Here is a 144179-nt window from a genome sequence, read left to right on the forward strand (position 1 = left end):
AGAGAGACCGGGGTTCAGTTCCTGCTAAGGGCATGTACCTCAGTTGCAGTTTGTCCCCGGCCCTGGTTGGGTTGTGCGGGAGGCAGCCACTCGATGTGTCCCTTTCATGTCGATGTTTCTCTCTCTCTTCCCACTCTATCTAAAAAATAAAAAAAAAGGAAAAATATCCTTGGGTGAGGATAAAAAAAAAAAGACCCCAGAGACATAGAAGTGGGGTGCAGACTGACAAACCTCAGAGGAGGGGATGGTGGGGAGGGGGGAGAAAAGAACCACAGAACTTATATGCATGTATGCATAACCAATGGACATGGACAACAAACCTGGGGATGGGGAGGAGGGTGTCAATGGGGGGAAAAGGAGAAACATCTGTAGCAAAAATAAATTAATAAAAGAAAAAGAGATTATTGAAAGTAATCAAGAACTTGACCTCTCAGATCAGAAAGAAGAACATTCAACCTTGTTACCACTTACCAGTTAAATAATGGTAGTCAGCTCTTAAACTGAGTTACAATGTCCTGTCCTGTTAAATGACATAATAATGGTATCTACTTAAAATACTGTTATAAAAGACACAGTTAAAATGTACAATTAGTACATTGTCTGGCCCATGAAACCTGCTTTATAAAGAGTGCTCATGACTTATAATTTTTGGTTAATCTGGCAGCCAGGAAGATAGTTATTTTCAAAGAGTACAGCAATGTTAAATGTTAATGAAAATGTCTGAGAAATAATCCCACGAAAATTTTTTTTTAAATATAGCGTTTGGGTCATTGTTAACCAATAAGGGTTCATTTGAATAAAGATGCAGTTGTATTGCTAGTTTTAGAAAAGAAAACTTTTATTTTTAACTTGGGATATATTTAGAAAAGATTGGGAGAACTTTTAAAATGTGTTGTATAAAGTAATACAAGTTTCTATATTTCATCTCTACTAATAAATATTTACCTGAACATCTTTAATGATCATAATGGATATGTTTTTGCAAGCCATGTAAGTAGTACTGCTTACGTGTTCAGCTATTGTAACAACAGTCCTTTGAAATAGCGGAAACTTTTATATAGCCAATGCTGATATCCAAAGTCATCAGAAGTCATGAGTTTTTCAGCTCATAATTTACTTTCAGTATATTCATATTTCACCCACAATGATTCATTTGGAAAATTAGGCATCTAAAAGCATGCTTTAAAAGATTCACACCTGGTATTTCCTCTCAAATACGTTTTATATGGTTAGCATTTATGGACCATTGTGTTTGATTACTGATTCAGAGGCAATTAAGCAAGAGTTAATGGAGGCAGAAAGCTAATAACTCTGTTCTATGCGTAGAGCAGAATGACCTAATATTATCTTCTATTGTTATTTATTTTGACTCATGTGAGTCATTCAGGTGTCCCCTAACTATATTTTAAAATCCCCAAGATGAGATGACAGAACAGATTGCTTCTCGGCCTTTTGTCTAAGATCAAGTGCAGAGTATCGAATGGAAAGTGTGCTTTTGCTTCTGTGACCTCAGTGGTGACTAATTCAAAAGAATTCTTCAAAACCACGTGTTAATTCCAGGATATTCCTTATCCTTGATATGTATCTCTTGGAACATAGACTAGTGCCAGTTCTGGAAAGGCTGAAGGTACTGGGTACTGTCATGTACTGCGTCATGACATTTCGGTCAGTGATGGACTGTATATACAACATACAATTAGTGGTCTCACTCGATTATAACGGAACTGGAAAACTAATGACCTAGTGACATCGTAGCTGTCCTAACGTCATAGCACAAGGCACTGTGTGCTTGTGGTGATGCTGATGTAAACAAACCCGTGCTGCCAGCCAGCTGAGAGTACAGCACGTAGGCTTATGTGCAGTGTGTAATACCTGATGATGATGGTAAGTGACTGTTACTGGCTTATGCATTTACTATACTTTTATCATTATTGTATTAATTCAATTTTTTTAAATCCTCACCCACAGGTATTTTTCCGTTTATCTTCAGATAAAGTGAGAGAGGGAGTGAGGGAGGAAGGGAGGAAAAGAGAGAGAGAGAGATAGAGAGAGAGAGAAACATCAGTGTGAGAGAGACACATCAATTGGCTGTCTCCTGCAAACCCCAACCAGAACCGGACCAAACCACAGCTGAGGTACTTGTCTTTGACCAGAATCAAACCAGCGACCCTTTGGTCTGTGGGCCGACTCTCTAACCACTGAGCCAAACCGGCCAGGGCATCATGATTTTATTTTTGAATTTAACTTTATTGTTTAAAGTATTACAGATTTCCCCCACCTTTTCCACCATTGACCCTCTTCACCCCACTCCCGTACCCCCCAGGTCTTCACCACACTACTGTCTGTGTCCATGGGTTATGCATATATGCATATCAGTTCTTCAGTTTATCTCTTCCCACCTCACCCCCCTCCTTCTTTCTGATGTTCGTCAGTCTGTTTCCTGCTCCCATGTCTCTGGATCTATTTTGTTCATCAGTTTAATTTGTTTATTAGATTCCACATATAAATGAGATCATGTGATATTTGTCTCTCTCTGACTGGCTTATTTTGCTTAGCATAATATTTTAGAATGTACTCTTTCTACTTAAAAAAAAAAATAGTTTGCTGTAACACAACTTGATGCCAGCAGCAGCCTCATACATCTCGTGTTTACCACATCTCTTGATGGCATCATTTTCTCTTGTGCTTGATTTGATCTCGTGTAGCATTATACAGTAACATGCTGTGCAGACTTGTAGCCTGGAAGCAATAGACTGTACCGTACGGCCTAGGTGTGTAGTAGGCTACACCATCTAGATTTGTGTAGATGTACTCTGTTATGTCTGTACAATGACAGGACCACCTAACAATGTGTTTCTGAGAAGGTACGGTATCACTGTCATTAAGCAGAGTGTAACTGTAACATATATGTTGTGCTTAAACCTGTTTGTGCCCCTTATATTATATTCCATGTTCCTTTTCTATTTCTTGTCCCTTCTGTTTATAAGATCACTGCTTCACTTTAAGCATGCTCTACCCTCAGGTTTTCTCATTTGCGAAACCTGCTTTCTTGAAGGGACGTGTTTCCAGTCCTTTTCACCATAATGTGAATATGCATCAATGTTTGCACTCCCAGAGGTGTCTGCTTTACGTATCCTGTCTCTAATGACAGCAATAAAGAATTTTATCTTCTGCCAAAGATCCATCTTAATATTAAAGAGCAAAAAGATATGGGTAAGATAAAGGACGAATCTCTGGTTCCTTAAAATTATACCATCATATAGAATGAACATGTCCCCCCAAAGTTCATGTTAAATCCTAACTCTCAGTATTATTGTATTTGGTGGTGGGGCCTTTGTGAGGTGATTAGGACATGAGAGCAAAGTCCCTATTAATGCACTTTGTGACCTTATAAAAGAGACCCCTGTGAGCTCGTTTGTTCCTTTGGGTACTTGAGGACACAGCCCTCTAAGAACCAGGAAGTGGGTCATTACCAGATGCCCAATATGCCAGTGCCTTGATCTTGGACTTTGAAAATGGTGACAAATAATGTTTGTTGTTTATAATCCATGCAGCCTATGGTAATTTTGTTGTAGAAGCCCAAGTGGACTAAGATGTACCACAGTGTACATGGACAAATCTGTAGCTAAGTTTGATTCTGGTGTGTGCATTGGGTTCTGGTACCTGCACCGTGCAGGGAATATGTGATCGTGAACACAGGGAACAGGCCGGGGAAGACTTTTTCCTCTAGCTTTATAACACAACAATTTAATGTCAATAAAAGTCACACCAATTTAGATGTCAAAAGTAAGAAAAGACACCTTTAGTTATTGAAAGAAACTGTGGGGGAAATAAGCATTTATTAACTCTGTCTTGAGGGTCAATACATTTATACAAAGATTCCGAAACTTCTTTGAAAATAGAACATTAGTCATTTTATTAGAGGTCACCAGCCCACATTGTCTTTATGCCTTGTCTTTATGCCTTGACCTCACTGAAGTGTCTTCGGAGGCATCCTCACCCCATACCAGCACAGTGGCCATGTCAATGTCTATACAGACTAAATGGCTTTTCTCTCAACTCCCTCTGGAAAGGAAATAAAATTTTCTCTCTATCCACTGTTTAACTGTTAAATCAGATATTGTTGGTCACAAATAATTATGTAAACAAAATCATCTTGCTATGTAGCTATGTTAGGTCTGTGATATGGACTTGCTTTCAAGGAGAAATAGGTTTATGTGAAGTCTTCATTATATTTAGTAACTGACCTCTCTCTTGGATGTAACCCAGTTTAGCATTATCAACACACATTATCAACAGTTATGCAGTGAGATCTCATTGAAATGTGGTCTAACTTAAAAAGGATCCCCTATAATACAAAGTATTGATCAATTATTTAAGCACTGAAGTTAAAATACTATGAAAAACATAAGACTAAAAGAGTATCAATGAAATAAAAAACAATAAAAACTGTAAGCAGCACATTGGATGTAATATGAATACATATTTTTAAAGATTCATTTAATCTTACATACTTCTTCCAAATACTTTTATTTAACATCTTCACACATTTATATTAATTTGGAATAAATTGGGTCAAAATAAAACCCTTTTATGATTGTTCAATAATACTAAAATTCTGTTATATTGATAAATTTTTACTTCAATGATCTTTTCTAATGTTATAACATTTGGGAATTCAATAAAAATGTTCTCAGGAAGGACTTTATGAGGATAGTATATGGACTCATCTATCAACTACTTCATGTGGACATATAAGTAATAAAGGTATAAGGATTAGAATCTGTTTTTAATAACAGTCATATATTTAACTAAGGAGAAGATTCAAAGAGTGGACATGTTCATTTAGAGCTTTGGAAAGTACTATAAAAAACGATTCATGTACCTTAATTATGCCAAGGAAGAGGGAAAATTTACTACTTCTTCATAAATGCCACTTAGAATTTAATTTTAGGTGTTCTGCTTGGTGGGTATTTGAAAATAAAGTTTGACAAAACTTATGGCTTCAAATTTACTCTAATCTTCCTGTGACCTATGTCTTGAAAATAAGAAGGAAAGATATGTTACTCTTCTCTTTAAGCTGAGGGAAGGAGTGGTACCTTTCATAGCAACAGGAAATATGAAAATTTTAACCCACTCAGTGAATAGATGGGCTGTTACCAATAATGACTTCTGACGGATGAAAGTAAAATTTATATTTTTGCGAGCTCTAGAGCTGAATAGATGACTTTTATTTTAAACCAGTCTTAGAAAAATATTTCAAAACAATTCAATGTCTTGATCTAAACAACTTTTTTCTTCAGAGCACTAACAAAAATCCTGTGCCTACAAGATGCTCTACGCAGTTTTTAGGCTGCCCAGTATTGTCAGGCAGTGAAAAGCAATATGTGTCATGTTCAGGACACAGGTAAATATTTTCTCAAAATGGCAGTTACAACCCCCGTGTAGAGAAGGTGGTTATTAGACATTCACTAGGAAAAGACCTGGAAGAGCAAGTATCTCGAAACAAAACTTATACATTTGAAAGCTGACTAATATATCAGCTTTTCAGAATCCTTTAATACTCAATGAGACACTCTTATTTTCTTCTCATTCTTCACTGTGATGTTCTCTGAAATTTTGAAAGCAAGTCAGATGTCAGGTGCTAAGCCTAAGACTAGAGTTGAGGTGACATTGTCCTTGTAATGGGCACACAGTCTTTTATTTAAGCATTTAGAGAATACTGAAATTAGGGAGTTACAAAATTACCATATTCCATTTAACCCAGCCTTTTCTGAAGGCCTTTGGTAAACTAATAATAATTTAAGGGAATCCTGACAGTTTTCTTCTTTTTTGTGGAACAGGGGAGGGAGTTAAACACCTTCTCTGATACAAAGAGAAAATGAAAAATACACAGTAGTAGGTGGGACAACCCAACATGCTCTAATGAGTTTGTGCTCATTATATGAATCTTGGCTGGACCTGAAATAGTGACTCATTACAGATCTTCAGTAAAACTCTGTTCTAAAGAAGGATGCTCAGATGCAGACCCTCTGCTGCTTCTGTAGAGTTCCAGGACTGACATTAACTACGTTGGTCTTTGTAGTAACTTCTGAAGTGATATACTCATGAAGTATATATAGGAGCACAGTAAATAAATCTACAGGGTTTCTCTCTGCAATATATATATTACATTAAAAATTAAGTTTTCTTGCTTCTTTCTTGACTTGAGGTTTCTAAACCTAAGATAGAGTAATGCATGTCTTAGATTAGTACATTTCTAAAGTTGAATAAATTTTCATTATCCCATCCCACTCACATTGCTTGCAAGACTGACATTTAAAAGTTTCATTCTTATGTACTATTAATTTTAAAGGTACCTTCTTCTATATTTCAAGTTCTCTAATATATGAAACTATAACTAAGTTCTATCTTATTTATCTTTTTTTATTTTGTATGACTAAGTTGGAATTTGCCTTAAAGACCTCAATCTCAGAGAGAAAACAGTATTTTATTACTGGTAGATACATAAACCCTTTCTTGATGATTCAACTGTTGTTAGCCCCTGTTGGAACAGGGACATTGAAATTCTCTGTGCTTAGTGCTTGAGCATTTGCAAGTAACTTTATCAACATACATATTTCATTGCCTAGTTATCCTAAATAAAGGCTATACTATTTATAAAGTTATTGCTATAATTTGAATAGTGACTCAGAAACTTCAGCTGGTCAATGCAATTTCATTTTCTAGAGATTCTTATTTCAAAGACAATTGTATTTCTGCATTCTAATGATATGTACCTGTGATATGCAGTGTGTGTACACTGCCTGCCTTCAGGATGTAACCCAGAAGCAGAGGCACTTGTAGAAGCCCCAAGTTCTACAGTAATCATTGCAAAGAAACCGTGTTTAGTGGCTTTCAGTTGGACTCTTCAGCTTTGGGCAAAGTGCTTGAATTCCCATGCCTAACTTAATTCATCAGTGGATAGGTTTATGATACCTAATTAATAGTGTTGCTGTGATGTTAGAATATAAAGCTTTAGGAAAGTGCCTGGCACATAGCTCAAATTCAGTTTAAAAAATAATTATTTTAAGACCATTAACTTAGAGCTCTGGGTTTCAATAAGTACTTTGGAATAGCACCTTATATAATGCTTAAGGGTTTAGGGAAAGACATTCTATAAGTTTCTTAAACGTGTTCCTGTTTAAAAATCCTTTGGGAGAAGATTGTTTACAAATGCATAAGAACATTTAATCAAATGCTTAAGTACAAAACAAATTCCATTCTCTTTTGTTTGTTTCTTCCCCTCTCTTGTTTACCCTATTATCAATCTGGGGATATAGAAACTGTCTGTCCAATATTCTTTATCCATTATCTACGTATAATTTACATTACTGGATAACGTTAGCTTTTTTTCTTTAGGAGAAGTGACTCTAATTTAGTAATATTTCCTCATATCCGATTTTATAATTTAAAATTAATTTTTCTATTATCTCATTTTGTCTTCAAATACACATTCTCCTTAGTTTATGGTAATAACACCTGGATATGGTCTTTAAGTAAGGGTCTAACCAATGCTAACCATAACAGGGACTTCCTTCCTTCTGGAAATGGCATCACTTGTGCTGAAATCCATGATACCAAACCTAGATGTAACACTTGACCTTATTGCAATTTCTGCCTCTCCCAGAAACACAATCTTAATTAACTAGTCTGGAATTTTCTGGCTAAACAGCAGTAAAGTAATCTAATCTGTCATGGGAAACCTCCTCATCCCGCATATAAAAAAGAGGCAATCTGCATGATAAAAACCCTTCCCATTCTCTTCTCCCAAAGAAAGATGTCCTGGCCCCCAAATAATCCTTTCTTTTGTTAATAGCTCCCTTGCCCCATTATTCTTTCTATAAAAAAAAAAACAACTTCCATTTTATACAACCCCTTGGAGGACCCTGGTAGTTACTAGACAGGATGCTGCCTAATTCATAAATAGCTTAATAAAGCCAATTGATCTTGACATTTACTCAATTTTTTTTACACTATATCTTATTTATCCAAATATTGCATTTATTTTTTAAAACAGCTTACTATTACATCTATAAGAATAAAATGATCTTACGTTGAATGTATACAAATCAGACAATGCCCAGTTAGCATTTGTATGATAAGTATTTTTCCCAAATGTGCAAATGGTTTTAGCCAGTGTCTATAAAATGTAATAAAGCAACCAACTACTCAGCACAACTCTATGGTGCCCTAAGAAGTTCTCAGAGAGTAACTTGAAACCCTATATTGCTATATTACATACATCCCTGCAGGAATCTATAGCAACAGAGTAGACCTACCATGAGTGACATGTGAATAGTTTTGCCATGTTGTAATCCTTTGGACAAATCAAGTGTAAGACAGTTTACTGTATACCAAGTTAGGTTTAGAAAGAACTATAATAAATGCTCAGGAATACTTGTTCAATATATAAGTGATTAAATAGGCAAATAAATGCTTTGACTAAAGTATTCCTTATCTTGTAAATCAATAAATGAAGGAAATATGTCTGTGAGAGACTAAAAAATACTGCTGTATTACTTAAAAAAAACTGATATTTTCCATGTCTAATTTTTTGTCCCAATACTTCCTATCTGACATCAATGGACCTATTAATTTTATCCATCACATACGGAGCAGAGGCTTGTAAAATAGAGGGGCCTGTAGCAGAACCAGAGCATTAACCTGATCATTAAATTTTCTTACTCCTCCTGCTACATCCTAATCTTAGAATCATTTTAATCTATATCTTTAAGTGTTAATGGTTCATTAAAGGAGAGTTTTGACCTCACCAACATTCTCTAAAGAGTTATTAAGTTTCACCATCTACATTTGTGTTTGTAGGTTTACCTTATGTGTCAAAAGTAATTTTGTGACTCCTTAGCTTGCATGTTCCTTGAGAGTTCAAACTCATTACAACTGCAGTGTTTTCTCTGTAAACTAGGTCACAGACTTCCAGTGGTGTCCACCTGGTGCCAAATTATGTCACTTTATATTCACTTTGCTTTGCTTACTTGGTTTATTTCCTTTATAGCATTCTTTAACACTTTTTATAACTTTATGCTTTTTATCTGCTTGTTTGTTTATTTTTTCTCTTTATACCTTAGCAGAAAACAAGTGACATAATAGCAGAGAGACTCATTCACAAAGTAACCAGCAAATAGTTGGAGCTTAATAACTATTTAATGGATGAATTAATGAAGGCCTCCAGATTAGACAATTCATGTTCCAAATAATGCACTTTGACTTGGATATTTTGTCTTTATTGTTGTAGGAATTCTGTTATTGAAGGCTCATTAATTGGCAACGGAGAACAAAGACAGAATAGATGTAACATATATGAGAAAACACTAAAAGGAGTGCCTGACATATTAGGAACTGCGTAAATATGAATCATTCCCAATGTCAAAACACTCTCTTGAAACCAAATGTTTTCAAAGTACATTTGTGCTATATCATGGACCAAAGAAGATTGATTTACTACTGTTATCAGTTGTTGAAGATAACATAGAAATATTAGTAACTAGTTACTTTAATCCATTTTTTCTTACACAGTGTAGTCAAATGTCCCATCTAACTTTGTGTATGTATCTTGATTTCTTGATTATAAAGCTAAGCAAATTAAAGGGAGGCAAGAAATTTTGGGTTTAGTCTTTTTCCATCAAGGAATATCTTTTTGATCAACGATGACTAAATTAAAATTTTATGATGTGATATTTCTTCCTAATCTGTCAAGAGTATTACCTACATGAGTTATTGAAGATATACAAAAACACAAATTTGCATATCACCTTCTCACGTGCCTCCCCTGTTTTCCTATAAGTTACCACCATCTCATCTTCCATCTTGCAGCATAGACAGGTTATGTTGCTGATACACAACACATCACCCCGTGCACCAAAATGTCCCCAGTAACTATTTGGAAAACTGGCATGAATAAATTATTTGGTTAATTTACTTTCTTTACTTGAGCTTCTGATTTAGTTTTTTTTTTTTTTTTTTTTTTTTATCTCTTATCTAATATTTAACATCTTCTGCCTAAATGACCAATAATCACTAATGATTCCTCAAATAATGCAGTTAAATTATTTGTATTATGAGAAAAGCTATGTTATGTTGTTTGTTAACACAAAATTTCAAAATCTTAAATGTTACACCATTTGCCACTCTTAGCATTCTTCCCTCAGATCCTGATCATTTCCAAATTCCAGCTTGTATTTTAAACTATAAGATTCTAAATGACTAAATGGAAGTAAAAGTTAAATATGAAAAGAGTCATAAGACTTAAACTGGTGATGTGTAAATTTACTGCTCCTTTGAGTTCTGTTAGTGACACAAATCTATGAGTTCATTAGTGAAACAATTAATTTAAACTGACTAGGCAATTTATTCAAATGAGTTAGTTTGTTGAAAATACACATTACCTAAAATATTTGCTCTAATATACTCTTTGTCTTAGGTCACTTTCAAGACTAGGATTTGTAAGAGTCCATATGAGTTTATGACTGTGAAATAAAAGAGTCAACTAAATCAGAATCTAATATTTCTAAACCCCATGCTTTAAATAAATGTCAAGAAATTGCTGCCTTATATAGTGCTAACAGTCATGGGTCTTGGGGAGATGACTCATAGATAAAAATGCACTAAAAACAAAATCTTTGGATGCTTAAACACATCAGCTCCTTTTAGTGATAAAATATGTTTGGATCAATATCCCTGAATGTCAGCCCATAATAAATGTTGAAGAAATCTATTGAACTGGTACAAAGTACACACAAATCAAAGGCTTTTTAGGGTTGTTTGGAACAGTGTTTAAAATGTTTAGTAGATGTGTATCTGAAGCTGCTCCAGTCCACATTTGTTTTTTGTCTCTGTTCACCATCTTTCTTAAATAAATATGAGGGTAATTCTCACAAATCTTCTAGATGACCAATACAAATACTTTCTATAAAATCAATATAATTCATAATGCATTTCTGTTTCATGCATTGCACTTCACCCTATCATCTAAGATTGAATGAATCATATAAAAATTTAAAAATTAAAACTCATGCCCTAATTTACAAATATAGTCTAATTATGTTCTATTTCAGGTCAAAGACTGAGTCATATACACGTTGGTGCTGCCAGCTCATAGCATTATGCTCGGCACAGAATAGGTTTTTGGCAGTGTTTGGGGGATTTAGATTGTGCAGCAAAAAGAGAGACACATATACTAGAACATGTTTCCTTGTTCACTAGAGTAGTTTTACCCACATTTTAAATCACAAAATCAGGTTTTTAAATTGCTTTTTTAAATGATTAATTTCTATCCATAATAGTTGAACTAAGTATTCACTAACTCAGATTAAAAATGTGATGATAAAATTCATTTAAGAACACTTTTAAGTGCATAGTCATCTATTAATCAAAATTACATCTACACATATTTTTAAAAAACATACATATATGAGATATTAATTCAGTGTACAGGCAATGATTGAGGTAATAGTCATGTTGGAGAGGAGAGGGCCCTCACGGATTAAATTTCATTCAAATCATAGGTTATCCACTGATGGAAAATTTTTAGATTTTATCCAACATGAATAAGGGTATTTAAAACCAGCTGGAGATGGAATCAATGGGTTTGACATGAGGGATTGGGGGACAGGGAAACATACTTTATTGGAGTACTCTTAGATCAGCTGTGCATTACGCACATGGCTAAACCAGCTCATCTGAGAACAGTAGTGAACAAATTGAGCAAGTTTCTATATATATTTAAATTGTGAAAAATGGCCTCTTGCCCAGCCAGTGTGACTCAGTAGTTCAGTGTCTACCCATGCACCAAGAGGTAGCCGGTTCAATTCCTGGTCAGGGCACAAGCCTAGGTTGTGTGCCCGATTCCCAGTGAGGGGCATGCAGGAGGCAGCCAATCGATGTTCTCTCTCATCAATGTTTCTGTCTCTCCCTCTCCCTTCCTCTCTCTCGAAAATTGATAAAAAAGAAAAATAAATAAATAAATAAATAAATAAATAAATGAAAACCAACCTCTTGTATTTTAAGATCTTGTGTTTTAAAAAAGAAGTGACTTATATATGAACTTGTAGACAGAACATACTTCCTTTCTTGAAATACAAAGAATGTAATGAGGAAATTCAAGTATATGTTTATTGCACATGGAGACCGCTTTATTTAGGGTATGCTACTTTACCTAAAGTATAAAGTAAAGCCTGATATGTACACATAAAGCCTGATGTATAGAACGTAAGACCTTGAGTTTTGCCTTGATTTGTTTTTACGTTTTTCTGATAGTATAGTATCTTATCCATTTTTTAGCCTAGAACTAACCAACATCTTCAAGTAGAAATTTCAGCTTACATACAGATCTGCAGGTGTTTTGAGGGGAGCTGTTCCCCCTGGCTTTGTAAACATGAACTGATTTCCTAAGCTCATTCTTCAGGCTTATATGCTGTAAGACTTTTCTTGAGAGCACATATTCAAGCCTGTAACATTTGAAAATGCAGGCTGCAGTGTTTAATTCAAACACAACTGATTTTCTGCTGAGTCTGGGGGAGACAGCTCAGTATCAAACCAAAACTCACCCCCCCCTTCCAAATCTATATATGTAATTTGACACTTCTGATTCTCAGGAGGCCAAAATAATGGTAGAATAGAGCCAATGGAAGTCAGAATAATCGAGCCTGGGTGTAGAATTTGCATAATGATTAGGAAAGGACAGCACCTTTCCTATGTGGGGTAGAAATGGCAGAGTAAACTAAATGAAATGTGGAGGTAACAGCAATAGATCATAGTGCACAGAGTGCTGCAAACATCAAGCAATTTGAAAGGTTAATGAACAAAGCTGTGGTTCTCTATGAGGACCTCCAGAAAACATTAGCATGCAACAAAATGAAACTGCCTGGAGCATGAGAAAAGATCTATAGAACTCTGCTTCTTTCTTTCTTTCTTTTCCCAGGATTCTGGGATGAAACAATAGCAGCTGCAACATAAGGCATATGTTGAGAATTAATAACTTGTCAGATTAATTGCTTTCAGCCTTTTCTCAGGCCAATCATTTCTTCTCTAACTTGTCATTAATCCCCAAGAAATGCCCTGTGCTGCAATTCTTTCTGCCAAAATCATGTTAGTTTAAAGTAACAATATAATAAACAAATCTTCCTAGAATTTAAAATTTAATAGTGGACCAATTAGATATAAGACAAAAAAAATTTCCAAGAGTAATGTAATTGTAGCTTGGGAATAAAATTATTTTTATCAATCTCCCCCAACGAAGTCAACAATCTTCTATTTTTCTCCTAAGATATAATTTACTCCATTGCTATTACATCTTTACAGGGAGTAAAATGTACACCTAATGTGAATTGGATGTGAACCCTGACCAGTGCTTCTCAAACTTTAATGTGCACATGAATCACCCTGGGATCTTGTTAAATATAGATTCTGATTCAGTAGGTCTGGGGTGTCCCGATACTATACATGTCTGATAAGCTCCCAGTGGTGCCTGTACTGCTGATATGGGGAGCATATTGGCAGAGTTTACCCAGAAGGATTCCACAGGATCTGGTAGAAAATCTTTTGTACTTGTGCTTTAAGAAGGGGCAGGGATGGGTAATGGGAGGTGTGAGGTCAGTGCTCAGCTTATTTTTCTGAAAAGCTGGGAGGAAGGGGAGGAGGCAGCAAACTGATATTCACTTATAATATTGTCACATTGAACTTGAAGTCATGGTTTAATGGTGTAAGAGAGATAGTCCCCTCATCTGCAGCATTCCAGGAGATGCCTGCTAGGGATGCAGTGTTAACCTGAAGTTGTCCAATCCCACACTTGTGAAACTTAAAGTCTGTGGGAGACCCTTTGTTTTTTCTCTGAGCATCTGCTGGATGAGATGAGCATGATAAAATAAAATTCATGTGGGCTTTTGGTTTGGTTTTGTTAGATGACAGGCTCGAGTTATCCTCTCTTTACTAGTTCTATAAATTTGGGAAACTCATTCAGCCTCTCTGGGTCCAGCTTTCCCCATGAATTTTCAAGGCAGGGGATTATCTGCAGGGTCTTTATCAGCTTCAAAACTGTATCCTTGTGACTAGAAATATGTGACTCTAAAGCAATGATTTTTAAAAATAAGACCAACTTATTTATTTATTTATTTATTTGCATTTGAAATTAGTCCTCTTGGAAATCTGTTACTCCAAATATTTTAGGTACTGCACTTTCAGAATTTTCTGCAGAGTCCATTTCAGAGTCACCTAAACAAATAAGAGACATTATTTTATAGTTCCACTTAACTGAGCCATAAAACTGAGTTGCTCCTTCAAATGCTAGAGGAAAATCTAATCAAAGAAGTTTGAGAGGATGTAAAATCCTTTAGTATAGGCTTCATATCTGCTTTATCTCTGGATTTTTTCAGGAAGATTTCCCAAACATTTTTGTTTATAAGAGTCTCCTGCAATGGGTACTAAAAGTATATATTTCTGGGTTGTACTCTAGCCTTACTAAATAAAAATATCTAAGAGAATCCATATTCCCTCACAATGGTGATTCTAAAGATTGGGAAGGGTTAGATAAATTATTCTACAATATTCACATAGTGTGTAGTATAAAGAAGTTGCTGACCTACTGACTGAACCAAAGAAGAAAGAATGAGTGAGCAAAATCTGTCATGAAAGTGGTAAATTGCATTAATGCAACTATAAACAATGCATTAGTTAACTTCATAATCTAAGACTTTTGTTTTCTGTGCCACCATCTAAACTTTTTAAATTTAGGTGAAAGATCATAAGTGAGCCTTTCTCCACCACCCTCATTTAGATTCCATGAGGGCCAAGACCATGTGTCATAAAGGAGTGAAATCATATTTTATTGCTTAAAAAAGATAATGAGCATAAATACTTAATTTCAAACCTTTATAAAAAAAAGTTTTATCTAAAAATTTTATTATCTGACTCAAGAAAGGCAAATTTTTAAATGCAATACCAAGACAACCAGATACCTGAAAGTGAACACTTATTAAAGAACTGGTAAAAGTTCTTGGAAGGAAATGACTGGATTGAATGAAATGAGGGGGCAGAGAGTTTGTTGGATTTATATTCCAATGGCTTTTAGATGTTGGTAATAGGGACTCGAAGGCAATTGACCATCATAATATGTGATGGCACTCTCCATTAGGCCATGTGCTGTTCTTGTCCCCTTTGCCATCCAGCGGATTCAAACCATGGAGAGCAAAGGAGCATGAGGAATGACTCCTGCCCTCAGAGACCTTAATGTTTAATATTAGAAATGAGACAAATATATAAAACAGTTAAAATATATGTGTGTGTGTGTGTGTGTGTATATACACACACACATATATATATATATATATGGAGAGAGAGAGAGAGAAAGAGAGACAGTATGTAAATACATATTAGGAAATACACCTAAATATTTGTGTTTTAATATATTAAATTTAATATTACATCATCTAGATACAAATTTACTGAAAGTTTCAGAGAAGAAACAGACCAGCAGGGACTGAAATAATCGGAGCCTATTCCAGGACTTAATGACTGGGCAGGTCCTCTCCGGCATTTTAAAGTTCTTAAGTCTGTGCATCTTTGGTTTGATAATAGATGTCTTGATGCTTGTCAGAACTTGGGTCTTTTCTTATAAATTTAATGTTCATATTAATTTATTATTCACAATGACTGTCAAGAAAATAAACTATTATGTACCCTTTTAAAAAATTTACTTTAAATTAAGAATTCTGTCAGCTTAATGGCCTAGCCAAATGAATAAGCACACTGTACAGTATTGAACTGACACAGAAGAGGCTTTGCAAACATTCATTCATTCAGATTTGTTTCTTGGAGGTGCCATTTTTTGGTGGGAGCAAAATATGAACTTTCTGAAACATCTCAGCTAGTATGGGACAGTTTGAAGCTCAATCCTTGCCCCAGGTATTACAGCCACTGAGAGTAATTACTGATTAGGATTTAGATTTTAAAATATCTTTAGCAATCCATCTTTCAGAGGTCTGTATCTTCTTGAAGTGTGTCTGAGGTGAATCATTTTATTGGTTCTGAAAGAAGTCTAGTCTACTACTATCCTTTGATAAAGACAATGCTGCACTTTGAAAGAAACACATTATTTAAGTCTCAAAATAGTACAATACATATTTTTTTTAAAGTACAAATCAGCAATTTAACATTACTCTTCTCTGTTTTAAAACATTCATTCAACATTTATTAAAATATGTTTTATATACTTACTGGAGTTAGAAAAAAATTCAAAGGACTAAGTTATTAAGTAGTTTAATATGTCGAACATAATTATAGAGCAATTCTTATTATACTTAAAAATTAATTATATATATATATATATATAATGGGCAATATATCACATTTTAAAAGTATAAATTATCTCCCAGTGATCTAATTCCAGGAGATAGCCACAGTCACCATCTCTACAATATCTGTCTGGAGAGGTTCATAAGCAAATATGCTTGACTGAATGCTTGTATGACTGACATCAGACATGAAACACTGAAATTTACTGTACCTCTTGAATAACATAGAAGGAAGAGAACGATGGGGGTGACAAATGTAACAATTTAGAAATCCTTAGGTCTTGCTGATGGTGCCAGTTACTTAGAGAAATTTAATTATCAAACCAGGGAAGGCAAGTAGGGCTAGACCAATGGAAGATTGATTTAAGTTAGAACTGAGCAAGGAGAATGACTGACTACTCTAACAGCAGAAGCAGCTTGCATCCAAATAACGGACATAATTCCAGTTTCTTAATGAGTCCCATCATCATTGTACTGATTCTTTCTAAGGAACTGTTGGTATTTTATAAAATTGCATGCAACAGAATATTTACCCACTAATGTTCCACAGGGAGTGGTATTCAGAGTTGACTGTGCATCAGAATCACCCTGAAAGTTTATTGAACATGCATTTTCTCCAACTCCATCCACAAGGGATTTTGACCCAGAGTACATTAGGTAAGGTCTGGAGTCTGCATTTTTGACGAATAGCTCCGATGATCCTGCTACAGTGATTCCACCACGCAGTTGGAGAAAATTCAATGAGAAACATTAGCCTTTGAATTCTCTGAGATGTCCAGGCCCAATGTCAGGTACACACCAAATTAATGTTGATATTGGAGTTTGCTTTCAAGCTCTATTTTTTTCATGTTTAAAATCACTGCAGAGCAGGTCCAAGGCCACATTTTCAGACAACTTTGGTTTAAACTCGAAAATTGCAACCATAAATTTAGTGTGCATTTTTCCTTGCTAGATCCTTATTTTTTTCCTCACACAACATGCAACCTAGTTTACATTTATAAATGAGCAAATTTATGTGAGCAATTTTAGAGCCTGGTGGATAAAAATTAACCTCCTGTATCTTATGTTTTAACACAGGGGGGACTTGACTCATTCCTACTGATCAGTATTCCATTTTATTCCTTTTATTGCAAAAGGAACTGTGATCTGCCTTTGCAGTAGGACTCTTCCTTTAATATCATAATATAATTATATTTAAAATGTTATATTTATTGAAATTTAATCTGAGAAAATTGCATCAGCTGAAATTGGCCTTGGCACCACCAGCGTTTCAAAATTTTATGTTTAAGTTAATTGTGCATATATAATACCATACTGAGAGTCATTTTCCCAGAATATAGCCTACCTTTTGGTAGGTTACCAGGATTTAAACACTTTGGCATTCTTTATTAACTTTTTAAAGTTTCCAGGACCAAGGTTAGCATTTCCTCATGTACCTTCAAGGCCATTCTGTATGCTCTGCTCTTTCCTTAGGCTTAGCACTACTGACCTAGGATTCTGCTTGTTCTTGACTCTTTTATCCCATGTGTGTTTAGTTGACTATAGTGTCATTGTCAGGGTTACATGCCCAGGAAATCCAAGACTTTTATTTGGATAAAAGCTATTTCCACTTGCCAATTTGTCCCCCTACCTAAATTTCCATAGCAACCAAAAAGATTGCAGGTACCTGTATTATATAATCATGTACTGAACAGATGTCATCATTTTATGAAATGAAGCTTTGTTGAATCTCAATGGTTCAAGCAGCTGCAGACAGAATTATCCCCCCTCAGAGATTTTAGGGTGTCAAAATGTAAATATCTATGACTTGTTATGGTAAGGAGCCAAGTGGAATGAAAGGATAACTTACTATGGAGGCACAGGGATACACACACACACACACACACACACACACACACACACACACCTCCTTCTTTTCCTTACCCACAAAGCAGGCAGCTATAAAAAAGAATGTCTATAAAAAAATATATGAAGGGCCTTACAGTTAGGACTGATCTGGTTCAAGTATACCAAGAGAGAAAAGGAGGTCTTTCTCCAAAAGGCTCTTGTCTAAAAATGGAGATGGCCAATATCTAATATGATATGAGGAGTGTTGCTGGGCCAGATGCTCTTATGATTAATTAGCCCCTCCTTCAGATTTAGGGATTGAAGACTTCAGACAACTGTAAATAGGTATCTCTCTGGGAAGGAAGTAACAAAAATGTGGTCGAATATTAATACAATTGGTGTGAATACATTTTCAAGATTATTAGATGTTAGATTCCAAGAAAGTTCGTGAGGCAATGAAAGGGGTAAAGTAATCTATAGAGGTCTTCTGAAGAGCTGCTGTAGGTGGAGTGTACAGTCTAAACATTGAACCAAGAACACATGGATATCGAGACAAATGTGAATGAAAGGGACTAAAAATAAGTTAAAGGAATATTAAAATGAATCTCGGAGTAACTTATATTAGTTTGCTATAAATCAGATGATTTTCTTGCTCCTGTGACTGAGGAAGTTATATATTTTAGTGGCCTTCCAAATGAAATGGTGATTCTTGGCAAATATTTAGTAAAAAACTTGAACATTCTCCTTTGCATGTTTACTTTAGTGATAGATTTAAACATTCATTTCTTATAACTGTGAAATGTGTTTTCTCTCATATTATCTAACATATTTCAGCAATGAAGACAGAATAGGGCTATAGGCACTAAAAATTTTAGACTTATCACAGTATTTTCTTTCTTATTATTCTAAGCAACACAAAATAGAAGCTTAATATGCAATGGGGGAATTCACTGACCATGTCCTCAGTACTGCTGATTATATAGAGAGAGCAGGTGATGGACACTTAGGCTACTTGAAGCCAATGAGTTTTACTCCTGGAAGAAAACTTAAGAATATGAGTTTAAAATCCAAAAAGAGGAATTTATGTAAGACACAAAACCAAATTTCCTGAAGGCAAATTATATTAGATAATAGAACAAATAAGAAAAACAAAACATGGAATTGCTCTTTCTGCATATCTATGTATTGATTGCCAGTCCTAAGGCTGTTTTAGTAAATGTTACTGAACTGACTGGGAAGATCCTAAAGATCTGGAAAAAAAAAAAAGATGTTGTTAGAAATCATCGATACCAAATATAAATTGCCTCGGTTCTGAAATAGTCAACGAGGCAGTCCCCTCTCCCTGGCTCCTTGGTTTAGCTGATTTTCCTTTGGCTATAAAAGTCCTGTGCCTAGTAGAAATGATGGGAAACTACACTGGATCTTTGGCCAGGCCTGGAATTAAATCCTGATGCCATCCTAGAACTTCAAGGTCTAGAATCTTCTATTGTTATTTTATGGAAAAAAATGAGAAATGTTAAGTGTACACACATAACACTAATCCTAATCAAAGTATTATTTCTAGGACAATTGCTTAAACATTATTAAAATGTATATTATGAAAACTTGTCTTTGTAAGCAAATCTATTTTAATTGTATCTCTTTATCCCACATCTAGCTCCAAACTAGATCTAAAAACAATTACAAGCAATATAAGTTAAACTCAATTTAAAATTAGTTTACCAGAAAAAGAGATAAAGAAATAAGAATGCATCATGAATAAGGTTAGTGTGCGCACACACACACACACACACGCTCACATACACACAACATCGTGAATATCTGTACAGTCACCAAATATTTGACTATAGCATTTCTGGCAAATAATGCGGAGATAGGAACAGAACCATGTTGCACGGTATTGTGTGGTGGTCTGTGGAAGCTCTAGCTTTTTTTGTCTTTCATGGTTTTAAAATCCCCTTTTATTTTATTTTTTTATTTTTATTTTTATTTTTTATTTTTTTTGGTGCGTGCCCCTGGCCGTTAGGGCCTAGCGGGAACTGAACCCTGGGACTCTCCGGTCCGTAGGCCGACGCTCCAACCGCTGACCAAACCAGCCAGGGCTACACTCCCCTTTTAGAGAGCATCATACCCATTTTTGTACTTCTGACTTGAATTGTCAATCGTGGTGAACATGAGCTTAAATATTGAAAAGACTGAGTCAATAGTTTATAAATCAGTTAATCTGGTTTATAAATTCAGAAGAATTACTATTTTAAGTTTTTAAGTTCTTCCTATCATTTATTTTCCTATCCACTGAAAAAATGTTTTATGAGTTAAAAACCTTAGCAAATAAATGATGTGGTATTTACAAGAATACCAATAGATATAACTTGTCTCACGTTGAATAATTTTTTTAAGGAAAACGTGTTTTAGTCTAGAAAGATATTTCTCACTTAAAAATATGTGGGTTTATGTTGAGCCTCACTTTAACCTCCCATCTGTAGGAAATTACCTTTGGTTTTTCCAAGTCAGTGAAAGAATAGTGAACTAGTCAAGAAACCCTGGACTGAGTTTGGCATTTGGGATCTGTGAGTCATGATTAACAACAACAACAAAAAAGTAAACAGTGGAAAGTTAGAGTCAAAGCAGGTCATCCAGTCATTTAAAAAGATTATTATTTTTCATTTTGATGTGAGCGACATAAATGAGTTGTGTGCTTCTTTAAAATTTTCTATTTTTTCCATATCAATGACTACAAAAAGTAAGGAAATACTGTTCTGGTTTCTCCTTTTCCCCCTGTAATAAAGAGGAATTTTGTTGGGACCAGAAACCAGCAAACTCTCCCTGGATTGCACAATCCAGTGTTTCAGAATCACTTGCAGAGAAACTCCCGCAAGCATGAGGCAGTGTCCTGCGCTTTCATCGGAGGCAGATGCTGTGTGGCAGGAGTCCTGCCCTCCTCGCGGTGCAGACAGCCTCGTGTCAGTGGGGCTGAGATACCAGCCAAGCATTGAAAACAGTACATGGATCAGAGGGCACAGTAAAGAGACAGATATGTAAACCTTACTTTTGTAAAGTGATCAAGAGCACGTTATTAAGAAATTACTGGTTTGGGAAATGAAGCATTTCAGAATGGAGAGTCTAGAATTATATACAGTAAATCTGAAGGTTGGAATGTCACCATACCGCTCAGTCATATGGGGTTTTCAACACTTACTCTCTAAAGAATGAGGAAATTGAGGTATATGCCAGTTGTTTAAAACAACAACAAAAAATCCTTCAGTTATTATTGATAATGTTAATATTAAGGGCAGAAAACCTTGGAAGCAAACATGGTATTATATAAATATCCTGTAAATCATGCATTGTTATTTATGTAATTACAGATGTACCTTGTCTTATGATGGGATTATGTTCTAACAAACCCATAAACTGTAAACAACCTGAAGTTGAAAATGCATTTACTACACAAAAATACATTTAACACACCTAACTGAACGTCACGGTTTAGCCTAGCCCACCTTAAATGTGCTCAGAGTTCTTACACTATTGGAACATAACCTCATCCTAAATCAAGGAGCATCTGTAATTGCCTTGCTCCTTCTCACTAGAAGTGGGAGAAACAGATGGGCCTTTTGTTGACATTATAGAACACAAACACACAAACCACAATATCCAGAAAACGCTGGCAACATGGCCCACTGTGGAGTGTCAGGTGTTTGCTCTCCTGATCGCATGGCTGACTGGGAGGCGATCGCTGCAGCTGCCCAGCATCACAGGAGAGGGTCGCACTGCACACCGCCAGCCTGGGAAAAGATCGGAACTCAAAATATGGTGGTTTGTACTGAATGCTTACTCCCTTCATACCACCATTAGTAAAAAAATTGTAAGTCTAGTCATTGTAAGTCAGGCTTTTATATAAAAACTAAGTTGGCACTCTCCAGTCACTATTTAATCTAGTATGTTGTTACCGGAAAGAAGAGAGTGAATTGAAACAATGAAATACGCACTAGAATCACAGCTGAGAAACCATCAGCCTATTATGAAAGGTAATTTTGTATTTTCCATATAGGGCAAAGATAATTATAATGGTTTGGAATTATCATTAAATTGCCAAACAACATTTTAACTTTGAAAATCGCTTTAAATGGGTAGAGGAAACAGGGTCCTTTGGCACACCATAGTAAATATGCTAATTTATTTGACCAAACCTTGAGTTATCACTCAATGACACCATAAATGGCAGCCTGCTCAAATTTTAAGTTTTGATTTTCAAACCAAGTAATTGCAAAGAAACTACAGTGTCCCCACTACCCGCCCCCATCAGGTGTGGTTTGAAATATTGCATTAAACTTTGATTTCAAGCATGCCTTTCTAAGGTGAACACCCTGCCCTTCCTGCAGATCCGACAGCGTAGTCCCAGCAGGGCGCTGTTATGGGAGGATACAAGGTTAGCAAAACCAGTGAGGCCAATCAAAACCAAACCAAGATGACAGGGCAGGATGAGGGGATGGGACTGTGAGAACCAGCCCTGTGTACTCTCAGAGGGAGAATGTGATCACAGAGTATACATATCGTAGAGGCAGGAGCATAAAGTGGAAAAAGGAAATTAATATGACAGTGACAAATGGCATAAATTTTCTTTTCAAGGAGAAATAGTTGAGCCAAAGTAATAATAATAATAATAATTGTTTTAAAGTTCTGAAAGTAAAATAGGTTGAACCCGATACTGAAAAAAAATGTCCATGTTAAGAGTTGATTAATATTTAAAATTCTTGTATCTGAAATTGACTTTGTTACAATAATCTGGTTATTATTTAATAGAAGAGTAAAGGGGAGACTGCTAATTTAACACTCCAGGTTTAGATGCATGCCCAGTAAAGTCTGGGTGATGTGGGAAACTTACCGACCTGTCTGTCACACCTGGGAGTAAGTCAGTGGCAAGAATAGGCGTGACCACTGCAATCCTGAGAAACCTGAATATTTAATCTCCCTTTCTGCTTGCACCAGACTCCTAATTTGCAGGGCTCCCAGGCCCTGCATCCCCAAGTGGCCCACAGCCATGTGGACCTCTCACCCAGTGGACTGATGGACTAAATTCAGCCTGATCCTGATCTGGACCCAGCTCCACGATGAAAAGGAAGTTCTAGACATTAGCCCTGCTGTTTTTAACTTTGCTGAATCCACAGCTTCATGTCTTCCAGGACTGAGTTAAAGGAACTGGGACATTACAACCCCAGGAATATAACTCCACACCAATAAAGACCATTCATTCTCTTATGGAGGCTTCTGAAAATGCTTATTTCAGCAGTACCCTAAGAACCCCACTCCCATGAGTATCGAGGGAATCTGGCCCACTCATCCCCTGCTATCCAAACCAAAGTCATCTTTCATCTAAATTCTTCTCACTCCTTCCTTCCTTTTTTAGAAAATGTTCAGGATACTCATTCTCCTAGATTAAGATACTGGAGATATTTTTAATGCTTCTCTACCTTTTCTCATTGCATTTATCACATTCAGCCAGTGAGTCCAGTCACATTCAGTCCTCAGTGTGTCCTGACTTCTCTTTCTTCCTGTTTTCGTAGCCACTATTCTAATTCAGGTCCGGCTTCCTCTGAAACTGCTCTTTCTCTCCTCCCAATCCTATAGTCTGTTGCCAAGTGTGTCTCCCTAATACGGACCTGTAATGTTGTCATTTTCTAAAAATGACACTAAAAAATGCCCCCACTCTACCAAGTAAGGTGAGAATATCTACTCCTTGAGTTTTAAGTTCTCCTTTCTTCAGATCATTCATCCTCAGGCTTTATCTTGCATCTCCCCACACATTCAACGCCACATCTCTTTCTAAACATACACCCAAAAGTTCTTTTTCTAGTGTTTTGTTTTAGTAGTTCATACACATGTACAACTTCATTTCAAAAGGCAGCTCAACTGCCACCCATCTGTGAAGTTTCCATGACTCTCTGGAAGAAAGCAATCTCATCTTCAGAAACACTTGGTCACTTTGTTTCAACAACCTCATCCCAACCATCATGCTGGGCTCAGCTGTTTTATAACATTACCAAACTTCACAGCTAAGAAAACTGTGTATATTGAAAGAAGATATAAAAATATGTTAATAATAGTTTACTCTGAAATCCAGTATTTGAATTAATTTTTAATATTTTCATGTATTTCTGCTTTTCTACATTTATAGCCAGAAGAACATTATTAAAAATAACACAAATTGCCTGGCCAGTGTGGATCAGTGGTTGAGCATTGACTCATGCACCAAGAGGTCACTGGTTTGATTCCTGGTCAGAGCACACGCCCAGGTTTTGGGCCAAATCCCCAGTGTGGGGAGTGCAGGAGGCAGCCAATCGATGTTCTTTCATAAAGGTTTCTATCTCTCTTTCCCTCTCTCTTACTCTCTAAAACCAATAAAGAAAAAAAAAAAATCACAAATATTTTAACAATAGATTATTTTTGGATCCAACATTTTAAAGATATAAATTTTGATCTAAATAACACAAAAATTACTCTTTATAGATTGAATGTGATATAATTTCTATTTGGAACAATAACTCTAAAGACGATTTAAAAACATAATAAAGGAGGCAAAAAAATGGTTCAAAGAGACTTGTTATTGTTGATGCAAACAATATGATAAAGGTATGAAATTAAATTGTAGTAGTGGGAAGAGAGGAAAACTCACATCATAATCAATGAGCTTTGATCAATAATTCAATCAATGAAGGGACTGAGGGTGTGGGAAGATCTTCCAATATTCAAAGACTGTTTCTAACTTGATGGATAAATAAGGTTTTGTTTTCGATGCTAAGGGGCAATAGTTCAATGACACAGAAGTTACTTGACAGAATGGGCCACATAGATGGTTCTAATAGAATCTTTAAAGGGGTATGAAGTCAACGGGGAAAGCTGATACATGAGCTTTTATCTTTAGGGACTCTGTTCAGCTTGAGTCATCGTCAGAACAGATAACAGGGTTTCCTGTTGAGATTTTTTTTTTTTTTAAAGAGAGATGCTGCCAAGACATGGCTGTACAGGAAAGATAGTGACAACTTACCCTGAAAAGAACAAGTAGCTAGTTAGTCCCTGAAGGAAACATGTGACTCTAGAAAGTAAAGGGAATGGGTGGGGTGCATTGTCATCCTGGGGTGAATGTTTGTGACGTTTGGTAGTGGTGTGGAATTAACTGGTTCACTATGCCAGTAATAGATATTAACGAGAATTAACAGAATTAACGAGAGAGAGACACCCCTAGTTTGCACTGTATATTTTGAAGTCTTTATTTCATGACAGACATTTCTTGGCATTTAGAATAACCACTATATCTACCACCATTTCATTTATTTTTCTTTATTGATGTTAGAGGAAGGGGAAGAACATTGATTGGCAGCCTCCTGCGTGCCCCTCACTGGGATTTGGCCCATAACCTGGGCATGTGCCCTGACCAGGAATCAAACTGGTAACCTCTTGATGCACGGGTCGACGCTCAACCACTGAGCCACGCCGGCCAGGTGATCTACTACCATTTTAATATTGAAATTTATAGAAATGTATTATTAACTTTATTATTTTTATTTATTGGGAGACATTAACTCATCAAGGTTTATAACCATAACTGAACTTGTACCAACTATATAAAATACAATTATAATTTCTAGGGGGAAGCAATCTTTATAAAGAGAGAGTCTTAAAATTTTAACCCTATTTCAGGAACAGATGCAATTAATTTTTCTTGTAATTCCATCTTCCATCTTTTACTAAAATACTAATCATCATGCCATTTTATTTTCTATTGTTAGCTACAAACGATTATATCGGAGGTGATAAGATAAGAGGAACCGAATTATTTAGTTCCATTTCAGCATTGTCTGTATATTGAGAATCACCAAATGCCTGTGGCATAGGTTAGGAGAAACAATAACCATATTTTAGTACTACCACCACAATTTAGCATTTTGGTCTTGGGAAAATTAATAAACCTTCCTTTTCCTCAGCTAGAAAGTAGACATTTGTCTGCAAGAATTATGAAATTTTCTAGTGTAAATATCACCACCACAGCCAGTTTAACATCTCAATCACAAAATTCCTGACTGTTTAGTGAGATCTCATGGGCTGGTGGAACTGGTATGAGCCACATCTAGTACAAAGTGGTTGAGGGGAAAGATAATAGGTGGTTGAGGGGAAAGTGTCAGGAAGTAAGGGCCACAGAAAAAATAATAACTTAAAGACAGATTAAAAATAAATTTAATTTAAATCAACAGAAAGTCCAGATTAAATATGTTGATTTAAATTAAATTTAAAATTAAATTTAAATCAACAGAAAGTCCAGGTATAAGATCATACACTTCAGAAACCATGAAATGAACAATCATAACCATAGGTAGAAAAGATATATAACATTCTAAAGTTTGGAAGATTGAAACCTGGAGAACAAGTGATGAAAATATGTGAAATATATTTCTATTTGGTTAACAAGCCTGTTCAGGGCAGGGTTTTATAAAATAGGTGGTGTGATCATTTATTAAAAGTTGATACTCAAAAATAATAGTGGCAGACATTGTAGAATGAATGTAAGATCATATGTACTAGTCATTCTATACCAACAGCCAGTTCAATACAACCCAGGATATTAGATAGGACAGTCAACAAGACATACTCAGGTTTTGCTGAAGTTGAAAATAAAATAAATAAATAAATAAAATAGAAACAGTTGTTGTTTCGTTCTAGATTGTGTCTGTGCCATTACCTTCAGAAGTTCCTAATTGTGAGTCTATTCCTATTTTCATCCCAGAATCATTCCTACTCCAGTTTTTAAAATCTTCTTAATAAAAATCTCAACCCTACTCTTAGTACCATGGATAATTCCAGGATACTTTCCTAGCTAGATTAAGGAATCCCTTCTTAATCTTTTATGTGAAATTTGTCTTGTATCAACTGTACATTGATAGACTTTGCCAAGGAGAACGAGTGTTTCCTAAATAGCTACTATATCCAAAGTCTAGATTTAAATATGTTACTCTTTCATGGCTTCAGCCTTGGTTACTGTGTTTAATGCTTTCTCTAAAATAAGTAAGCTGACTTTGTTCTCTGGATCCACAGACTTCTGACTGCTATTGGCTGATTTGAAAGAAACCTTTCCCAATAGTTGCTGATTGTTGAACTATACCTCCTAATACTGATTATTTTCTAAATTTCATCAGAGTTCTACCTATTTTTTTCATAAAGTTTTGGAAAGCCTAATTCACTCTCTGTGGTTAGCTGCTGTACTGAATCCCTTTGTCTCTAAGTCTGTCCCCGCTGTTGTTCAGTACCCTTGAGCCCACCCAGGTTGACTTCTAGTCTGGGACCTGCTTCATGCTATACTATCCCAAAAACTGTAGGAACAGTGTGTCTTCAGGTTGGCAGATGGAAAATTATAAATATATAGGCCTAAATGTCTCATTAAAATAAAGTAGTCAGGATACTTAAATATAAAGACTATCTTGAATAGACTAGTGAGTGTTCAGACAATGAAGAGTGCATTCAGGTAATGCTCTATTAGATCATATAGAAAAATCTGTTACTTGCATCACAATACTGTGCAAAAGGGTATTTTATTTTGCCCCATAGGATATGTTGATAATTACTCTCCAGAGAGAGGGAAAGTTAAGAAAACAAAGTTTGTGGTTTTTTTTCAGATGCTTTCTAGTGATTAGAGAATAGGGATCATTCCCTTCCTTATTCTGGATAAGTCATTATTACTTTTCTGAATGTAAACATAGATTCTAAAACTCTGTTAAGATCTAAGTGATTTTTTATCAATGTCAAAACTATAGACACAGAGGACTAAAAAAAAAAAAAAGCAGTTGTTCCCTAGTTTAAAATTTTTTAAAATATAAGCTTAGAAATGGGCAAGAAATATCACTAAGTTACCTTTCAGTAGCATGCTGGCTATTGTCAGTGGACCCTCCAAGGATTCTCTAGGAAAGTTCAATTTTGATTAATTTTCTATACAATTTCTCTATACAAATATACATACATACATACATACATGTATGTATGTATGTATGTATATTTCTTTATACAAATTTTCTTTGCAACCTTATGTTATTCTCCCATTTATGAATTAGTTAAAATCATTAATGATATTCATTTTATGTTTGCAGAGAAGTCATTTTTTAACTTTTCACAAAGTATTCTTTACTACTTACTGATCTCTCTGCACCTGCACCCAGGAGCCTCACTGCCAGGATCTTTGGGGTTGATCAGGCACTCTGTAGCCTCCAGAGCATATCACAGGAATACTGCTTCCTTTCCTAATTCTATACCCCATTTCCCCCCCAAAGTCCATCACTTGAATACAAACTCTGCCTCTCTCAATATTCCCAATTCTGCCATATTTTCTCTCTACAACCCTATACTTCTGTAAAATCACAACTCCCTTCCCTCAGAAGTTGTCTTGTACCAAAGTCCTTTTTGTAGCTTTTAAATTGTCTAGCCTAATCTCTGCTGCCGATGAAAGGGAAAATGATTCTTGGCCAGGTGAATAGAAAAAACAAACACAAAAAAAACAAAACAAAAACATGTTGGGAATTTCCTGCTTTTCACTGTAACTTAGTTTTTCCAAAGTTAGACAAACAAAAACTAAACAAAAAAGATAGCACTGTGAGGATTAAATAATCCTCCCAAAAAAACTTAACCAGGGCTATATAAGAGATTTGCATTCTCCCTCTTCAGATATCTTTGACTTGATCATGTTAAAAATGCATCCCCTTTACATTTCCTCCCCCATATATAGCTTCAGTCACATTCTGGAGTCTTCATTAGTTCATCAGCAAGCAGCCCCTGCCCATCACTCCTGGCTAATTCTTGATTTTTTTTTTCTGGAGATGGTAAAAAGAGGGATTATTAGAGACAGGGTTATTGGAGTCAAAGTCTCTGGAAATATAACCCTACCTCAAAATAACTGAATCTAGTACAAATGTGAACATATTTATCCCACCACAGTCGCTAATGCAGTCTCTTCTTTAGAGGTACATGGCAAACAGTATGTACATAACATCTGCTGAATGAGTGAAAATACATATATTTAAAATGGCATCACTAGGCCTTAAAACACAAAGGTACCTGCTCCATGTCTTTTGGCTTAGAGATCACTTGTGAATATAAGCATTTTCAATGAACTCAAGTTCCAAATGACAGTTAAAAGTGTCTCTCATTGAAGGAATCCTATAATTTATTAAACTTGTAATTCTGGTTTCATTCTTTTACTTTGTTCCATCCTCATTTTTCTCAATCAAAGAAAGTTTCTGGGATTTAATAACTAAAATCTCTTTTCCTGAGTCATGCTGCTAACTCCCATTATGTGTTCAGCTAACATTGTGTCTGCCTGCCTGAATTTCTTTTGACACCTTTGTCCTGCCAGAAATCATTCTGGTAAAAAGTAGTTCACAGACGGGGAAATGAGTGGGCAGAAGGGAAAAACAACACATACACAAGCACACTTTGAAATGAAAAACAAACCAAAGTTCAATCTTTATTGAATGGTGATGGGCTGAGCCTCAGACAATACTTTGAAGAATTTCTCTCCCGTAGAGATTTGTCAGTGATTCACCTTGAATGGAAAATTGTTACATCCTATCTGAACAAGGGTCTGTTGTTTTCCTTCCTTCATCCACTGCTGATGTCAAACTTCATATATTTGAAAGAGAGGTCAGCACTGTTCTGTTACTGTCACGAAACTAGGGAGAGTCTGTGGATTAACTCTATGTGAAGTGGTCCCGAGGTCTGCACAACAGACTGAGATGTGACTTCTATGGTTTTAATTCTGGTTCTAGTACTTTGTTTCCGAGGACGTGTACCACTTCTGTAATTAGAAATCAGACTTTCCTGACAGAGTTTCACTTACTTGCAAACCACTTTGAAGAGGAAAACACATGATTTTTTCCAATCTACAGTGGCAGTAACAAACCTTGGCTGAGAGCGAACTCCTGAATCCAATCATGTATGCTTCTCCGTAGGAGTTCTGAAGCATCCTGGATCATTTCCTCATTACCCCCAACAAAAGTTTACCATGCTAGGGACTGTGGGCTTTTGTGACACTGAAGGAGGAAAATCCTCAGATTGTGGATTGTAAAGAAGACCATACAATTGCCCTCTTATAGTATTTGAAGGGGAAAGCTCCTTTAATTGTCTGGAACATGTTTCAGATGAACAAAACTGTGATCACAATAATATTTTTTCATTTTAATTATATTTCAAACTTTTCAAATAATTTGGTTATTTGAGGTAACCTCTGAAGTAGTAGGACTAATATTAGCATCCTAATTTTACAAGGGAGGGAACACAGAAGTTACTTGCCCAAGACCATACAACTCCCCAGTGAGCCAGGCGTAGGACAGAGTTCTCCTGATTCTTAGTCCAGCACACTTTCTCATCTTAGTTTCAGCCTGAATTCTTCCACTGGGTAAATGTGGAAGTCCTGTATGGGCAAAATGAGAGACAAAAATGCTTCCCAGAGAACAATCATTTCTGGAAGCAGTAGCAATAGGATGATCAGGAAAACGTTGTCAGCTAAGAAAGGTATAATAAAAGAAAGAGGAAAAAGAGTGTGAACACTCCTGAATCCCTAGTTTATGCCAGGCATTGTGTGCAGAGCTCAGTTCACACTAGGATCTCATTTCATCCCATGCCAGCATAGTCAGTAGACTAAGCGACCGCCCCCTACAGTGAGGGAGCTGAGGTTGCCATAAACAAAGTTTTGCCTAAAGTCACACAGCTTTGTGGAACTGAGTTTGAAATCAGTCGTATTCAAAGTCTGTGTTTGTATTACTAAACACACACTGTAGAACCTGAAAAGTCAAAGAGCAGATATGTAAGCATCTAGAGTAAATTCTGTAGATGCTCACTCAAAGATTCCAGGTGCACTGAAGCTCGGCCCACAGACAGACTGCTGTGTAACCCCCATGGAAAAGTGTACACGAAAGTCTTTCGGTCATGGTTGTCCAGCTGCATGCACAGAGGGTAGCAAACAGCACTACCTCTGAGCATTAAGTAAATATCAAATGTAATATCTGCGGAAGTACACGGTACATTGTCAAGTACCATGCAAAATGAGAGGTGATGTTACTGCCTAGAAATGGTACATGTATCTTGATTGTGCTTTAAATGCAAGTTTCTCCAAATTGGGAACCACTTTTTTTGCTTCCAAAATTGTCCCAAAGGAAGACAAGAGAGAAAAGGCCAGAAAGAAAGAGCAACAAAATGTCAATGTTAACTTCAGTGCTCTTAAAACACTACGCTGACATCCTAACAATAATGCCTCACCTCTTTTTTTTTTTAAAGAAGCTTTTGGTTTAGAGTCCTTTTTATGGAATTATGCTTACTTTATTAAAAAAATTTAATCCTCACCCAAGGATATATTTTTATTGATTTTAGAGAGAGAGAGAGAACATTAATTGATTGCCTCCCATAAGCAACCAGGAATTGAACCCGTGACCCTTTCGTGCATGGGATGATGCTCCAAACAACTGAGCCACACTGGCGAGGGCAACTTACTTTATTTTTTAATGGAGATAATTAAAACTCAATGAGGTTAAGAGCATGTCCAGGGTCCCATAGATGTAAGTAGCAGAACCAACACTTATCTGTAGTTTATGCCCAGTGTTTATCCCACAGTACCAACACTGTGTTCCTTTCTAGTTCACAAAGGTAACTGCTATATGTGCAATTCCTGTCATGGTCAGAAATTTAGTGTTCATGGAAATCCATACATACAGAGGATATATTTTCACCCACTGTGGAAGAGAAATTATGAAATTATAGAGTGCTTTATATTAGACTTTTAGTGAATTTTCTTAACATTTTATAAAACATGATCAACCCTCCTAAAGATCTTAAATAATAGCAATGCTGGTACTTATTTCACATCCGAGGAAACCAAACAGCTAGCATTATCAGATCAAGTTCTCTCAGTATGTGAACAAGGTATTAGCTACCATATAGTTAAATAACAACTCCCTATCCCCATTTAAAAATAAAGTTATTCAGGTGAGAAATCTGAAACCTGGATAGTTTATAAGTCTGTGCAGAGTTAATGATAGTATAGCAGGAATAAATTTAAGCCAATAACTCTCTAACTCTTAGTCTGGAATCCAACATGACTATTTTTTCTGGAGTGGCAGAACACTGTCTCCGACCATGGATCTTAAGTGAGTGGAAAAATAAGAGTTACATAACATCTTTCATCTCTGATCAAGTTTTGCCATTTACAGTCTGGCAGCAGAAACCCCCTGATATTCCTGTAGGCAAATTCTATGTAGAAGTAGGCCTGCTGTGACCTAGAAAAACAGTGAATTCATTTGCATAATCAGTGCACTGTCCTTGTGGATGTATATTTAGAAAGGCCAATTTTGCAAGAATGGGATCGAGATGCTTTTGAAAAACCCACATAGCCTTTCTTTTAAGCCTTGGCAAGATGTGCTATTCAGGAGGGGTTGTACTTTCTTGCCAGTTTGAGATTAATGTAGTATTTTACAAAGGGTGGGGGATTCGTTTATTGAATATAATACTCAAAGAAAGGTTCCATTCAAGAAGGATAAATACATCAAAACATATTTGGAAGCATTGATGAGTGCCAGGGCTACACATGGTTGTTAAAAGAAGTTGGCATTCAATTTGCAGTCAATTATAGGAAGAATACACAACTTCTGATCCTAGCATGGGAACTGATTAGTCATATTCCTTGGACATGTTACTTAAATTTTATTGGCACCTATTTTCTCACTTGTAGAATAAAGTATTGAATTCAGATGTCACTGACTTATGGCCCCCAAGTAGAATGTTGTGAATATAGATATTTTATTTGTTCAGCTCAGTGTTTTAAAGAAAAGTGAATGTGAATGATATTTTTAATATTCCTTTGAGTTTGTTTGCTAACATTGCACATACTTTTCCCAGCACGGAGAAGAGCAAAAGCTTCTTTATTTATTCTTCTTCAAAGTCCTACCTTTGTTTTCTTCACTCCTCTTTCCTCAATTCTTAGGATAAATTTGATGAGGGAATAAAAGGATTCTCCCATTTGAGCCGCATTCTCCGAGAGCTATATAGATACACAGACTTCAGGTGGTGATGCAGGGCTGTGGAGCTCTGAGCTGTTATGTACCTGGCACTAGCTTACTGCCTCTTAGAGTCTGCGTTGTTAGCTGAAACAAACAGAACTGAACTTGCTCAGCACTAGAGCAGTTAATAAAGTTACCAAGAAATACCTGGAATCTTCATGGCAGCTCTGTAAGGTCCATTCTTACGGTATAGTTGGGAGAGAATCTGAACATCATCAGCTGTGTAGTGAACAAAATTCTTGCTTTAATATAATGATAATTCACCCAGTCGGTGTGGCTCAGTGGCTGAGTGTTGACCTTTGCATCAAGAGGCAGCCAGTGGGATTCCGGTCAGGCACATGCCCAGGTTGTGGAGGCATGCCGGAGGTGACCAATCGATGTTCTCTCTCATCAATGTTTCCATCCCTCTCTCTACCTCTCTCTTCCTAAAAATCAATAATAAAAGAAAGATAATAATAATTCTTTTCTAGAAAGACCCCAAATAATTAACACTTTCCTTTCAAGGATAGCATGTCCACAAATGAAAATCAAAACAAACCATGAAGACAACAGGAATTAGAAGCAACTAACTCCTTCAGGTCTCAGGCTTGGGGGAAGTATTGGACACATACTTAAGTAAATTGCTCAAAGTTAGAAGCCTAAAACTGGTGGACCTGAAATTCACAATTTGGTCTGACAACAAAATACTATTTTCTCCTCTCTACCTCCCTCCCTCCCTTTTTCTAGTTGTTAGACCTTATGGCATATAGTTAATAAATGGAAACTTTAAAAAAAGCAAACCCTTTCACCATTGTTCTATACAACCTAAAGTGCTTCGTCATTATTAACAGGTGAATCTCCAACCTTCACATGAAGGTTGGAGCAGATTCATTTGTAAGTTTTATTGACAGGTTGACTTCTCTTTCTAGAACATTATTTCCTCTTCATTCAGCTCTTACTCTTCCAACATCTCTGAGCTCAGGCCTCATTTCTTTCAAGGAGCCCTCCTGGATAACCTAGGATCCCCTATATCATCTCATAGTAGCAGCATATAGTGCTTACTGTAGACTTTTTACTCTGAATTAAAATGACTTATGCATTACGTTACACACATAAAATTGCCAATATTCAACCATTTTTGAACTACGCATATAGCTATTTCATATGATTCAATCTAAAGTTTATTTCTTATACCAAAATATAAACTTCTTGAAGGCAAGGACTGTGTTTCGATCACTAATAAATTCCCAGGGCTTACCACAGTGCCTGAACTGTAACAAGCATTCAACATATTTTTTATGTAAGTGTATAAATAAAATAAGTGAGCAAATAAATGAATGAACGAACAGAGAGTGTCTGTAGCAATATCCATGGATATTATGAAAAACATAAAGCCTAATTAATCTTCTTCAAAAGATCCAATTAGCTCCATCTCTGCTTATCCAAGGCTGTAACATAACTTATGACAGAAGCTGTGTACAATTTTCAAAACAATACTTCTGTCTTATGCAACTTTCTTTTACTATTGAAAAATAAAACCTAAATGAATAGGAAATCAATAGAATGATTTTTTGTTACTGCTCTTGTTTTCTTTGTTGTTGTTGTCTGGTTTTATGTAGTCCAAATGCATATAACTTCTTTTAACAAAAACAAATAGAAATATGACTTTTCAAACTTACTCTTTTTCATTTATACCTTTAAAGATTTTTATAACTGAGGCTGATTTGATAAATTTAATAAGACCTTACCCAGTATGAGGTGGTTTTTATATGAGACTGGAAAAATGGTTTATTCCATCTACTGATTGCCACACAAAATAAAAGGTTGAGAAGATTATATACTTAATAAACTCTTCATTAAGGAGAATTTTATAAAAGACCAAAGCTGATATCCTTGAAGTCAGTCGATAGATCACCCATTTATGCTTTTTTGATACTTTAAGAGTTAAATTACATAGCTTACCAGGATTCCCTAAACTATTACTAGTACTGTCTAATAGAATTTTCTGAAATGATGGAAATGTTCTATACTATCCCAGATCACCAATACAGTAACCATTAGTTACATCTGGCTACTGAACACTTAAAATATAGCCAGTATAACGCAGACACTGAATTTTAAATTTCACTTAAACTTAAACAGCTACATATAGCTCATAGCTACTATATTAGGCAGCTCAAAAAACTTCCTTTAAAAACAAAATATTGTCTCAGTGTATTTTTAGCCCATTTTCTCTTCTTCTTGTTCCTTGTATTTGACACCCCTTCTGTTTTGTTTGTTTCTTTCTTGCTTGCTAAATGAATGGTTCCCTGGTTCTTTCAGTGAAGGTGTATGGGTGGTAAACTGTCTTTGTCTTCTTAAATCAGGAAATATTCTGATGTGCTCACACCCTTGAATTGTCATTTGGCTGATATAAAATTCTATGCTGACAGTTCTTTTACTCCAGCATTTTGTTGTTCCACTGTGTTTCAGCAGCTATTGTTGATAAACAGCTGGAGTTTGTTTGAGGGTTTTTGTTTCCTTCTCTTTCTACTCGTGTTTTCTTTATTCTTGATATTCTGTAGCTTCACTATTAAGGGTCTTGATATGAATTTAATGCCATTTGCATGGTATTTAAACTGTACTTTCAACTTGAGGACTTATATCTTTTTAACTTCTGGAAAACATTCAGCAATTATATCTGCAAATATGGATTTTCTATCATTTTTCCTATTATCTTCTGGAAATTTTACAAGTGTTTCAATTTATCTTATACAAGTCTTCCTCTTTTATCTCTCTCTCAACCCACCAACATCATAACTTCTGTCCTGCTCATGGCTATATATTTCTGTCCAATTTCTAGACCATAGTGATATTATTACCATGTTTTATGTCTTCTCTATTATTATTCTTTGTTTAAAAGAGAAAGGATGTTCCCAGGCTCTGGCATTTTCCAGAGCAGGGGTGAAGGGTGGATATTTATGTGACAAGATTGGACAGAGTAATATATCAGTCATTATGCTGGAGGGGAAAAAAAGAAACAACAGAAAAACAAACAAACAAACAAAAACAGAGATGCTAGCAAGTGTAGGCTTAAGATGTCATCTTGAAAAGATATCTTCCCTGTTTTTTGTGCCATGTTGATCCCCTGGAGGTATCACATTATTTTGCCATTTTCATATCTTCAACAACTAAAATAGTACCCAGTACCGATGACCTAATAAGTAAACATGTTATCCAATAAATAAATGCATAAATGTTCCACTTCTTTGAAAGCCAAAGACCTTAATTATTTTCAGTTAATGCAGCTATGTAGCTAAAAGCTACAGTGAAACCCCATTGGGCAAAAGCCACGAGGGTTAAGTTAGTCCTAGAGTAGCTTTCCAATCACTGTACACTTGTTTTCTGAATAAATGTTCACAGAGGAAAATAAGCTGAGAATTAAAAAAAAAAATAGGTCCCTAAGCTGTAGACAATTTTTGTTCACTATGGGCCACCTCTACTTGCAAATAGTTTAAACATTTGAATTGAATCAGGGAATCACAGTTTCACTTCCGTGATATGGCAGTTTCACCAGGAAGTGTCCTGGTGGACACATTCAGAGCAGCTGAGTGGGACTCCATGCTTATATCAAGGCAGTTCAGTCACAGAACAACTCCTCAGGCCATGCTTCAAACTCTGTTTAATCGCTTTTTACACAAATATTGTCTAATTTGGCTCTGTGGTTTCTCTGAAGAATGGGAATGGGGAATCTGGGGGGCCAAAGGCAAGGCGATCGGCACCCTGAGATCAATGGGAAATGAGCACTGGTAATTCACTAGGGTGAAGAAATTATGCAGTCATTTTGATGAACCTATTTTGTCTCCTCAAGGGATCACTGTTATAACCAAGCACAATTATTGACTCACAATTTATATTATCTCACTATATAAGGTTAAATTATGTTCATTATATTTCAACTGAGTTAGGAAAGCACAGGAAATACTGTAGAACTATTTACTTGGGAAATGATTTGATAGTATCCATAACGATTTGTAACTCAAAACTACAGATAGCTGAGATAGTAGAATTATTTGATTCTAATTTAACTTTTACCTAAGTCAACTGTATACTGTTGAGCATAAGGTGAAGAGAGAATGACTGAGAACTTCAATAGTATGGGTGCTCTATTCACCGCTCCACTTGATGACCTCATGCCCTGGAGTGAATATGAGCTGGCAACTCTTCCACATAGATTTTTAGTTCCTCCATGTCTTTCATCACAGAAGCATCACTTAGTGGAGTAGGGAACTAATTTTTAAAGATACACTTTTGGCGAAGAGGTTGTACAACAAAGCCAAATAATTTACTTCAACCAGTTTCAACCACAAGTAGTGATTTGTTGTAAGACTAGGGCTGGGGGACAGTGGGATTTTTTCTGGCAGAAACAATGACCTCTAGTTTGGCACCTTCCTAACGAATATTCAAAGTAATGTGACTTCTGATTTTTGCCATTTGTACCAATATTCTGAACAAAGCCTCAACTTAGAGACAACTCTACAATAATTAAAGCCATTAAGCACTGTGAGAGACAGGACACTCCCTGTTGTATTGATTGTTGTATCCCTTGTGCCAAGCACATAGTAGGTATATATTAATTTTTTTATTAATTTAAAACGCATTTAAAAACTTGACTAATTTTCTGATTTTTTTTTTCTCCCACATTTTTGTTGTTGTTGCTGTGAATTATAGAAATATTCCCTAAGGCTGCTGAAATTTATCCTTAAGCATTTTAAGAATTAAATTCTAAGGTCTACATTCTATGTCTAATGTCTGTCTTAAAGTTCTATTCATTTGTTAGCATATCTAGATTGTAAATTATTTGATAGCAGCAACAGTTTTACAAAATTCTGTATTTTGTTTAAGATAAAGTGGTATTACTCTATTAGAATGGACAAGACAAGCCACACCATTAGTTTCACATGCGTTTGCTTCCTTACATTATCAAATACATATCAACTTCACTTTACAACATTGTATCTGAACTACTGGAATATTACATATGCATAAGTGGCCTCTTTCTGAAAGCAATTTATAAAAAAAGTATTTCCTCTTTTTCAATGTCCAAAGACTTGGTGGTTTAATGGAGTATTTAAATCTTAAATTTGTTGACTACACACATACAGTTCACATAAATGCAAATAAAAATAAAATGCTTGATATGGCAAAATCAAATCTGGAACAAGCAAACATGTTTGGTGTGTTTCCTGCGCCTGAATCTAGTAAACGAGTGGACTGTGGAACATAAGAAAAAGAAAAAGAAAACTGGGCAAGCAGGGAAGACAAAGCTGGATGAAGAAAAACTTTATGTTCCTGGGAACATATTAGAGATAAAAGGAAAATATAAATCAAACTGAGAAAATGCCTTTTGAGTGGGCTTCCTGATGGAATGACACAATCACACATGGAGCGCCACATGGGAGAGTTCAGACAGTTTAGGCCTGAGCTCAGGGGGCAGTGAGGAGGCTAGCTGGGAGAATAATTTGTTTTGGTTTGTGGGAGGAAAGCCAGAATGACTGATGGTTTGACAGTTCCTGCTAGCTGATCAGCTCCCTACTATTTTTCTTAACCCCTTATGAGAGATAAGACAAAAGGGGCAGGGACTGGGTAGGAGGTGATGACAGGGAATGACATTAAAAGTAAAAAGAGAGCCTGACACTACAAGCACTTTCTAGTCAGACACAGAGCTTGAACTGATCAGGCTGTATAGGTAGTTTTACTTGGCAGCCTTTTCCAAGCTCTACTTCTTCAAACAAGAGATGCTTTTGTTTCCATTTATGCTGGGAAAATTTTAAGGTTTTTTGATAAAATATTGTGGTACCACTTCCTTCCTTCTTTTACTGAAGGAAAAAAAAAAAAGATTGGACCCAACATTAGACAGATACAACTTTAAAGCCCAGGAGATGTTGAAGATCTTTTTTCTAAAAAGTTCAATGGTTACAAGAAAACATTTTCATTTTGGTTTAGAGGAAATCATACACTAAAAGTTTTAGTTTTGTGCACTATAAGACCTACATATTAGAGAATTTCTGTTAGCAGAAATGAAATTAAATCCATTTCTAACCAGCAAAAATATTACTAGAAATTTAACACTTAAAATACTTCTTATTTTCAAAGCTGTCAGGGGAATTATAAGTTTAAACCATTTGCATATATAGCTGCCCTCTCAAATTAATCTATCCTACCCAGAGACATCCATGTGAATACAAAGAATAACCGAGATGTAGGAAAGAATGGAGGGAGGAAGGAAAAAAAAAAAAAGTAAAATCTTTTCATTAATGGGGAACCACCATGCTAAGAGTTTTATTCTCCATCATTCTTAGTCAGGTGACACTCTTTGTGCTCATGGGGACTTAAGATCATGTGGCTTTATTTAATTTCTAGAGAATGTTCTTTATTCAGCTAGTTGGAAAAAATGGCAGGCTGTACAGAATTAAATACATATTAATCTCAAATAAGTACTTTACTTGCTTTCTCTTCAATAATTTATGAGAGTGCCAATTTCCCCAAAGCCTTGCTAATAAACTGAGTTGTTAAACTTTTCTATTTTTGCTTATCTTATAGGTGTAAGTAGCACCTCAGTGTTGTGTTAATTTATATTGCTCTATGAGAGTGTGAATATCTTTTTATATGTTTAGAGGCTATTTATAAAATATATATTTGTGAACTGTCTGTTTATATTTTTCCTATATTCTTTTTTTTCATTATTGATTTGAGAGAGAGAAGAAGAGAGAAGTAGGGAGAAATGGAAATATCAATGAGAGAGAACATCAATTGGCTTCCCCTTGCATGCCCCTCACTGGGGATTTGGCTCTGATAGGGAATCAAACCGGTGACTTCTTGGTGCATGAGTCGACACTCAACCAGTCAGCCACACCGGCCGGGCTTGCCTATATTCTTGTTAAGTTTTTAGTCCTTTGTTGCTCAATTTTAAGATTTGTTTTATTTTAAATGTATTTGAGATAGTAAACTTTGGTCTGTGGTACACATTGCAAATATTTTCTCCCAAGTTATCAGATCTTTTTTGACTTTATGTTTTTTTTTGTTAGGTTTTTTTTTGTCATGGAACAATTTTTTATTTTTATGTAGTCATATTAACCAAATATTTGTATTTCATTGAGTTTTAGTCATAGTTTAAAAGTCTTCCCTCAGCCCAGCTGGAATGGCTCAATTGGTAAAACATTCTCCCTTGCACCAAAAGGTTGCTAGTTCTGTTCCCAGTCAGGGTGTACTACTCTGGGTTGAGAATCAAGGAATTTAGGGAAGTCAACCAATCAATGTTTCTCTCTGTGTCCTTGGGTGAGGATTAAAAAAAAAAGAGAAAGTATTTCCTTACTCCAAGGTTAAAGATTAATTCACCCATGTTTTCTTCTAGTATCTGTATGGTTTCATTTTTTAAAATTTAGATCACTAATTCATTTGGAATTTAGTCTTGTGAAATGTGTGCGGTATGGCTCAAATTGTATGTTTTTTCCAAATGGCTACCCAGTGATCACAATACTGATGATTAAAGAGTCCATTTGCCCATGTGATTTGAGATACCACCTTTATCATACACCAAATTTGCATACTACTTGGGTATATATTTCTGGGTTATCCAGTCTGTTCCACTGATGTATCTGTCTAGTCATATAAAAGTACCATGCTGTTTTAATTATGAAGGCTTTGTAGTATGTTTAATGTCTCATAGGGCTAGTTCCTCCCTTGTAGTTTTATAAATCAATTTTTAGTTTTTCCTGGCTACTCTTGCATGTTTTTTTTTTTCTTTATGGATTTTAATGTAAACTTATCTAAATCAATAATAAATCTTGTTGGTGCTTTTATTGGGATTTTGCACAATTTATAATTTAACTTAAGGAGAACTGTCTGTTTTAGGATATTGAGTCATTATATTCAAGAACAGGGTGTCTTTCCATTTACTCAATTCTATTTTTGTGATTTTTTCAGATTTTAAAGTTCTACTGATATATGTTTTGTACATGTCTAATTGAGTTTATTCCTAGGTATTCAATCTTCTTTGTTACTATCATAAGTGAGATTTTCTCTCCCATGATATCCCCTAACTGGATATTGTTTCAAACATTTTTTAAAATATTTATCTTTATTGTTGAAAGTATTACATATGTGCCCTCTTTTTTTCCCTATTGACCCTCTTCCCCACCTCTGCTCCCCCTCCCCACCCTTATCATTCACCACACAATTGTCGGGTCCATGGATTATGCATATATGTATATAAATTATTATCTCCCCCCACCCTTTCTGTTCCACACTTCTGAATCTATTTTGTTCATTAGATTCTACACATAAGTGAGATCATGTGAAACTTGTCTTTCTATGACTGCTTATTTCACTTAGCATAATACTCTCCAGGTCCCTCCATACTGTCTCAAAGGGTAAGAGATCCTTCTTTTTTTTACAACTGCATAGTATTCCGTTTTATAAATATACAACAGCTTTATTATCCACTCATCTATTGATGGACACTTGGGCTGTTTCCAGATCTTAACAATTGTAAATAGTGTTGCTGTGAACATAGGGGTGCACATATTCTTTCTGATTGATGTTTTATGATTCTTAGGATATATTCCTAGAAGTATGATCACTGGGTCAAATGACAAACATTTTTATCAGTGCTTTCCATGTATTATCTTATTTAATCCTCACAATAAGCATATGGATTTCTTTTCAAAGTCACACAGTTAGTAGTCAATGACAAATCAAGGGTTCTAGGCAGGGAACCCTGACTTCATTGTGCTGAAATCTGCCTGTTTCTCACTAAAATAATTTACTAGGAGTTGATTTGTCTAAAATCATGGACAGCAGTCAAATATATTTTCAAATCTCAAAGACAGTCAAAGCAAAGGGTCAAATCTTCAAGTTTTAACATGGGAACTCTGAGCTTGTCTAGCAACTTAATTCTAACAGAGAAGGGCCAATATAAGAGGAGTAGCATAAGGTTCTTTCCTCTTAAGGAAAAATCAAGAAATAATTCCCTTCAGCTTCTGTCTCCATCCCTTGAAAAAAAAAAAGGGAAGCTGAATAAAGATCACAACTATCTGGGCTGGGCATGAAAGAACATAGCTATATATATATAAATATATATATCTATATATTTATATATAGATATATATAGATATATAAATATAAAGATATATATATATTTATCTGGATAAATCTTCCCAAGTATTGCCCAACCTTAGGGAATAGAGATTAGGAGAAAAGTGGTAGCTGCTGATACTAAAATATGGAATGAGGGGCTCAAAGCAGAGGCTTGGCTGGATATCACTGTTTCTGTCACCCCGTACCTTCTTTGTTTTTCCTTAGGCTGGTAGCCTAGAAAATCTGCTTTAAAAACTTTAGGTGGGACTTATTTCTCTGAAAATATTTTTTTCAACATAAGCATGAATTAATTATGTGTGTTGCTATCTATTTCCAGGTAATCAATAGCAAAGTGTGCTCTCTGGAGTCATTACTTTTCCTTATCGTGCACCATAGATTTGTCCCTAATGCTATAGGGTTAATATATTTAGGGTAGTGTTTATGCAGCTTATCCCAAGGTACCAAGTTAAGCATAAAGTATTACGATGCTTGCATATACTTTTTTTTTCCTCAATGAAAAACATTTCTCTTGATAAGAGTAAATTTTCAAAAGGCAATTTCATACTTTGAGGAAGATCTTTGGTGGAATTTCTGGTGATGGATTAAGGACCTTTGATATGACAGATTCCTTGCTCAAAGAACCATAAGAAATAGACAACTACAATTATGAATATCAAGACTGTAACCCTTCCAATCACACAAACACCACTGTGATGTTCAGATAAAAAGATAAAACTAAAATAATATTCATGAACAATGGAATAGAAAGTGAATTCAATTTGCCTAGGAAAATAAGTGGCTGTTGGTGACATCTGTCCTGTTCACTCACCTGCCAGCATTAGTCACGTATAGTTATGGATTCCAGCATTAACAAAGAGTTTATAACAAACAGGCCAGAAAAATTATTTGTAAGAGGGGATAAGTTCAAGTTCCTCATGTGGTACTCTTAGAGAAGGCTTTTACCTGTATTTAATGAGTTGGTAGGAGGTGAAAGAGTTAACATGGAACAAGTTATGTAGTTTCATTTCATGTTCGTTGTGCAGTGGTTTGAGACTTCTGGGACTTCAGACTTTCATAGCAGTAACTCAGCTCAATATTACAGCATGTATCACCTTTGAAAAGCAATTGCAAGATGCTTGTTTGTATTCTCTTTGTGCAGTGAGTGGGCTGGAATCATTCTCTTCAAACATCGTTTACAACTCAGTGTAATGAGCACACATAGTCAGCAAGGCTTTTAAAAGTTAATGAGAAATAGAAAACTTTGGGGGGTTATTTCTCAATGTGTTCTGTGTCTACAACTAAGACTGTGGTTTAAAAAGAGCACTTCTGGCCTTGCCATAGAATCTATTTTCAGGACAATGGAATGGCACAAAGACATCCATCTTGCCTTCAATCTAATTAAGAAGGAGAAAGCAAAGGAGGAAGGAAAAGAAAGAAGGAGGGAGAGGAGGAAAGCATAGCAGTGTTTTTCGTTTGAGCATCTGCAGGACAGGGAAAATTATTTGATGCCAGCTATAACAATGCTGTGCAACCAGCCCAGGCAATACCAGGAAAGTTGCAGGGCAGGTCAAAAGGGAAGAAAACACAAGGAAGCAAAGTAAAATATCCCATTTCCATGAATTATTGCTTTTTGTGGGTGGTTGTTTGTTTTGTTTGTTTTTTATTTTAAAAGAGGTATGGAGGAGGGAAGGCCTTTTTAAAATGATTGATTGGGAGACCAAAATTAAACTTACTACACCAGAGGGTGTTCAAAGACAAGTGGAGACCCTACCCCTGTCAGGTGATTAAAGGTGGAGAAGTAGCACCAGCATACAGTAAACGATGCAGCAGAAACCGGGAGCTCCTCCGGGCTCCACTGTTCGTGGCCTCCGTGGCCTTGACGGTTTAGTGAACTTCTGAGCATCTGTCTCATCATCTCTAAAAGGAAACTTTGGGCTCGAGGTCACTTTCACCTCCCAAAATTTAAATTCAGTTTTATCAAAGATACTGAAGTTCGGTGTTTTTTAAAAGTAATGTGAAAGAGCAGAGGGAAATTTGTGAATGTTAAGCACTTTTTATCTGACTATGCTTAGAAAGCATAAGTTTAGTAATAATCTCACTGCCTTTATTTTTTCTGTTTTCTTAGTCCTTAAATGTATTAATTCTAATAGAGTAATGAGATAATTCTCTCTTACTTCAATTTCTATCCATTATTTCAGAGAGTAACATTACTTTGAAAAAGACAGAGAATTGGAGAAATGGGCTAAAATTCACACTGAAAAATCTCTGACTGTATCAAAGCAACTAACAATATTTTATGTATGTATTATAATCACCAAATCCATCACTTTGCTATTTCAACACATTTGTATAACATTGTTTTGTTTTTTTTTATTGCTACTCTACACAGATACGGCTCTTCTAGAATAATATTCAATATATGTTCACTAATAAGATATAGTCATAAAATCCCACGATTTACATACTTGAATAGTTTTACCATTCCATCCATCATGTATCAGAAAATACAGAAAAGAGCTACCTTTTGAGTTTAATTCTGGAGCCTAGGCATGTACAAAACAAGATATATTGGATAAAGTAGAACCCAAATATGTGACTGCAGTGTACACACTCAGGAAAAAGTTTTGTGATGGGTCACCCACTGAGTTTTTCTGTTTATTCCTGCTAAAGCCTTAGCGATCAGGACTGAGCAATGTATTCTTCCAATGTTTACCAAATTAGCCTCAAAGCCGCTGCCTCATTTGTCCATGTACCTCAATTTTTTCCTTAAACTCGAATTAACATAGTGAAAAATAAAATATTATTATGTGACATTTTCCTAAGACGCTCACAGATCTTTTCCAGCAGCTGAAAAGAGGAAAATAATGAAAATACTTTGCATTTAAGAAAATAGATAGGCAGGAAGGAAAAATTTGCTGTCGGCATTCATGGTGAATCTGGCACAGAACCAGAAAAAAGAACCCAGCTCCTTGACTCTGGACCACAGCCGATAGCTTCACTAAAAATAGAGGAGGAAGATCATTACTCGGAGGCCTTAGGGGATGAAGGAGGCTCATTGCTCTGACTGGAAAGTGACGTCTTTGCAAGAGAAGGATCATGATCATAAATATAAAGCAGATCTGAAAAGTGAGCCTCTCCTTTAGCAGTTCTTTAAAGATAGCAGGTACTTTTCCCCAAACACCAAGTTAGAAGAAAAAAAATTTCTCCTAAGTTTTTAGAAAGTAATAAACTGCTGTGTGTCCAACACTTAGGGGAAACAATGTTTTCATTGATGTGGTTAAGTTTGTCTAAGATGGTATACACCTAGTGCTGCCTGCACTCTGATTTGTTAAGATTTGCACATTCTCCCTTTTGACAGGAGAACATTTTTATAGTGAATTTAGAAAATAATTTAGCCTGGATAATTAAACATCCAAATTTTGTCCTTTTTCTCAATTGTCTGTTAAATTCTAACAAAGCAAAGTATGTGTTTACATAATCTGGATGATTATAATTTTATGAGCCCATATTGTTTATTGTGCTTATGTGATATTTAATGCCCAGCTGTGTGGACAAATGCCAAAATGTAGATTGTACACCTGTGTACTTTATGGGCACCAAAACTTGCTGCAATATGTTGTCTTCCATTATATTGGGGCTCTTAAGCTTGAGACTTACATAAGATAACAAAGGACTTAATCAAAAATCAATAGATTGACCATAACCACTTGAGTGATATTTATATAGTCTATTGTATAGTTAACTTGAAAAAGTTATATCTATAAACTATAAATTTAAAATAGTAGAGTTCTGTTTTTTACTTATTTTTCTTTTTCACTAAGAACTGACAAAACTGTTGAATGAAATTCAGAGAATTGCCTCTTTTCTGGCCCAGATTCTTCTCCTTTCCTATATATCTTCTGTGAATTCTGCTCTCTTCTAATCCCACACTGGTTGGTGAGAAGTGACTCTTCCTATGGTGAAGATATTCATTATTATTTGTTGCCATTATTCATTATCAACCTACAAGGACTCAAAGTGGTCACTTGCACTATACTTCCATAGTTTCAACTGTTTTTTTATATTGGCTATTTATGATTTCTTTCTTTCTTTCTTTCTTTCTTTCTTTCTTTCTTTCTTTCTTTCTTTCTTTCTTCTTTCTTTTTCTTTCTTATATTGTGGTAATGTGTCTATGTGTGTGAGATTGTCAACAATTTATATTGGGTTTGTAGAATTATTCTCCATTAGACTAACTTCAAAAGACTTCGGCTCTGTCTGTTTACCTTGAGGGCGTGAGGTGAATTATATCTGGCTCTAGATTTTGTCAAGGTGAGTGAATCACAGAGTTCTCCCGCCCAACAAAGGCTACTTCCCACACCTCTCTAGCAACACAATCAAACAGAACCCTTGGCGGCAGGAGCCTAGAATTCCGTTAACCTAAACCTACAATATATAGGTTACATAGATACAGTCTTAGCTTGGTTTTCAGTCAATCTCAAACACCTCTTTATTTTGTTTATTAGGAAGATGTCTTTCCTTACTATATAACTATTATTTATACTATTAAACTGTATTGAGAAAAATAATCAGGTGAAAATGTGTGCAGTTTTGTAAAAGAAGTTACCCAAAATAATAAAATGAAACAGAGAAGTGAGAGTTTGAGCCTTCACTCAATTTTTGGCCTTCAAGCTTTAAGGTTTACACAAAAAGTCATTATTTCTCTATCTTACTATTACACATTTATGTCAGACCAAATCATTTTTTATTTCACGATGCTCTTCACAGCAGCTTTTAGGACATATCTTCCTAATCCTTTAGATACATTGTTTTCATTGATTTTGAATGGTTTAAAGGAGGCCTTTCTAGAAATAAGGTGTTACATTAGATGATCTCTAAAAGTGTTACTTACTTCAGATGATCATTTTAAAACGTGTGTTGTAGAGTGAGCTTATATGATATAAATGCAACACCAATCTCAGATCAAGTAAATCTATATCTAACATTGATTGTTGCTGCATAAGAAGTTGCTTCGAAAAATAATAACATCTATTATTCACATTTTGTATAGGGTCAAGAAAGTGTGGTTTGCTGGATGATTCTGTCTTGAGGTCTCTCATGACATTGTAATCAGACTGTCAGCTAGGGATGTCTGCCTCTAAGATGGTTCACTGAAGTGGCTGGCAAGGTGCTGCTGGCTGTTAACAGGAGGCCTCAGTTCCTTAGCACACAGACCTCTCCACCGGGCTGCTGGAGTGCTCTCTTAACATAGTGGCTGGACTCCCCATGAGCAGGTGATCCAAGGGAGCACATTGGAGGTGTTGATGTTTTTCATAACCCAGTCTTGTATGTACATCATTTTCACCAGATTTTATTGCATCGCACACACAGTGTAGGAGGGGATTGACTATACAAGGGTATGTATTTTGAGTGTAGAGATAAGTACATCTATCTATATAACTATATGAGTGTATGTGTGTGTATCCCATATGTATTAAGTACATCTGTTAACATTTTCAAAATAAAATTGTTAAAAGTATGATAAAAATAGTCTTTGCCCTGTAATATTACAGGGGATTTACTTCTTGTAACTCAATACAACTCTTTTGTTTAAATTAAGGTATTCTAGTTCTTCTTCTTCTAACTTTCTGCATTGTAATCACAGAAATTAGAAGGTTAACATCACTACAGTTATTTTAATTGTCTTGATTTGAGTCTGAATATTAATTCAAATCACCACCTAGTTTCAACCTGGAATATAATTTGTCAGTATAATTAATTCTTTCAGCCTAGACCTTCACTACATTAAACAAATGCTAGTGAACTAAACAATTTAATTCATTTTCAAATGTCATATTTACTTATAAAAAGTGGCTTAAGAAGCAGGAGATTTGGACTCAGTAAAATATTTGCTCTGTGCTCTATGCTAGTATTTCTCAAACAAATCACTTGGGAATATTGTTAAAATACAGATTCTGAGTCAGTAGGTCTGGAATAGTGCCTGGGATTCTGCATTTCTAGCAAGATCCAAGGTGTTGGCCTTACTGTGCCTCTTACCACATGTGTAGTGGTAATGTTTTAGGCAGTCAGTGTTCCTTTGAAACAATTTATATCATACAATATTTGCTTGTTATACAGAATTCCAAATAGCATGGTTTCCTAATTTAGGCTTACATCTAAACCTTTATAGTTTTTTTTGTTGTTGTTGTTTTAATGTTTTCTGTACATGTCCCATAAGAAATTTCAACCACCTCTGCCCTTAAAAAATTCTTCCCAAAAAGATTTTTTTTAAAGATGTGATTTCTTATTTCTAACCTCATCTATTTTTAAGAGAAAATAAAGGCAAGTTCATAGTGTTAGACATGCGCTAGATCTTTAATGACAATTTCTGTGTTATAACATAATGGTTTCGTATACTTACACATATTTTTTTAACCCTTACTTTCTCCTCTTCAGGCTGGAATAACTTAGAATCTAATTACTACATTTCCCCCCATTACTCCATATTCACCCTTGGACTCGTGTGTCATTCCTGCCTCTATTCAATGCCTTGTCATGAGTCAGACTATATATTTTCTAAATGTCTGAAGCAGTTCTTGTTTTATAACATACTCTAATTCTTTTTACTCACAGCCTGGTTCTTATGGACATACTTCTGGTTAAAGCCATTACTAATAGACTAGATTTTATTTTAGGAAGTTTGCTTACTTTTAAACACACTTATAAATTACTTTCTGAATTTATGTCACTCTAGTGAGTCAGGATTCTTGATTATAGACAACAAAATCTGACTGTCTACCTAAGGGAAAAAATAAAGTTTATTGGGGAGATTTGAGCAGTTCATCAAATCCGAGAGAGAGGAACACTTTGGCCTACATAAAGCTGACTGGCTTTTAACTGTCCCTATAACTTTATGTCACCTATTGAGATAGCAAAGCTCTCAACTTGCAGAATTTAACTCCCATAGGTGCCCTTCCTCTTCTCATGGCCACGCAAGGGCCTGCGGGATGGACACTGCCCGTGTCAGGTCCACCTTCAGTGGAGAAGTGCTCTTGCACGGGGAAATCAAGATGCTAATAGAAAGAGGGACAAAAATAGTTGAAGGTGAATAATAAATAAATAAATAAATAAATAAATAAATAAATAAATAAAAAAAACGCTCACTATCTTCAGGTTAGGCAGAGCCTTAAAATGACAGTCTCACTGTGCCCCTGCTCGAGATAATCTTGGGTTCCCTCTTCACACTGGGATAAGAACTGACTTGTAACACTGGCCTCAGATACCTAATTTCTCTCACTATATTGCCTTTCTGGCAAAAACTTGTCTCCTGAAGGCAGAACAGGAAAATGAGCAGCACAGATTAATAAAGAAAGGTGCTACAGAGCAGTTACTTCCCATAAGAATCTTCTACACCCAAAGGAGGTCACACTCTTCAAACCTATATTTTCATATATAAGTCATAAATGACTATTCTGGGAGAAAAAGAGCTGACTCGATGCTTCATTTAAAAGAAGTATTCATAGGCAAGTGTCACTAATACCTAAGGGAAATATGGAGAAGTATGTGCTGATTTTGAGAAAAAAAATCCAAATTATCTATCAAAGTATGTTAAACTAACTTAAATATGGGCTTCTTGTCTGACATGTTACAATGGGCTTGTCAAACTCAAGGTTAAAGGGATAGCCTTCCACAAGTTTGCCCTCACTTTAGAAACCAGCCACAAGTTTGAGGGTCAGTCAGCTACCCTTAATTCTGACCAGCTATATATAAATTCGGGATTTCTCACCACCTTCTCGGGTTTGATAATTGGCTGAAATGAATCACAGAACTGAGGAAAATGCTATATTTGTAACTTCATTTTATTATAGCAAAAGGATATAAATCAGAACCAGCCAGAAATAGAGACCCATGGGGTGAGGTCTGGGAGGGTACCACAGAGGCTTCTGTCTTCAGGAAACATCAGTCTCTCAGCACATTGATGCATAACAGTATGACCACACTCAGAGAATTGCCAACCAGGAAAGCTCACCGGAGCTTCGTTGTTTAGTTTTCATTATGTAGGCACAATTAATTGAACCAATGGCCATGTGGTTCAGCTCAATCTGCAGCCCTCTTCCCCTCCCCACGGTTGTGTTGATATAACATGGTACAAAGCCCCAACCATGTAATCACATGGTTTATCTTTCTGACATGGCCCACCCCTCAACCTGAATCATCTATCAGTAAAAATAACCTTGTTAATACAAACAATGGAGGGGCCTACCATGAGTCAACTTATTCGCATAAAGTGTCAAGTGTTGTCCTAGGGGATCACCATGAAAAATGAAGACAACCCAATCACTCAGGAAATTCCTCCTAGCAACAAGGAAAAAGGCCAGTCAAATTCTTTATTATGCATATGTCTATGACTATTTTAACATAGACCATATTTCCATGATTTAAACCATAGCTCAAATACTCTGGCAGAACTTCAGCAGAATAGTTGAATGGGCCTCTAGAATTTCTGCATGGAGGTTTATATTAGCTATTAACTGTTAAGACATCTTTCAGTAATGGAGAAACACTGCTAAGGTTACCCTCAAGATCACTCTGTATACATAATTGAACAAAAATAATGTCTTTTTAGTTTTCTGTAAAATAAATCAATGGAAAATGCTACTCTGCTTTTTAAAAATTTAAACGGGCAAGGCATAAATGCAAACTATGGTAACTTAATGAAGAACTATCTAGAACAATCTAGAAACCAGGAATAGCATCTTATACAATAAAGACTGTAAACAGGAGATTTTCTGCTGCATCTTTTTTTTTTTTTTTTTTTGATAAAAAATGGGCAGAGGACCTAAATAGACACCTCACCAAACTGGACATACAAATGGCCAAGAGACATATGAAAAAATGCTCAGTGCCACTAATCATTAGAGAGATGCAAATTAAAACAACTATGAGGTATCACTTCAAATCTATCAGAATGGCCACCATCAACAAATCATCAAACAAGTGTTGGCAAGGGTGTGGAGAAAAGGGGACTCTGGTACACTGCTGGTGGGAATGCAGACTGATGCAGCCACTAAGGAAAACAATATGGTGTTACCTCAAAAAGTTAAAAATTGAACTGCCATTTGACCACTTCTAGGAATATACCCTAAAAAGCCTGAAACAACAATCAGAAAGAATATATGTACCCCCATGTTCATGGCAGCACTATTTACAATAGCTAAGATATGGAAATAAAGAGCATCTCTTACTGAAAATCCTATCATAGTATGGGGAGAGAAATTTGAGTAAACTGAGATAATAGCAAAGATTTTAACCTTTTAATCTTATTTTTTAAAACCTTGCCCTGGTCAGTTCGGCTGAGTGGTTGGAGCGTTGGTCCTTGGACCAAATAGTCACAGGTTTGATTCCGGTCAAGAGTACATACCATGGTTGCAGTTCAGTCCCCCGGCCCTGGTCAGGGTTGTGCAGGAGGTAACCAGTTGTGTTCCTCTCACATCAATATATCTCTTTCTGTCCCTCTCTCCCCTCACACTCTGAAGACAAATCAAAAAATATCTTCAGGTGAAGATTTAAAAAAACAAAACCGGAAGAAACCTGGAAGCAACTCTATAAGTAACTGTTTTTGTTATCTCTAAAAATAAATGTAGTTTAAGCCTAAATGCTAAATTTTCTCATCTTAGGGTTAATGTGAACTCAGAAAAGTGGTGCTCATTTTGTTCTGAAGTCACACTGTCATCTGATGGTTTCCCACACACAAAATTTGAGCACAACTAATGACTTAATTTGAATATTTTATTCTCTCATATACACAAAATAGCTAAAGAATGGACTGTTTTGCCATTAAATATCCACAAGATGTTCTATACCTTTAAGTCATTTCTGCAGTTTGAATACTGTTATAACTAAGTCATAAATTATTTTACTGGAGCGCAAGGTTTCTTTTCACGCCCACACACACAGTATGAAAAGCACGAATAATGGACAATACTTGACATGACAGTGGAATATTTAGTGAATTTTCTTGGTTTTTCTAAATTTTACAAGAGTGGTTGTATAAACCAACTCCAATTACAGAGCCAAATTTTTCTACTTGCCTTAACAAAATATTGTTATTCTGTAACAACTTCTTAGTTCTTCTTCTTCATTATTTTTTCTGCTTTCAATTGTGTTTACCTTGTTCCTTCCTCCAAAAGGAACAAAGGCACCTAAGTGCTGTGCACAAAGAGGATTCTTTATATCATTTGTTTTTCTAATTGTTGACAAGAGTCATAGAATGTTAAAATATAGGTTTAAGACATGTGTCCTCAATATCCTATTTGTGACAGTGTATTGACCCCAAGCAAAGTTGTGAGGTCAGTGGACACTGATGTCGGTGTTTTCCATTCCAGTCACACTGTTGCTTCATGCCCTGAAAGTTCCTTCTGCCACTCAGCGGGATTTTCTTACTCCAGCCTCTCCCCACCCCCAACTCTCAAGTATAGGGAAGAGGACCTACCCTACCTTGGATTTTCTAAGGGAGCAAGAAGCTATCTAGCTAATCTAAGTGGGTAACTGCCAGAGAAATGCTGCATAGAGGATGCAGACCTTAATTGGGGACTTTGGGGAGTATATTGTATGATTATCAATGGTGACTTGGAAGAACATAGTTTCATTAAAACACAAGCACAGTTGATTCACAGTTATTAGTCTTTGTTGTTTATAAAAATTACCATCATTTCATAGTTATCATACCATGTGTTCTAATTCTTCTTCTGTAAAATTTCACATAAAATGTTGGCTTGGATTTACAGAGGAGAAAAAATATATATAGTAAGTTGTAACATAGAAATCAGAAGAAATGATGATAATTCTTTTAAGATCAGGATACATAATTGAAATAAAAGCAGTCCTTGGCTAAATGTCACAGACCTGGACTCAGAGAATAATAATTAAAATTAGCATCTTTCTACAAATAAATCAAGAAACTTGTCTCACTCTAAATCGTTTTTACCAAACCCACAAGAAAAGCCCATTAATTTTAAGTTTCCTTTGGAAGAAGAAATACTAGATTTCATTTTTAATATCAAATAGAAGGTCATTTTTAAATTTATTTTCTTTTTGTGTTTAAAATAAGAATCCAGAAAGTATCTATGAAGTGTGCAATGCTTGACATTTTAAAGTAGCTTATAGAACTTCTGGGCTTACTGGGAGAATCAGAACATAACCTATTATAGTGAATTATAAATCAACTTTAAAAATAGATCAAAATACACCTATAACTTGCTGTAATGTTCATGGAAATCAATGTATATACAGGGTGATTGCTCAAGGATTTGATGTATCTGTACACATCTTTCTGATAATCAGAAGAAACTATTTTCAGGTAACTAGACAACTGAGAAAAATGTCAATAGCTGACAGAAAACACACAGCAGGGCACATTATTTCTATTTTCCAGTAATGTTTATGTTCTTATACTTAATAGAATCCTAGAAAAAATTCTCAGTTGTAGGTTTTGTGATAAGTGCAATGTGGGAATAGGATGCCTTGATCTAGGGTTCCATGGTGTCTGTCTCAAACACTCAAAACATATCCAAGTCCAGCTGACTCTGACTTGATTTACTTGTGAAGGGAGAGGCGCATGTTACAGGATTCAGAAACTTTCTCTGGAAAAAAACGTGCACTATGAGTACAATTTAAATGAATGCACATCAAGTGAGCATTAAACACAGCAACATTATTTATGGAAAAATTATATTTTTTGAATGGAAAGTTAAGGGGATCACTTTTGCCCAGAATATGTTTAATAGAATATGCATGTACAATACTCACAGACAAACCTACAAAAGTAACAGAAATTCTCACTGGTCTCATAGAATAAAGCTCTCCTAAATTCTCAGGAAAAAATAAAAATACCAATCTGATATAGAAGTATACCAAATAGTCAGGTGTTCTGTGTTTTGAAAGAGAATATAAATATTTTCTCTGAGTTATTAAAATGTTTTAAAAGTGACTAATCCCACATATCATCCAGGAAAAATGTTGACTTTTTAAAATTCTAATTAAATAAAATGTCCAGTGAGTTATGGTAAGAGCAGATTTTACATTTCTAAAAAATTCAGTAATGTGAAACATGATTTCTTTGTAGGATCAAATCAGGCAAATCGTAAAATACTATTCCTCCTCCCTAATGAGATATGAATAAAAATATTCAAGTATACAAGTTAGATGAACAAGGTGTTGCCCATCATACCTTTGTTTAGTAGAATAGTAGGCAGTATTTAGTAGACTGTAGGCAGCAGTAAAGATATAAGATGAGAAGTTTACTCGTTGGTTACAGAAACTTCTCCCCAGGAGAACCGTGAAAACAGAGCCCTGTGACAATGGGTATTTGTTGTTTAGTGTGTGCTAGGAGACAAAATGTAGCAAATATGGGATTGCAATGTATTTTTATAGCATGTACCTACCTACTTGCAGAAAGTTTTATCTTACATTTGATCTTATTTTATTTCATTAATATTGTGTGTGTGTGTGTGTGTGTGTGTGTGTGTGCATACACTCACAGTCCCCTATGTGCCAGGCACTGTTCCAAATATTTTCCAAATATTAACGCACTTAAGACAAGTATGTGAATTTTAAATAATGCACCACACTTAATTACTACCAAAATTTCATTAGCCAGGAGAACTTTAGTGCTCTGCCCTGAATATTACAAACTGCAGCTTGAGTCTTCAGGATCCCAATTATGACTATGATTAAAGCCTTAATATGAATCAGTACAACATGCTCTCTGTCAAGTATTTAATCTATCAGTGGGGGTCCAGTCAGAAACCACTTATTGTTTTAACAGAAAAGAATTAATATAAATAAGTTTGAACTAAGTATTGAAGATAAACAGAAGAGACAAAAAGACTAACATGAATGTAGAAACAAACTATACAGGAAGCAGCTACCCCTCTTAGGGCTGGGGGAACAAAGAGAAGTGAGTATTGTTCAAACTTACAACTCAGACCTCTGAGTGCTACCAGGCTAGTTCTGATGTCTCTAAGAGGGATACATCAGTCTGGCTTTTTAAAGTGGTAGAGAACAGAAACTTGAAATTGCTGCTGCCAGGGTAGAGGAGTATGGCTGAGGTGCCACTCACAGGAAATGGGAAGGAAAGAGCAAGACAGCAGAGACCTAGCCAGATGTATCCCTCCCTTCTCCTCCAGCCTCCCAGGTTCCCTCTAGAACCTCTTACACAGCTGTCTGGCAAATGGAAAAGCTTTGCTGTGTCCCAGCCTTAAAATCCCAATGCTGAGACCAGTGGATTTGAGATGGAGAAATAATACCTTCATAAATAGTACAGTGTTTTTTTGTTTGTTTGTTTGTTTGTTTGTTTCTGTTCAGATAGAGCGCGCGAGAGAGAGAGGTAGAGAGAGAGAGAGAAACATTGATATGAAGGGACACATCGAGTGGCTGCCACCCACACGACCAACCAGAGGTACGTGCCCTTAGTGGGAACCGAACCCGGGTCTCTCTGTACCGCAGGCCGAGGCTCCAACCGCTGAGCCAAACCGGCCAGGGCCACAGTGTGTTTTAACATAACAGAGCATCCACTTCTCTCTAAGTTGGGTCTCTTATATTAAAAGTTAACTCTTTGTGTTCATTTCTCTGAGAAGAGTCAAAGAGCCTCCTTAATATTGTCGCTGATTAATCCCGGAAACATGAATTAAAATGTGCTTGATATTTTAATTGGTGCATTTGTATCACATGCAGAACATGTACTGTGCTCATAGCATATAACAGTTGAAAGAATGAACGTATAAAGTATATTCTCCGCATAGCTCTGACTCCTTAATTGTCTTTAAACAATGAATTTTTTATCCCTTTCTGATCAGTGAGCTGTGATGTAAATATTTATACCATAAAAACTATAGCACCACAGAAATATGAATTTCAAAGGTCAGAAGCTCTTTTGCTTTACTAAAATAGTTAATATAGATTTCGCTGAAGCCCAAGAGGAATACAAGGAAAGAAATTAAAAGTCTGCTTTGATATCCTCCTACATGGAATCTACCTTTCTGAAACCCCAGTAGCTTCAAGCTGCTCTTTGGAGTCTGTTTTGCACAGAAGATATAGTGTGCTAGTTATCCTTTGTATTGAAGGAAATGGGAATTTATCTTCTTTTTCTTTTATCTGGCTTCACACTCCTCAATTCATCCTCAGTCTCGTCCGTGTGCTATACTACTGCCCAGGTACAAGGTACTCACCCATGGGTAGTAAATGGATTATTTTAAAGATAGTCACATTTCTTTGAAAAGATAAGATCTAATATCTATAAAATTTTTCACTTTACCTAGTTATATGTTTTGTTTTCTACTTAAAGTAACATTCATTGTGTTATCATTGAATACAGGGTTGGGCAAAAGTAGGTTTGCAGTTGTTTGGAAAAAGACATGCAGGTTATGATTATTATAATAGTTTTATTAACTCAAAGAATGTCACAGTGCAACTGTAGACCTACTTTTGCCCACCCCTGTATTCATTCTTTTTCAAAAGCAGATGATACACTTGACTATGAAATAGGAAAAGAGAACTGACTCATTGAAATGGTAGCTTTTAAAAACTGTTTCTCTCAAAACATTTGAAAGGATGATTCTAAATCCATTGTTTTCATGGCAATCATCCAAGTCCTCCAAGTTTTTCCCAGATATATTTGAGGATGTTATTTTGTAGACACTTTAGGGCTTAGGATCTTTTTGTAGGAAATCTCTTTAAATGTTGGAAGAACAATCCACCTCTGAAGAGCAATATGTAAAAACACATTTTAATGCATTATGTAGTCAATCTAATATTTAAACACTGTCATCCATTTCATTTTACAAACCATATGTTTTACTGCTTTTTCCTGACAGTAATTGTGTTATTAGGAGATTATGGAAGAGTGTATTTGTTGTTTGTTTATGACCTTTTGGAGGGGTCACCAGAGAAGTATGCTCATGCAATAAAGACCAATTCCTGCTCAACAGGCTGTTTACAGTATAATAAGAAATGGAAATTCAAAGTTATGGTAGTATAATCCCATGGGCAGCCCCATAAATTCCTATTCAAAATAAGATTCACTTTCTATAAGGTACAATGCCCTTAGGATTTAAAAAGCAAAATGAAAATTTAGCTTTAAAATCTAAACCTGATTCTAAATCATTGCTGTCCTGTGCACTCTAGGATGTTGGGCAGCAGTCCTGGCCTGCACCCACTAGATCCCTGTTGCACCTCCCAAATTGCCACATCTCTTACCCTTTGAGGTGACATGGAGGGACTTGGAGAGCATTATGCTAAGTGAAATAAGCCAGTCAGAGAAAGACAAGTATCACACGATCTTACTTATTGTGGAATCTAGTGAACAAATTAAACTGATGAACAAAATAGATCCAGAGACATGGAAGCAGGGAGCAGACTGACAAATCTCAGAGAGAAGGGGTGGGAAGAGATAAATCAAAGAACGTATATGCATATGTGCATAACCAATGGACACAGACAACAGTGCAGTGAAGGCGAGGGGTGGGGTCTTAATGGGGAAAAGGAGAGACATCTATAATACTTCCAACAATAAAAATAAAAAAGTTAAAAAAGTAGCCACTATATTGTTTTTTAATAAAAACAAAATCTATCTTGAGGAGCAGCCCCCTGCCACCCCAGCTGAGAACCACTGCCTTAGATCTCGACTATTTCCTTCCCATTTTTTTCTATTTTTCTTTTTGTTCCTCCTTTAGGGTTCATTATTGTATATAGGGATCAGATTATCTTCTTTCTAAATTATTCCTTAGGTTACTTACTCTAGAAGATTGACCTAGGGTTAATCACAAGGCATACCTACTTCAGAGTCAGAGCTAACTTTTGGTAGGAATGGTGGTTGCCTAGCTATTTGAGTTATGCTAGGTTTCTGTATGAGGGTAATACTAAGGCTGCAGTGGATTAAACATCTGGTACTTAAAGCTGTTTGTTCTGAGAATGGTGATAGAGAAAACAATCAGTTAGTACAAGTTCATGTTAATTTTCACTATAATCTCTTATTTTTATAAAATTAACACTTTGTTAATATCTGTATTTGTGTCTTTCATCCCATTTACTGCATAACTTTAGTATTTAATAATATAGCACAATAATATAATAATATAGTAATATAATTTATATTTAGTTATATAATTGTTTAATAATACAATAATTATTAATGAAATACTTAAAAGTCTAACAGTTAACATCACTTTTATTAATTTTGGGTTAATATTATGAAATGTCAGATAGTATATATGGACCTGTCCTTTATATATTTGGTATATGGAATTATAATTTTTGTCATGTGGATATAAATTTATAGGAACTCATTATAAATGTTATCACCGTATAAGATATCAAAACACAAGGATATCAGATTTGAGTGGAAAAGATAAATGATTGTAGAAATGACAATGAGGACAGCAAAACCCTGATTTACTTCAGAACTGTACTTAGGACCACAGTCCTCACTTGAGCTAATGTCTTAGGATAGGATAGGAGAAGTATCACTGGACATATAAACCCATTCATTTATTAACAACTTTTCTCATATTCTAGATTATTCAAATTATGACTAAGAAATGAAAAAATAATCAGGTAAAAAGAGATAAGTTCTTATCATGACCAGCAACATAAAATTTAATTTAGGAGAAGAAATGAGGGAATGTTAATAGTACAAAGTAATTAGTACTGTTATTTTAGGAAGATACACAATCTTTAATAACCAGAAGCTCATTAATCCTCATATAAAGAACAGTTGATAAACACAGCTATGATCCCACCTTGAAAATGGAACCTTCAGGTCCTTGATTTTGTTAATACATAAAACAAAATAAAAATGAACTCTAAATGCAATTTATTTGTTGTAGTTCAGAAAGACTTGAGCTTCCAAAAGAAAATAAATGAAAACAAATTTTATGAAAGTGCTGACCAACATAAATGTGTGTAAATTACTTGTTTTCTGTTTTTGCCACCAAATCTTTTTAAAGCAAGGGCTATAACTTCAGTCAGTAACTTGACTTACAAATCTGGAAAAAGTAGCAGGCAGGATGTAACTAGAATTGATGAAGGCATAAGACAAGAAAACACAATATATTATCAGAGTATTTTAAAAATACATTAGTAACTGTTTAAAACATTTTTACTATGATGCTGACTAGTGAATTGATAATGACTTGGAGGCAATTATCAGATGTCATGTAACAGTACCTAGCCCTTTTCTATTTAACATTTACATCAACAACTTACGTAAAAACCTTGAGAGCATGTTTTGCAAATGTACCAATGATGTGAAGCCAGAGTGTACAGCCAATACAATAATGTCAAAATCTGAATCCAATTGAAATAAATAAAATATGGAAAATCAAGCAGTATGAAATTTGACAGGAATTATTATAGGCCCTACACAAGAATCCAAAGATATAACTTGGATCAAAGTAGAACAGAGAATTGGTGTAGAGGCAGCATACATGGGAAAGAATTATAGGATTAGTTGACTGCAAATTCAGTGACTCAACCATGTGATTTGTTAGCTAAGGAACTAATGTGATCTGAAAGCATATTCATGATAACATTTATAATACTCTAATATCTAGAGTGATATCGGTGATAACATTTTTATATTGAAATTTGTTCTTAAAATAATTTTGAAAGCTCTAGAATGGCAAAGAAAACTTCACATTTTGTCATTTGAGGAATGGTTGAGAACACCCATTATGTCAGGGGAAATACTGCTACCCTCAGATATGAGAAGTTATGTGGAAGAGGGAATTGATTTATTCTATAAAGGTAACTCCCAAGGTGGCTCACCAGCTACAAGTTATTCCACCTAATTTCAGTCTAATTTCCTGCTTAAAAAAGTTATAAACCTAGACTTCACAAAGAAATAAAATTTAGACAAACATAGGAAATTATACAACTCTTCTATTTTTAGTCACTTTCGAAGCATTGTCACCTTGTAGAGAAATCCTTTAGGAGTGACCTAGAGTAGTTTGCATTACTATTGTTACACTTTCTTCTACACTTTACTCTGTGCACAGGAATCTGCTATAATCCGTATTAACTCAATGTAAAATCTGCTAACCCTTTATGTGTACCTTAACTGCCATAAGCCTGAGAGTTATTTGGAATGGACCATTGATGAATCATATAACAGATTCCAGTGGAGAGAATGCTGGAGTTTTTTCTTGCCTTTTTATTTTCATGTAAACCTTTAAAATTTGATATCATCTTGCAAGAAATAGATAGATGCCCTTTCTCTTTAATAGATAACAGAAAAACTTTAAGCTTTTAAAAAACGTATGACATTGTCTTGTAAAGGAATGGACCTCAATGAAAATGTATATTGCTATTTTAATACAGTGAGAGAAACAATAGGCTAACTATTGTAGAATTAATGCCATCATTTTTAGTAGACACCTCTCTGCTTTTAACTATTTTATGGATGACAATTCTATTCAACAAATCTTACTCAGTCACCTATGTGTACCTTGAAGCACCTTAAGTACACATAGAAGAAAGTAGTTTATCTTTGAAGGAACTGAAATTCTAGCATTCCCCTTTTCCCTAATAGTAAGGCTTTCCTGTTTGTTTGTTTGTTTGTTTGTTTTTATTTTGGGTGGGGCATGGTGGTTTTTATCTTGGTCTTCCATATCAGTCATTTATACAATGAGATTACAAAGTCTCAGGGAAAAGATGAATGAAGTATTTATGAATTCATCTTTGTCTACCCCATAAAGTCTTTCAAAAGATAAATAGTCATTATGCATTTACTCAGTAAAGAGAGCTTTAATTTAAATAACTGTTGTCAGAAAAACAGTGTTAAACCACAATTTTAGGTAAGACCTTAACTTTTATTCCCCAAAGAACAACCTATTCTACAAAAATGAGAAGAAACAGTAAGTCCCCCAAATCAAAAGACATGCAAATTTTTTGGTTTTCTGGAAATGGTAGAATCACGCAACTGATGAGAACCTATCTGTCAGAAGTTAACCATTTATCTAAAGCTCATTCATCTAACTCCCTCCTGATCCAACTGGATTTTATTTTGTGGTAAGTTTTAGGCTGAAAACTGGAAAAGGAAGTCCAAAATTCCTTTTGTTAGCCTGGTCTTCCCACTGCTGAGCAGTTCTTTCTGCTCTGGCTATTACCAAATGGCCTATGAATGAAGCACTCAAAAGGGATTTTGTTTTTCATGTGGGGCTTAGGGAATTATGCACTAGAGCAACAGATGACAAATGCCATAATTTATTATTTCTAATGTGACATATCAAATCTGGAAGCTTAAAATAAACTAAGCAAACATTCACTCTGCTAAGTAACATGAACGAAGTAATTGCTTGCTTTTTTTCAAAGTTCAGTGGAAAGTCAACTGTTAGAACAAAGTGATTTCAGCTTTGTTACTGAACAACATAAATGTGCTCAATGAAGGTTGGTTAGATTTCTCTTCTTGCCTATGCCACCCAGCACAGAATAAAGATCAACTTTAGGGCACAAGTGATTTTTTTTTTTGGTTTTCAGTTGGCACTGCTGCAAAGAGAGAAATTTTGTCTGCTTCAACCACATTTTTTTTCAGATTACTATTCTGTTCTCTTGTGAGAAATGCCCTTAGGTCAAAAGATATTGATTGTGGACACATCTCTACCATTTTCAACTTATACAATGTTGGAAACAACAACTGGCCCCTCAGTGCCACAGGTGTCGTAAAGTGGGGATAGTGATAACTGGTGCCATCTGCCCCAAGTACCTGTGAGACATCTGTGTAGACTATATCATGTGAAGGAAACTGACAAATCAGCAAGTCATGATTATAAATGTTAATAATCATATTCTCTATAAATACAATTGAAGGAAGAGCCATGAAGAGAAAACTAATATGTATTTGCATTCCTGCTATGCATCAAAAACACCTTTGAATATCACCGAAGTATCCACTGCATAGCACTTTCCTATTTTCTTGAATTTCTTAAGGAAATGGCAATGTTATTTCAAAGTCATAGGACATTGAAAAAGTCACGTGACGTTACCACCATATCTGTGGTTGATATGGCAATGCCTTTCTTTTGGTGGACTGGAGAGTGCGTAGTGGACAGTGCTAATCAAAGAAAGAAGACTCCACAGCAGAAGTAGCATGACCCCTGTCAGATGTTCTAGAGGAGACATATGCAGACAGTCTAAATCAAGCTTGCCTGGGTGTAAGTCCTAGATTTCCTCCTTATTAGCTCTGTGATTGAAGGCAACATACCCATTTTGTGATGCTTCCTCCTTTCTTATTAATTAACTTTTTCATGGGACAGTTATGAAGATTAAAAAATTAAATGGCCACAGTTGGGAGTTTAGGAGAGAAAGCAAATTATTTTTATGATTAGTACAGTTGCATGAAAACATATTAATTTCTTACAAAATGCTATAAAATCTTCTTTTATTATAACATGAGACAAACATAAATAATGGGGATTCATCATGCCTGGAATTATAATAGTAAAATTCACTCTTAAGAATCTACATAAAATTCTTTGTATGTATGTATAGTTGGTACATCAGCAAGTAGCTATTTTCTTGGAATCTTTCAGCCTTTCATTATGCTGATATCCTCTGTTTCAAAGCATATAAATAAATCATTCTTTGGATTTTCACAGCACCTTTCTTTTAAAGCACCCAGAAGTGTTTTTAAACTCATTTATTCACAAAACTTTGCTCACTGAACATAACCGTATACACCACATCCTGAAATCTTAATAGTGTTTCTTCTAAATGTCTTTATTTTAATGCCATTTAGAGATTTCTGTTTCTGAGTGAAGTCATACAGCAAACAGTTCATAAAAATATGAGCTAACAACTTCTAGTTACTACTTTCTACTATTATATAAGACTAACGATGGCAGTTATAATGATTGGAGAATCTGTGAACTAAAGGGAGCGCCAAGGATTTCACTAGAAACCCGTGGCTATTAGTTTCCTCAGGAAACTCATTGGTGACATAATACTAATATGGAACATTATGGTTGAGAAATCAAATTTCTTGATTATTAGAGGATTGCTACATATCAAAATATGAGTGATCCATTTGTAAAGAAATAAGAATAATAAAAAACGTGCTTCACAGAAAAACTATTAAAAGTGCATAATTTTTTAATGTGATAGTCAAAGGATAAATTGGCATCTTTCAGCGGCACATTCACAGGTGACTGTGACAAAGAAGCCAGCAAGGAGTGCCAGGTCTTTGGTTGGTTCCCATATGAAGACTGGACTAGAAGGGGGAGTTTCCTCTGGTTCTTTTCATTGGAGTCAGGGCTTTCACAGTGCGTGCAATGTACTGTCCTTGGGAACTGGACCGTGCTGAAGTGTGTGAAGCCAAGGCTTTGTGCTAATAATCTCTGATTAGGAGAAACCTAATGGGGATCTACACTTGCCAGACTCTTGCTCACCACGAGCACTGCCAGGTTCTTGGTTTGGGTGCTCATTACCTCTCATTTGGACTTGGTTTCAATAGTTTTCTCAGCCAATTTATCTGCTTCCAATGATGCCCATGCTCAGACCATCTTCCAGTTATCATAATTATTCTACGATGCTTGTTGGCAAAGATTTTTAATATCTATGCTTTAAAAAGAGCTCTTACAGATTGATTAAAAACAACTCTATAGGATAATAGGCAAACAATATTATTAGGTACTTGACAGATGAGCAATTCAAATGATCAATGCATAAATGAAACAATGCCTAATCCTAGTAGCAGAGAAAAGCAAGTTGAAGGAACGATAAGATGCCATTTCACATTTAACGGATTGACAAAAACTAGTGAAGAATGATAATATATATGTGCTTCAAACATATGAGGAAAAGATACTCACACATTTCTGGTGTAAAAATGAATTACTACCACCATTTCCAGACAGAAGTCTGGCAATGTCTATTAAAATTAAACATAAACTTACAGTTCAGTCCATCAACTTTTCTCTTGAGAATCTAAAAAACACCAATCAATACAGTTAGACTTGCAAGAAAGTTTACTGCATATTAGTTGGCAGTATCAAAATCTGTAGACACATTGAATGCCCATCAATAGGTAAATGGTTGAATAAATTGCAGTACATTCATACAATAGGATATTATGTAGCCATTAAAAAGACTGAGTGATATCTATGCCAGCTGACGGGAGGGATTTTCACAACACATTAAGTGGGAAAACTAAAAGAAGAAAATATTATATGAACTCATTTTACTCACATAATGGCAAAAATTATATGTATACATAATTATTAACACGTAACAACATATTACTATTATTTATGTGAGGATTAAGGAGGAGAAGGGGAAAAGGTGGACAAGTTAAAACAGGAAGAGCAAGAGAGAAAGTAAAAAGTATTTACACAATAAAAATTGAATGTATTATGATTCCATTTACGTAAAATGTGAATTGCACATCTGTGGATACATATAAAGAAATGCATAAAAAAATCGTCACCAAAATGTTAATGGTGGTATGTCAAGGTAGTGAACATTTTTAAACTTTCCTTAAATGTTTTTATACCTTTTTATTTATTTTTTACATTTTTCTGTGTTGTTTTGAAAATATACAATAAATATGTACCCAAAAAGAAACAGTAAAAGTAAACTGTTGTTTCTACAAACAGTCACACATCTTGCTACTTTTCTGCTTAAACCTAAATAATTCCCCATGACAAAAGGACAAAGCCCATATAAATGTAACAAGGCTTTTTGTGATCTGACCCCGGACTACTTTTTCAATTGTATTTCCAATATTTCTCCTTCTCAGCCATTCTGGATTACGGGCAATCTTCTAAATACCACACGGGGTTTCAATCATTCTTTCTTTGAACTCACTCTCTCTTTCTCCAAAATGTGTTTTATACTTACCGGACCTGCCTGTAAATGCCTTTCTATTTATACTGAAAATTTCAATATAGGTGTAGACCATCTGTGATGTCTTCATCTGTATCCCCCAGAATAAATTTCTCCCTAATGACTCAGCAAATGCTAACCAAGCACCTACGTCCCTAGCATTATATTATTATTAAGTAATGGTAAATACTACTAATCTTTATTCTCAGGAAATGTGGAAAACAGTCTAGAAAGATAATAGTTATTGTTTAGTTGGATAAGTATAATTTTGGAAGTTTAACATGACACAAGGGCTGAGGGAGAGAGGGGAGGTCCTAAATCAGTGAGGGAAGTCGTGGAAAGATTCGCAGCATGGGTGAACTTTGAGTTAAGGCTCGATGAACTTAAATTTAAGTGGAAATTAGCTCTTCTAAAAGTGAGTTTGCTCGTTCCTAGCAGAGGAGACCACCTGTAAGGAGGCACATGCCCAAACAGCCATGTTTAGAGAACTACAGTGGTACTCTACATCTTGGCTAATGTCCATCAGCACACTGGCTGGAGTTTGTTGTTCCCCTGCCAGATATTAACACTTTCACAGCAAGGGCCGTCTGGTTCATCACCACGCTCTCGCAGCAGCTAGCACAATGCCCAATGCACAAGGGCTGCCTTGGACTCAGTGGAATCCTGCCCCTGTAGTTCTTACAAAGATCCTCCCTCAACCTAGTCATATATAATGCAGAAAGTTTTCTAACTACTTTTCTTCATTTTAATTCAAATCAAGGTCTTGAACCCTTTGTGCAATTTTGTCGCTTTGAAGCACAACGTATTCCTTTCAGTCCTTCATCTATATTCCATTTAGTGTGCAATTTTAATTTTATTATTATCATCTTGTCGATCTTTTATCTTTTATTCAAAGGAGAACAGCCCAAGTGCCTGCATACATCAGCGGCTCCCAGGAACAACTGCAGTGTTTCTCTGAAACACGGGAGACTAGATGCTTTTATCCTTTCCTCCCACTTAGAGGGGCAGAAGCTCCTCTCAATTTCCCAAGAAAGGATTCATATCCTGGCTGTTATTTTCCACCTTTTATCTTACTGAAATTAATTTTACACTTAGCAAATAAATACAAGTGTGTGGCTTTAAAATTATGTAAATGGCACCAAAGGTCTGAAAATGAGTATCAGATTCATTCCTAGCCCACTCCGCCCATCACCCACCCTCAGTCTCTAGGGCTAATCACTTAGTCACTTGCAACCATTTCAGCTCTTTTTCTGATATTTACATTCAATGTCTAAATAATAGCTTATGTCTCCAGTTCTATTATTCATTTTAAACATTCATCTGTTGGTTTTTATTATGTTATCTATAGTACTTAAAAAAATTTCAGCATAGAATGAGACATGTATGTGTTGGTTTAATTATATCCTGTGTGTGGTTGCTTCCTCTAATCATACCTTAGACACTAGAATTCTCATCAGAAAACCTACCCTCCAGAGGCTGTCACTATAAATGCTTCTGCCTTGTTGTTTTTTCCCTATACCACGGGATTTGATCATTAGAACCGTGAATGTATAAGTGACTTTCTTTCTGTACATAAATGAGTGACTTGTAAATGGAAATTTGAATGAGCTCTCATTATGAACTTAGCAGATTCAAAATATGTGGACTGACTGCCATATTTTAGAGATGCCCTCATCCATACATGGGAATGTCTAGAGGAGCCTAGAGCTGATAGCCTTAGAATTGATCCTGGACTTAATTCCTAGAGAATCCTCTGAACAGACTAATTTGAGAAGACTTTAGTTGTGTTGCTGATCATAAGGTTAACAGAACCTTGCCTTGAAAACATTTTCTTGTTTGTCTCTGATAAACTCTTCATGTTGGGGTGGTCAGAACACCTATAAGGATGAGAATAGAGACTTCCTGAAGTGTATAACTGTTTATGTCATAGATAAAAATGTGTGTGACATAACTTATTCTGAGACTGGCTTTTTTCATTAAAGCCTGGTTTGAGAACATTGAATAGCAGCTTCACACACTTTGGTCTTCTTTGGAGGTTCCTGGATTAACTAAAAAGAATCTGAGGTTAATCAGAACTCAATTGGCTTGAGTTGTTTGCAACAAATACTTATATTAAATTAGTCAGGCCCTGGCCAGTTTGGCCCTGCGGTCCGGAGAGACCCGGGTTCAGTTCCCGCTAAGGGCGCGTACCTCGGTTGCAGTTTGTCCCCAGCCCTGGTTGGTCGTGCGGGTGGCAGCCACTCGATGTGTCCCTTTCACGTCAATGTTTCTCTCTCTCTCTCTCTCCCTCTCTCTCCCTCCCACTCTATCTGTAAAAAAAAAAAAAAAAAGTTAAATTAGTCAGCCCTCATCACATTTTCTCCCTTATCTAACCTTTCCTATAAAGTATATGATAATTTCTGGTTAAATTAATATTTGGTGTTTTTATTAATATGATTACAAAAATACTGTTCATTCCTGAGACAGTGTATTATGACTATGTTTCTTTTATTGGTCCATGTTTCATTTCTCTGGCATCAGTATCTTATCTTTTCATTTGTTTTATTTTCTCTAGTACTTCTTACAGCATCCTTCAATGGTCTTAATGAAATTTTTCAGCTGTTAAATTTATCACATAATCTCTCAGTTGCAAATTTTTCCTCTGAAAAACACCTTTTTACTCCAGTCTTGACTGGTTGCTCGTTACAGACCTGCTGCTCTCCTGTGATTCCTTCTTTTTTTCTTTATTGATTTTAGGGGAGAGGGAGAAAGAGATGGAAACATGGATGAGAGAGAACACTGAATGGCCACCTCCTGCATGCCCCCACTGGGGATCCGGCTCACAACCTGGGCATGTACCCTGACCGGGAATCGAACTGGTGACCTCTTGGTGCATGGGTCAACACTCAACCACTGAGCCACACCAGCCGGGCCTGAGATTCCTTTTAATACAATCTCTTCCTGTCTCCTCTGTGTGATCCCTTTTTCACGGGCTATTTTCCTTTTACCTCTTGGTTTGTGTTCTTAATATAATGAAGAATATACCCCGTTACTTTCCTGAGAAACAGTATATGTGAGGCAAAAATTGTGGGTCTTTGAATATCTGAAAAAGAAATGGCTGGGTCATATGGTAAGTATATGTTTAACTTTTTTTTTTTTTTCTTTGTAGCTCCTGAAGGGCTTCAGACAAGAGAGGAAAGCGAGCGCATTTACTCTCACACCTTGGGTGTGAAGAAGGAAACAGCAGGTGTAACTAGCAGTAGGGAGGCCTGTTGGTAAGTGATGGAAGCCTGGACCCTGGGGAGGGGTAGGGGGCACTGTGGTGAGAGGACAGCAGAAGCCTCTAGGCATCTTGCCAGTCAGCCCAGAGCCTGGGGTCGGGGCCGCCTGGGTAAGTCCCATCCACAGTATGCATAACAATAATGTAATATTTAATCAAGGCCAGCCACTTGTGTATTGCATCCCCATTTTTCAGGTAAATAAACTGATTCAAAGAGGTTAAAACATTTATCTGAAATCACACAGCTGTTGAGCAGCAGAGCTGGGAGTATATGTTTAACTTTTTAAGCAACTGTTTTCCAAAGTAGTTGTATCATTTTATGTTCCCATCAGCAGTGTATGAGTTCCAGTTCCTCCCTATCCTCACCAGCCCTGGGCCTAGTCAGTCTTCTTAGTTTGAGCAATTTTAATAGGTTTGTAGTATTTTGTCACTGAAGTTTTAATTTGCACTTCTCTAATGGCTATGTTTTCTTTAAATTGTTTTATTACTTACACTTTTTGAGATTCCTTTATAGATATAGATAAACATCCTTTAACATGTATGTGATTTGTAAATATTTTCTCTCGGTCTGTGGATTGTACCCTCGTTCTCTTAACAATGTCTTTTAAAGACCATAGCTCTAAATTTGATAAATTCCATTTATCATTTGTTTCCTTTGTCTGGACCATGCTTTTGGAGCTTTGCCTGACCCAAGGCCACAAACATTTTCTACTTTTTTTTTCTTTGAGAAGTATTATAGTTTTAGGCTTTACATTTAGATCTATGATCCATTACAATGAACTTTTTATGGTGTAACATATGAACTCAAGTTTATTTTTTTGCATATGGTATCCAAATTTTCCAGCATGACAACATTGAAAAGATTTTTCCCCCCCTTAATTGGCCTTTGTTGATAATTATTTTACCATGGGTGTATGGATCTACTTCTGAACACTTTATTCTATTCCATTGATATATTTGTCTATCTTCATGCCAATACCACAATGTCTTAATTAACTATAGCTTTATAATGTCGTGAATCAGATATTTTAAGTCTTCCAACTTTGTTATTGATTTTTAAGACTCTTTGGAAATTGTGGGTCCTTTGCATTTTCATATGAGTTTTAGAATAAGCTTGTAAATTTCTCCAAAAAAATGTCTTCTGGGATTTTGACAGGGATTACACTATATCCACAGATCAGATTGGGGAGAATTACAATATTTGGTTCTTCTGACCCCTAAATATGCTATTTCTCTCTGTTTATTTGTCCCTTTAATTTTATTAGCAGAGTTTTTTTTTTTTTTTACTTTTTAGTACAGGATTGACATATTTTATCAGATTTATCTTGAAATGTTTACATAACATAGTTTGCAAATCTTTTGGTGAGCACAATCATCTCTACCTTCTGTCAAAACCAAGTTTACCAAGACACAGAAAACACAAAAGAGGTTGCTACTAATTCATACTAGTCTTCAAAAGCATTAATTAACAATTCTTTAGTTGGAAACTGATATCTCTCTTAATGTAGGAAGAAATTATAGTAAAAAAAGTATTATGCCCAATGAGATGAATAATAAAGGAAAAAAGAAAGTATAATAATAATAAGGGAAAATTTCAAAGGCAATGTATTTTCATTTTACAATAAAGTTTTACATTTTTTTTATTAATTTTTCAAGTTTTATTATGTCTTTTTTAATGCCCCTCCTTTATTTTTTATTTTATCTTTTGCAGTGAAATTATCCTTAGAGACAATTAGGTATGAGCAAAAGTGCTTATGGCAGAGATGTTTATGTCAAATATGTTTACTGTGAAAATACCAGATAAAGATGATTAATAACTTTTTCTTTAAAAAATTTATTGTACTCCTACTATGTGCTAGGCATTGTTCTTGGCTCTGGGGTTACACCAGTAAACAAAACAGATGAGGATTCCAGCTCTCATAGAGTTTACATTCTAGAGGGAGAAACAGATGGTGGATGGGTGGGTAGATGGATGGATAGATGGGCGAATGGATGAAATAAATAAATAAATAAATAAATAAATAAATAAATAAATAAATAAATAAATAAATAAATAAATAAATAAATTTAATAGATTTTTAAATAAATCTCATAAGTAATAACAGTTTCACATATAGTGTTAGAAAGTGAAGGGCTGCTAAGAAACAGACCAGTTAAAGTAGGGTAGGAGAACTAGGCAGGGGAATAAGTGTAGGGATGAAAATTGCAGTTTAAAATTATGGAGACAGTATTACTGTTTATGGTATTTATAATTGCTGTTTAAAGAAATTAGATAATTTCATAGTCTCTGTTATTTCCTTTGTTTATTTTTTATCCTCCTAGTTGAATTATATTTTTCTGTTTCTTTGTAAACCTAGTAATTTTGTATTAGATGCAGATGTGACTTTTATACTCTTTACTTGTAGTATAAGAGAACTGGGCAGGAAAATGAGATGGAGAGAAGGAATATCTCCTATCCTACACATCTAAATTACTTGGAATTATTTGGATCATTTTAAGGCTTCCTTTTTAAGCATACAGAGTATAGGTCAGAGCAGCCTTTACTCTAGGAATGTATTAACCCCACTATTAAGGTAAGACCTGCTGGAGACTCTGGTCAACATCCCTGTGTTTTGAGATCTTTTCCCTTCTAGCATGTCTGCTCTGCTCCGTGTGACTTTGAGGAATGTTTGATCTGTGGCCTCTGGTGGTTCTTTCCTCTGCCTCCAGGAGGTCCACCTTGCCTTCCTACAGATTCACGTCAACCCTAGGTAGGGTGGCCCTCTCTCACCATTACCAGAGCTTCCTTTGAGCAGCTCTGTCTGCTGCGCTCAGCCACACATTCGAGGTACCTGAGCTTTCCTCTCCTCTCATCTCTCTCCCTCTTCAGTGCAGCAAGATCACCAGGCTGTGTGGTTCCCTCTTCTACCCACGCCCTGACAACTGCCAGCAGACAGTTGAGTCGGGCAGTCACAGTGTTCAGCCTTCCCTTCACTCAGGAATCAGGTTTCTGTGCTGTCTGGAATCCAGTGTTTGAAAGCAATCACATCTGATTTCCCCCCTACATTTATAATCGTTTAGGAAAGAAGGGTGGTTCCTTTAGAAGTTAGTCCTTCCTGGGTAGAAGCAGAAGTCCTGTAGAATTTTTCAAGTAGTCATTTGAAGTTATCACTATGATAAAATTTTTAAAAATATTGTAGCTTCTTAAGCTACTGCAGATTGAAACCACCAATTTTTTTTGTCAGCATTTTGTGACCTTTTCTTTATTTCCTTATGGATTTCTCACCAAGACATGAACACATAGTATCAGTGAGAGAAATCTTATTTTTACTTGCACTGAAAATTGGATGAAAAATGTCAATATAAGTGCTATTATGTGACTTGTAATGTGTTGTGTATATTTTTTAATTTACATTCAAACAACATCAATATAAGCTCAGAGGAAAAACATTATGTCCCGAGCAAAAGAAAAAAAAAATGTAACTCTTCTCTAACTGTACACAGTACCATATGAAAGAAATAATATTTTGGACCTAGCTGGTGTGACTCAGTTTTCTGGAGCATCATCCATGCACCGAAGGGTGGCAGGTTTGATTTCCGGTCAGGGCACATACCTAGGTTGCGGGTTCAATGCTCCATCAGGGCACATGCAGGAGGTAACTGATCAATGTTTCTCTCTCACATTGATGTTTTTTCTCTCTTTCTCTTCCTCTTCCCCTCTCCCTCTCTCGTGCTCTAAACTCATTACTACTACTACTACTATTTTGAATAGCTGACTTTCTTCTTGCTAAACTCAAGGACACTCAAATCCCCAAGCAGCACAACCTTTTCTCTCACCTATAGCTAAGGTCATCATGTATTAACAGTTGTCTGTATGTGCATTAACTTGGTAATTATGTCCACATTTCAGAAGACTATAGGATATATTTTTCCATATGGATGTTAATCTTAGATATCAGGGCTTATGACTGTTTTTTTAAAAGCTAACATTGAAGAAATATTTTAAGGTTTTCTTTATCTGTGTTTGGTTTTTTATTTTTTATTTATTTTTTTGATGTTTTAGTACTTGTGTTTAAGGAGCACCACAGGGGACAAGTAATTCCTACAATCTCTTCTGACTTTTAGAATAATAGCACAGGGAATACAAAACCATAGGAGTCAGAACACCAATTTTACCACAATGCTACTCTTTTGCAACTGAGAGAAATTGATTCTTCGGCTTATTTTTCCTGGCAAGGCCTTTCAATGATATTATTTTATACAGGCAGTGATGATGAACCTCATTTTAAATAGGCAGTGTTTCGCCCAGCCAGTGTAGCTCAGTGAATTGAGCGTTGTCCCATGGACTGAGAGGTCCCCGTTTGATTCCCAGTCAGGGCATGGTTCTGGGCTCTATCTCCAGTAGGGGGATGCAGAGGCAGCCAATCGACGTTTCTCTCTATATCTATGTTTCTATCTCTCTCTTCCTTCCTCTCTCTCTAAAACATCAATAAAAACATTTTGTAAATAAATTAATAGGCAGTGTTTTCATGATCAATTAGTACTAACATATTAATCTAACAATGCAGAATAAAATAAAATTGGTATGTTACCTTTTAATGGTTATCTATTAGCATAATTCAGTTTCTGTTGCAGATTAAATGATTCTGAAAATTGTGGTCATTTATGAGCAGTTTTTAAATGTCAGTTTCTACTTTATGTTAGGACATTTAAAATGAGCCTTAACGCTCCATATACAAATAAAGAAATGCATACACACACATGAAGCTGCACTGGGGTCAAACAGGTGTGCCGAGATATATACAAAAGTAGAAACATTTAAAATGCTATTTTTCTGGGTTCCTAAGGCTGCTAGAACAAAGTATATCACAAGCTGGGTAACTTGAAACAACAGAAATGGATTGTTTTAGTTCTGGAGGCTGGAAGTCTGAAATCAAGGTGTGGGCAGGGTCATGCTCCCTTTAAAATCTGTAGGAGAAACCTTTCTTGCCTCTTCTAGATTCCAATGGTTTGCCTGCAATCTTTGGCATGTAGATGCATCACTCCAGTCCTTGGTCTTCACATGCTGTTCTCCATGTGTGTCTTCACATCATCTTTCCAATGTGCACATTTGTCCATGTCTCCTACTGCCCCTCCTAATAAGGGTACCAGTTGTGTTGGATTCAGACCTACATGAATAACCTCATTTTTATTTGATTATCTCTGTGAAGACTCCATTTTCAAGTAAGGTCACATCCTGAGATACTAGGGGTTAGGATTCCAATATATCTCTTTGGAGGACACAATTCAACCTATAATGACTATGATGTTATTTAAGTACACAAACACATACACACACATGCACACACACACACAGGCATACACACAAAACACATGCAACACCTTTATTAAAACTTTAAAACATAAAGAAAAACAATGAATATGATTGATAGCAATAGAAGTAACAGGAGCAGGAGTAGCATGTTTATTGAGTATTATCCCAATTCACATGCAGTATCTCTCTTAGTTCTATGAGGAAATCACCAGATAGTCACCACTTTGCCTCACTTGAGGAAACTGGGATACAGAGCAATTACTCAGTCACACAGCCATTAAGTGTGTAAACTACTCAAAGCCACACATCTATTAAGTGATAAAACTGGGAGTCAAATTAATGTCTATGTGACTCGAGTCAAAACTCCAACCACTAGCATTCTTTAACTTCTTTTGTAAAAACATAGCCCCTTCAGCAGTCTGACATACCTGTGAAACACTTTTCAGAAAAATAGTTCTAAAGCATAAAAGAAAACCCATAAAATACAAAAAAAAAAACTCTATTGAAACATAGTTATCAAAAGATTCTTTAAAAACAAAATTACACTCTATTAGGCTGAATCATACAAAACTGTCATTTTTAGATAAAGAATGTACAAATATTGACAATTTCATATGGTTCACATTAGTAGTAATATATGTGCTTCTTTATTAATAATTAAGACCAAGTTATGCATTTCATAACTACCATAATTTCAAAATAATAAGTGTAACATTTCAATATATTTGCCAAAACTGTAATGTGATATAAAAATATTTTTTCTTTCTATAGGTGGCAAAACCATAGAAACTGCTAATGCTGCTGTAGTTTTTTTTATTTTAATAATTTAAGTCAATTATCAATTTTAGTTAGAGATTAGTGAAATAAGAGATGCATATTCTTTCCATCAAAATTCACAGACCCTTTGGAATGATGAGGGGGGGTTCATGTATTCTAGGCCAAGAACATCTACACTAAATTCTGGCTATTATAAGATCTTTAAATAATATTTTGCTTGATAAAAATGCCTGGAAATTCCTTTAATTGGTCTTAAATTTATGTTTACTTTTTAATACAAAATAAAATTTGTCTATCTTTGAATAGCTTCTATCAGCCATTTTGCCTTATCATTTCTCATATGCCCTATAGAAAGAGTGTTACATGTAGACAAGCTTTTGTTTAACTGACTATATCATGTAACTTACAAGATTTCAGGTAAATAAAAGTAAGACAATTATTAAATCCCTCTTTATATGCTATATTTTAGTTTGTAAGTTTCTCTAAGACATTCACTAAATAATGTATGTGTGCACATAGCAACTCATTGTCCAATGTAATATTTTTAAATTTGCTAATAAGGTGATAGATGGGTGATAACAGAGAGGAACAAAAGAAAAGGAGTCATTAACAGAGCAGAGGCAATGTGGAACTAGGGCATCAAACACGTGGTTGCACAAGGGAAGGAAAAGATTTTTGTTAGGGGTCCCTCAAATCACTTCTCCATGCACTCCCTAATAGTCCTTTGGCCTCCTTTGAGAGCCTTCCCTGACCCTTAGAGACACCATCCTATATAGTTCCTACCATGTTTGACCAAAGAGAAATGAATATCTTTTTAAGACACAATTGCATGTCCTGTTACTAAATACATTAGGATAAAGAACAAAATTAACCTAATACCACTGATGCATTTGCAAGAACAGCCAACTATAAAATAAAGTGATTAAACTAGCAGTTTGTAAATTTTCCTTTTTACAACATGCCTGTAAAACTAATTTAAGTGTCCTTCTTTCAGGAGCAGCTTAGAGAGGATACACTTCAAGTGATTATTCCTAAATAGGTTATTTTTTTTTAAATGGACTCCTTAAGAGTCACATGTGTGGCATTTGGTTAATCCATTTCATTTGCAATTACAAACCAGTGCTTTTTATGGCAGGCAAATTATTTCCTATGCTCCACAGCTGCACTTAGGACAGAAAACTCAGCCCGTGACATTCCTCTGGAAAAACATTAATGGAAGCACTGTCTTTGCCCAAGGGTGATTAGACTTTTTAAATCACTTCTGATATGTGACAGAAACAGTCTCTTCTTATCCCGTTTTTCTAAAAGAATAAACTTTGTATTCAACATGAGCTTGCAGAACTAAGATTATTTTTGCTTCTAGTTTTAACCCATGTGTCTGTTGTAATGACCACTGCAGAATAGCTGAGCAATCAACCTATGAACTCTATTATACAGCTAACTTACACAGCACAGATAGGATGTACGCTGAGCTGGGTTCACACTACACATTTTATGCTCAGATTTGATCTACTAAATTGACAGTGGGAAAATCTCTTTTAATTGTAAGTGTAGTGCATAAGATTTGACTTCATTTCAATCTGTGTTCTTTCATTAGCTATAAGACCTTAAAAATTTAGGTAATTTTCCTAAATATTAGTTTCCTCATGGACAAAATGGAAATAACTCTCTCCTTTATAAAATTAATATGAGAAATGAATAAGATGCTCAATGTAAAATGGTTAGCACTAAACCCAGCCCATAGTAAGCACTCAATAAATAACTACCACTACTATTATTATTAAAATATTTATATAAGCCTACCCACCCCCTACCTCAAAGAGTGATCCTGGCTAGGACACTGGCCTGGGTCTCATGACCAGAACTAGAGTGAAAGGAATTTCCATAAGATGCCCAAAACAGAAATAGGTAGAGTTCAAATTGCATGATTGAATCCTTAGAGATTCTAAATTCAGCTAGAGAAATCAAGATCAAGAGGAGGCATTGCAAGTCCAAAGAAAAACACAAGACCAAAAACTAGAGACAGTTATAAAAGTTCAAGTTACAAGACTAGTAGGACTCAACTATATTTGGAGTGAGTTAAGCATAGAAGGGTGCTTGGTAATTAGTAAGAAGGTGTCATAACTTGCTTCCACTAGCTATTAGAACCTGGCAGTGTGTCAGTCTGGCTGACCCAAAGGTATAAGGTGATAGTGGACAAAGTGGCAGAAATGTACCTAATCATTTATTTATTTACTTTAAGTGTCTATGAACTGCCAGGTATTAAAACTCATTCTAAAAATAAATAGGTCCAAAGACACAGTTTTTGCCTTCACAAATGTTAGAAGAGGGCAGACATCTTACCTATAACAAAACAATAATTCCCAGAATAAATGATGATGAGTTAAGTCACACAAATAAGTATACATTTAGAAGGACAAATGTGAAGGAAGAGAAAATGGTCTATGTGTGGATATGTTGAGTATAAGCTGCCTGTTGATCATTCAGGACTTGTAAATAGATGGTTAAATATATAACTGGAGCTTAGACAAGAGGCCGGAGTCTGAGGTCCACCAGCAAAGGTATGGGAGTTAATGCCATAGGATGGTGCATTAGTCTATTCCGGCTGCTGTAACAATACTAGAGACTAGATGGCTTAAGCAGCAGAAATTTATTTCCTCACAGTTCTGGAGGCTGAGAAGTCTAAAGTCAAAAGGCTGGAAAATTCCATTTCTGTCAAGGGCTCTTTTCCTGGCTTATAGATGGCCACCTTCTTACTATGTCTTCCTGTGGCCCTTCCTCAGTGTGTGTGCATGGAGAGTGAGTGAGCTCCCTCTGGTGTTTCTTCTTATAAGGACACTCATTCTATCAGATCAGAGCTCCACCTTTATGAACACATTTCACTTTATTATTACCTTAGAGTGCCCCTCTCCAAATATAGCCACACTGGGGGATAAGTCTCCAACATATGAATTTAGGGGACACACGCATTCAGTCCATAACAGATGGGATAAGATTGCCAAGGACTGTGTAGAGCAGCGGTTTTCAACCTGTGGGCTGCAACCCCTTTGGGGTCGAACGACCATTTCACAGGGGTCTCCTAAGACCATCGGAAAACACATATTTTTGATGTTCTTAGGAACCAAGACACCGCTCCTCTATCCATCTCCAGGCGGGCCCGCCCACATGCAGAAACGCCCACATACAACATGAGGAACTGTATTAAAGTGTCGCAGCATTAGGAAGGTTGAGAACCACTGGAGAGAATGAGAATCAAAGCTAAGTATAGAAACTTTGCATTAAAGGGTGGGTAGAAGATAAACTAGTAGAGGAACTGTAACAGTAGTCAGAGAGATAGGAGCAAACTCAGAAAGAGAATGTTATACAATTGGTGTAAAAAATTGAGAGGAGAACCCTGGTCTGTTTGGCTCAGTGGTTAGAGCATCAGCCGGTGGACCAGAGAGACCCGGGTTCAGTTCCCACTAAGGGTCCGGACCTTGGTTGCAGTTTGTCCTCAGCCCCTTGCCCGGTTTGGGTTGTGTGGGTGGTGACCAGTCAATGTGTCTCTCGCACGTTGATGTTTCTCTCTCTCTCTTCCTCCCTCTCTCCCTCCTACTATATCTGAAGATAATTGCAAAAATGTCCTTGGGTAAGGATAAAACATTTTTTTAAAAATTGAGAAAAGAGAATTTCAAGTAGTGTATAATCAATGTGACAGAAAAGTTAAGTAAGAATAAAATAAAAGATACTCTGTTGTCCTACAGTACACTTGATAATGAGCTAAAAACATTTAGAAAAAAATTAAAAATGTTTACAAATCATTTTAAAAATGAAAATACCTTTGAGTCATGTGTAGAAAGAGCTGAGGGTAAATACGTTATTATAACAATGTAGAAGGCTTGTTTTATTGAATAGAAGAATATCAGTGAGAAATTTGGCATTGTTTAAGCTACTGAAATAGTAATATCTGGGCATATTTGAAAAAGTTAATACAAAAACATCTCTTACACTCATACTGCATTTTTTTAGTACAGATAACATTTATTATCTCAATTATTCTCAAAATATCCTGCAATGGAGATGTTCCTCCCAGTCATGTTTACAAATGAGAAAAACAGATTCAACTAGATAAAGTAATTTTCCCAATGTCACACAATCTTTCAAAAAAAAGAGCAAAGGCACCCTGGCTGGTTTGCTCAGTTAATTGTAGCGCCATCCTCTACACCAAAAGGTTGTGGGTCAGATTCCCGATCAGGGCACATACCTAGGTTGGGGGTTTGATCTCCTGTCAGGGCCCGTATGGGAGGCAACCGGTCAATGTTTGTTCTTCACATTGATATTTCTCTCTCTCTCTCTCTCTCTCTCTCTCTCTCTCTCTCTCTCTCTCTCACTCTCTCTCTCTTAAATCAGTAAAAATATCTCCTTAGGTGAGAAGTTAAAAAAGCCTGAGTGGTGTGGCTTAGTGGATTGAGCATCCTGCCATGGACTGAGAGATCCTGGTCAGGGCACATGCCTGGGTTGCAGGCTCAATCCCCAGTAGGAGGTGTGCATGAGACAGCCAATCGATGTTTCTCTCTCTCTCTCTAAAAAAAAATAATAATAAAAATAAAAACATATTTAGAGAGAGAGAGAGAGAGAGCGAGCGCAAAGGCAAAAGTTATCTCATATAACTTTACACAACTTTTAATGAATGCCTATTATGTGCCAAGTACCAGGTATTGGAGTCATAGATGAATAAGATAACAAAATAAAATAAAATAAAATAAAACTGTACTGCACTATGCCCGCCACTTCCGCATACCCTTCCTGACCTTAGCCTTCAGCAATCTTGGATGTAAATCTCATTTCTACAATGCTGGGAACGCTGTAACACTCACCTTGAAGGGTCCCTGTGGGTAGAGAAAGAAAAAGGTGAACATTATAACTCCAAATGACGGGTGCTATTGGTAATCTGTTATCTGTTTCTGTGACCAGGAAGATAGCTCTTCATATTACACCGGAGGCTCCCTGACCTATAACTAAGTGCCTCTACTCCATTAAAGCTGCTTTTGAAATTAGATAATTAATGACATAGTGTACGTAATTGGGGCCCAATAGTCATGGCTCATGGTTTATGGTTTGTTCACCACTTTCTATGCAGGGGCAGGGAGATGAATGAGGTGGCTTTTAGTAGTAGTTCTCAAAGTGGGGTTCCTGGATAAACAGCATCAGCTACGGAATTAAATACTCTGAGAGTGGGGACTGGCATTCTGTGTTTTAGCAAGCCTTCAGGAGCTAGTAATGCACGCTAGAATGTAAGAATCACAGGTACACAGCTATAGAATTATTTTCCAATTTGGACAGAAATAGTGGTATGAATGTCCCCAACAAAACACAACCCATCCATCAATGTAATGGTAAGTTCAAGTACATTTTTATTCACATTATTACCATTCTCTCTTTATTTATTATCACCTTTATCCACAGCAGCCTTTAAAGTCTCTAATTTAATGTCAAGGGAAGCTCTCAGGCCTGGTTAGTGTCATGTGAGTAAATGCATACTCTGTATTAGTGGCATTGAAAGTTGAACTATGTGACATTTTGTTTCTCCTAACTCATCCTCATCTTATTGCTATTTTCAGAAGTATTACATGTATTTATTGTCTCTTTGTGGTTAGAGTGTGAAACAAAAATGCCCAAAATGTTTATATTTATGTTATAAGTAATAAGCTAATGAAGGTTTTTTGTATTCAAAACAGCACTTTTGTTTACATTTTAAAGTGAATTTTATATTATTTCCATTTTAAGGAAAAAATGCATGTTATTTAATGATTCTTGCTATATTTCTTTTAAGAACAGAAATTATTGGTATTATAGAAAGTCTTGATTAGTCAGTTTGGTTGGATTTAAATATTTATTAGCCAAACATTTTCTTTTTCCAAAATAATAACAGATAAGTCACAAAAAGCATGTCTACTATGCTTCAAAAAAATTTAAAATGAAGAGAGAGGTCCAGCTGGTGTGGCTCAATGGATTGAGTGTCCTCCCATGGACTCAGAGGTCCTGGTTCAATTCCCAGTCAGGACATGTGCCCAGGCTGCAAGTTTGATCCCTAGTAGGGGGCGAACAGGAGGCAGCCGATCGGTGTTTCTCTCACATTGGTATTTTTCGCTCTCTCTCTCTCCCTTCCTCTCTCTCTCTCAAAAATCAATAAAAACATATTTAAAAAATAAAATGAAGAGAGAGGAAAAACTGGTAAGATTTTGAACTTATGTCTTTAGCAAATATTACAAATGATATCTCTGTGGCCCAGTCTTGTCTGAAATCACAAACTGTCACTTGACAAAGAAATATTGTTTTCTCCTACTCATCATTCTTCACCCTAGTATAAATCTTTATGTCTACTCACAGGGTGAGTTCTAATTTTGGAGTTTCCTTGTGTTTGTAAAGATAAATGTGATGGTTCTCTTTGATGAGGTTGACAAAGGCATTTGTAACCTTTGTTTCTTTGTGTAGCCCCTTTGCTTGCAGAAGTTGTTTATTCCCTTCTGGTCACTGTGTACTTCATAGACTGCAATCTGTACTAAATTGTGTTTCTACAGTTCCATCAAGGTATTTTAAAATTCTCTGGATGGGAAACCTAGGTTACATTAAAAGCTGAATGACAGTTGCTGAGGAAATTTTGAAGTAGCTGTGACTGTAAATAGAGGGCCTTATTGGAACTTTTAGGAATTTCTACAGAGATAGAACTGACTCTGATGGGATTCATCCTTGGATAAGTCACATGGTAGTCCACATTCTATTTCCTCAAGAACTCTTTTAAAGAAATGGAATCTAAATTAAATTAATTTCAGCCTAATGAAATTATTTAGTATTGCAAGGGAAAGATTTGGAGGATGGACTTGCCACAAAGTGAGCATTAAAAACTTGTCAACTTCTCCTGAGTTGCACGAGGAACAAGAGGAACAGGAACAATTACAGACTCGGGGAAGTTTTAGGGTAAAGAGTTCTTTGTAGATCCTCTGGTCTGACTCTCCCATTGCATAAAGGAGGAGTCTGCATGGAAGAGAAGTAAAGTGACTGCTCAAGGTTAGTTGTCAGTAACTAACAGGTTAAGCCAATTGATCCTGAGCATCCAAGGTTCTTGATCGTTTCCACTACCTCACTGAGGTGATAAGAGGCAAAAACGATGCATGAAGAGGAGGCAGAAAATAAAAGATATTCAGGAAAATAAAGAAGACTTAGGGGGTTGGATTAGGAAAACAAACACCAAGAATGGAAATTAGAGTGAGATTCACAGTGGCATGTAAAAATAATTTACAACTGGAGTAAAAAGTCATGCAGGAGTTTCTGCAGATGGGAGTAAACAGAAACCAGAATTGCACAGTGCAAATACATATGGCTGTGTTTATTTAAAGACACCTCCCACCTTTCCAAAGTACAGGGGAAAGCTGGAAATTGTCATTATCTTGTGGAAGCTACAGCAGTGAGCTGTAGGGCAAAAGAACTTCAGCAGAGGGAAAACATGGATATCATGACTGTGCGATAGAGGAGACTGGGTGGTTGCCAAGAAACCAGTGCCATTCCTAGCAGCCAGCCTTAGTGAGGAGGGGAAATGATGAAAGAGAGGAGGTGGTGGGCGAGATGCTTACAGGAGAAACAGAACAGACATTTTTAGGTATATCCTGCTTCTTTGAGCCTTCTGCAGCCTTCCTACAGTGACCATTTCTAGCCCACTGTCCAAGATCATTCTCTGCTTGGCCATACTATGTTATTTTGGAACATACCAGAACAATCTCAATAAGATCCTCTTTACATCTAGGTGGTGTTTTCTAACTGAGTCCCCCACTCCTCAACTGGTAAGTGTTTGAGCTTGTCATCTTGTACCCATACCCATAGACTGACTGGAATACATTTATCTAATTTGATTTATTCACATGTGCAAGCATCATAGAAAATATCCAAGTAAAGAATACTGTATACAAAGAACTCAGAATATACCAACCAATCATTAGATAAATATATCTTATAATTTCCAAAGACATGTCAGCTTACAACACTATATATCACCCTAACTGGTTTTGTTTTGCCAAAAATCAGGAGTGGTAACCTTGAATCTTTAACAAAGACCTCAAAAAGAATTCTAATCATCAGACTCTGTCTCTCCACAAATAATTATCATTGGTTATCTCCTAAGAAGCAGGTTGGGCAAAATATTTGAGCTCTTAGTAAATTATTTTGGCAGTTGCTTACCTCACAGAGATACTATGACTTGCTGGACAGAGCAAGTAGGTAGAGGGTTAAGGATTAATGACTTTTTTCTTTCAACTATTGTCATTATCATAATGAGTTTAAGAGTTGTTTAAGTACACTGGCACTCGGTTGGCATCATCCAAAAAGTACACTTCTAACAGTATGGATGGTTTTGTGTTCTTAAAAACCTCTTGAAATTCTTTCCTATAGCCTGAGAGAATAAGTAGCAAGCATTTTTTCAGGTGAACAGTAACAGGTTTTGAATGGAGAGTTCTGTCTGGTTAATGGAACTTCTGTCCTGGTCTTACCTCCAGGAAAAGCCAAGGGCTTGAATGAATGAGCAGCATTGTTATGACAGCATCCCCTTCCACTACACTAAGAACAGGGCACTTTCACTTTCCTTCCAATTTTATATTTTGATAAAAACAATGTTAAGAATAATTCCTATAAATTAGATGATATTCTCTTTTAAAATTATGATTTAATTTTGAAACCTGGGAAGTTGTTTCTTCTCCAGTTAAATGTGTTTTCACTGTTGCTCAGCTTGGTCTATACATCCATGCTGCCATGAACAGCCAGAGGCCCCAGATTAGAGGAATGATCTCCTAATCCTCTGCTAGGCTCATACTAGTTTCTAGCCCACAAAAACACTTCATTATGTTTTACAAACTTCTGCAAGTTTCCACTTTCCAAATGTGTACATTGACTGCAGAAGAGGGTAAAATTGGAAGATGGGGAATTATCACCAGTGCTTTTCCTTCAAATACATTATGCACAAATGAGAAAAAAGCTGAAGAAATCAGCTCTTCATTAGCAATCATTTGCTCCTTTGATGTCAAACTCCTTCTCTTTCTCTTTCTCCTCCTCTTCTTCTTCCTGTAAAAATTAAACAAAGCATAATTTTGGTTACATATGTACTGTTTCATGAGAAGTAAAGCAATAAACCCTCTTTGTTATTTCCTAAGTCTAAACCACCTAAATGACATCTTTATTAATATTTTACCAAAGTGTTGCTCTTAAACTTGGGATGGATAAGGAAATCTCTTGGCTCAATCAGAAGTATTACTCGTGTAGTATTTGCTGATACTAATAAGGAATTTCACATTGACCCTTTTTTTTTTATCCTCACCCGAGGACATTTTTCGATATTTTGTTCAGATAGAGTGAGAGGGAGAGAGAGAGAGAGAAAAACATCGACGTGAAAGTGACACATCGAGTGGCTGTCACCCATACGACCCAACCAGGGCTGGGGACAAACTGCAACCAAGGTACGTGCCCCTAGTGGGAACCGAACCCGGGTCTCTCCGAACCGCAGGCCGATGCTCTAACCGCTGAGCCAAACCGGCCAGGGCTGACCCATTTTTTTATACTCTTCTCTTCAATACATATTGAAGAAAAGCCAAGAGAGCATGTAGAGGAGAAAAGAAAATCATATTTGGCAGGAAAATGTTATAACTCCATAGAAATGATGAACCAGAATCTTAATAATTTATGATAGTGAAAATTGTCTGCTAAATTTTAAGTGCTTGAGGCAAAGCTAATTGAAAGCCAAAATGACAGTTGATCCTTCAATTGACCATTGATACAAATAGATGGATGACACTTTCCTGATGCTGGAATTTTCTTAACCATTTTAAGTCAGTTTTACCCAAGACTTTAATGCTATTAATTACATTTTCTAATTTTCTATTTTTCCTCCCTCCTTCCTTCCTTCCTTCCTTCCTTCCTTCCTTCCTTCCTTCCTTCCTTCCTTCCTTCCTTCCTTCCTTTTGTTACAGATGTTTCTCCTTTTTTACGCCATTGGCATCCCCCTCCCCATCCCCCCCGCACCCCGCTTTGTTGTCCATGTCCATTGGTTATGCATACATGCATATAAGTTCTGTGGTTTATCTCTTCCCACCCCCACCTCCTCTTCTATTATACTTTTAAAAAGATTTTCTCATTTTACTGATATAGTTTTGTAAATTTGCTCCATGAAGACTTCTGCAGCAAAAAACTATATCCAGACTTTCACTTTTATATAAGACATATGCTTCTCCTTCTGGCTCTCCCCCATCCTTTCACAAATGTGTAAATCATAGAATTAGCAGTAACTTCAAGTGGTTCATGTCTAGCCTGTAGGTAGAGGTGGCTTGCAGAGATAGAACAGGAAGCCAGGACCATGAATAATAAAACTAAAAATAAATGTCAGACACCATGCAAGGAACATACCCAGAGAGTGGATGAAAAAACATAATTCTAGAGTCAGGTAGCAGTGTGGAGTCAGGATTATTTCAAAGATTAGGCAAAGCACTAAGAGAGAAAGTGGACAATAAACAGGATTGAGTTACTCTTATTACTCTATGACCATTGCTTAATTCAGTTGTCTCCCATAATTGACTGTATAACATTTGAGAGCAAAGACTTTGACTATCTAGAGTAGTACTCATAGGGTATGCTTTGTATTACGGGACAAAATAGGAACTCAATAAATGTTGAATCAATAAATGATTAAATGAGGTAGGAGCCAACTACAGGTATAGCCTGTCAAATCATAAAAATAAATCAATATATCAAGCAAGGACATACTCAGTTTTTCATAAGGTATTCCAAAGGTAGATTCCATAGTGTCTAAATCTCAGCAGTGAGGAGTTTCTCATTCCTTTACTTGACAACCTACTCAAGTTCATATATGCAGAGCTGAAAATGGAGATACTCTTTCTCAATGGTTTTCATCCCTGGTAGGATAAGAGTGAGATTCTCCATAGCTACATAAATCTCAAGGAAGCAGTAATGAACACTTCTGTAGGATTCTAAGGACTCTTCTATAGGACTCTGTCTTAGCATTTCTTATAATTACCAAACCATAGTTTACTGAACTTTTGTATTATTCCCAGAGCGGCATAGTACCAAACATGGAGCAAGCAGGAAGATAGGGCTAGAAGGCAAGGTTTTAGGTTCATTATTCCTCAAAAGTTAAAACACCAGAATGATGTCAATAGATTACTTTAATTTTTATTAAAATAAACATGACTTTATATGAGGCAAAGATGAGGGACAAAAAGGAGAATTAGTCTGCATAATAATATAATGGGCATTTAATTAGCCAAATATTTACTGGTTTTAAATACTGACCTAATACACACTAGATAATGTTTATTAAATAAATTTCAGGTGTTTTCAAATGAGGAGGAATTTTTAAAATATAAGTTCAGTATTTTTTGTCTTGATAAAAGGCATTCTTGTTTTTATTTTAAGTTGTTTGCAAAAGTTTTAAATTCAAATAATATTGAAGAGAAATTTTAATATAATTAGGTAACACCAAGGATATAGTGTTAATTTTATTTTATTAGGTATGATAATAGAATTACTATTACATAAGAAATTTGCCATATTTTTAATAAGTATGTATTAAAGTATGCAGTGATAAATGACATGATATAGGGATTTTGTTTAAAATACTTCAGAAAAAATTGGAGGAAGAATAGACAAAACAAGTAGAGCAAAATCACAAAAGCCATTGCACCTGTTTGATGATTTTATGAGGATTTGGTTTATTTTTTCTCTTTACATTTGTGTTTTTAAACTTTTTATAATAGTTTTTCTTTACTTAAGAAATTAAAGTCAGATGACAGCCATAAAAGTCTAATAGCTCACACAGAGTCTGGTATGTGACACAAAGTAGATGCTTCATTTTTGTGCATGTATTAAATAAAGTAGTGAAATCATAGACTGATTCAAATTATGATAAACACTTCGCAATACTGGTTTAATAAATTCAAGTATTGTAAAATATTTTCCAGTGTTAGCTTGGTATTATATACATAATTTATTATGTTTTTATTTCTCATTTAGTTTTTTAAAACATACTATATTTTAATCAAAACTCTTAATTTCCTTCTAATTCACTGAGCTATTGAAACTCAGCTTATCTGGAGTTAGTAGTTTGCATAAGTATGAAAGATCATGAAATGTATGGGAGTCAGGAAGAGTCCTCATCAGAAGCCAGTGTTAGGCCTTCACAGTGTGGTTTCACTCTCAGACACTGTGAAGTCCTAAAATATGACATATGTCCAAATAAAACATATATGCAAAACATTTAAAAAATCAAATATGATATTTCATATGATCCTTGCCTTGGTCTTCCTACACTAACAGTTATAATTTTTAACTCATGATATAAATATTTTCTGGCAAAGTCATCATAAATCTTTTCTGTAAGAAATTACATAAAAGCAAATAATAAAATAAGTATTCTGGCCTGCTATGTTTTATATGTGGTAATCAAGTATTCCAGAACCATTGTCCAATTTTCAGGATTGTTTTCCTCCTATGATTGTGTTCTTATGCAATTTAGCAACTCCTCTGTCCTGGGGTTATCAAGGAAGGAAATTTTCCTCTCTGGAGGTGACCCTCGTCCTGCTCAGTGGATTAGATGATTGTATGGTTACAGTCCATTGGCTTTGATCCTGGGATGCAAATGTTCTCCTCTGTTCTGCACAGTCTCTCTCTGTCTTGGAGTCTAATCCTTTGTTAGCAGCAAACACTCTCACTGTGAGGTTGTCACAATGATTTAGGAAAAGCATATTTTACTGAAATAAGAAGCCCAATGGTGTAGCTGGAACTGATCAAAAGCCATCAGCAAGCTGACAGATTGTTTTTTTTATGTGAGATTGCCCTTTAGGCCATTCAGAGGAAAAAAACCTCCACATATCCACAATGAAAGCCAATGCATTGTCACAAAACTGTGATCCCCAACAGCAAGAAAAAAATGTTTCTTCAAAGAGAAAGTTATATAGTTATGAATGAATGAATGATCCAGATCCATAGATTCTCTCATATTACATTCCATTTATTTTCCTTGGTCATTCTTTCACTCATTGATTCATTTTTTTTCTTATGAACATTGAACTATATACTGGGAATAAAAAGAAACCAAGAAAGATACTGCCTCTGCCTCCACAGAATTTACATTATATTGGTGGATTATGACAAGTAATCAGATGTCACTGTCACTGTTTACTGTCCTCTTGTCCATTTACCCATTGGGTTCCATTTAGAACTGGACCAAAATGGAAAGCAATGTGATATTTTTCAAGTGATCAGGGGGCAACTTCTACCTTTGTAATTCCATAACAGGAGAGTTGACTAGAAGGATAAATAGCATCAAGGAGATACAGCTTTGTAATCAGGAACCAAAGAGGTGACCTAATCATTCACAGGAAATATGGTCTAGTACCAGTACAAAAGCATGGAAAAAGTTATGAAGAGACACAAAAGGTAGTTAGATTGGCCATATGTTATCACTAAACATAGATATAGTTAAAATACCTATCTGAGTAAAAATTGGATAGTTGATTGATATTCTTTCTGTTACCCTGATCCCTGAATTGCTCCCGGGCTTATTCTCATTCTCGTTCCCATCCCAGGAAAGCTCCCCTCTAGCTTCGTATTCCATTATCCAACTTGTCTGTCTGAGAGTGTCATAAGACAAGACATTATTACCATTTATCCATTATTATTTCTGCATGTGTTATCACCATCTGCCTTATTTATTTCTACGATAAAGACTGTCATCTCCAAAATAGAAAGGAAGAGTCTGTTGGGTTTAATGGTATCTTCACCACTCCTTCCGTGACTCATTGATCCTCTATGTTTATTGTAACATAATATTGTTACATATTATATTTCCCTAACATCAAAAAGAGATTGTCAGTTGATCAGAATATCTGACCAACACATAATACTATTTACAGGCAAAGAGTAGATATTTGGGGGTGAGTGGGGGAGAAAAGGAGGGGTGAAGAACAAGATTTGGAGTAAAACCAAGAACTTGTATAATGTAGAAATTTTTAGGTTATTTTTGCCAAATTCAAATCAGTTATCTCAGAGAAAGTTAGATATCTATACAATGCATATAATAAAATGTAATATATATAATATTTCATATAATGTAAAAAGTCGCTTGTTTTCATGAGGAAAATGAGGAGAAAGAAGTTGCAAAACATTAATTGTTGGAGGTCTATAGTTTTTCTGGTTCTACTACTAGTTTTCTGTGTGTTCCTGAGATAACCACTTAACATCTTTGGTTTATAATGATCTTATTTGTAAAATGAGGGTAATAATAATTCTGAGGAATACTGGGAAAATTTAAATAATAATATATGTGAAAATACCTTGGGAAAAAAATTAAGCAAAAATTATAAATAGAGGACTTTGGTAAAAAAGATAATTTTTAAAAAATGTATGAGAGAATTTGATGAGCTTACTATGTCTGTTAGTCAAGATTTATTTATTCATTTTTTTATGTAGTTTGGTTTTGTTTGCCCAAATAGAGCATAATGAATTTGAGGAAAAGAATCCTGGTAATATTACTTTTGGAATGGAGGTGGAGGTATTTTACAGCCTGATACCAGTTCTCTGAACATACTACAAACATTCATACGCCTCCACCTATTGGGAGCTGGACAGGGCTGTCTGCAAGCCTCCCGCGAGTCTCCCTTAATAATGATCTCACAGCTCTCCCACAGTGAAAAAACACTTTGGAACTCTCCACACTGCTTCAGAACCAAAGGAAAACTTTCTGGGAAATAGGATGCCACCTTTTAGTCATTTCCTGAAAGAGAGAAGAAAACCAAAGTGGAGCAGGCAATGTGTGTGTTATTTTTGTCTCAACTTCGTTTTTATTCATTCAGAGATGATGATGAGACAATCCAGCCATGTTTCCATGCCCTACCCAGATTTCCAGAGAAGTAAGTTTTGTCGATTTTATTCTGTTTGAAAGCCCAGATGGCCAAGAGCAACATGTTCCCACAGACTCTTGACTTGTTAGAGATGCATGGGCTGACCTAAAAGATGACCAGAGCTTTCAGATTCTATTTGAGTTAGCCAAGTACTGAAAGTCTAACCATTACACTAAGCTCGTGTTTTTAGCTGGCTTTATAGCAGATTCCTCAAGCTGCAAAGTAACATCTGCTGCTGTAGCCCCAAATATATGCTAATTACCGTCAAAGAGATTTCTTCCTGGGCCAGATGCAGTTCTTAAGATTAAGCTCATCTGCACATTTCTGGTTTGCAGCCCACCTTCTACAGGGGACCCTCAGCCACTCTGAAGGGTGAATGGAGCTTAATGCACCACTAGGCAGCATTGATGCCATTTGTCAGCTTGCTAACTCGTAAAAATACAATTAAGTCCATTTCCTGAAAATGTAAGCTCTTCCTTTTTCCATCACAACCAATCTTAGAGGTAGTCATCCTATCAGTTATATTAGACTTCAGCCTGTTTTTCATCTTCTCTTTAGTTTAGGACTACTAGCAATCATTCTTCAAAGGAGGGATCTTCAAGAAGATTCTAGAAGATTAAACAGAAATAACTCACAGTTTGCTGAGAAGTTTAGGGATGCTTCATGTAGTAATGAGAAAATATTGTGAAAACAGGAAATGACATTATAGTCATTCTTAAGACAGATAGACTCTACAAGAACATTCGCACAATGGAGTACACAAGAGAAGTATGGACCTCTTTGTTCTGTTTTCATTTGGGAGAACTTGTTTCATGTCATTCAGATTTTATCTGGGACATCATGCTGTTTGGGTTCTCATCTATTCATTTAACAGGAATTCATCATGTTCCTACCACTGTCAGGTATAATGGGAATAAATAATGAAAAAGAAAGTCACCATCTCAAGGAATTTTCAGTTCTATTTGTACCAAAAAATTACAAAACCAAAAAATTATTAAAAAGATGACAGTAAAGAAATATGCAAGGTCTTGGGTTAACAGACAGGAGAGAATGTCATTGATACAAGTGATTTGCTATAAGTGTATATCGGTACAGTTTAAAAATAACAACAACCACCAGCTATAACAGCTTTCCAAAATGCCTCAATTGTGTACAAATCATCCCCTCTGCTGTGAAAAATAAGGTCTAACCTGCAGACTGTAAATGAGAAAAGAAATAAGACTAGAAATGTACCCCAGATTTTATCTGTGATTCATGAGGAAATTGGATATCAGAAAATTGCGTTGGCTCATAGAAGAACCCATATAAAGCAGGCTCATAGAAAAGCCCATCTACAATATTTTCAGAATTGACTGGATTATATTTGCAAAGAACTTCAAGACATTTCACTGATGAATCGGTTGACACCCACAACTGAGCCTGCATCACTCAGGGAAGAAAAGGGGCTTATGTTCAGGAGTGCAGATAAAAAAAATCCTAATAAGTATAAACTCTGTCCTGTTGTTTAATTGGTTGGGTGTGGCAGGGAGATGACTTGGCAACACTGACATCTAGTTGTCCTCTAAACATTGCTGATTTTGGAGAACCATGCTGTGTCCTGGGTTCCTAGACTAGAAAGAAAGAAAATGGACGAAAGGGAAGGAGTGAGCTGAATGCTATAGTGATTACCACTTCAATTTTCTGTCTGAGTCTGAGTCCAAGAGCAACACCATGAGAGAATTTTCTCTCCTTGTCACTCCTAAAGGGTTTATATTTGGGTCTAGGCCAGCAGTGGAGAATCAGGCAGATTGTGTTATTTACAGAGAATAGTTGCTGGTTTATTTTCCAAACAACTGACTAAGATCCTGTGGAAAACAACATTCAAACATTTGTAAACCGGCTTGCGGGTAGGAAACTCCATGTACAACAGGATAATTTTGCTGTTTGGTTTTAATCATCTCTGCCTAAGTGTTTTCAGGAAGTACCTCTAGCTAAAATTATATCTATTTTATATATACCCACCTTATTTCTTTGGGGGATATACATAAATGTGTGATTTAGGAACAAGTGTACAGTTAAGTGAGGACCCCTTTTGTGGCAGGTCAAAGAATGTTTTCTATTCTTTTTACCCCTATTCTGAAATACAGTTATAAATCATCTAGGATATATCAGGTCAGGAGAGTGGATTAAGTGCACATTGTAACAAAGCAACCTCCCAACCATAAACCCAAATGTTTGGAAGGGCTTCAAAGTGCCCCCTGCAGTTTTTGACCAAAGCCTGGCAGCTCCAAAGAGGAGCTCAGTGATGGGCACAAAGACTGCCAGATGAGTGGTGTGCCCAGCCAGGGAAAGTGAGCTGGCAGAAAGAGCAGCCAGTACGCAGACAGTGCCAGACAGAGAGGCCAGGTTGGTGGGAGGCAGGGATGGCTTCCAAGGCAGCAAGATTGTTTTGAATCACTTGCTGTAGTGTTATCTTTAGCCTTGCTCTTTCTGATTGTATGTGGGTTGTTTCTACCCTACATTCATCCCCTCTGACAGGTTAGAGAGCCAGAAAATGTGAAGTGACTTATTTCCAAAGAGGGTAGGGACTGGTACTGACATGAGAGTGAGACAACCCTTCAACCTGGGTTGGAGAGTCCATGTCTCTAAATGATGCATCCCAGCAGAGAAAAGGTTTTTGATACACTGAATTCCAGCAACTGGTAATGAAGTATATTTAAGAAGCCAGAGCTAACCCTTCCATTTATTTCAGTCTATTTCTTTGTTCCTCATTCTCTACCTTCTGTTTCCAAATGTTCTTGCACTATTTCCTAAGACAGGGCAGTCTCTGAATCTAACTGAATGGAATAATAAATCACAGAAGTAACGATAGTAGCAGTAATAGCTACCATTTATTAAGCAGCTGCTATATTCCAGGTTCTGCACCAGTCATATAATCATTATGACCACCATGGTCCCTGTTTTACAGATTAGTATCTATAAGAGATTGGAGTTTAAAAGAGATACAGACAAATCAACAGGCAAATATCATCCAGAAATAAGTGCTTTGATGGCAAGATACAGCAAGCTATGAGAGTGCCCAAGAGGATCGTTTAGCTTAAATCTGTGAGGAAGGTGAGGGAGTGGTTAGGCACAGTGGTTCTCAACCTTCCTAATGCCGCGACCCTTTAATACAGTTCCTCATGTTGTGGTGACCCCCAACCATAAAATTGTTTTTGTTGCTACTTCATAACTGTAATTTTGTTACTGTTATGTCTTAGGCGACCCCTGTGAAAGGGTCGTTCAACCCCCAAAGGGGTCGCGGCCCACAGGTTGAGAACCGCTGGGTTAGGGGAATGTTGTTGAAAAATGAAATACTGAAGAAGCAGAATATGTAAGAGTAATGAATTGTAAGGAAAAAATAAGTAGGAATTAATCAGGTGATGGAAGTGGGAACTGTATCTAGGAAAAAGGAGCCACTTGTCCAAAGGCTTGAAACAAATGAGATCCCAGCAGCTCAGAGGGGCTAGAACACAGAGTGTGCATAGAGCACAGTGAGAGAAGCAGCCAGAGGGAAAAAAACAGAGCCAGATAACTTTCCAAAAATTATCCAAATTCCTTAGCTTATCATTCAATCCTCCCCAATATCTGGAAACACATTATTGCTCCATTTAACACAACCACCTGCTGCACACTCAGCTCTCCTCACAGGCATGCAGCATCATTTCTGTCTCTTCACTTTTCTTCTGCTGTTCTCTGCAACTAAATATTTTCTCTGGATAACAGTCCACATAGTGTACTTTCTTAAAACCCAAATTGAGAACTTCTTATAATCAAATAGGCAAACTTGCTTGATTAACGATTGCTTCTTCCTTTTATTAATATCTGCAATGCATATATTCAGTAACTTGTGAGTGCAAAAGCTTGAAGGGATCCCCAAGTCATCTGGACAAACTGACTCATGAGATTTATACACTAAGCCCTCCTGAACTAAATTGACTCTACTGGTCTTCTCCACGTGCTCTTACACTTTCTCTTGCACTCACGATTGCTGGGCTTGCAGGCCGACCTTGCCCTGGGAACTCCTCAACCCTACCTGCGCTCCTTTGGCCCTCTTCTCGCACCAGGCACCCCACTGCGCCAAATTCAATCTGAATCAAGTTGTGGTTTTAAAATTCACTTAGGCTCATCATTTCAAAAAACCTAATGCTCCATTATTTAAAGATTTAGAATTTTTTTTATTTTTTCATATTTGCACTTTCATGTGTCTTTTTTTTTTTTCTCCAAGTGAGTACAACTGGTCAAAATAGATTGAGACCATATCCATGACATTAGGTAGGGTTCCCATGGCTGCCCAAACTCTGCTGAACTATTCCTGGCTCAGAGAGGGATGAAAGCACAGGTTACCATGCAGGTCACTGCTTCTGAACATGAATCGGAGGCTCTGAATCTTTAGAATTTGATTTTCCGCCATCATGAAGCTTCACAGCATGGAAATACCTTACTCCCCTTCCTGAGTTAGTTTACGTGTGATAGAAGGAGCTATTACGAATTTCTTATTGCCTAGAGAGTTAAGGGAATGTAGTCCTTTGGGCATTCCTGAGAAAAGTGAAATCAAAAACTAAATAAGCAAAATGAGATGAAGTATTTTATAGAAGGTCTCCTACATATAACAGAGTATCCATATGCTTTTTAAAATTTTTTCAAGTCTTAATGACTCATTAAAACCAGTATTCTACTTTATTTCACTATCAGGATGAAAGCATTTAAAATTCTATTCCATTTATATTACCTATAATTGTTGCTGTGGTAATAAAAATAATACCATCTCTAAGTACCAGATGTTGTGTTACAAAGGAATTTATTTATTACTGGTTCATTTATATTACCTTTTAAAGTGTTTTTTAATCAAAATTTATTTATATAGGAGATACTTCAAACCAAGTCATTTATCTCTTTCTGTGTATAGAGTCATTGCCAACCTCAACAGTAAATGTCATTTCCTAGATCAACAGCTCACACATGCTCAATACAAATGTTTTAAATAAGTACATAAAGTTTTAGAGTGTTTAATAAAAGCTTAATAGTTTTCTGACAAGCTTGTTTTTGATTTCTTGGTGTAGTTCATTTCCAGAGTATCTAGACACATGTGGAAATGATGCCCTTTAAAGACTGCCAACATCTTACATCCACTGCACATAACTTGTCTGAGCTATTAAAGGAGAAAACAAAAAATCCCATAAATCAAGATGACATTAAGGGGGGGAAGTCAGCTTTATGCAATAGGAAAACAATGTGCCCTTCCTACCAAAATATCCTAAACAGCTGAAGAACCAGTTCTAAAGGATAAAAATATTGTTTAAAAATTTCCCACTTTGAAATGATGTTGCTTAAAACAATTTCTATATAAATGATAGTTGGCTGGTGTAAAGATTGTGCAAAGATTCACTTCTTTATACTGTGGTGGAGATTTATAGACCTTAAAACCTTAAAGCTATTGAGCATTCATACTGAATTTATTTGGAATAACCTAGCAAGTTGTAGGTCACAGTAAAAAGCAGGTAAACTTCCACTTACCTGGTTCTCTTTCCACAATGATTTGGAGCCAAATGATGAACCTCACTACTGAAATAGGGTTAAAACCACCTGAGCAGATCAAACCAGGGAAATGATCCCCTCTTTGTGCATCCAATTCAGCTTAGAATTTGAGTCAGTAATATTCACCAAAAGTACTGATCCAGTAGAGAAAATTGGATCCCACCTCTGCAGCAATCTGCTTCCAGAGGGAAACATATAGGCTAACCCATGAGGGTGGAGGTTGTGTCTCAGGATAGGGAAAAGCACTGGAAGGACACATTTATCTCAGTTGGTCTTGTGATCTTAACATTATACTCAAGATTTGAAAAATGCTTAAAAAATCCTACAAGGAAACTCTAGCAAAAGTGAATCATTTAAAACTGCAATATTATCTCTAAAATATATGCCAAAATAGTTTTATGGGTGATGGGGAGGGGTTTAAGCATTAATGCATATTTAACACTTCATTGAAGACAAAGTTATTTTGATTAAATGGGAAAATAAAAAATAGAGAAACTCTGGCAAATTATCTATAGATGATAGATAGGAGAGAGAGAGAGAGAGAGAGAGAGAGAGAGAGAGAGAGAGAGAGAGAGAAGTTTGTTAGGGCAGAGATAACAAAAACAAATATAGGCTGGGTGACTTAAACAACAGAAATGGAGTTTCTCACAGTCCTGGAGGCTCAAGGTCCAAGATGAAGGTGTCAGCATGTTGACTTTCTTCTGAGGCCTCTCTACTTGCCTTGCAGATGGCCATCTTCTCTCTGTTGTCACAGAATTTTTCCTCTGTGTGTTGTCAGGGTCTAAATCTCCATTTCTTATAAACACACCAATCGCATACCCGTATAAACTTATTTTTACCTTAGTTACCACTTTAAAGGGCCTATCTCTAGAGGCTATTGCACTCTCCAGTACTGGGGGTTAGGACTTAAATATATAAGCTGGGGGGAGAAGGGTGACATAATTGAACCCATAACAGTAGCTAAGCACAGAATTGAAATAGAGACTAGAGGTAGCTTATATAGATTGAGTACAATTATTGTTGCTCACTGCTTCCCAATAACTGAGGCAAATATGTAAGTTGAGAGCTTATATTGTATCCTAGTAGTCAACACACTCTCATGTTTTGTTTCTCTGTATGCTAGTACATTTTTTCCAGCACTGTCTATAGCTATTGAATTTGCTTTTGTACTCTATAAGATTGTATGCTTCTTGGTACTAAAACTGCATAAATGCCCTTACAAAATTAGAATCCCAGTTTTTAAATCTGTGGAATGCAACCTATGATTAGGTCATAGAACAGTGTAGTGGGTAATAACTATTGTTTAAAATGACTAGAAACACTACAGTGTGTAAAACAATAAAATAATAAGTGTAGAGGTGATGTCAGGAAATATAGTAAAAGCAAATATATAATAAAATGAATAAAAAATGTAATATTTCTTCTTAAAAATGAAAGGTGTGTGTATGTGTAAATGCCTGTATGTGTTGGCACATACAAGGGTTGGCACAAGTAGCTTTACAGTTGTTCATATAAAAAGAATATAAATTAATGTAACAATTAATTAAATAGTAATACAAGAATAAACTCTGTTTTACATAATCACAACTATAAACCTATTTTTTTACTTTTGCCATATATATGTGTGTATATATATATATATATACACACATATATATATAAAATCTATTGAGCAAGTATCTGAAAGTTTAAAATTATCATTCACTAGCAGGTCAATGCAATGACTGATTCAGAGTTCACAAGTCCTCCTTCCTATTCTGTATCTCATATATAGGCTGCCAAACAAAATTTATAGTTCACTAATGCCAGGAGAGCTGAGGAAAATCAATGAGAAAACAATTATTTCCCTGAAGAACTAGAGCAAAAGATTTTGACCCTTGTGGAACAAGGCAAGCCCTTATCATCAACTTGGCTTAGAGACACTCAGAATACTTTGGAGATTCTAGAGCTGAACTGTGTTCCTGAATCAAACAGTGTTTTCCTTACGTGTTTTCAAAAAATAGTAATAATAAAATCTGTCTCTCTCACTGAACCATACTCTATATGTGATATTTTTGATGAAGACATTAGCTCTCAGAGTCTAGATAGGAATAAAATATTTCCTCAGGTCTGTGCCTTTTATTGGAACTCATGGGTTTGCTGTTTAAACTGTGTCATCTCCCTGGGTGGTTACTGCTCCTACTCTTTGCTGATTGACTATAATTGACTGACCAGTGGGTCATGAACAGGAGCAAAGTGAGGCCACACAGCCTTAGCAGAGATGAGGTAGCACTTCAGATATTTTCCAGGTCTTAAGTTATCTGGTCTTTATTTTATTTCAAAGTCACACATGAAACTGCTCAATCTTAGCTGTAGGAAGAACAATTCATTTTGAAAAGCAGAATTATTTTAAAAATGTATGCCTAGTTAAAAACCCAGGTATTTACTTTATTTATTTATTTATTTATTTAATTTATTATTCTTATTTTTTATCCTCACCCGAGGACATTTTTCTCTTTTTTTGTTCAGATAAAGTAGGAGGGAGAGAGAGGAAGAGAGAAAGAGAGAGAAACATCGATGTGAAAGGGACACACTGAGTGGCTGTCACCCACACAACCCAACCAGGGCCAGGGACAAACTGCAACCAATGTACGTGCCCCTAGCGGGAACCGAACCCAGGTCTCTCTGGACCGCAGGCTGATGCTCTAACCACTTAGCCAAACTGGCCAGGGCCAGGTATTTACTTTATAATAATTTCCATTACTTAATTTAAGCAGTTTAAATTAAGCATGTACATCTTGAAAATTAAGCGTCTTAAATTAAACATCTTAAATAAGACATATGAACATGCTACTTGGCTGAATTCTTAACTTTGAGTAACGGTAACAGAATAGTTTTCCCAAACTTCAGTATCTCACTTTCACAATCATAAAATTTGTAATTTAGAAAAAGTAAGATCCAACCTTCATAGATGATGCTCTCCAGTGTGCATAACACCCGATCATTAGCTCATTAGCGCATACATATATATATATATATGTAGATGACAAAAATAAAAGCAGTTTCATTGCTTTTAACTCTTACTTATTGAGAATAAAGCTTAGCCATCTATTTTAAATCCTCTTTTGATGGTATTGAGAAAGCAACTACTTAGATTTTACACCCGTGACCTGATGGTAGGGAATGTGGAATGTCCATCAACTACCTTAATAATTGTCCCATTTTAGAATAGTTTTTGTGACACAAGCAGCCTATTTTTTAACTCTAGAGGGACTAGAAAGCTGAAAACATAACACAGTTTACTTTCAAGGCCCATTGTGATGTGTCCAGAGTTGGGTGATCAGAAAGAAACAGTACAGTACTCTGAAAAAGTTTTAACCGTGATCTTCAAAAGCTCCAACAGTGATAAGATACCAGCAGTAGCCCTGAGAGGTGAGTCAAAGGCTGATGTAGTCAGTTTGTCAGAAGTAAAGAGGGTTGTTGTCCTGAGCAATGTGGTTTCCTTCTCTGGAAGACAAATGGATGAACATGGGCTGGAATTATAAGTCTAACTAAGAGTGGTAGCTTTTACATCTGCATAGACTCTTTTACTGTGTGCCCAGTCTATGATGATACCTGTGTATCCTGGTGTTATGATGAATCCGGGTAGTGATGGCAGTAACCTGGATGGTATAGGGTTCATCAGCAGCTTAATTCTGTTTTCTATGATCAGAGAATGGGCCATTACCATGACCCTAAAGAATATCTTCAATTTTCCAGTCTGAGGTCTTCCAAGTGGTAGACCAGATATCTAGGACACTGACACCAGCCCAGGAGTCAAAATTGTGGCAAGATTCATTGAGGGGAGGATTGACTCATGTTATGAGGACTGCCTTGAGTTTGACCACCAAGTGGATTACCCATGTCACTTTTTTGGTCTCACATAGCTGACCTTGCAGCTGAACAGTGGCAGCAGCCCAGTGGATACCATCAGGTGTCAACCTAACTGAATTCTAACTGAATTACTAGTGTACCAGGCCCAGCTATTTAGCAGAATGTCTGTGAATCTAGGGCCCCATTGTTCCTGCTGCTTTATTTCAGGCAGACAAAATTTACTTTTTCATGTAATACTAAAATGACACAAAGGCCAGTTTTGCTGCACTAATGAATATGCCATTTCCATTTGACTAATGAGGCATGTCAGGTCCTACCCACCTTGTTAATCATCAAGTTCAAGTTGACTCAGGAGGAAATGGGGAAGTCATGCTGGAAAGCCACAAGGGCTCCATGAGTAAGGCATTCCGTTTCATAAGGCTATAGTAGCAGGCAATAGCTGCATTTCAGAAGGGGTGGCTTATCAGGCAGACGGCACTGTTTCACAGGAAAATGACCTCTCTGAATACTGCCATCTTTGCATTTTTTTTATTGTTTCTGCTAGAGCACCCTAAAGAAGACAGTATATGGCCCTGGCCAGTTTGGCTCAGCAGTTAGAGCATCAGCCCACGGACCAGAGTCCTAGGTTTGGTTCCCGCTAAGGGCATGTACCTCAGTTTCAGTTTGTCCCCATCCCTGGTTGGTCATGCGGGTGGCAGCCACTCAATGTGTCCCTTTCACGTCGATGTTTCTCTCTCTCTCTCTCTCTCTCTCTCTCTCTCTCTCTCTCTCTCTCCCCCTCTCTCTCCCTCTCTCTCCCTCCCACTCTGTCTGAACAAAATAAAGTAGGAAAATGTCCTTGGGTGAGGATAAAAAAAAGAAGAAGAAGACAGTATATGAAGCGGTCCCTGAGCTAAAGAATCCCCCTGGCACTGATAATACAGGGAAGTGCGGGCATCTAACACACTATTCCATTATACATTCAGATGTATGAGCCACAAACAAAAACAGTACACTGAATTAGTATAGTAAGTTCCATTAACAATATCACTTTAATGTCCCTTGGCTACTGTAAGCCCCATCAAAACCTTATCAATTAAACTCAAGCACCATTTTCCCCTAACAGAACACAGACCAACAAATGAATGAGTGCATGTGTTAGGAGTCATAGCAATAGCTGTCCAGAGATTACACCATCTCCCACAAGGAGTGCATGCAGAGTGGCAGAAGAGGCTCTCACAGGAGACAGTGGGGTGGTGGGAAGACATTTTTCCTTCCTTGGTTCCTTCCTCCAAAGTGGAGTTTCAAGTGCAGTGGTGTTTCCTTATCTGCGAACCTCCCAGTGCTGGAACAACTGGACTTAGGGGCCCTTTGTTGCCCCTGCCTATGGCACTGTGGCTCTGGACCTCACAGCCCTCAGCTCCTTTGGTCACTTCACGCCCTGTGCTCTGTCCTCATTGTCAGCTAAGTGGGACTACAGCAGACACACAAGCACAGCTCAATGAAACAAACTTCCAGCATTTTGGGTCCAACCCAAAGTGTCAAATAGCAAGGTCTCGTTGCTGACACAGTTAATTCCAGTTGTGCAGATTCCTCAGCTCCATAACCACGGACACTTTGCCTTTTGTCAGGAGCTGTGGGGCTTATTGCCCCATTGTCATGGTAACACCCTTTCCTTTTCTGGCCTGGAGGAGAGTGAGCAATAACTAAGGCACCTTTTGGGCAGCTTTGTTTCAACCTTACTTCTCACCACTTGCCTCATTAACAGATAGGACAACCCTTGCTCTGCCCTTCCATTCTTGCTCATGACTTGGTCAAGAGTACCTGTTACCAAATCCCGGAGAGTCCTTCATATTCCTGAACCCAGCCTTTGGGGTTGTCCTTCCTCTACCAGAAAGTCATATGTCTTTCAGTATCCTATCCTTGTTGTCAAAACTATTGAGTCTTAGATTTGATTTCACCTTCTTTGCAAACTAATAAGTTAGCCTGTTACCGTTTCAAGGATACTGGAGAAAACACAGGACTCCTGGATCAGAGACAAAGGCACCACAGGTAGCATGAGGATCACCGTGTTTGCTTCAGCTCCCCTAAGCCCCAAGTTCCGTGGCAGTGATGCACAGTGCCCAGATAAATGCTGCACATACAGGCTTGGTTTGCACTGCAGCTGAGAAATACTCAGGCAACCTCACACTTTAGAGCAAGCAGTAAGCAAGCCAGCTCTTGTACCTGAAGGAGAACTTGACTCCTATTCTCCGGCAAGGATAGTCCAACATGCCACTATGAAATGGCCCCGGGTCAAGAACAGTCAGGACTTTGCATTCAGGATACACTCAGTAAGAACCAGTGGGGACACTCAGGTCCCATGGTGATTACCTCTCCCAACCTTAACATTTTGGACCACTGATTATACACCAGATTCTCTGCTAAGTACTTTTCCTACCTTATCTCATTTAATCTACATGGCAATTCTGTGAGTCAGGTACCATTAATATCACCCCCATTTAATGGATGACAAAACTGACATACATAAAATCTAATAGGCTGAATTTGCATAGCTATAAAGGGAGAAACTGCCCTGGACAGTTTCGCTCAGCAGTTAGAGTATGGGCCTACAGACTGAAGGTTGGCAGGTACAATTCCAGTCAAGGGCATGTACCTGGGTTGCAGGTTTGATCCTTGCCCCAGTCAGTGTTGTGTGGGAGGTAACCAGTCAATGTGTCTCTCTCACAGTAATGTCTCTCTCTGTCTCCCCCTCCCTCCCTTCCACTCTCTCTAAAAATCAATGGAAAAAGATCCTCAGATGAGGATTAACAAAAAATAAATAAGTAAAATAAGAGAGAAACTGACGCTGAAACTCAAGTCTCACACCAACACCCATTGGTACAATGTCTCTCAAGTCACAGACTCAGTATATTGCCCTGTTCTTCAGACTGTTTTTACTGATAGGGACTTATCTGGGTAGGACACCTCCATTAAGACATTTTAATAACTAAGAAGTTAAAATACAAACATTGAGGGGTGAAAATGAAATTAGCTTAGGTAATGTTGATAGCAGTTGCTTGCTCTGTGTGCATGCAGCTAAAATGTCCCTGTGACATCTGGAAAGGTAGTCACTTGCCTTTCTTTTCAGCAGACTGTCCCCACAGAGAATCATGATTTTTATTGTGAGGGTACTTTTCTACTGCAATTATTGAAAAGATAAAAGAAAGGGACTAATTGAAAGTTTTATATATCAAAGAGCATTTTCAAACTTGATATATCAGATCTGTCTTCAAAGGGATGTGGTTTGAGAGGTGTTGAAACCCTGCTACATAGCAGTATCCTGAGAGAGCAGAAGAAAGCTCTGTTTTGATGAGAGAAGGAGTAGAAACCAAAACATGGAAGCCATTTGGATAGGATTTTAGATCTCTTAGTTAGACACCTCAGGAGGGAGCCCTTACTATTAAAGAGGTTCCACATGAGGATCTGGAGCTCTGGAGGAAGACTAAGATGGAAGAGTAAAGAGGGAATAAAAACAGAAGTGGGGGCTCAGAAAGTGAATGAGAAACTGCTTGGTTTTCATGTTCAGAGAATAATGATTTAATTCTGGAAAGAGCATCAGGCTCCTACTCATTTTCATACCGACATAACTTGCCTTGTATTTGCTTATCTTTCTGGGGTAATCATTCAGAATGCCAACCCTTCTGAATTTTATTAAGCTTGCTCTGAGTAGCAACCCTTCTGAGGATAAAATATGTATTACTTCTGGGTGTGCATTACTGTATTCAAAGTCTCATACATGTGGGTAAACACAGTTGGATCAATAACAGTCAGTCAGAAGTTCCAAAGTATTTGGACTTATTCCATTTAAGTTTTGGGCAATCACCTGACCTCTTCTCCTGAGTTTGCCAGAGTTAAAGCAGGGCAAATCAATTATCTCCTGCTGTGTTTCATGGGAGTATACATGGATACATTTTAAAGAACTATGTAGGATTCAATATTATAACACTGAACATATGGAAGCTTCTTAGGTGAACTTCAAAATATTCCATTATTTTTATAATGTAAAATTTCACTTCAATTACCCTACCTTTGTACCATCTCCCTTGCAGTGTTATCTTTGTACATATTCTGAAATTAACCAACTTCCTGCTGAAGCACAGATAGCATATAAAACAGGGTTATGGACTCTAAAAAGAACAAAGGCCTATACACAAAAGACTTTTTCTCCCAAAGGTAAGGAAATTCAGCTTGAAGAATTGGCAAACACCCAATACATCATTCAGCATACCTATATATTATCTGGGTCCATTCTGGGAAGCCAACTAAATGATGAGAACTTCCTTTTGGAAATTAATTCTATTTCCTTTCATATTGTGCATTGAAGTCTCTCTCTTTATAATGTACTTCCAGAACTTCAATTTCCAGGTTACATGCAATATTGAAAGTAGTGGATTCACAGTTTTGAATTGCTGTTTTTCCTCATTCTCCTGTTTCTTTTTAGGAAACACAAAGAATGCCCCAACTAATTCAAACAACCATATAATTTACAGAAGGAGATTCTGTCATGTCATCATAAAAGACTTTTGCTCTCCTTCTTGTTAAGCTACTTCTGTTAGAATCATCAAAAGAAGGTAAACTTCTCAAAGAAAATGACAGATAATTAATCTCCCAGGACAAAGAGAATAGAAAACAATTGAAATGGCATCTCTTCTCATTTTTAATCATATAAGCTTTAATTTTAAAATCCAACACTATTAGAGCTGAAAACATAAGACTAAGAGGAAAAATATATATATACTTTTTTTGGTATAATTTTGTTCTAGTTTATTATTGCTGAGACTTTAAATGTCTTTCATAGAATTGATAGTACCTAACACAAGGTATTATGTATTTAATACTTATGAAAATTTATATTCAGACTTTAGTTTATCCTGACATTTTTTTTCTTTAAAAATACAGGTTTATGTCATTCTAATAAGACTCAAAAGATTTTGAATCCCCTCCAAGATCAAATTAATTTTAAATAAGGTTCTTTTCACTGAGAGAAAAATTTCCACAATCATCTGATGAACGCACTATGCTATGTCATCTGAGTGGTCTACGTCTCTCTCCCCAACCGTTACTTCACTTGATATGCCCATGAATATCTCTCAATAGACCATGTGCTCCTCTTCTTGCTCTCTGTGCCAAGTTTTTAGAATTTACCTCCGAATGATATTGCTCCTCATAGACCCTGTAACTTCATCCATCAGAGTGTACACACCCAGTTTCTCATGTCAGGGTTGGATGAAGACCAAAATGTGGTTAGGAGGTCCAACCCTAGAGCCTGGTATCTGGGTTCTATTCCTGTTCTGCACCTTTACTATTCTTGGAAGGTTTCTTATCCTTCAAGTGCTTTGTTGTACTCATTCGTAGAATGGGGAGGTTTCACCTACATCATGGGGCTAATATAAGAATGAAATTAATTACACTTGAAATATTTAGCTCAGTGTCTTAGCAAGCAGTAGAAGACTTAGTTATATTAGCTGTTAGCTATTATCATGCATATCATTAGCTACTTGTGGTCCAGCCCAACTATTTTCATCAGATCAACGGAAGGAATCAGATGTGTTAGCAGAACAAATCCCATTTCTTTTTTTTTTTTTTTATCCTCACCCGAGGACATTCCTCCATTTTTTGTACAGATAGAGTGGGAGGGAGAGAGAGGAACAGAGAGAGAGAGAGAAACATCGACGTGAAAGGAACACATCGAGTGGCTGCCACCCACACAACCAACCAGGGCCGGGGACAAACTGCAACCAAGGTACGCGCCCTTAGGGGTAACTGAACCCGGGTCTCTCAGGACCGCAGGCCGACGCTCTAACCGCTGAGCCAAACCGGCCAGGGCACAAATCCCATTTCTTTATAAAAAAGCAAAATTAAGACATATTTCAGTTGACTCAGATTTTTAAAAGAAAACTCATACTCTCTACCCTTAAACTTGGTTAACTTTGTTGGTAGTCACAATACATGTTTATTTCCTTTTATCCTTTTTTAATTACCAGGCTTAACAATATTGGTCTCTTTGATTTAGAATACTGTGAAAAATCAGCCATCACTCTATTCCACTAAATCAACTGACCCAAAGTAAATAAATAAATAAATAAATAAATAAATAATACATAAATCTAATATTTGCTGCAGACATTATCATTAAAACAACGGGGCCCACTACTTCAATTGTCACTAACTATGATTTCAGGAATAAATGGTAACTTGATCCTGGGAAAAATTCAGTTTTTAAATGGTCACAGCAATGTGTCAAGAAATTAGGAGAAACCTAGAACAAAAATGAAGGTGGCTGCAAAATAAGCCATTCCAAGAAAGACAGGTATCACATGATCTCTCACTTATTTGTGAAATATAATGAACAAAATTCGGTGATGAACAAAATAGACCCAGAGACATAGAAGTAGGACAAACTTCAGAAAAGGGGGGGTGGGGAGATAAACCGAATAATTTATGCATATATGCATAACCAATGGACATAGACAACAGTGCTGTTGGGTGGGGGCAGAAATGGGAGGAGGGTGTCAATGGGGGAAAAAGGAGAAATATTTGTAACAAAAATAAATTAATTAAATTTAAAAAAGAGATTGAAGGTGGCTTATCAGATAATATGTGACCTGAGCATCAGAATTTTGGGGCGTCAGAGGAGACTAACCCATGACCTCTATTCTCAAGTTTTCAATCCCACAGTCACATCTAGACTTCTAGGGTCAGGCACCACACTAGTTACCCTCACATGGGCCATCTGTGCAGATACTGCCGATTGCAATACCTTCCTCTCCAGTAAAGACTGAAAAACTAAAAACTACATTTTCAGATTCCCTTGCAGTTAGGAATTTGTAGATATATAGTTGGGAGTTGTTGTTTTTTCAATTACAGTTCACAATCAATATTATTCTGTATTAGTTTCAGATGTATAGCATAGTGGTTAGACAATCATGTATTTTATAGAGTGGTCCCCCCAATATTTCAAGTACCAACCAGTCAAACACAGCTATTATGATATTATCAACTATATTCACTATGCCGTAATTTACATCTCTGTGACTGTTCTGTAACTACTAATTTGTCCTCCTTAATCTTTTCTCCTTTTTTCACCCAGCCCCCAACCCCCTCCCCTCTGTCAATCATCACTGTTCTCTGTATCAATGAGTCTGTTTCTATTTTGTTTGTTTATTTTGTTCTTTAGGGTCCACATATAAGTGAAATCATATGATATTTGTCTTATTATGTTAAGTGAAATACTCAGTCAAACAGAAAAAAAATTTAAAAAACCCAATACTACGTAGTTAGGAGTTTTTGCTGGTGTCATTGCTTATGACTGTGTAGTATTCAAAATGTGTTCCCTTGAGCTTCTGTAGTCTGTCAGAAACTCTGTAATAAATCTCTTTTTGGTTAAACTAGTTCATTAGTCAGGGTTCTCCAGAGAAACAGATCCAAAAGAATAGATAGAGAAAGAGACAGAGATGTAAATTTATTTTAAGCAATTGGCTAGTGTGATTGCGGAAGCTTGACAAGACTAAAATCTACAGGGCAGGCCAGCAGAAAGGAGACTTGGGGAAGAGCTGCAATTTTACTACCAAGCTTTTTTGCTGGCAGAATTCCCTCTTTTTCCAGGAGGTCAGTCTTTTTCTATTAAGGCCTTCAGTTGATTGGATGATGTCCACCCACATTGTGGAGAGTAATTCACTTTACTCAAAGTCTCTGGTTTAAATGTTAATCTCACCTAAAACAAATACCTTCATAAAAACTTCCAGAATAATGTTTGACCAAATATCTAGGCACTATGGCCTAGTTGAGTTAACACATAAAATTAACTATCACATCCAGAAACATGGAAGTAGGGAACAGACTGACAAACCTCGCAGGGAAGCGGGGTGGAGAGCAGGAAGAGATAAACCAAAGAGCTGATGCATGTATGCATAACCAATAGACACAGACAACAGTGCTGTGGAGGACTGGGAGGGGAGTCAATGGAGGGAAAAAGGAGGGACATCGGTAATACTTTCAACAATAAACACAAATATATTTTTTAAAAACTATCACAACTAGTTAGAGTGGTTTTGTTGTCCACAATGAAATACTCTAATATCACATCATTTCACATAACCCCCACATTAAATTTGTAGGTTAGAGATTGCAATTCTTATTTTATGGATGAGGAAACCAGCTCAGGGAAATGTATTGCTCTATATTATAAAGTTAAGAAGTAGCCAAAGATAATTTGAAGCCAGAACTTGAGATTCCAAATCCAGTGCTCTTTTAGTTACACTATTACTGCCAATAAATTCATTTGGGAAAGTAAAACTAACCACATAGAAATATTAAGAGCCAATACAAGAATAAGTGCTAACTCTAAATGTAAAAGTAATTCATATGTCTATTGTACGTCTATAATTTGGGTCTAGAGTACAGTTTTATGGAAAGAGTGGCCTTTAAGATAGATAAGAGTTTCATATATGCTAAGGAAGGGGGAAAATATTCCAGATAAAGGAAACAGAACAAAACAAATGCACAAATGGGGTGGATATAGGAATGCCTGGACTGACTAGGGAAGTAGTGCGGGAAGAAATTTGATGTCTCGATTGGAACAGATTATGGAAACATCAAAATCAATAACGTAGGTAACTTTTACACGTTCTTGGGCTGAGAAACATCTTGATGAATGTGGTGGTCAGCTATTACTCTTGGTCTGATGGCTCCTGGTCTTCATTTCTGCTGCTGGCAACCAACTCTATATTTCCATCTGATTGCAAGTGCGCTTTATAACCACCTCAAATCTCTCATTCCCGATGCCAACCATTTTTTTCTCAGACAGGCTGTTTTTCTTAACATTGGTATTGCTGTTTCTTCCTGTCTTCCAAACTGCACCTTTAATGTTTTCCTTTTCCTTTTTTCTTTTTCTTTTTTTTTTGATCCCCTAGATCTAATGTTCAATAGGGCATTATTTCTTCATTTCAATTGTCGCTCGGTCGTCTGGTAAGATTTAGCGCATCTCTGTGTGCCCGATTACAATGATAGCTTCCTGATTGATATCTCTGTTTCTGGCATAAAGGAGAGTTGTAGAAAAATATGCTTATATTCTCAACACAGCCTGTGACTGGCTCTCCAAATTTTAAAGGTTATTTACAGCTTAGGTAATAAAAGGGCTACCTCTGCTCTAAAGATTTGGCATAATTCTTAGAGAGAAGTGAGGGTGTATTAGATATATTCCCCAACCCCTGCCCCCAGGCAGAATTAATTATTCTCACAGGACTCTAAACTTGCCTAAAGATAGAATATATCACATTGTCTTATAGTTAATTAGTTATATGCCTGTCTACCGCCAAAGTGTAAGATTTTTAATCCAGCACCATACCACTGTTCACCATTAAGCAATGCCCTTTAATCTGTCATGGCCTCATTTCTCTCTGTACCAAATTTAGAGTTCATTATTTGTCATTATAATTATCTGTTGCAAACAACTATTTCTTTCACATATCTCTTCCTCCATCTTTCTGAGCCAATCCCTAGCTTCCTCTTCCAAGCCTGCACCCAAACAACTGAACTTTGCTGGAGAATAATTTAAAATTAGGCTGACTAACTGATCTCACTATAAATGCATGAACTCAAATGTAAAATGATTGCTCAATACAACATAGCAGTATTTCCATAGTTTCTTCTTATTTTTGTTTTACCACTATACTCACACTTGGAACTCGCTCCTAAAACTATTTCCCTTTTCACTAATGATCTTACCTCATACTTAAAATTTTAAAAAGAAGCAAGCCAACCAGTAGTTGCTCCTCTTCCCTCCACAAATCTAACGATAAACCTCCATTTGTACAGATACTTCTCCTTCCTTTCTGTAATTATTAATGAACTATCCTTGTTAGAATCTTCTTATATTCTGGATTTCAGACACCCTCTTCTTTCCAAGATCTTTGTCCCTGAACTTATTCTTTCTCTGCACCATTAGATTTCTCTTTTCTCCTCTCTCAATCTTCCTCCCTCTGTCCCTTCTCCCCACTCAGCTGAATTACATCTATCATCTCTTGTTTAAAATAAAAACTTTCATTGACCCTGCATCCTCCTCTAATTAACACCCCATTCTGTCTTCTTCTTGGTGAAAGTTCTCCTCCACTTTCTCACTTTGCAGTCTGTCCTCAGTTCGCTCCAGTTACGCTTCTCCTTACACCATTCCACAGAGACTGCTCTTACTAGGGTAAGCAAAGGCCTCCATATCGCCAAACCCAAAGGACACTTCTCTGTTCTTAAATTTTTTTTTTTTGCTTCTTGAAACATTTTCTCCTCCTAAATTTAATGAGGAATTACTTTTCTACTCACTGGTCACTCATAGTGCTAGCTAAACTCTTGACATGTGAATACTTTGTGTAATTCTCACAGCATTTCTTTGAGGTCTGTTCTGTTACTCTATTCATTTTACAAATTAGGAAACAGAACTACAACACAGCCAGTGTGGCTCAGTGGATTGAGCGTCATCCCATGGACTGCGAGGTCCCAGTTTGACTCCCGCTGAGGGCCCAGGCCCAAGTTTCAGGCTGGATTCCCCAGTAGGGAGTATACAGGAGGCAGGCAATTGACATTTGTCTCTCACATCGATGTTTCTGTCTCTCTCTAAAAAATTAATTTAAAAAAATTTTGTAAAGAAAGAAACTGAACTACAGAGAGATTAGTTAACTTGCCTAAAATCACAAAGCTAGTAAGTGGTAGAGTTGGGACTTATGATGTAAACCTAAGCAATTTGTTTCAGGAGTCTGTGATTAAGAAGAAGGTAAGGTCTATAAAGCAGTTGCCATATTGCCTGCCACACATTATTTTCTCTATTGGTACCAATAATATAACAGCATATTGGATTTCTAAAGCACTACACAAATGCAAAGTGTTTTTATTATCTTTAAGACTCTGTCTCTTCCCCATCACTTGGTAAGGAATGCCTAAAAAGCTGCATTTGCAGGAGAAATGAGGTTTGGTTACTTTGATCAGGTAGACAGCCATATTTGGCAATCTGGGCTCCAGCAAATTTATTTTAGGAGGTCTAATACAAACTTTAATATGGTTCTTTTTTAGAAAATCAATCATTATATATTTAGTAGTAAGTCTCTACTAACTTCCCAGAAGTATTTTGGACATTGTGGGATCAAGTTTGAACTGAAACTTGAGAACAAATGAAGTTGCTAAAGAACAGTATCTGTCTGAATTTTTAAACATCACTCTATAAAGATAGATAATAAATCTAGTGCAAGTTTACAGGAAAGAGATCACTGGATCACCACATTAGAAGTTTGACATAGATGGTTCTAAACTTTACACAGTTATGTGACCATTAAATCAATGTGGCAATATAGTAACATTTTATTTATCTATGATATTTGAACACTTTATTTTTTATCTTTATTGTTGAGAGTATTATAGATGTCCCTCCCTTTTTTGTCCCCCATTGCCCACCCTCCATCCGGTTCCTACCCCATCACAGGCCTTCACCTCACTATTGTCTGTGTCCGTGGGCAATGCATATATGCATATAAATTCTTCGGTTAATCTCTTCCCATTGCCCCATCCCTCTTCCTCTGAGATTCATCAGTTTGTTTCATGTTTCCGTGCCTCTGGTTCTGTTTTATTCATGAGTTTATTTTGTTTATTAGATTCCGCATATAAGTCAGGTCACGTTATAAACAAATACTCTTGATCACTAAAAGAATTCTAAATTAAGTCCTTCATGATGTGAATTAAAATCCAATTTTTAGACAAACATAATAGAGACTTAATTACTGTCTATTGTCAGAATAGGGGGTAACTTTATATACTTCAGGCTTAACTTGGGTGGGGTATTTATTTGTATGCAACTATAACTCTTTTTGGAAGTATTTTAATAACTATAAATTCCAAATCTTAAAACCTAAATAGTCCTGATTACAAATTCCCTAGTATGATCAGATAAATGTGTGGAAAAGATGAAATAAATGTAGCAAATTTTCACAGGGAAAAGGAACTCTGTGATGACATTTTGTTGAGTAATTAGCAACATAAATATATTGAAACTAAATCGGACAAAGATCACTCCTGCTGTTGAACCATATGGCAGACATTTAAGGAAGGAATTGCTGCAGGTGGTGTTTATCTTAACCACGTAAATCCAACTGCACCCTACCTATTAACATTAACTTGTGAATGGTTGGCAAATTCAAACAGAAGTAGACAGTTGTTTGCTAAGACTTTATTACTTGTTTTGTAAATTATGGGAGCCTGTCATCTATATAAATTTCTGAGAACATAGGACAGCTGAGAATTTGAGTGAACTTTTGTTGTGGCAGAAATTCTGTTGATGGGATTAGAAAAGGACTGTTTAATGTGCAGCACTGGCCCAGCGGAGTCACCTCCAAAGGCTGAGCCCCATGCCCAGGTTCCAACCACCTTTTATACATGATAAACTTCTAGGTATTTGGGGACTTTCTAGTTCCACTGTAGTTTAGGTGGTTGGCTAATGTAAGGGGCAAGCCGGATTATAGAAGCCAGAGGCGGGGTCTCTGCACTGTGAACTAAGGGGGTTATCTGCACCCGGCTTGCCTTCTCACTTTAGCTAAACATTTTTCCATTTTTAAAAGTGAATTGCATTGGGACAGGCAAAATTAGATTAGGCCTGAGGTTATAGGTGAAAGTGAAGATCAGTAAACACAGAAAAAGTATAGAAAGAACGAAAGGAAAATGAAAGGAAAGAGAAAAATGGCTGAAATTAATATGGCCCGTGATAGTTGGTTATTAATCATTCTTATGTATCTTAATTTGATGACTCAGGAATGTTCAAATTCACTGCACCAATTTCTCAAACTTGAAAAAAAAATCCTGTCCTTTGATAAAGAGGGTTTAAGGGAGTCATTTTTAGCTTCTCAGAGAATAGGTCCTCCTCCCCCACCTTTTCTTCCCATCATACTCATTCTCCAGTTCAAGACTACTGTGAAAATAGTGCACATGCATGTGGAAAGCTGGTGTGCTTGAAAAGTAGAAGTTATTTCCATAGTCAAAACATATATAAAGTATAAATTCTCTTTTTAAATTTCTTAAAATGATGGCAGAGAAAGGATTCAACTAAAATTAAGTATACATTGAAGACTAAAATAGTTCATGTAATTATCTAATATTATAATTAATATAATATTGAATAAGATCTATGTGTCAAGATAGAGGACCCTAAATAAGTACAGAGTCAAAGGTAATAGATATCTCATAAATACATGGAGATGATGGGGCTCTGGCAGAGCCCTCTTCTAATCCAGGCTCTGGCAATTAATGCATATTAAAATAAGTGAGAATAAAGTTTGAACAAGACACCTTCAAGATGAACCTTTCCACAGACCTAGGTATTCCTTGAGAAATATCTCTACTACCTGAGTCCTAACTTCTGCTCAGCTCATGAGCCCAGGAAATTTCACTGACTGTCCCTGCCATGCATGGAAAGATGTGTTTTGTTTTTTTTACCAACCTAAACAAGCTAAGAACCAGGAGAGATGATTCTTTCTTATTTCTCATTAGAAAACAGAGATAGAAAGAAACAACAAAACACCTTTTCCCAAAATCGAAGTTTGTTCTTGGTTTGCCCCTACATAGGATTAAAGTATAACTGATACTTAAGAAGAAAGCTAATAGATCTTTGGGTTTTGTGGTTTTGGTTTTGGTTTTAATTTATCTTTTTTGTTGAAAGAAAGTTAATAGATCCTCATTACTGTTTCAAATTCAAATCCAACACCAAGCCTTTTAAAAGAAGAGATGCTCAAGAAGCCCTGCCTTGGATTACTAAAGACCTCACAGTGCATTACGCTGGAGAGCTCATTGCTTATATCTGATAATAGACAAAGAGCAAGGTACTAGTTATATATTCATGTGAGTAAGACTGATTTCTTATGATGATGCAATACTTAATTAAATTATATGAAGCCTCTCAAATAACATTCTAGGTGAGGCTTTAGCCCCAAACTCTGGTCCTCAGTAGCATCCCTGTCAACATGTACTACCTCCCCATAACCAGGTAGTTTTTCATTAATTTATCAGAGAAGAAAGTATAAGGTCTAGGCCAAATCTTTCACTCCCCATGGGAAATTTTGTTGGTGAAAGCAGTAACTAAACGACTAAATCCATGTCTAAATGTCACTTGTGCCTAGAAGCATGGTAGAAAATTCTATTACAGCAAACCCAGATATCGATGTGGCCACCACAGAAAGCTGCCTGTTAAAGTCCTGTTAATGTCTCACACTTAACACCTTTTCTCCTCAGAGGGAGAAAAGCACTTTATAAATCCTCCACCCCATAGTTGCTGATAGAAAGGATTAATGTTCTCACAGGTTTTATGGTCTTTATTGATTTCTTGAAAAGAAATAACAGGTACTCTTAATGAACCTCCTGTGGGTATATACACAAGGCAACCCATAGCATCTCCCTTGAGGATAGATGTAAACTCTGCTGATCTGAAGTTAATCTCATGTGCAGCAGATTAAAGTTTACCTCTGGGGGGAAAATTGTATCTAACAGGAAAAACATTCACTTCCAATCTCAGTGAGGTCTTCCTCAAAACAAAGGATACAAATTTTTAAGACTTTTTAAAATCTATGCAATAGACTATATAACGTAATAACATCCAGAGGGAAGGATGAGTGAGGGCTTTCATGTCACCTCATTTTCCATTCACCTATTTTCACTATCTAGCCCAAAGAAATGAATATGTAATCTGATCCAAAGAAATGGGCATGTTATAAAATGCTAGCTTCTGGGAACTCTCCTGGTTTTCCTCCTAAAGACTAAACCCCTAAAATCTTCCTATTGAAAAATTCTATAACTACCCTCCACTATCTCTGCTTGGAAAAATCTCCATTCAAGCCTTTTTATGGACTGTTCCCTTAGCTCAAATATCGTCTCATCATCAGCAAGGCCTCGCTGACCATCCGATCTAATTATTCATCATTATCTCTATATTGCCTTTTGTTTCTTGTTTATGGCTATATCTCTATCACATTGCCAGTCACAAAATAAACACTAAATAAATACAAGTTGAATGCATAATGGCAGCTTGGTGTCCATGTACAAGAACTCAGTTGATAAGCACATAAGCAGTATGTTACGATAGCACTATACTAGATTTTCATAACCAAAGAAATTCTCTTTTTTTATGTTTCCTTCAAAGAGATCAAAGTTAATTAGTTAATGTATTCTATTTCTCTGTGGGTATGAAGAGGGTAGGGAAAAAAAGCCAAATATTTTCCCAAATACTTTTCAGCAGTTTTTTTCTGTTTATCATTTCCATTTTGGCTCTTTTTTTTTTTTTTTCACGTAAAGACAAGCTGTCAGGTATATGATTCTTTGAGAAGACTATCATTCACTTGGATTGTTTTAAGGCCAATTAAAAGAAAAACAATCACAACTGCCAGCATTCATTTCCCCAAGTGGCGGGTCGTAGTTCTGTGTTGTTTCATGGTGTATATTATGAATACATATGCATATTTTAGTTTCAAAACAATAAGTCTGCAAAACATGTTTTCTAAAGTCCATTATGCTTACAATGAATTATGCAAATCTTTTAACTGAAAGTTACCCCCCAAAATTAAATAGTGACTTGGGATTTCATAGTAAGGTTTTTCAATATTAGGATTTCTGCTAATATGCAAACAGGTTTGCCACATCAAGACTAGCTTCTGGTCACGTTGTCTGACAAGCTAGAATCACAGTTTTAGCTGTTTTGTGATTCTGTTTGGCATTTCCAGCAAGAAACCCAACCCACTTCTAGCATTTGACAGGCACTGCCTCAGCACTTCTAGTCCAATGAAATGTTCTGCATTGCTACTCTCCTTTTCCTCTCAGCAACTCTTGTCTTTGGGACATTATTTTGGAAGATTCAATATGACATATTCTCTAAGCTTCTTGAGAGATTCAAAGGAATGCAAAAGAAATATTTTATATGTGTATCATATGACAAAAATCTGATATTCCTGTTTTACCTTATAATGATTAATAATGGTATTTTACTTTCTAAATTTAAAGAAATCTTTTACCCAGCTTACAAAGATAGCAAGGGAAATACTCATTCATTCCAAAATGTATGGACATATTTATTAAGGAATTACAATGTGCTGAGTGCTCTGAGGAATACAGATGTGGATCTTATATTATTTCCTTATATTTTTATTCTTTTTCTTTAATATTTTATTATATTGAAGAAATATAAGATATGTAAATAACTATAATGTAAAGGAAAAAAATAATCATTTCTGCTGCATCGTTCCAAATGCAATGGAACGTGAGTGAAGGAAATCACAGAATCAAATTGAGAAGTTTCTGGGGCACAGAAAAGCACCCCATGAAATTACTTGCTTCTGCAATAAGTTCGCTTTCCCACTTTCAGAAAACTCTTATAAAATCTTCTCTTTCCTCCTATCTTCAGGTGTCCTTCCTACAGCTCCCACACTGGAAGGCCTTGACTAGCCCTTTGTTGACAAAAGGGAAGCTTCTGGATTCCAGATCTCTCTCTTTCCCACTTTGAAATCTACGCTCTGCCTGCACCGGCCTCTCTTCTCTCTGCTTCATAATAAAATGGAGAACTGCCTTTTCTTCTGTGCAAGGCCAGTACCTCCTTACTGGTCCTCTAGATCTAATCCTTAATCTTTTCTAAAACTCTGCTGCCTTGACTATTTCTTCTCTTTTGTATCATCAGTCTTCCCCCTTTTTACTGGATCATCCCCATTAATTGTACATGTTCTTCCATATTAAAAAAAGAAAAGGACTTTGCCTCCGCACCACATTGTCCACTAACAGCTATCCTATATTTCAGCTTACATCTCTAGTTAAACTTCTTAATTTTTTCCTCTATTTCATGAGTTTCAATTCATAGTTCTACCTGTAACATTCTTGCTTCTAGTCCAAACATTCCCTGATGAATGCCCTTATCAAACTTCCAGATAATTTCCATGTTCTGTAGTTCTAATACACATTCCAATCTTAATATGGCTTAAAATAATCTCTTCAGTTTTTCCAGAGAATGTGTTCTTTTTCTAGTCTTTCTCATTTGACTCAAGACAAAACGAAAGAAAACAAAAATCATCATTAATTTCTCCTTTTTATTCATGTCCAAATTCAATTCATGAGCAAGACCAGTTGACTCTACTTCTAAAATATATATATACAATCTGTCCACTTCTCCCCTTTACCATTGATTTTACTCTGGTCTTGGTTATCATTGTCTCTTTCTTTCTTTTTTTCTTTATTGATTTTTTTAGAAAGAGAGGAAAGGAAAAGGAGAGAGAGATAGAAACAGTGATGGGAGAGAACATCGATTGGCCACCTCCTACATGCCCTCCACTGGGGATTTGGTCCACAACTTGGGCATGTGCCCTGACTGGGAATCAAACTGGAGACCTCTTGGTGCATGGGTCAATGCTCAACCACTGAGCCACACCAGCCGGGCTCATTGTTTCTTTCTTACACTATTGCAAAAGCCTCAGAGCTGTTCTACTTCTGCTCTTAAGCTCCTCTGCACAGCAGAAAGAATAACAGTCTTCTGATCTTGCTTGTGTTACTTCCCTGTCCCAACACAGAATGATGGTGGAAAAGGAAAAGACATTTGAAGGGCACTTAAAGCATAGTTAAAATCTTAACTCTAGAAATTAAGAATAAAAAGTTCTCCATGACAACAGACCAGCATTAGCACAGACATGAAAATAAACAAGCATAAGAAAGTACCTAGGATTCTATTTGGTTTTATCAGAGAGCACATTAATATAAGTTGTAAGTAATGAGGTTCAGGTTGGAGCCACACACAGAGCCTCTGATGTGATAGGTAGTTGGAATTTGTTTGGTAATTTTATTTTATGCTCAATATTGAGAAACAAAGCCAGTTTTGTGCTTGTGATTGATAAGCAAAAATGTAGATTAATATAAACTATATGGTATATGTACTTAAAGTGATAAACGAGTCATAGGAACCCGTCATACCTCAAGTGTTTTTGTGTCTTCATCTCATAACTCATTACACTGGTTTCTGCTCCTTTGGCAAAAATAAAAGTAAGTATCTGTTTCACCTATCTTTTTCTTTAAGAGGGGGGAAAATCTTATTTCTATTTGGCATAATTGAAAAATCCCTGCTTCCCATGTATTCTTTTTTCTTTTGTGAGATACTTCTTTTAACTAGAAAGTTTGTGGTCAAGGCTATATCCTTTATTTATCCACTTTTAATAAACAAATCGATATATAAATCACCTTTTAATGATGCACAACTCAGCATCTTGTTTTAAGGCTCAGAATGACTGGTTAGTTTTTGAAACAGATTATGGATTGTTGCTGTGTTCCTGCCCAGTCCACATGTCTAGAAGGGAGAGGAAAGTCCAGAAGTGAGAGAAAGGCAAATGTCTCCCAAATTCTACTCAAAAGTGTATTGTCAGCATTGCTCCTAGAGTTTATGTGCAACATAGATCACTACTGCCCACCGTCACCCCTCCCTCCAGATTTCAAAGTCTTTGGAAAAAGGGGTAACTAATCTCACCTTAAAATAAATATTGAAACTAATTAAGACAGACATTTGGAATTGAACACCAGGGCATCCGTGACTGTTGTGTAATAATGTGTGATGTAAGTATATTGTAAATGAATAACTGAGTCAGGCATCAAGTCAGTTCTCAACCTTCTGGTCCTTAGAGCTTTGGGCACAGAAGCAATTACCATTTTGGAGGTCTGTGGCCAAGAGGTGTCCTTTGGTAGACAGGCAATCAATTGGACTGTGAGTCTGCGGAGCAATTTAAAGATTTCAATTAAACATTTCAAAGAAAGTCAATTGAAGTTCAAATAACTGTATTGGCAAGACTACATGTATGCACACTGCCAAAGTTAATATATTATATGCCATGGGGCAATTTTCACAATTGCAAGAATATATAAAAAAGAAAAAGACTGCTTTTTCTATAACCACAAGGTCAATGTAAACATGTACTCTCCCTCACACAAAATAATGTTTTAAAGTTAAACACATTCCAAGTTTCTTTTATAAGACATAAGATTTCATTTACCATTTTATCGTGCCAAGTTTGTACATTTGTTTTGAATAGGTATATAAATACAGGGGATGGCAGAAGTAGATTTACAGTTATGAGTACACAAAACAGAGTTTATTCTTGTATTATTTATTGATTGATTATTATACTATTTATTTGTATTAAAGCTGTACACCTACTTTTGCCCATCCTGTACAGATCACAATTATTTTAATTAGATGTGGCTGTAATTTCAATTATTTGATTCCCGTTTCTGCAAAGATGAGGAGAAGACAAATGGACAATGGCTATATCAACAAATTTTTTTTTAAAAAGGGGAATGAATATCTGGGATTTTTCACATGTTCAATCTCTACCACCACCAAGTTTTTTGACCAGTTCTTATATTAAGTGTTCATTTTTAAAATTTTGCAATCATTTTTATAATTAAGACATAACGCATCTTTGGTTTGTTTTCCTTTTTATTGAATTTATTGGGGTGATACTGGTTAACAAAATTATACAGGTTTCGGGTATATAATCACACAACCCATCATCTGTACATTGTACTGTGTGTTCGCCACCCCTGTCAAGTCTACTTCCATCAGCATTTGTCCCCCCATACCCTCTTCTGCTTTCCCACTCCACATAGCCCAGGCGGTCACCACACTGTTGTCTGTGTCTGTGATTTTTTTCTTTTTTCTCAATCCCTCCACCACCTCCAACCCAGCCCCCGTCCCCAACGGTGTCACCCTGATCTCTATCTATGAGTCTGCCACTATTTTGCTTGTTAGTTCATTTTGTTCATCAGACATAATGCTGCTTTGTAAAAAAATATATATATATATCAAGGATTATTTCTGAGAGCATAAGCTCTCAGCAAAGATTTAAAAGAGCCCTAGCTATCATCATCCATTTAAGAGTGGTCCTTGCAAATATCTTCCTGAAAAAATTCCAGAAAATATTCTTATATTTTTATTCATACACTTCCTACTTCCACAAATACTGTTAAGAGGATTAAGCATTAAAGATAAATGTTAATTTAAAAAATAAAACTGGTTTAAAGGCACAAACAGATGTGTCCATTCCCTTGAGAAGAGTTCAGTAATAGAAGATTGTTACTGTTTTCTTAACTAAATTTCCACATGATTATCTCTTCTATAATCAGAGAAATCCAGGATTAGAAGGTCTCTCAAAAGTTTTTCACTCTGTATTTTCATGAGGAGTGGGGAGACCAAGAAAACTAGTTTATCTGGAATGATACTACTGAGATAAATCATAATTATTTTAAGATGTTCTAGAAATTCTATAAGGTTAAAAGGGATGCCAGTATAGTGGAGTAAAAATATCCTGGACTTAAGGGTCAGACAAGTCTAAATTTGAATCCTGAGTTGGTCATCTCCATGATGGTGAAGTTATCTAATCTCCTGAGCCCAAGTTTCTTCATATGTAAAATGAAGCTATTAATGTTCACATTTAGAGTATTGTTATGAACATAATATTTATTCATTTTTCATTGCTATATTTATTCAACTATGATATGCAAACATTTTATTAGATGTTAGAATTAGAGTGTGACTGAGATAGTTATAGTCCTCAAGGAGCTCATAGTCCAACTGAGGGAGTCAGATTTAAAACTGATGTTTACCCACTGTCCATTCTCCCACCAATTAGTAATAATAATTAAACCCCAAACTTTCAGCTGGGCATATGCACTCACAGAAAACAAATTCTATTTCCCAGCCTTTTTTCAGCCAGGTATGGACATATGGCTATGTTCTGGTCAATAGACTATAAGCAGAAGTCTGAACAAATTTCTAGCTATGTATTTAAAGAAAAAAGGCACGCCCATCCCTTTTCCTCTTTATTCCATCATTCTTCTTGGAACATTGTTGTGGAGTGGAGCCATATTGGACAAATCACCACAGCAACTTTTGAGGGTCTATTGGCAAAATGGTATCTGAGAGAAAAATACATTTCCATCTTGTTTAATCCACTGTCATTTAGAGTCTATGTAATGTAGTTTAGGAGGACAATGGGAGTCAATGGTAAATTTTTTAAGAAAGTGATTTGGTCAGATTTCCCTTTTGGAATGTTTACTCTGGTTCAGTATACAGAATTGATGGTGAAGAATCACAAGATTGGAAGAAGGAAAATTTTGAAGATTGTTTCATTCATTGAGGGGAAAGATTATGTAAAGTGGTGAATGTGGAAAGAAGCAGAAAGACTCAAGAGATAATAGAACTCCAAAAATACAAATCTATTTAGGTATAGAGAAAAATAAGAGACAGAGAGAAGAGACACAGGTTTTATGCTTATGCACCTGAGTAGGTGGTGGTATTATTCACTGATACAAGAAACATAGAATGTATTTAATTAATCATTTAATACGCTTGATACATAAGAGGTGATCAGTTACTGTAGCTATAATTTGTGAATTTGGCTGCTTTTAGCTGTACTTTATGGATTTTATAAGGGCAATGGTAGCTCTATCATCCTAAATATTTAAAATATCTAGTCAGGTCATACAAGTCCATGATTAGAATTCTGTCAGTGGTATACCATTGTAAAAACTGAAGTCCCATGGTAAATAACAACTTCTGGAGCCTATATGTGGCACAGACTGTTATGAACTGCTAAGGTTCTGAGATTTTTCCCTTACTTACAAATTAACACGTTAGCCTGCCAGAGTTTCACAAATGCAGCAGAAGACATAAAACAACTGAGTGAGAGACAAAGACTTTGTACCTTTCAACAACAGCAGTAGCTAGAGTACATATTGCCATTTCCTGAGTTTTAATTCCCACAGTATGCTATGAAGATGGCAGTGAGTTGCATTACAAGACAGAAACCCTAAGCAGAGGAAACCTCAGCCTTTTATAATGGACCATGAGCAAACATGCATTTTGCTCTAGTTGGAGGTATTTTCTTTGCTTTCCATGGTTATGTTTTCAATAGAAATATCTTTGAAATATATAGATAAAAATAAAAGCAGTTAGTGTTTCACTTACCCATGAAAAACTGTCTGCTGATATTAACTGAGACCTACCTTTGGGTCCTGCTTAATAGGGTTGCCAACTCTTAAATAGTGATATATGTGCCTTTTCCTGAGTACTTAGGCCCAGATTGCATTCTTAAAACAATGGTTTATATTGGGCAGTTTGGCATTTCATTAATTACATTTGGCTGACATTTATTGAAAGCTTTCTTTGAGCAAGGCCTTATTCTCAGTACTTTTGTGGATACAAGATGGGCAACATTGGGTTTGTGTCCTTTACTCATATCTAGTGGAGGACACAGGCATCTAAGACCTAATGTGAAAACAGACCTTATAATGAAGAAAAATTATGGGATAGTAAAAGAGAGAAATAGTTAACTCAACTTAATGAAGGTAGAATTTGAGATGGAAAGAGAATGAATAATCTTAAAGGGAGATAGATGGGTTAGTATGGGGCAGTAAAGAACAAAATATGGGTTTAAAGTTGATCACCCTAGCACCAATATAAACAAATAGCTTAGAGAGAGGACTAGAATCAATGCGATATCTCTAACCATTGTCCCAGAGAAAGCCTGAATAACAATTTGAATTAAGGCAGTATCAGTATCAGTAGAAAGGAATGAATTGACTAAAGAGGGAGGGGAAAGAATTTTGTCTCACTATGTTGCTGAGAATGAGAGAAGAGAGACAACTGAACATAATCTAGGTCAGATTATTTAAATTAACAAATCACCCTGGTGTGGTAGCTGCTTCTGTGTGAGTACATGAGCTAACCTGAGCACCTTCCTTATTCCCTGGGCCCAGTATTTGGTTTAGAGGTGAGTCTGTAATGCAAGTCAGCCTACTAGACTCAAATCTAGAACTTTGGCTTGAGCTATTAGAAACAGAATTCCTCTTTGTGCTGGCCATGGAGATGTTAATATGTAACATTGGAGCCCTGCCGGGCACAACAAAGAGAAAGCCGATAGGGAGGAAAGTCGTCTGGAAAAAATTAAAAAGGATTATGAAGTGAAGAGAGATGGTAACATAATTGAGATCTTCAAACCACCCACGTGGTGAGTGAGAAACACTGCTGAAATTTTCAGTCTTAAGAACCAATTCCACTTGTTTGAGTTGTGTTTCTTTCATTTACAACTGAACACACTTTAACTGAATCAAGACTGACTGACTTAAAAAGTATTGAATGTCAGTCTGTCCAACAGAGGTGCTTGCTCTAGAAAGTATTGCTTCAGTAAATACAAGGTTATACTGTGTGAGGTGTAAAGTCCCTTCCAATTCCAAGTGTCTCTGGTACACTGAATTTTAAAAGAACTTGCAGATCAGTGGTAATGTATTTGCATTCATGCTGCATCTATGGAGCATAGCTTTGGAAGCATCTTTCCATTCCCTATAATATATTTAAATACACAGAAATCTATTTCATAGAATGTGTATAAGTACGTCTCTGCATTATTTTAGTTATATAACAGAATGAAAGAATGAAGTTTAAAGGAGAAAAGCAACAACAATGATGAAACATCGTCAGCTGAATGCAATGAGGAATGGAGTCAGCCCCTTTTATCTACCCATTAATCACGGCAGAACCAGAAATGTATATAGAGCCTTGTTCGGAAGTGTCTCACAGAATTGCTTTAGAACACTGAGCCATAAAGCTCTTAGTTTAATGAGTTGGTAACATTTTGCAGATTTGCTTAAAACACGTTGCTTTCCAGACTGTATCAACAGACTCCAACAGTTCTTGCCAACACACTCATCCTAAACAATTACATTAAGATCCATAAGGCCATGTTTACAGTTCTGAGAAATGAATGTATTGTTAATGGGCCATAAACTATCCTCTGACTCAATGGCTTGGCTTTTTGAAATTTGTGTAATAGTCAACGGAAAATTTCCAACATCTACTTGGCATGGAATTAGCTTCAGCGATATAAAACTGAACGCTGAGAAGCATCCCTTCCACACATTCCGATCTGATGTGCTTTTTATATAGAATGAAACAATTTACACAAAATTTTGAAGATCATTGCTGTAGTTTAGAATAGTTTTATATGTTATACCAAAAAAGTAAATAATTATGATGATCCATAAAAAAGTCCTATGTGTGCAATAGCCTCAATTTTTTCTCAAATCATTTTTCAAGCCTCTTGTGCAATAGCTGCATCAGTGAGTCACAAATAGTCTGTGAACAGACATTCACAGTGGCTTCGTGCTCGTCACGCCTGTTATTATCTGTTTTCTGGTTGCCAAATACCCAGTTATTTCAAACTACTGCTTTTATCTTCCTATAAAACTCCTTGACTGCCTCTCATGCCTATTTTCTATCTTCTCTTTCTCGCCTCTTTCTGTGCTGTTTCTTTATATTTCTGCTTCATTCCCTTCTCACTCCAGGTGTCCTTCTTGTTTTAGGCTAATGTCTCTCAGCTTCTTCTTTCCAGATGGTTCCACTTTCTGTTGCTGATCATTTCCATTTGTCTCAATGCATTTTTTTCAATTAACAAAATCATGCTTTGCAAGCTTTACTTCCTCTATAGTTTTATTCTTTCATTACCAGCTTTCTTCCCATCTTTGTAACCTTTCAATGATTTAATAGTGAGATTTATGTATATGTATGTGTGTGTGTGGATACACACACACATACACACACACACACATATTTTATCTGCAAATTTGAACAAGGAGTTATTCTGGGTACTGTGTAAATACCACGATATCTGGATTCAGACATCAAGGAATTTGTCATCTCTAAGACAAGCTATGTCACCAGTGTATCCTTGGTATAAATACTCTTCCCTTTTGGGGTCTCTTATCTGATGGGTGGCAAATACAGAGGAAAAACGTCTGTCTCTTTCACTTTAGAATCCCATCAGAAGTTTAGGAGAAGGGAGGGAAAATTGGCTTTGATCTATTTTTAGGCAGTGTGTTTCCAGTGTAAAAATAGAGATGGAGATGACGTGCCACTGAAGGCTGTTAGACAGAGAAAGCAGACCCCGTGCCAGCTTCCCCAGTCCTGGTACCTGGCACACTGCTTGTTCTGATAGTAATATTGAAGGCAATAATAACAATAATGAATATTTGTTCTCTGATTACTACATTTTAGGCACTATTTCAAATATGCTACTAGTATTATCTCATTTATAAACCCTTTAAAAAGGAAGAGATAAACCAAAAAACTTATAAGTGTATATGCATAACCAATGGACACCCACAATAGTTTGGGGAAAGTAGGAGGGGGTGGGTAGGGAAGAGGGGGTCAATGGGGGAAAAAAGGGAATATCTGTAATACTTTCAACAATAAAGATCTTTTTTAATGGTAAGACAAATTAATTTTCCCCACTTGATAGATTAGGACAACTAGGCTTAAAAGGTTAAGTAAATTTTCAAAGTGATGCAATCAATAAGCAATAGGTTCGGCTTCAAGTCCAGCCAATGTGGTTCTAGAACCCACATTCTAACCCACAAAATCAAATGATAGGAACCAGGGAATTCCCTGCATCCCCCATTTTTTACTTTATCTTGCATCCTTGGTCCTATCCTGCCACAATGTCATCTTCTTAAGAGGCTTATACCAATTAACCCACTTAAAATTGCAGCACTCCTGACCACCACCATTTTTGAGTCCTTATTCTGACCCTGTAGAGCCCCAAATGAATCACTGACACTCTGGACACCTAAAACCATAACTTTCTCACTGAAAGCTTCCTCTTGACGGATCCTGAGTGAGTCACAGTCAATGTCTTCAGAAGAACTCCAGGTCTCTATGACATCTGGCTTGTATAGTCCTGTGATACTTTTAAGCTGTAAACATATACTATCTTTCTCTGTAGGCACAATGTGAACCTGCTACTAGCACTATTTAGATTAGACTGCTGAATCAGTGGCTAATCTTCATGTGCCAATGACACAATGTTAGCTTCATAAAAGAATAGATGACTTATGACAAAACTCAGGTGTTCTATTTTCATGCTCAGATATACACTCAAACTCTGTTCTAGGTTGATCTTTATAATTTTCTAATGAAAACATAAACCTGATCTTTGATATGAAAATGCCATTTACCTAAAGCATACTGCTTTCTACAGTGATTGTACCAAAGGTGGATTAGTCCACTTATAGAAAATTTAAGGAATTCTTATCAAAAGAAGATGGAATGGCCAATAGCACAAAGATGAAATAAAAACAAAAGTCAAATACATACTACATAGTAGGTGGGAAGTATACTTAGGGGGAAAAAAAAAACAAGAAATAATAATTATTGAATAATACATTTTTTAAAAAATCAACATTCATTTATGGTTTTTATGAGTATTGTGCCAACTGACTCTAATAAGAATTTGACACAATAGGGGTAATATTTTTATAATTTTTAATTCTTACATATAATTATAAAAATAAATTATATCTTATAGCCAATTCCCACTTCCATTCTCAAATTAAAGGAGTCATTAAAGTAGGTGTTCAGAAAAATGTGCAAAGCTTTAGCCTGGGGACTGACATTATACTAGCCAAAAATTGATAGAATACCTTGCTTCTCCCAAAGTTACATTACAACTCTTTCAGCATGCACAGAATGCAAATAGTTACACTTTTCTTTTCTTGGGCCTAGAGTACCCCTAGTCTCTTCCATAAATGGGATAGTTGGACAGTAGTTAAGCAGAATTGGTGCATTATGTAACCCATCTATGACTATGCTTGATCATTAATAATCAAAGTAACTTGTATAGAATTAATTTATTTTCATGATGTGTAACACTTTATTTGTATTGTCTTTTCTTCAAACAGCAACAGTCAAATTCCTGAATTTGGTTCTATGGATGACTGGTTCAGTGTTACATTATACTATTGGTCTGTTGCACATTTATTTATTTGTTTCTACTGTCCTATTCTCATTCTGTTCTTGATACAACTTGGCTAATAATTCTCTTCTTACCTCAATTCTGTACCACATATAACAGATAAGTAGGTATAATGCTTCAGAAAAATTCTTGACCTGGCTTCATATTATAGTGGCTATGTTTTTTAAGTTGCTGGTTATCCATAATTTTTTTTAAAGAATCAGCTTCATTGTAGAATAATGACCTGTATCTAAGCCTATAAAAGAGTTTCATGCCTGTGGCTACTGTGATTGTTTGAGGATAGGTGATGTGAGAAAAAGTAAAGCTAATCAGAACAATGATAGTTTGTCTTAGACTTTTGCTAGAGTAACTGTGAAAAGGGGTTTGTTGAATTTGAATCTGGAAGGATGTAGACCTGAAGCTTTTGTAGTCACCATCCAGGAATCATATATTTGAGATGGAAGTCAACACAAATTAAACCAAGTCAGAAATAAAGAGAGAACCAATGTGACAGTGGTACATGAGGCCCCTGAATCAAGCTGTACTGTTAGACTCAGACACCTTAACAAATAACTTCCTTTTGTTTAAGTCAAGCTTGACTGTTTACTCATTCTTGTTACTAAGGATCAATCAATTTCTCTCATACATTTATATATAGTCCAGATGAGAGAATTTTATCAGACTTTCTTCTTGACCTGTCTCCTGTAATCTGAAGTACGTCCTTTAGAGAGAGGATTTCCAAGAATATGTAAACAAACAAAAAAGTCTTCTCTGAAATGTCGCCAATTCTTATATTCTCACATGAATACTTAATGTATAAGTGGTCCAGATATGAAAACTAAGTAAATAGAACAGAATACATTGGCTTTATGAAGTTATCTATTATCATGCCTTCAGCAGGAAGAAAATAAAGCTTTTCAGAAGAAATCTGCAATTACAATTTACATGAATATAAAAGTTATTTAGTCATAGTAGGAACTTTATTCTTTATATTAGAAAGGAGAGCAAAAACCAGCCATAGAAAGTTCCAAAATGCTCTGCTATTAACTTCTGATGTACCTTTAAACTGCTACAGATTTATAAAATTTACTCTAATAAAACAGCAATGTCTTTAATATATTACTGGTATATTTGTGGAAAGTTGTAAAAACTGAGGCCATTATCAGGAACCAGCCAAATTCAAGGGTTATTACTGTTACATTTTTAGCTTCTCTGGGAATCTTAACACCAAATTTTGGGAGGGGTCACAGCTGGGGTTGATTGTAAAAAAAAAATAAAATGGGCATAATAGACTTGGACTGAGGCAGAAGGAGGATGAGGTGAATAAAGAAGAGGCTGAGGTGTAATAGCTGACTTTAGAAGTGTTCAAAATCTCAAGGGCAAGATTAAGGGCAGGAGAGACATAAAATCAGAAGACTGAGGTTTCTGGTCCACTGAAACTGCTATCTGCAGCAGCTCTTCAGTACTCTGGATAGCTCCCAAAGCTCATAAGTACTTGAACTACATCCAAGGCCCTTTTTCCCCTAAGGTTTTTACCTTACAACCCAAATAGCTGACCGGCTCATTCACTGCAAGCAACATTTTCTGATCGTTCAAGTGGTGTTACTAGTTTTGCTAAACTCAGTTTCTAGTCTGTGCATAAACCTCCATGGTGGAATCAAATCCAAGAGTCATGAATTTGTGTATTTGTCCTCTTTCTGTGTGACATCTACAAGAATTATCCTACAGCTATTATTTCACACACCTGACAAGATAAGGATGTATGGGAATATTTAATGAAATATATTTTGAAATATCAAAATACCATAAATAATTTGGATATTCATCTATAGGGAAATAAATTATAGTTTATCTATTTGAGGAAATGTAGCAATAAATATAACACATACAGATAGACACATGTTGACATAGTATAATTTTCAAGATATACTATTAAGATATTTTTTAAAGATAGAATATATAAAAGAAAAAACAAGTATGTTGCCGATTAGTGTGAATGCTACATTTCTACCTATGGAAAAAATTAGATTAAATATGCTTGTAAATACAAAAAACATATATTACTAGACAATTAGAAAAAAACAACAACCTGGTAATTGCCTCTTACAAGGAGGTCTATGGGACTGTTTGAATTATTTTTACCATGTTCATATGTTACTGTTTCAATAAAAATGCTGTTTCTAAGTAAATTTTTTAAGTAAATTTAAAATAAACAGTTATGGACCTTGTCTTCATGCATGCTCCCTTGTGCAGATTTGAGCCATTTCCATGAGCCTGAGCCATTGAGCAGTTTCCTGTGGTATGCCACCATTTTTTAGTTTCTTTCTCTTAAACTACAAAATCCAAACAGGCAGGCTCATAGACAAGAAAGCAAATATTCAATTATTAAGAAATCCAGCTCCTTGTGTTTAAAAACTGCTTGTGACTCTTCAGCATGATTAAAATAATTCTCTAGTAATTCCCATGACCTTTCAGAGAAGCAATAATGTGGGAGCAAAAGTCACAGATTTTTGGTCCAGAACAGGTCATTCTGTGCTTAACATGGTTAAGAACTTTCTTCCATAGAAATCAGCTTCCAAACATTTCTCAGAATGTTATCCCACTCCAGAGCACATAATGATTGCAGAATGGATCAGTGTCTCAGAAACCTAAAAACTTATGGAAAACAACATCTCCTAGTTGGCCCGTGGAGAAGTGGTCAGGGGGAGACTTAGGTCATTTACCTACAACCAAGAAAAGTCACTTCATCTTTAAGTATCACTTATAATAAAAAGGGAGAATCCATACTTTAAAGGGACTATTAACTGCAATAAGATATATGTAAGATGTATTCTTTAGATTTAGACTTGAAACAGGTGGTGAGTGGCAAAAACTCTTATATACAGAAAATTTAAATTTAAAGGGGTGGAAATTACAGGCCTACTGTGAAAAGCAGGCAATGATTTCTATTTCTTGTCACACATGTGGGGAAAATAGTGATTTGCTCAGTAGAGAGGTACAATGATACATTTCTAGTTATTGAGCTCAAGGAGCAGATATTCTAAAGGAAGAATCTCATCAAGAAGTGAAAGACAGACTCAGATAAGAGCTATACTAAAATATTCAAATTGCCATGGAAAGACATATAGCAATATGATAATAGTATTTATCTTTCTGGGATCATGAGATATATATATATATATATATATATATATATATATATATATATATATATATGATACAATCTACATTATATTTCCTAAGATTTCTATTATAATCATGCATTACTTTTAGAAGAAAAAAGTTATATGTCTATTGTTAAGGGCTATGAGAGTCCAAAATTATCATTTAGCTATGAATAAAACAGAACTCATGAATATAACATGAACTACAAGTTATAATACATATACCTGGGATTATTTTGTATTTGGCTTTTAAAAAGAGCACATATTTAAATTAAATGTGTGATAGGTATCACAACTTAGCTTTCAGGGTACGTGACAGTCACACTATTCTATAAAGCCTTGCTCCACCCCATTGGTCACTTATTCTCTCCTCTGAGTTCTCATAATTCTTATTAACTTTACCAACCATTTGGTGTTGTACACTAGCTTTTATTATACCTATTAGTGTGTGTGTGTGTGTGTGTGTGTGTGTGTGTGTGTGTGTGTGTATGCAGTCTTTCCAATTATGTGGTATGCTTCTTGAGGATAATAACAAATACAATAGGTCTATGTAGCCTTTAAATGTCAGTCCAATATTTTAACTATTGGAAAATGTTAAGTAAATGTTCTTGATTTATACTGTAAGTATAAAATCATGTATTTAAATATAGAATTAACTGACCTAACATAAGATTAATATGACATCAACATATTACTTTGTTGAGTAAAATAGATGTCTTTATTGAGTAAAACATGACTTTATTGAATAAAATAGATCTCTTAATGCTCTTGTCCCTCTGAAAGTATTGTCAGAGAGCTTGATGTGCTGGAGGGCACACCAGGGCTTGTTTCTTGACCCTAAAATACCATATATTTAAATTCAACATTGTAACAAGTACAACCACTTAGCCCAAGGATCATATAAAAATAGATTTTTAACCTTCTCAGGTAGACAAATAGTGGCATTTGGTGTGTCAAAATTGTATGACTTTTCTATATTTCATGGGTATTAGTCACCTCTCTCTGTTTGTAATTGATCTTTGGGGAAATAATGATAGAATCATCTATATCCACCTTTGCTTTTTTTCTTCTAGGCTCAAAAATAAAAGTATCTGAATGTTTTCAAAGACCAGGTCCTCTAACTGGGCTTTCTATTCCAGTATTTTTAAAAAGCAATTCTTTTAAGTACATCTCTATCAATCATTCTGCCATTGCTTCCTTCAAGCATGCAAAGACCATCCCTATTTTGAAAAATAATTTAACCTTGCTAATTAGGACCCTAATTTGCTGCATTAATTTAGACATTTCTTTGCCTAAATTTCTTTGCTCTCTGACCTCCATTTTGATACCATTTACTCTTTCTCTCCCTTTCATTTCCAAAGTCACTGAACACAGCTACACAGGGTGTCACATGTATACTGGTTCCCCCGGAGTGCTGAGTGCACACTGTTGACCTTGTTCCACTTGCTTTTCTTTCTCTATTGCATTCCCCCAACTTTGACCACATTTCAAATTATTCTGCATGTATAGGTTAATTTTTCTAAAATATTATTCAAATATTTCTTGAATGAGGTCTAAAGGCCTAATAGTTTTCATTGCTCACCAACTGTCCCTCCCACTTTGTTCCTACTTTTGCACAGGGAGCTTTCACATCCATCTCCCAGACAGACCTTTCACATGGTCACTACTTTGCATGTGTCATCCCCCTGCTTAGAACATTCTACCCTCATTGCCGTCTGTGTTATCCCTACACATCCTACAAAGTCCAGTGTGAGCCTCACATCTCTGCAAAGCTTTAATGACTACCTGCACTCACAGGATTTCTCCACTCCCTCTCTGATTCCCATAGTGTTTATTTCTATTTGACACTATTTCTATTTCTATATACTGACTTTTCATTATATTTGTTTGTAAATGCATATATGCTCTGTCTTTCCTTGAAGTAAGAGGCAAGATATAATTCATTGTATCTTCCAAATTGTACAGCACAACATTACTTGATAAAGGTTAATAATATAACAGAATTTTCAATCATTGATAGGTTTTTGTAACTTTTCTACCATAATTACAATCCCGTTTTGGCATTTGGTTGTAAAGATAGACCAGTTTCAACCCTCAGAAGAGGGGGTGGTGGGAGGAGGGGAGAGATAAACCACAGAACTTATATTCATGTATGCATAGCCGATGGACACGGACAACAAAGCTGGATATGGGGTGGGGGGAGATGGGGAGGAGGGTGTCAATGGGGGAAAAAAGGAGAAACATCTGTAACGAAAATAAATTAATAAAAAAATTTTAAATAAATTAATAAATACATCTCTGCAAAAAAAAGAGAGAGATATTAGTTTATTTCACAGGAAATGGTTTTTTTTTTATTTTATTTGGTGTTGTGTAGAAGTGTGTGTGTGTGTGACAAAGTGACATAATTATGGCAGCATTTCCAAAGCTGGTGTTCAGAATAAGTGTAGCTATGTCACTCCTACTATTAAAACTAATCATAATAAAAAAGAATTTGAAAATATTTCTGATCTTCATTCTCCTCCTAGAGAATCACAATGCACATCAAGATTCTGAAAAGTCCCTCAGTAAAGGAGCAGTTTTGGATTTATAAATTATTTTAATTAAAATAAAATAACTATATTTGGGAGAATTTATTTCAGAGGTTTCTCCCTTAAATTTTAGTATTTTTCAAGGAATATTCTTCAATAATTTTTGAGGGAGCTGGAATTGTATGGAAAAATAAGACATGCTACTCTTCAAAAAGAGTAACAGAAATGTTTGAAGTCATTTGGTGAGAAGAAAGAGAAATCCATGAATCCATATTTGTCAGCCTGTAAATTTTTTTTTCCAAATGAAATTGGTTTTAAAAATGTAATTCTAGTTCAGCTGTGAACATCACATAAAAAGATTTTTTGTAAACTTTGTATACAATTCTCCAATAAATTGATTGATTGTGAACCCCAGAACAGTACTGAACTCATAAGCCTAAAACAGTCAAGGACAGGAAATTATTGCCTTAATTTAACACCCAAATATCAGTTGCTTCTTTTGATGAAAAGGACAACAGAAACGCAGAGACTAAAATCTGTTAAGTCAGATAAAACTACTGAAGACTCACAGGTTTCAGAATGAAGATGTATACTCTGCCTACCACAGGGCAGAGTGAGTTTGAGGCTGCAATGTATGGTTATAGAAGAATCTGTGTTTTTGGCTTAATCATTAAAATAGTTTCTTCCAGCAGAATTTAAATGATTTTGTACCATGTGAGTTCCTTTTTGGAGCACTAGAAAATGGTGTAGTGGAAAGATCACAAGATTTTTGAGTTAGACATAGGCAGCTCTGCTGCCAAGCAAATGTGTGACCTTAAGCAAGCTCCTGAATCTTTGAGTTTCAGTTACTTTTTCTCTAAAACTCTAGATAACACACACTCTCTCACAAGTAAGGCTAGAAAAAATATTGGTTTTTCTCCTTGTCCTTTTCTTTCTTTTTTTTTTCCCCTCCCTGCCTTCTTCCTTTTCTCTGACCCAAAGGCACACCATCATCCTGAAGTGCTTTATAAATTACTAAAGAAAACATTTTGTATTTTTATGTACATCATTAAGTGCCTTCACTATATTCTCATTATTAAAACAATTTAAATGGGTCTAGTTATGTTGACATCAGTTAAAACGGGACATTTACCTAATCAGATTACTTTCTTTCTCTCCAACATGGACAGATAAACATTTGCATTAATTTTATAACGAATTTTAAAGAAGAAATTAGAATCCAGGTAATGACATAGGCCAAGAGAAAACAATGCAATCAGAAAAGGTGGCAGTTTGTAAAATGTTCTTTTGTATTTATCCAGTGAATACTTTTTTTGCATGCCCACTTTATGCCATGTGCTAGGGATAAAAAGATGAATAAAGCCTGGGCAATTTGCCTGAAGAATCTTACAAATTAATAAAGACTTGACATGTAAATAATTCCCTTTTAAAGTTCAAGTGCAATAACATAGCAATTTGCAATGCCACAGAATAAGCAGGGGATTAACTTTATGAGGTGGGGGGTTGCTTCACAGAAGGTTGCTCAATACTGTGCAACTGTCCTTTAAAGCTGATAGGGGGGTAATATATCTTCCTCATTTCAGAACTGAGGAAACTTCCAGAGTGAAATGAGTTACATAAAGTTTAAACCAGACCTCTAATCAAGTGTAACAACTCCTAAACCAGTGCTCTTTTCAAAATGATCAAGTATTCAGTTAAGTCCATCAGAAGCAGAATTCAGAATTTCTTATTATTCAACAATGTTAATAGGCTGCATTACCGTGTTATTCTCATGTGCATTTAAGAGGGAGATGATAGGATTACCGTGTAAAATATCAACAAAGCATTATAAATAAATTCACCACCATGGAATAAATGTTTGCCTTATCTCAATATTATGCAGGATCTTCTGTCAAAGAAAGAAGATTACAGAATATTTAATAAGTGTTGTATCCATGTAGTCCTGATGAAGGCATGATGGCTAGGTTAAAAAAATGGTCTAGAGATCCCCCATCAGCAAAACAACTTGAAATACTTAATGGTTTCAAACGTATTGAATTGAGTATCATTCTTGATCTGTCTGTGGTGAACTTACTCTGAACACAGTATTCTTGTTATTTTCCTTTAAGCAACAACTGCATGTGAACACATCTAAATATAGCCGCACCCCAGTGGATGCTCACAAGCATTCCCTTTAAAGTAAAAACTCAGTGTTAGTTTTTAGCAAACCAGAGGCACTTTTCCCACCTCAGAAATACTGTTTGGTGAAACAATAAATTTAAAACCTAAGACACTAAATAGTTTTTCCAATGTTTAATAGAGTTGTTTTATTCCCCATGGATTTTTCTCTGTATTATATGAATATCATTTCCATTCTCTTTCTATTTGAATTTTTCTTACAAGAAAACATAAGGAACAAAAATAAAATAAGAATGTGATGTGTTTATGACATTTCTTTTGATAGAATAATTCTAACATTCCTATACTTGAAACAATGTTTATTTTCTTTCTAAATGTAAACTATGATTATTAAAGTTGAATATATGAGCCATAAAGGTCTTTAAACAAAGATATGGAATTTGGGTAGTATCTCTTACTTTTTTGACTTGCTCTAACATAGATGATATATGCCCTCCTTCAAGTTATAATTTGGAGCCATAGTTGAAGACAGAAAGAATAGATAAATACAGGGATACTTGCTTCTTTTTGTAATTCTCTTGAAATAAAAAAAATTCTTATCTGGTCAACATATATATTCAGAGATCTAGATGAGTACCATACTGAGATATACAATTGCAAAGATTCCTATCATTTAGAAAAAATATCATATAGTCACATGGATTTTTTTTTCTTCTGTCATGGACTTTCTTTTTATATAATAAAAATTCTTCAATAGATTTTAAAAGTGTTATGAGTTTATTCATATTCAGGGAGGAATTGTATCCTCATAAATATATGCCTCTATTTTTATGAAATATTTTAGACTTTGAGAACACAAATACTGTTGTATATACCTTTATACCATGAAATTTAAATTTGTAAAGACAATACTGACATGGAAAATGCAACCATTATCATACAAAGTTAGCTTCGGGAAATGGCTAACATCAGTACAGGTGTCCTCCGCCTGCCTCGGGAAGGAACATGCATATGAAAGTGTTGACAGGAGTGGCACCCTCGTCTCCTCCACACTGTCTCAGACTCCTGGGGACCTTCAGGTGTTGGCAGCAGTAGAAATGCTACTTCTACCTGTGGAATAGACACACACACTGTTAGTGGACGAGTTCTCAGATTCTCCCCTCGCCTTCTTTTAGCTTCTTAGGAGCAAAAGGGCTTACCCAGCTCTCTCTAGAGGTCTCATTAAAAAATAAATAAATAAAGGAAAATTCAGAGAAAAGTAAGAAACCTGGAAGCAGGTAATAAATAACTGAGTGAGATGGGGAGGAAGAAGAGAGATGAAAGTCTATGACTGTCAGAGAAAGATTTTGTGCTCAGGAATAGAGCGCGAGAAAGAGCATTTCAGTAGCAACTCACATCTTCATGAGGGATTTTGGCAGACACCAGTGATAGGGAGAGGTATTTTAAAGACTTTATATTAATAATGCTCTCCTTCTAGAATTTCCTCTGGAGAATGTTTATCAAACACTGTTCATGTTAGAACAGTTCTTCAGTGTGCACGGCTGTCCCACACAGGAGGTGGTTAGCGTATTTGGTCCTACCTGCTAAATGCCAGAAATGCTCCTCTGTCATTGTGATAACCAAGAGCTCTTTCACACATTTGTAAATGTCTCCATAGAGACATGACTGTTACTGATTGAGAAATACAACTCTGGAAATAAAGTGTGTGTGTGTGTATTCCAGTTTCTTTTGTGTAATATAACTCTTACATGTAATTCCTTTTTGGGCAGCTGAGTACCAAGTATATTGTTTTATATGCTTAAGAAAGTGAACATTGAAAGAGAAAGAAAAAAAAAATGTGTTTCTAATGGCAAATAAATAATGTTAAAGGCAAAACAGGAAAAAAATAAAAAAACAGAAAAGGAAGCCAACATGCTTTCTATAATAGTGAGATTATGAAGACAAAAGCTAAGCAATTAAACATGAACATTCTCAAAAAAGCTTACTGTAAATTTATTATTAGCAAATGAGATGGTTTAGAGAAAATTAGAAAAAAAAAAGTCTATGTTCTAAGGAAAATGCTTTGCATTTATTTATTTATTTTTAAATTTCCTGGGCTAAGGGCCAGAAACATTAGCAGAAATGTATTATTATAAATTGAACCACAAATTTACATATTATTCATTCAATGTTGCTTTGGAAAGAGACGCCCTTACCGAAATTAACTTCAGTGTTAAGTGAAAATTGTCACCTTGCTCAGAACAATTTTCAGATGAAAAAGTTCTGTGTATGATTTGAATCCCTTCTTAATCTTTCCATCTGACAGGTAGAAACCTAAGCTCCTGCAAGAACACCTGGGTCTGACTCCTGCCCAGCTGCCAGCATGGCACAGTCATGCCTCTCAGCCTGCTGGACCCCAAGTGGTCAAAATAGCAGAGGCAACAGGCCCTGTGGCTTCAATTAGCTCCTTAACATTACAAAGGAAGTTTAAGTGAATCCTCAAAACCTCAGGATATTTATCACAAACAGACTTTACTCATTGGGCCAGGCCCACAGTTTCCCACCAGGGGTCTGTCTCAGCACCTGTGCCTCATACCTTCCTGGGGCATTTCCCTCTTGTCACAGAGCTTAAGGATTGATCTCCCCAGAGACATTTCCATAAGCAGTTTTTTAGGAAAAGAAGCAATTCTCTGACCTCATTTTGGCAATAAAACCAACCTGACTTTCTTTGGCTCAACAATCTGGTGGAATATACTGAATCAGACAAGATGCAGAAGATTCAAAGACAAATATCATATGATTTAACTTATATGTGGAATCTAATGAAGAAAATAAACAAAATAGAAACAGACTCAAAGATACAGAAAACAGACTGGCAGCTGTCAGAGGGGAGTTGGGGGGTTGGGGGGGAGGGGTGAAAAAGGTGAAGGGATTTTTTTTTTAAATCCTCATAGGCACAGACAAAGGTATAGTGATTATAAGAGGAAAAGGTGGTTAGGGGAGGTAGAAGAGGGAAAGGGGGGATAAATGGTGACCGAAAGACTTGAGTTTGGATAGTGAACACATCATACAGTATGCAAATGATGTATTATAGAATTTTACACTTGACACCTATATAATTGTATTAACCAATATCATCCCAACCATCACAAATTGGACCACAAAAGGCCGAATCTTTTATTTAAGCTTGAAATGTATTTCAATTACTACGGCTGAAGGAGTATTTTAAAAACAAAGAATTAAGGTGTGTCCCAAAAAATCTTTCTCTAAAAATTTTCTAAAGACATTTGATAGTGATGGAAGTAATAACACTGACAAAAGAGTCCTTTCTGTTAGTCAGAAATGATCTTGCTCAGGGTTTCAAAACCCCTTTATACCTTAATTATATATAAGTATGCTTTTATGTGTGTGTTTGATAAAGCTTATTCTAATGGCTTTGGGATTAAACAGGGCATTTCTCTTTATACTGCAAAAATGTCCTTCAGTTTTAGAGACTAGCTCTACATAATTCACTTAAGAAGCAACAAAAACAGGCAATGTATCTAATGAAATGTCAGATTTACTCCCTCTGACTGATTATATTAACCAGATGATAGATAAATCATTTTTAATGTTATATAATCACAGTTTCTATGATAGCTACTGAGCAAAAAAAAAGTGGTTCAGTTGTGAATATTCCTGTGGTTCTTTTTCTAGGCATAGTTTTTTTACAGAAGTATCAAAAGTTGGTTTTTCTTTGATCAGTAAACTCATCACTCAAACCTCCAAACAGTAAGTTCAGGTCAAAGGGCCAAGATGTGGGCAATGGCATCCTTTAGAAGACACTTGAAGAGGTCAGAAGGATTTCACCAAGAATATTGAGATTTTTGTAGCTTTTCATTAGTTATTTTTGTCCACATAAGAGCTGCAAGTTGAAAATAAAGTGCTTGTTAACAGAGAAGATTTTATTTAAAATTACTTTAGAAAGTTTCAGTCTTCGTTATTGGGACTGTGAATAATGAAAAACCACAGTTCTCAAATATGCATCAAATGCGCATCATAATATGTATCATTACACAAGCTCACCCCAATAGTTCACTCAGCCTTTCTCAGTTAGGAAACTGAGCTTTTTGGTCTCATTTAACTATCCGATTTGGCTGGTCAATGTTCTTTTTACTCTTAACTGAAGTGTCCTTTTGAAGCAAGGATTACCTTGTCAAAATATATCTTAGATAATCCACAAAGATCACCTCAGTGACACAAAAAATGACGAAAAACATCTCCCAAAGAACAGTTCACACTATGGATTTTGCTTGCATTCCATCATGAAATTAGAAGTCAATTTCCAGTCACTTGAGAAGCCCTGAAACAGGTCAGTAATTGTAAGCTTCCTCACCTGTCATGTTACAGTAGCAAAGAGCTCACACTCATGTTGTTAATGGCTTTAATAAGCCAAAGAAATGTCAGCAATAATAGTGCAAGCAGCCGAGGACACCCCAGATTAACATGGCCCATGTACACCATATAATATTTATTAAGCATCTAATGAATACTTGGCTCTAAATTAAGCACTATGGAGATTTAGAGAATATAAAAAGGATATGATCATTGTTCTCTGGGAATCTGCTACCTGAAAAGACCCAACACAAGTATATGGTGTCCAATAGGATAATGTAATCAACCCTTGACTTAGCCAGGACAGTAAAGTAATATAAATAATAAAAAATTTCAGGTAGTAATCATTAAAATGTTGAGAAAGGGAGCTTAGAAATGATCTCTTTGAATTTTCCTCATTTTACAGATGAAGAAACTGAGGTTCAGAAAGTTAGTGACTTGTGTCATCATGGTCAGCTGGAGGTTCAGGCTTCAGATGCAGGTTCTCATTGTCTAAATGAGGTTCAGTGCAGATGAGAAATCTTGTGTTAGTTTCCTTGGTGTATGTTTCCTCTACATCTTGGGTATGGGGAGTTCTGTGAATCTGCTCTTACACACACACACACACACACACACACACCACAACACAGAAATAGAGAGAGAATAACCACAATATACATGACTAAAAAAAAAGTAAAATAGGCACAGAGTAGTCACTGATTGATTGCAATTCTGAACTCTTGCTGAAAGATAAGGGCTTATCTAGATCCCAAGAAATGGTTCTCTGAGGCTTTTGGTTTCACTCTCTGAGTTATTATTCTTCCTTTCCCATAAGAAATGACTCTGTTGGTAGCTGGGCAGCTTTTACAGCCTGTTTGCTGTCCTCTGAAAGCTGGGGCAGTTGCTGTAGATGCTGACATTGTCAATGGAGTTATCACTAATGGTACTTTGCACTACTAAAGAAAGGCTGCAAGTAAATGGAACTATGTCAAGCAGAATAGGGCATTTAGTAGGTATGGGAAAGAGTTAATTTGACCATTTCCATTGAAAAGGAAGTATAAACTTACCATGGTGCGAGTACTATGGAATAGCTTTTTATTGGAATGTCCTTTAAATATGCTAACTTGAAAGATAAAGAGAATACATTTTAAAAACATAATCTCTTTTTCTCAGGCAAATTGAAGTTATTTTTTTAAATGCTTTTTGTGTTTTTAATCATGAAAATTTATAATTAGTAGAAATAAATGTTCAACATATAAGGAATAAATATCTCTTTAATAAATAGAAAACAATGCATACAAATTTTTTTGCCAATCAACATGAAGCGTAAAGAGGAAAGTTAAAGAACTGCATGGTTACCAAAAGTCTTTTCCAAAGGGACTAAACTGCTCTCTAACTTGAAGGGGGAAATTAATTTGGAAGACATGGAGGAATTTCTGATAGATGAAATACAAAGGTAGATAACACTAATCAGTATAATCTCTCCTGAACTTTTGTGGCCTTTCATTTGCTCCTCAGACTGGGGACACCAGAGAAATTAAAATGTCTTTGACAAGACATAAATTTTTATATTTTTCTTCCTTTTATATTTATAACCTAACAACTTTTATAATTAGTCTGTGAATGCCTCACTTACTAATAAATATTAAAACTTATGTGAAAGGATGCATTTAGGTGGTATATTATCTTTTTATTTTTTTAATGCAATTTATCAACTTAAGCTAATTAAACTCACAGTTGTCGTGGATCTTACACTTCTTGGAATTCAAGTTAAGAATTTGATACCACATCTTTAATAGGTAATGAACTTTTGTGACATTTGTTTCTTCTAATTAGTCTATTAAAATGATATAAGAATTGCTTGTTAATTGAAAAATTCTCTTTGATCTAACAGAATTGATAAACTTTGACCATTACTTCAACTAACCAATGATTTTTTAGTTCAAAAAGTCACATCACAATTGTCTATGTCAACTATTTTATTCTCTTGATACTTTTAATTTTTTATTGGTGTAGTCAAATCTTGGTGCAATATCCATCTAACAGCTTATAACAGTGGATAGACACAATTGAGACACACACACTAGATAGATAGATAGATAGATAGATAGATAGATAGATAGATAGATAGATAGATGACAAGCTGTTGAGCATATGTAATTAATAAAAATTCCCATTGACATAATTATTTTTAAGGATTTTTTTTCTTTAAACTCACGAGCTTGTAGATATAACCTATTCATATGGTAAAAATATTTTTCTTCCAATTTGCATTCCTGGCTCTAAGTGTCCTTCCTCCTTCTTTCTATTGATCTTTTTTCTACCTATTCCTCAAGTGCCCTTTCTCATGAAACTTTCTGTGATTGCCCTTCTGTGATTTCTTTTTCAAGAGTTTGAAATTGTGAAAAGAGAGACTGAGATTTTCAACAAATAGATACAGGTGTGTGTGTGTGTGTGTGTGTATAGTCCAACTTCTGTTTTTAAGCCAAACCAGAGAAGTTATATATACTGACTAGCTGTGGATAAGTCATCTTGAATCAGATTCTCACCCAGGTTTGTTAAGTTGTAGAGCCACATGGTATAAAAGATGGCCTCATGAAGAGAGGCTATGGACCTGGCAACAATAAACATTGTTGTCTTAATATCTCTTACACTTATTTGTATCTTTATATTTCAACTATCCTTCAACCAACCTAAGACCTTGTCTCTCCCCTTAATCCCTTGATTATTATCACCACACACACACACACACACACACACACACACACACTATACACAATGCTCACTTCTTATGTTTCTATACTGACCTTAGATTCCAAATCCAGATTAAGTCTCATCTCTCATCTGTGGATTAAATATCAACAGCATTGATGTTACCATTTTCAATGAGGCATCTTGAAATGCTAATTTTTATGTTAGCTTTTTTGTACTTGTATGAAAATCTTACCACCGGTGACTCAGAGGTACCCATATTACCTCAAAAATAAGCAGGATTTTTTATAGTAAGAATGAATAGAGCAAGTAGTCATTGCAGAGGGAAGTTTGAAGGAAGCAGGGCACAGAGTTTATGCCATAACAGTTGAACAGAGTAAAGAATAATGAAAACACAGAATATTCCACATGTTTGTACACACCAAAGAACACAGGTTTATCTGGGCTAGGGAGGAAGGCAAAGGGAGATAGCAAAGAGGAGCTGCGCTGGACACACACACAGCAAGTCAGGGAGAAGGAAATGAGAGGGGCTGACCTGGGGGATAAATAGCCATATGAAGAGAAATGGTGTCCTAATGGGAGACTGCCCGTCACACGTAGTGGCCAGCAGCAGGTAGTCCTGTGGACGTCAACACATAGAGATGGCTTATCACCTGGATAGAGCAGGATGTCTCTGGTGGTGGAGTGGGCTTTCCATCTATAGATACCTACCAATTGCCCATGGAACTTCTAGCTTAAGAATTCTGCCCAAGAATTTTCTGGACCCTATCTGGACTGACATTCATAGATTTCTTGAATTGGCAGGTGAGTCTTCCATGCCCAGAGAGGTAGTAATTTTGAGAAAGGAGATCCCCAGCATTAATAATTGGGTAGTGCTGAACAATAGTATATCCTATCCCTGTTAAACATTAAACAACAGATTTTTTATAAAATTTTTATTTCAAAATTTTATTATTTTTGTGAACCTAACTATAAAAGGTCAAATTGAGCATAGTTTTGTTGTCTTTGTGTGTTTATACTATTCAAAATGAAAATAAAATTGCATGAAAATAAAAACCTCTCTAACTTTAATGACAGCAGGTTGCTTTGTTTATTCCCAAATTCTTTGAATCTGAGGACCACCTATGTAGGAGAAGTTAAAAACTAAATGAAAATATTCTACATTTAATGCCTAGCAATTTAATTTTTAAGCCTTTATAACCATGAAAGTGCTCAACCATTGTTTTTTTATATTTTAGCTTAGAATGAATTTTCCAACAAGGATTCCAGTAACAGTAAAGCCGATGCTTGTAGTCTCAATTCATATGTGGGTTTCTATGAACTCAACATGAGTTCTCGTTAACATTTCCTTCATCCTAGTTCTCTTTTGTTCTTGGTACTGATGTTTGCCGGGGACTCTCTTTTTAGACCCCAGATTATAATTCTGATTTTCTAAAATGCAATTCTTCATTCAGATGCAGTATTTTGGTTTTGTCTATTTGTTTGATTTTTTTTACATGTTTAGAATTTTCTGTTGCTTCAGCAGAACTTTGTAGAATAAGCATGGAGCTCCTCTCCAATCTCTTCATCAACATGTGCTCCCCCAGTGCAGCAGCCAGACATTTCTGCATCCATGAGAAATCTGCCCTTTAGAGGAGGTGATCATGGTTTCTGACTAGGAATTAGGATGCAGCCTGGCCGGTGTGGCTCAGTGGCTGAGCATCGACCCACACACCAAGAGGTCACTGGTTTGATTCCTGGTCAGGGCACATGCCCAGGTTGTGGGTCAAACCCCCAGTGGGGGGCATGCAGGAGGCTGCCAGTTGATGTTCTCTCTCATTGATGTTTCTATCTCTCTCTCCTCCTCCCTTCCTGTATTTCTCTAAAATCAATAAAAAAAAAAAAAAGTTTTAATTAAAAAAACTAGGATGAATAATTTAACAAATAAAGGATTCTGATAAGTGGCATAAAGCCCACATTGTTTCTAGATATAAGCCTCAAATGCAGTTGATTCACTCTTTTCATAAGCCAAATGTAGGATGTGGGTGTTAAACTTCAGTCTTTAACAATGGGTTGTGCTTTCTGTAATCTCTCCCCAAATTTATCTCTGAGTCTTTTCTATGCTTCAGTCTCTGAGTTGGGTACTTATTTATTCAACACATATTTAATAAGCAATCATAATATGTTAGACAACAAACTTCAATTATAAGCTAAAAATAGAATGGTGAACAAAACATGCTGAAGCCTGCATTCTGGCAGGGAAGATAGACTTTAATAAAAATAATCGTAAAATATTACCACTTTAGTCTGCCTTACCTTTTCTCTCTTCTTTTTGACTTTTCTGATTCTACTCTCTGATTTCTCTCCTACCCAAAGACTCTTTCACAGGCTCATCTTTTCTCCACCAATTTCCTAGGGTTTTGTACTCAACCCTTACAACCTGGTACTCTATATTCTCTCTCTGATGAATTCAACACACCTCATGACTTCAACTTTTACCCTATATGCCTTGGATTCAAATAATTCTGTTTCCTTCCCAGAGCTCACTAATCCCTGCCCTATCCCATAAGAATCATTAAATCTCTGACCAAATCTTGGAATCCATCTTCTCACCCCTACCTCACTTCCACTGAATGAACACTACGATAGTACCCTAATTATCTCCCTTCTTATTTGACTCCCTCTCTTACTTTTCCTGAATACTTCTAGAGTGCAAAAATGATCGTACCATTTCATAAGTAAAAGTCCCTAAGGATGTCCCAAAGAGGCATGTAAGGACCTCAGTATGGCACAGAAGCTTCTTGGGGATGGGACACACAGTAGGATCATCTTCTTTTACTTCTCCACATGCTAAACGTCTTTATTCTCAAAAATATGCCATCACCATTGATAGTGCTATTCCTTTCTACAGGAAATTCTGCTCAAGATAGTTTGCCTCTTTCTTCTATACAACATTATGATTCAATTCAAATAATAACTCTTCAGTGAAACCCCTGAGACTTCTAGTCAGTTAGTCACCCTTGTTATACCATGGTCCCCGTGATATATTAAAACATCCACCAGAATGCATTATAAGTTTATAATGTCATTTTTCTTGAAAATCTCAGTAAAAAGCTGGAAAAACAGATGTTAAATATTAGATGTTGTTGAATAAGAGAATGCCTTGCAGTGTGTGTGTGTGTGCGCGTGTGTGTGTACGTGTGCACGTGTGTGTGTGCATGTGTGTGTATGCGTGTGTTTAGGTGTTTATAGTACAGGCTACTTTGGAAGAATGGAAATTTCCTTTACCATCATTTGAATGGAGAGTGAGGAACAAGGAAGAGGAGAGAAAACATTGAGTAGGATACAAGTCAGAAGTAAAGAGTAAAATCTTAAATAGAACCTGCCTATTTACTAATGATATATCAAATAAAATAAGGGGTTATTAATCACAGATATATAATTGGCCCCTATCTGTTTTGATGGGTTAAAGTCAGATTTGTTCACAAGTGACAGAAAATCATTATAGTTGTGGTATAAACAATTTTGAAGGCTATTCTTCTCTTATAAATGTCCAGGCTGAACAGAGATTCACAGTGTCAGGCTACATGTCTCCTTCTGTCTTATTGCTCTGTCACATGTAGC

This window comes from Molossus molossus, unplaced genomic scaffold (genome assembly GCF_014108415.1).
Source record: "Molossus molossus isolate mMolMol1 unplaced genomic scaffold, mMolMol1.p scaffold_m16_p_3, whole genome shotgun sequence".
In the NCBI taxonomy this organism is placed as follows: Eukaryota; Metazoa; Chordata; class Mammalia; order Chiroptera; family Molossidae; genus Molossus; species Molossus molossus.